The sequence below is a fragment of the Ammospiza caudacuta genome, chromosome 17 (genome assembly GCF_027887145.1).
Source record: "Ammospiza caudacuta isolate bAmmCau1 chromosome 17, bAmmCau1.pri, whole genome shotgun sequence".
In the NCBI taxonomy this organism is placed as follows: Eukaryota; Metazoa; Chordata; class Aves; order Passeriformes; family Passerellidae; genus Ammospiza; species Ammospiza caudacuta.
In genome coordinates, this window is record NC_080609.1 from 14,639,906 (window position 1) to 14,761,801 (window position 121,896).

At 53.4% G+C, this 121,896-nt stretch overlaps 4 protein-coding genes and 1 long non-coding RNA gene across 7 annotated transcripts; 3 read left to right on the top strand and 2 right to left on the bottom strand.

The window, feature by feature from the left end:
* The first annotated feature begins 41,136 nt into the window (after window positions 1-41,136).
* Window positions 41,137-42,053, top strand: LOC131565433 (uncharacterized). Its single transcript, XR_009275446.1, has 3 exons — window positions 41,137-41,317; window positions 41,404-41,546; window positions 41,676-42,053. It is a non-coding gene; the product is annotated as an uncharacterized LOC131565433 (long non-coding RNA).
* A 10,114-nt stretch (window positions 42,054-52,167) lies between these two features.
* Window positions 52,168-70,082, bottom strand: MAP2K3 (mitogen-activated protein kinase kinase 3). Its single transcript, XM_058815823.1, has 13 exons — window positions 69,869-70,082; window positions 65,404-65,436; window positions 64,954-65,023; window positions 63,173-63,221; window positions 60,777-60,890; window positions 60,012-60,131; window positions 59,737-59,853; window positions 59,552-59,603; window positions 58,606-58,733; window positions 57,985-58,062; window positions 55,941-56,080; window positions 55,227-55,272; window positions 52,168-54,808 (listed from the first exon to the last, which is right to left on the bottom strand). The coding sequence occupies exons 1-13, from the start codon at window positions 69,882-69,884 to the stop codon at window positions 54,725-54,727; spliced, it is 1,047 nt and encodes a 348-aa protein (XP_058671806.1). The 5' UTR covers window positions 69,885-70,082; the 3' UTR covers window positions 52,168-54,724.
* A 15,526-nt stretch (window positions 70,083-85,608) lies between these two features.
* Window positions 85,609-96,667, top strand: NATD1 (N-acetyltransferase domain containing 1). The gene is made up of 3 exons (XM_058816064.1): window positions 85,609-85,842; window positions 92,606-92,724; window positions 93,392-96,667. The coding sequence occupies exons 1-3, from the start codon at window positions 85,746-85,748 to the stop codon at window positions 93,506-93,508; spliced, it is 333 nt and encodes a 110-aa protein (XP_058672047.1). The 5' UTR covers window positions 85,609-85,745; the 3' UTR covers window positions 93,509-96,667.
* A 1,879-nt stretch (window positions 96,668-98,546) lies between these two features.
* Window positions 98,547-107,701, top strand: TMEM11 (transmembrane protein 11). The gene is made up of 2 exons (XM_058816105.1): window positions 98,547-98,640; window positions 106,854-107,701. Exons 1-2 carry the CDS (start codon window positions 98,576-98,578, stop codon window positions 107,368-107,370), a joined length of 582 nt encoding a protein of 193 aa, XP_058672088.1. The 5' UTR covers window positions 98,547-98,575; the 3' UTR covers window positions 107,371-107,701.
* Window positions 107,702-111,088: 3,387 nt separating this feature from the next.
* DHRS7B (dehydrogenase/reductase 7B) lies at window positions 111,089-121,638 on the bottom strand. 3 transcript variants are annotated; one of them, XM_058815871.1, is made up of 8 exons: window positions 121,594-121,613; window positions 120,891-120,938; window positions 117,043-117,218; window positions 114,998-115,113; window positions 114,153-114,363; window positions 113,451-113,543; window positions 111,994-112,146; window positions 111,089-111,654 (listed from the first exon to the last, which is right to left on the bottom strand). In XM_058815871.1, the coding sequence occupies exons 3-8, from the start codon at window positions 117,191-117,193 to the stop codon at window positions 111,449-111,451; spliced, it is 930 nt and encodes a 309-aa protein (XP_058671854.1). In that variant the 5' UTR covers window positions 117,194-117,218; window positions 120,891-120,938; window positions 121,594-121,613; the 3' UTR covers window positions 111,089-111,448. The 3 variants fall into 3 exon arrangements, with proteins under 3 accessions (XP_058671854.1, XP_058671853.1, XP_058671855.1); XM_058815870.1 differs by lacking the exon at window positions 120,891-120,938 and having other exon boundaries at window positions 121,594-121,638; XM_058815872.1 differs by lacking the exon at window positions 120,891-120,938 and having other exon boundaries at window positions 117,043-117,214; window positions 121,594-121,610.
* Window positions 121,639-121,896: the final 258 nt, after the last annotated feature.

A 121,896-nucleotide genomic window follows, 5' to 3' on the forward strand; every position in this document is an offset into this window, starting at 1 on the left:
TGCTTCCCTACAGATGTGCGTGTCCTCAGCTATTACAAGCACCGAATTAAGCTTTCCCTGTGGCTGGGACATTTGCACAATCCCACTCGTTCGCCTCCTGCGGTTTCACTGGTAGGAGACTGGCTCACTCTGCAGCCTCCCTCCCCATGAGGTCATTACCCAAACACCTATTTTTCACAAAAACATTGAGAATGTTGGGTTTTTTTCCTGACCTCACCATCTTGCCATCAAATTAGAGTGGTTTGGAGTGCAAGGCTGGGAGAGCTCAGCGAAGCAGAACATGCTGAGGAGAAATAGAATGGAATAGGATAGGATAGGATAGGATAGGATAGGATAGGATAGGATAGGATAGAATGGAATGGAATGGAATGGAATGGAATGGAATAGAATAGAATAGAATAGAATAGAATAGAATAGAATAGAATAGAATAGAATAGAATAGAATAGGAGATGCAGCCAGACATTCCCCAGGGCATGGGGCTGCAGAGGAGGGGGAATGCTGTTGGTCAGGAGGGGAGTGGGGTCTCCCAGCTGCTCTCCCAGCCCCATCTGCATCCCCCAAACCCAAAAAGGAGCAATGATGGCATAAGGCTTGCAAACACACCTAAACTTCCCAGCTTCATCTGCCTCAGAAGCCAGCCCAGAAGCGTTGCCATAGCTTTGAGGACCACCGGTGGGTTTTGCAGCACAATCTGGACCAGGGATCTATGCAAATCCCCAAGGCAGGAGAAGCCTTTATGGAGGCATATGACAACCGAAAAAGAATAGCACTCAGTGCTCTACTCCCACACGCCACCCCCCAACTTCACCATCATTTAAATCAGTCTTAAGTTGGAAGAATTCAAATCAACACTGTCGTCACAGAGCCAAGCAGAGAGGTGACACAACTTGGATGCTGCCAGGGAAATTGCCCCCCTGAGACTCCAAACTCATCAGCCCATCACTTTTTTTTTTTTAAACCCCATCGAGGAAAACAAATGAACTGGCAACTTGCTGCCCCCAGCCCTCCGTTGCCTCTTGCCTGGGCTGCTGGAGAGGTTTCCAACCAGCCTTCCCCTGGGATCAACAGGAGGGGGACCAGTGGGAGAAAAAAAATATCCAAGACATGCTGTTGAGGCTAGAGAGCTGCAGTTGGAAAAGAAATCAAAGCTTCTAAAGAGAGAGATGCCAAGGAGATATGTTGTTCCCAAGAGAAACAGGACATTCCTCTCCCAGGGGGGGAAAATGAGGAGGAAGGCTCGTGCCCCCTCTTTCAGCTCCCTGGCATAGGTGCTCAGCAGTCTGGGCACAGCTTGTCCCTGCTGTGCCACACTGCAGACAAAGATGGCATCACAGATAGTGATTTTTTTTTTTCATGTGTTTTGTTGGGGTTTTTTACCCCAAAAGCTCATTTTCCATTTGGGGGAAAGGTTGCTGACAGACCCAAGGCGAATGTGGAGCCACTCTTTGGGTTCCTGGAGACCTCCCTGCCTTTCTGCACCACACAGAATCATCAGGGTTGGAAAAGGTCTCTAAGATCACCCAGTTAACCTAGCACTGCCATGGCCACCACTAACCCATGTCCCCAGGTGTCTCATCTGCACCTCTAACCATGCGCCCAGACCTGCTGCTGTCTCAGGGCATCAGCAGAATCCTCAGGGCCCTTATGGGAGTCACAAAGAGAAGAAGCCGTGGGGAAAAATTTATATTTTGCTATTGCTAGGAACACCAAAATCAGATCCTGGCTTAGTCCATAGGGGGAAGGATCATCAGGTTATATTTTCCTCACAAAACATGTTTGAGTTACACAAGCAACGGGATCAGGCTGGAAGCAAGCGGGTGAGATCATCTCAGCGCAGTCCTGGTTGATCCCCTGAAACCACCCAGTCTGGCTGGTTCAGCACAATTCCTGCAGCAAACTGTTCCTGCAGGAAGTTTTATACCTGTGCCTTGGGCTAAGCCTTGACAGCATCTTTCACTGGGAACACAGTGCCTGCCTCCTCAAGGCAGCACCTGGGGACCTCACAGGGAGAGGAGGGTGGGAGCAGAGTTGGCCTGGCTATAAATAATCCCATGGAAAGGAAACGGGAGAAAAAGCAGCAAGAAGCAGCAACCAATAAATCCAGGGAGATGTGTTCAGCTACAGGCACTCAGTGTGAACAGCTCCTTGTGCTCCATGGGATCCCATGGAATCAGGCACGAGAGAAAATGGGATCCACTGCAGCTCAACAAAGCAGAATCCATCACCTTTCCATGAGAAACACATGGAAACCAACCCAGAGCCCAGTGTGCAGGATGCAACACATGGCTCGTGGCAAGACCTCATCCACTCTGCTCCATTAGGAAAGATGAAGTTGAGAAAGGGGATAGTTAAATAAAGGAGAGTTAAATTACAGAGAGTTAAATCAAGATGCTTGTTGGACCATGTTAACACAGAGCTGGCCTGGCTCCTGGTGCCACCAGCACTGAACACCCAGCAATCCCATCCCCAGCAAGCTGGGAAATAGCCTGTGTTTAAGGCAATCATTATTTGCAATCTGTGATCCCAGAGAAAAGGGCAGAAAAAGCAACTTCTCATTTTCACCAATAAAAGAGAAATTGCAGAAGCTCAGCAAGCACAGTGGCCAGCAGGTCACAACCAGCAGTGCTGGAGTGATTCATCCAAAACGAGGCAGATTTAGTCAAACTAGCCTAGAATAAGGCAGGGAAAGAGCCCAGGGTTTTCCCTGCTAGTACCTGCCAGTTATTCACCCATGGGAGCAACAGGGCCAAGGAAGAGGAGACAGAGGAACATCATCCCCAGCACTGCTGTCCCCTCCATCTCCAGAACAATCAATGAAAAGCTTCAATCCCAGCTCCCACACATTCATACTGCACAAAGGCCCATTAAAGTGGGATTTTTTTCCCCTCTTTTCCCAGCTTGTCTTCCCAGAGCACATCAGTTCCCAAAGGTGCTGGAGTACCAAGGGCCCAGGCACTGCTCCACAGCATCCACCAGGCTGGTCCTCCCCACAAAACCACCCGAGCAGCTTCAGTTTGGCTTGTGTGTAACTTATTATTAAAGCTGAGCAAATAATTCAGGGCAAGAGCTCCAGGAGCAACGTTTTGCCTTTTCATTTTCCGCTCTGGAGCTGTCTGCAGCTTTCCCAGAGCTCGGGGATGATTTAAAGACCTGTCTCCGGACGGGAGCGTCTCGCTGCGACGCCGGCTCCGAGTGTTTGATGGCCCGGGTTTCACGTGCGTGTTTGAGGACACGCTGGACACATAAGGATGGATGAGCCTTTCCTGGTACCCTAATTAGATGAGCAGCATTTGCAAGTGGGTTCTGGGGATTTTTATTTTTTTTTTCTCTGTGTTGGAGACCTGCAAGCACTTCAGCGCAGAGTTAACGACTGCCTGTTCATTAGGCAGGGCTCGGCTGTGCTTTGTGGTGCCTCATTTTGCCAGTCAGTGGTGCCATCCTGGACATGACATTTCCTTGGAGCATCCCATTCCCAACTCCTCTTTACACCCCAAACCACTAAGGATGTGGGAAAGGAGGATGGGACCATGGGCAGAGCCAGGCTGTGATGGCTCTGACCTTCCAGCGCTGCAGCCATCCCAGGAATTTGCCTCCTCATTAGTGGAAAGGTTATGGAGAGGGGATAGGCTCTGTGCAAACTCCCCATGGTGCTCATGTGACACAGGCTGGCAAAGGCAGCTCGCCCCTTTGCTCAGGCAAGTGCCAGCCGAAAGAAAAGCAGGGAAGAAAAGCAGAGCCACATTCCCAGGCTGCAGAACTCAAATCAGAGGTCCCCATACTTGGAGCAGAGCCTGTTTCCCCCACACCGTCTGCCTGTCCCTGGGAAGCCCATCTGTCCTCAAGGCCACATGAAATGCTGACTCCAAGTGCCTCCACCCTTTTCCTGGAGGAAAGGGCTGCTGTCAGCCGCTGCTGTGACCCCAGACTCTCATCAGAGAAGATGAAGGGGCTGAGAAAGGAACACCCTTCCTGAAGCTGCAGTGGGAGAGACGACATCAAGGACAACCCTGGCTCCTTCAGGGGCTTGGCTCTGGAGAAAGGTTTGGGCTTCCAGGACTGGACCAGGCAGCCGCTGTCACTGAGTTTGTTGCTTTGAGAATGGAGCAAACCAATGCCATTGACCTCCCACTGTAAAACCCCTGAGAGCAGCTCATGTGCTGGACAGAAGGAGCCATTTAATGCCCCCCCAGCACCTGAACATTTTGGGGCCATTCCAGGTGACCAGGCCTGGGGCTCCATTAGTCCAGCCTGAACAGCTTTCTCCTCCCGTTGCGTAATTGCACTTTGTTGAGCAGACCCAGCCTCTGGCAATACATTTTCTCCAGCCTTGCTGCTTTCCTGTAACATTTCCCTTATTCCTTTCACTCTCTCTGGACAGTTGTTGAAACACGTGGAGAGGGAGAGGAGAGAAAAACCCAATGCTTTTCCTGCACGTAAAGCAAAACCCCGGATGGGAAAAGGGGGGAAAAAAGCAAGGAATGGTGTCAGATGCCTCTTCCCAATCCATCCCCTCCCAGTTTGCCTGTGGGGGTTTGACAAAAGTGCTTTTTGGCTGACAAAACGATTACAGGGTGCTGAGGCAGTAAGGGCACATGGGCTTCTTCCCTGCATTTCAAACAGGGCAAGGACATGGCTGCACTTCTGGAGGGGTCGCAGCGATGGGGGTGAGGAAGGGGGAATTTGGGAAAGGGAGGAAGGAGGGGAGGAGGGATATCTTCTGCTTGGGAAAAAAGCAAGGACGGAGCAGGTGAGAATGTGTGTGATGAAGCCAAAAGCAGGTGAGGCTGAAGATCCGTGATGGGATGAGGTTGGATTTGGGATGATGCTGGTGGCGGCGGGGAAGGAAGATGCAAAGTGGGGAAGGGAGAAGCTGCAGCCGCTGGTCCCTGAGCAGGGACAGATCCTGAGGCCTTGTTCCGAGCTGGGGCAGCGGCAGCAGTGGCAGAAGGAGCGGGGTTCAGCTGCGGATGGGAGCTCGGGGTGCGCGGGGCAGAGCGCGGTGCCTGCGGCTCACTCGGACCCGCCGCGCCTGCCGGCGGTGGGTGCTGGGCAGCGGGGAGGAGGAGAGGAGGATTTCAGCTCCCAACTCAATCTGTTGGAGAACTTGGCCTGCTCCCCGTCAGGCTGAAAATAGCACACATGTAAGGACGCGCACGCAGTGCTGGCTGTGTCCTCGCCGAGCGCTTCCTTCCTGCCGCGCTCCGCGCAGCGCCCGCGCCCCGGACCCCGCAGCCCCCGAGCCCCCATGGTGGACAGAGCCGGGGCACGATGCTGCTCAGAGCATCCTCATGGCACACACCACGGGCAGTGCACAGATCCTTTCACCTTCAGCCGCTTTTCACGTGTCCGTCCGGCGGCGGCTTCCCCGCCGTTCTCATCTGGAGCGGCTCACGGCGGGAGCCGAGCTTTATTAGAAACTGGCATCTGGCTTTATCTGAAACTGGCTTCAGCCCTCCCCGCAGCCCCCGCTCAGCCCTGGCATCGGGATGGGGCAGAGAGCACGCACCGGTGCCCAGCAGGCGGGCAGGGAACTTCCACAAGTCCCCGGTTTTATTCCTGGTTTTATCTGCGAGTTCATTATGGGCGATGGGAGAATAAAGCCCCGGTGCTCGCTGCGGGAGCCTGAGCTGCCCGGCCGGGGTCGAGCCCCAGCCCTCGCAGGGACGGGGAAGCAGCAGAGCGTGCTGCAAGCTGGAGGATGGAGATAACCCTGGCGGCAGCCAGAGCTGGTTCCTGCAGCGGAGAGGGAAGAAAAGAGGCTGAGCTCCCCACGGACAGCAGGCACGGGAATAATGGGAGAGCTTTGTCGGGACTTCGCTGCAGCTCTGAGCACAGCTTGTGCAAAGTGCTGCTCCCCTCCCGTCCCTGCTGGGAATTAATACCTCTAAAGAAATGTTCCTCTAAAGGGCAAATACCCCGGGATGGAGGAAATGCAGGAAGCAGCCTTGTGGGGCAGCGACTGAGGGATCTGGGAAGTGCAAAAAGTAAAGAACACCCGGGCTGGGGAGGGATGTACAGGGACACACACATGGATGTACAGGTGATCCACACGGATGTACAGGGACACACATGGATGTACAGGGACACACATGGATGTACAGGTGATCCACACAGATGTACAGGGACACACATGGATGTACAGGGACACACACATGGATGTACAGGTGATCCACACGGATGTACAGGGACACACATGGATGTACAGAGACACACATGGATGTAAAGGGACACACATGGATGTACAGGTGATCCACAAAGATGTACAGGGACACACACGGATGTACAGGTGACCCACATGGAGCTTGGTGCTTGCAAGAGGGAGTTGTCAGAAACACACAGGTGGTTCTGTGCTCGGGGTGAGCTGTGCACAGCCTGTGGGGTGATGCCCTGTGCAGCAGGAGCCAGCAGCCCTACAGATCCCAGGCTGTCCCATGTCACAGGGCACGGCTCCACAGAGCACCCAGCAGGACAGGCGCTGCCTTGTGAGAACACATTTGTGTTTTGTGCCTTGTGAGAACACCTTTCTTCCCCCAAATCTCCACTCTGCCAGGGCTCTGCTTTGTGCCAACAGAGGCCTCATGGTGCAGCACTTGGCTGGGGACAGCAGCAGAACACCAGGGAATATCAGTTGGCTGGGCAGGGACCAAGATCTCACTCACAGCGCTCCAGATCTGCACCTGGGCATGGCCAAAACCTCTCTGCTTCCCAAAACCCTCTGAGGAGCAGCGTGTGGTATCAGCTCTCCTGAAACAAAGCCATTGTGGTTGAGGCAGGATCCTTATTAATCCTTTCCTCTCTTTAATTTCCATTTTTTCTCAGTTCCCTTCCCCATTGTTCAGGCAGGGCTTGGGTAGGGCCCTGCTGCTGCCAGGCTGTGTCCCTGTGGCACAGTGCCACTGGTGCCATTGCTGTGTGGCACAGGGAGGTGATGGGGGCTGCATTTGGGGTGGATGGTGGGATCAGAGGAATGGAAAGGGAAGGGAGACAGGGATGGAGCAGAGAGCCCCAGATGGAGGGGAAGGGGAAGGTGGGGAGCACCAAAATCAGCCAAAATCACCCCATCAGCAGCAGGCAGGGGCTGGGAGGGGTGCACGGGTGGATCCCAGCCCCATCCTCCATCCAGCTGGGGGTGGAGACGGGAAACTGCCACTTACTGAACCAGCTTTGGTGAAACATCCCAGCTTCCCCCCAGACACCATTCCCAGGGATGGACCACAGGGAAAAGTGGGACAGGGCATCCTCAGCGCCCACAAAACACAGAGATCGCCTTTCCCACCTCTGCCAGCAGCGCCTTCCTCAGCCACCCACCACCAGCACATCTCCTTACACCCTTGGGTCATCATGTTCCTCCCCCAGGACCCTGAAAAGCACCATTTCCCTATTACAGCCCACACCCAGCACTGCTGCAGTCCTTTCCAGCGCCAGCCCTGCCACTCCAATGGCCACTGATGCCACCAGCGTGTCCCCAGCTCCCAGGGGACCCTGGGCAGGGGTCAGCACACAGAGCCTGGGTGGCTCCAGGCCCTCCCATGGTGCCCACCCTTACATAAACACCCAGGCCCGGGACTGTTTGTGTTTGTGCTGCCTTCAGCGCTGGGCTCCTCAACCTTATTTGCATAACAAATAATTAATAATAATTAATGACTGGGAGGATGGTGTGGGTTGCCAGATTGTGCTGATTAGGGAACAAACACCATTGCACCAGTGAAGGCAGGCATCACAGGGCCCCGTGTCCTCACCAAGTGTGGGATGGGGACATGACAGGGACTCTTGGCCCTTCTGGGGAGGGGGAAGAGGAGGAGGAAGAAGAGGATGAGGAGGAGGCAGCGCTGTGGGTGGTGGTGGGGTGGGTCATTGGTGCTGCCAGGTGGGTGCCTTGGCACAGCCCAGCTCTGTGCCCACACATGTGGCACCCCAATGCACCCCACAGCATCCCAATGCACCCCACAGCATCCCACAGATTCCTACAGCATCCCACAGCATCCCACAGCATCCTACAGCACCCCACAGCATCCCACAGCATCTCACAGCTTCCTACTGCATTCTATAGCACCCCACAGCATCCCAATGCACCCCACAGCATCCTACAGCTTCCTACAGCACCCTACAACATCCCACAGCATCCCATCACATCCCACAGCTTCCTACAGCCTCCCACAGCACCCCCAGGCTCTCTCTGTGCCCTCATTAGAGCCCGGGACAGCACTCCCTAATTGTCTGCCGATGGCGCCGCTCCACATCATTAACAAGCCGAGCAGCACCGGCTCATTAAGGCGAAGCCTTTGCTCCGGCAGCCCCGCAGCCAAACCGGGCTGGGGACACTGTGACCACAAGGTCCTGACAGGTGGCACCCCCTCCCTGCGCCAGGGGGGCTGAAAGCACCAAAAAAATCACCCCTGTGCTGGAATGTGAGGATGTGAATGATGGGATGGGGTGTTTGACATCCTGGAGCAGCCTCTGCCTGGAGAGCACACACCTGCAGCTCCTGGAGCATGAAAGGGGAAAAGGAGAGGGGAAAGGAAAAGCAGGGGGAAAAAACCCCAAAAAAACAACAACAACAAAAAAATCCAAACAAAAAACAGAAGGGGGAAAGAGAGGGGGTGACAGAAAAAAAGAAAGGAAAGCAATGAAGATAGCAAAGAGGAAAGAGAAAGGAAAGAGAAAGAGAAAGGGAAGAGAAAGAGAAAGGGAAGGGAAGGGAAGGGAAGGGAAGGGAAGGGAAGGGAAGGGAAGGGAAGGGAAGGGAAGGGAAGGGAAGGGAAGGGAAGGGAAGGGAAGGGAAGGGAAGGGAAGGGAAGGGAAGGGAAGGGAAGGGAAGGGAAGGGAAGGGAAGGGAAGGGAAGGGAAGGGAAGGGAAGGGAAGGGAAGGGAAGGGAAGGGGAAATCAGGTTCTCTTGTCTTAGATCTGCTCAAGCACTGAGTGCTGGTCACACATGGGAGCAGTGGGATGCTGGAGTGAGCAATGGCCCGAGCTTGTGGATCTGTGTGGCCAGAGGCAGACTGGGAGCAGGTGCCTTCCTCCCTGGCAGAGCAAGGGATGAAGCAGAGCTCAGCCCTCTCTCACTCCCCACCACGAAACTCTGCAGGTCCAGCTCAATGTCCCCAATCCCTGCAGAGTCCCAGACAAGCCCTGGATGCCAGCAGAGCTCTGGGGCCTCTCATTGCAGCCCCAAAGCAGCCCCTGCTGTACCCCAGCAGAGCAGTGATGCCTCACTGCCTCTCCTCTATCACTGTAATTCCTTTGCTCTGCTGAATTGCTTCCCCTTCAGCACCACACACAATCCATTGCACTGTAATTACACGGGGATTTTAATATCTGGTGTATTTATAAGATGCACTTAATTCATCAGCCCCTTCAGGCACACTGTCAGCACAGCCCTCGGCACGGTGGGAAGGATGACTCGCTGTCAGATGCAGATTAGCTGGCCCATGGGTGTGACTGCTGTGGAGGGTGTTCTGAGCCCAGCTGAGAGCCCAGCCTGGCTGGGGGGCAGGATCCCACCCTGCCAGGTGCCCCAACCCTCCAGGGGTTGTGCCAGGGCTCCCCTGAGTGCTGCGGGGACAAAGCAGCACAATCCAGAGACTTCTCCCAAATTTAAATCATCCAACAGGTTGGAATTTGGCAGAAATGTGTTGGGGTGAGTTTCATCCCTACAGCCCAAGCACTGGGGGTTCCCCAAGTGAGGTGAGCGACCCACATTCAGACTCCAAGAAGAAAGCAGTTACTACTGAAGCCTTATTTTTCCTGGCGTTTGTTTTGGTGGCTCCTTTCCAGCCACGTCCTAAAAGGGAACCAAAGGCCTTTGAGCCTCTTGCAGGGAGCACAATGCAATGATTTTCCCACCCCGGGCAGGAGGGATGAGCTCACTGGTGTCCTTGGTTCCCCCTGGCCTCGGGGTGCGGGGTCCCTGTGCCCAGCACAGCGTGTGCCCTCCAGGAGGGCACAGGGCACTCAGCAGGATTCTGGGGGTGCTGGAGCTCCATCCCACCCGGCCCTGGCAGAAACGCCAGCTGAGCCTGGGAACGAGGGGCAAAGGGTGATAAAGAAGGGTGGTCTCACTGCCTCGGTCCCTGGGGCCACCCTGGCTGGCACTGGTGGATGACACCACGTATTTCACACTGGGGTCACACCGGGATTTCCCACAGCCCTGCAGTGACATCCATGCTGCCTGGTGGCACCCACAGGTGGTGGCATTGCTGTGAGGCACCACGGAGGCACAGCCCAGCTGCTGGGGGCACTGCATGGCCCTGCACGAGCAGGAAGGGACAGGGACCCAGCAGGTCCCCACAGCACCGAGTGAGCAGTGGGACACAAACCCTGCTCCTGCTTGCAGCGAGCTGTGCTGGAGCAGAGCTGGGCCAGAGAGGGACTGTGGTGACATTTCAGCCACAGGAGGACCTGCAGCAGGTGCCACCTGAGCCCCTGGGCTGCTGTCAGCACCCTTAGCCCACCCTGGGTCAGATCCCAGGTGCACCCCGGCCCTTGGCAGTGGTCAGGCACGGTGACACACTGGTGACACACTGGTCCCTGCCACACCACGGCCTTGGCACAGCCTGGCAGGGAGGTCTCTCCCCACATCCCCTGCTTTGCACACTGTGGCTTCCTGGGAACTCAATCAGGGGACACCAAGGGTGCTGCAGCCAGCCTGGTGTCCCCCCATGGCCCATGGCATGTCACACACACCCAGAGCTGCCCCTCCCTGCCAGCCTGCCCCGAGTGCCAGCCCTGAGTGGGGACACCAGCTCTGGGGGCAGAGCTTGGGCTGAGCTGGGGCACCTCCAACCCAGGGTTCTCTGAGGAGCTGCTAATTCCCCATCCCCTCCCCATCCAGAGGGTCCCTGGTACCCGCTCCCCGCAGCATGGCACAGCGTCTGCCTCAGTTTCCCCACCTGCACAGTGCTCTCTGAGAGGGAAGAGGCAGCACTGTGGGTGGCAGGGGGTGCAGCTGGGACTCCAACCTCACCTCTGACTTAGGACCAGGACAGTGCCCTCTCTGCTGTCCCCATCCCCAACCCCTCCTCCTGCTGCCACCCAGGGCCCCTCTGACCCCCAAGGTCACTGCCAGAAGGGGCTGTGAGCAGACACCTCAACCCCACACCCAGCCAGCCCTACCAACCACCCCCTCCAGATGCTGCCCCTCCCCGGAGCCCAGCTGCCCTGCAGGTGTCCCCCTGCCTCCCCCTGTCCCCAAAAAGCGAATTTCCCGGGAGCCGGGCTCGCGCTGCAGCTCCGCCGGTGGCACTGGCGCTGAGCAGAGCACACACTGCAGCACGGCCGTTACGTAAGCCCCAGCCAGCTCGGGGGATGTAGGACACCAGGGTTGTCCCCCGGCCCCCCCGGGGCTGCCACCCCCACCCCGGGGCTTGGGAGTTTGGGGGAAACCCCCCCAGCCCAGCCCACACTGCAAGGAGAGGCTGGGGTGGCTCTAGGGACGCTGTGGCACTGCTGTGGGGCACACGGGGGTGGCACGGGGGTGGCACTGGGGGGACAGGAGGGTTGGGCCGCTGTGGGGCAGGGAATGGGGCATGGGAGGTGGGGATGGGGCTGGGAGGCAGCGGGTGCTGCATTCACATCCTACTGAGTCCCTCTGGGCTGTCCAGGGCTCACCCGGGCAGGTGAGGGCTCAGGGAAGGAGCCAGGGTCAGGCTGTGACTGCCGGGCTGTGCCTCCCTCGGGGTGACTCACGGAGCAGGATGCAAAGGACCCAGCCCTGATCCCAGCCTGCTGCATCTGCATCCCCATCCTCACAAACCCGGAGGGTCAGCATCCCTAAGGACAGCCTTCCTGAGGCCAGCATCCCTGTGACAGCATCCCTGTGACAGCATCCCTGCCATCACCCTCCTTGGGATCAGCGTCCCTGGAGCAGCATCCCAGGGAGCAGGAACACCCCTGGTGCCTCCAGCACAGGTTGGGGAGCCACGAGCAGGATTTCCCAGAGCTGGAGGGAAAATCCTTCCCCTGCAGGACAGCCCTGGCCCCACCAGCCCTGCATCCCTGCGGGGACACGGAGGTGAGGGGTGGCACAGCTGGCATCACCCATCCCCAAACACCGATCCCCGTGCTGGGGGCACTGTCAGGGGGCAAACAGGGCTGGCAGCACCCCCAGGATCAGCCTTATCCTGGCTACCAGAGCATCGGGATCCCGGCAGCATCCCCTGCCTTGGTGCAGGATTGGGAGCCCAAATCCCCCACAGCACCACAATTAAGTGATTTCTTTCTGGTTTTCTGTCAAGCACAGTCTGGATCTGGCCATTTCTGTTTGAGGATGTCAGGGAGGAGGAGAAAAAAGCCCAGGCTAAAGGTCCCAGCAAATGGGAGATACCAGAGCAGGAAATTAATGTTAATTAATTCATAATGACGCTGAGATAGTGATACCAGATGCTTCAAAAGTCCAACGGGAGAATCTGAGAGAGCTTTGCAAGGAATCCATCGCCCACCGGCAGCCCTGCCTCACTGCAAGCTGGGAACAGGGAGTGAGCTGGGAACTGGGATCAAGCTGGGACTGCAGGACCCATCTGGGACCAGGGAACAAGCCAGGAACGAGCCAGGAATGGTGAAAGAGGGGCACATCCCTGTGAGGTGACAAGCCCACAGTCACCCAGAGCTGTGCAGAGCAGCTCCGGGAGCCTCCCTGCCACCACACTCCCACCTTTCTCCCCTGCACCCCAACTCAGAAGCCAGAGTGGAGCTGGAGTGATGAGACACCCACCGAGCTCTGCTCCCTGGGGCACAGGGGCTTCCCAAGACCCTAATGCTCATTTTTTCCTCTTTTTTCCTCCATTTCAGGCACACCAGGGCCAGGGCAGGTGGCTGGGGATGCACTGGGCACTCAGGGGGATGGAGGGACAGCCTCATGATCTGGGACAGGGACACAGGTTCTTTGCCAAGCAGTGTCCCCACACTCAGGGGACAATTTCTCCCTCCTCATCCATGTGAGCCAGCCCTTGCCCTGCACTGCCAAACACAAATGGGGCTGGACTTCAGCCAAGGGGTGCAAAAGAGCCCAGAAAGGGGCTTGAGCCTGGTGCCACCTCCCCAGGGAAGGGGACAGCAGAGCCAGCACCAGGAAGGGTGCAAGCATGAACTCTGCAAAACCCACAGGCAAACCCTGGGCTTGGGGCGGTTTGTCCTGGCAGGGGGATTGTGCTCCTTGCACAGTGATCCAGCAGCTCCTGCACCCAGAGGGGACCCTCAGGACGGGGCCTGGCAGTGGCAGAGCAGGGTGGCACAGCCAGGGCACGGCGCTGCCATCGCTGCTTACATAAGGTGTCCCCTCCAAGTGCCACACACCCGAGCGGTGACAGGAGAGCAGGACAGGACAGTCCCACTCCTGCTGCAGACAGCACCCCCAAAACTGCCAACCCAGCCCTGTTCCCCCTGCACAGGGCTTGGGTGAGGCTCCTGTGTCTCTCAAGCACATTCCCACCCCAAGAGCCCCTAAAGCTGGCAGGAATTGGGTGAAAATGGCAGGTTTCAGCTCACGGTGCTGCTCCCCCAAAGTTTATCCGCAGCAGGAACATTTCTGCTGCGCTGCTGGTGGAGCTGCCCCAGCCAGCAGGGACAGGGGAAAACCCCACTGTGACACCACCAAAAACTACAGAGCACCACGGCACCAGAGTCAGGGTGACACCAAAATCCCAACCCCAGCTGGTCCCATGGGAATTGCCATAACCATCCCTGGGTCATTCCAGCGCTAAGGAAAAAACTGCTTTGACTTCACAGGCAAAGCAACTCTTTTGGGTAAAGAGCAGCAGAGGCAACACAGGATTTCAAAGTGTGTTTTGGATCAGAGGCAAGAAGTAAAGTGGCCTTTACGGCGCCTTCCCCAGCAAAGCCAGAGCTTTATTAAGCTTATCTGGCATGGATGGGAGCGCTCGCTGTTCTTCCAGGCCTGAAAAGAGCAGGCAAGGATTTTCTTTTTTTTTTTAATTTTTTTTTTTTTTAAGTCTTGTTTTCATTATTTTCTGGTGGCTTCATTGCTTTGTGCTCACACAAAGGGAATTTCACCTGCTGTTCCAAACAAAAGGCCCTGGAAAGTTTTGCAGAGAAGGGATGAGGGGAAGAAGGTTTGTAGAAGCAAAACGAGTTGTTGCAGGGCTTGTTGTGGATTTTTTTCCACAGGGACCTGTAAAACATCCCCAGCTCTCTGCTGCTTGCAGAGGACCTGGCGCCAACATGTGAGCGCCCTGTCCCCAGCAGTGTCACCCTTGGGATGGGAATGGGAAGATGTCAGAAATTGGGGTTGATTTGGGGTGCAGAGGGAAGGCAGCAGGACCGCTTCCCATGTTTTTCACGGGCAAAGTCACGCCATGCTTTCTAAGAACAGGAAAGAAGAGAACCCAGCCCTCGATTGCTGACACCACAGCAAAACAGGTGGTTCAAAATCACAAGTGCAAAATGGGGGAAGAAAATAAACCCTATTTGGTGATTTTGTGCTCATATTCACTGCAAAACTGTCCAGGAATGCTGCTAAATACACACCATTTTCCCTCTCACACTCTTTGCTCTATAATTAAGAGAGACTTCTAAAAATACGAACGGCCTCGAGCACCCAGTGAAGGCGTGCAGGTGCTGCTAACTGGAGGCACTTTAGTACAGCTCATTTTCTGGACAATTTTACTCGCCTGGCTCGTGCTCAGCGCCGATACTATTACAGTGATGCAATTATGCTGCTGCTGCTGCTGCTGCTGCTGCTGCTGCTGCTGCTCTGCCGGGCTCGGCTCGCTCGGGTTTTTCCCTGTGCTTTGCAGTTTGCCTCCCAAGCCCCCCCAGCCCCACAGCTCCCGGGCTCACCCCAAGCGTGTCCCCGCCGGCAGGGCCCGGGGAGCTGGGGATAGGAGGGTCAGGAGCTGTGTGTGTGTGCCACACCAATGTGTGAACATCCCTGTGTGGGCACCGAGGGGCACAACCCCGCGTGGGCATCGCCCAAAACAGCCGCTGTGCAAAAGTTTTGGGTGAGGAAGCGAGCTGGCCGGGGGAAGCGAGCAGAGGGGAGCAGGAGCACGGAGAGGAACCCGAAAAGCAGCAGCAATACCCTCAGTGCTGGCTGGGCAGGGAGGGGGCCCATGGCACTGGCATGGTGACGCCGCTTGGCAAAGCATCCCCCCCCCAAAAAACTGGCATTTGGGGCACAGGGGTGAGGGGGAACTTTCCCCGTGGAGCTGGTGCTGCGAAACTTCCCTGTCTTATTTCTCCATTAGGGCTGCAATAGGTGGAAGTGATTGACTCACTATGAGACTGCTGTTTTTGCCTCTGACTTGGGATTGAGACGGAGCTGGAGGAGCCGTGGTGGGCAGGCACCGGAGCCGGCACTTACCTCTCACTGCATCCAGCCCCTCGGGCCGTGGGGCTGCAGCTCCTGGACAGTTAGCTGGCAGGGCACCCCACATCCACTCGGCTTTCTCCCGGGACCGACGTTCGGCTGCTGCTTCTTAGGCACAGACCCAACCCCTCCATTCCAACCACAGGGGGAAAAAAATATCTTCTTCCAAAAGAAAAAAAAAAAAAATAAAAAATAAAAAAAAAAAAAGGAGGGAGATTAAAAAAAAATAAATAAATAAAAAAAAAAAGAGCAAACTCGCTTTTTTTCTTGGTTCGGTTTCCCCGTGGAGAAAAAAAGAAAAACAGATAAATCCCAGCGACCAAGAGATCCAGACTCAGGTGAATTTAGCTTCAAACTCCCTCTGCGCTTTCGGAGCCTTCACCCTCAAATGGGCTCTGGAAGATGCTGGGGGACCCATCGTAGCCAAAGTGTCATCAAATATCCTTCGGGCTCAACTCCGCTCCTGCCCGGGGAGGGTGGACTTCTTCCCTTTTTCCCTGCTTGCTGCGTGCTGTGGAGTTGGCAGGGACCTGCCTGTTCCAGCCTCAGCGTGGAGGGTGGGTGGGTTGGTTGGTTGATGTGGGTTGGTTTTCTCTTTTTTTTTTTTTTTTTTTTTTTTTTTTTCTCGCCGCTATTGGTTTCCCTGCTATCTGATCCTGAGCGAGCGCTGCAGCTCGCCGCTGCTTCCCTGCTTTTTTCCCCCCACCAGCTCCCAGGCTTTTTGACAGGGAATGAAACACAGACACCCAGTGAGACAGGCTCCGGCTTCTACAAAGCTCCACTCCCTCCTGCTGCCTTTGTCCGCGAACAGCAACTCCTCCAACTCTGCCCGTAGACACGAGGGAACCTCTGCATCAGCACTTTCCTAATGGCTGCTTCGCCCCAGCCCTTCGGCCCTTCTGCTGCTGCTTCTTCTTCCTCTTCTTCTTCTTCTTCTTCTTCCTCTCCTCTACCTTGATGGCTTCCGCTGGCTTTTCCTAGCCCGGCAGGCACAGAGCCGGGAAGCAACAGCCCCTTCCCGATGGATGCATCTCAGCTCCCCCGCGCTGCTCGGGGGGCAGCAGCCCTGCAGCCCATCATCATCCTCGCTGGGCACCTTCCATGGAAAATCGATGGTGGGGCAGCGTCCCTGAAGGCTTCACTTTGGGCTGGTTTAGGGGCAGGGGGTTGTGTGTGTGTGGGGAGGGGAGATGGGGGGAGAGAGGGGGCTGAGAAGTGGAGCCACTTATTGCAGGCGGGGATTATTTTTATTTTCTTTTCGAAAGGTTGAGTGGAGTCCAAGTCTGTTTCGTTGGGGGTGAGCATTATTTTAAACCGTTTGGGAGGCTTTGGGTGCCTCCGGGTCACACTATCCTTATAACAGCGAGGCCTTTTTGGAGGGGGTCACAGTGAAACCTTCCCCTGCGGAGGGGAGCAGAGGCTCAGGGATGCTGCAGTGGGCTCACAACCCCGGCTGGCTCCTGGCCAGAGGGAGATGCAAACCAGCCACCGTCTGTAATTTTTGCTACACTTCCTCCACACTCGGTCACCCGCGAGATCCCAGGGCTGCTGCCTGCTCCTTTTTTGGGGATTCACAGGCTTTGTTCACAAAAAAAAAAAAAAAGAAAAAGAAATCACAGCCAGGAGACCTCCAGCCTCGCCAGCGATGCTCGGCGCTGCTCAGCGTGGCTGTCACGAGCTGGCAGGTCACAGAGAAAACATGAAACCCCACAGAACACGGCACATGAAGAGGCTGCCTCCTCCCCTGCTCTTTGGCAGCCTCTCCCTCACTTTTCCGTGGCTCCCACCACAAGTTTGGGACCAGCAATTCCTCCCTCTCTCCTTTGACAGCATCCTGGAGCAGTGACTCTCCTGGTGCTCAACTCCCATCCTCTCCTGAGATGGAGATTGTTCCTTCACTGCTCCCAAATACCCCAGAGCACCTCAGGGCAATGCTTCCAGTGCTGCCTCCACTCCCCTCTCCACCTTGGCTTGTCCCATCTCACTCCATTCCACAAACCTCAGAAACACTGAATTTTAACCAACACCAAAATCCCAGGATGAAAAGTACTGCAGGGCCTTGCCCCAGCCCTGATGGATACTCAGTTAACATCAGGGATTTGGGATTTGCAGGTCAGAGGGGACACCAGCTCACACACTGGGCATGGTGGTCCTGTAAAGACCACTCAGGGACATCCTGACCCCAAAACACTGCTCCTTTCTGTCTGTCAGGCAGCCCCTCACACGCCAGCTCTCCTGCCACCCCAGCATGGCCATGGAAAGATTCCCAAATACCTCCCTGCCCCAGTGCCCAGCCAGAGGTGCCAGACCAAAGTTCCTGACACTCCTTCAAAAATAGATTAAAAGATTGGCTGCAGAGCTGGGGTGGGAGACCGGCCATGGGCCAGGGGCACGCACTGGGGTGAGGGGAGCAGCTTCAGGGTCCCCAGTCCAAGAGTGGGGCTGGGTGAAGCTGGGCAGCCACAAATGGCCAGGCTGGTGTTCCTATCACCTGCCCATGCTGGTGGCTTATCCCTCCCTCCCAAGTTTGCTACAGGAAATGCAAATGAATAGCCTGGGACTTCCATCCCTGTAACCCCAGTTTCCCTCTGCTTTTGGGGAGAAGTTCCCCACGTTTTCCCACCAGGGCTGGGGAGAAGCTCATTGTCCCCTTCTGTCGGCGCAGGACCGCAGCCCTGGGGACCCCCATGTTCCGGGCTCCCATCCGGGGAACAGCTCCAGCCAGGATCCAACCTCCCCTGCCCCAAACCACTCTTTTGGGAATTGTCCAAGTGAGGGGAGGAAGATGAGGGGCTGGAATGGGGGTGCTCCAATCGAGCCCTGGCGAGCGAGCGCGGCTGCGCGGGGCCGTGAGCTCGCGAGTCAGCGCTGAGCCATTAGGGCTAATTTAATCAGGATGGATGGCCCGATTGGAGGGCTGCCGTCCATAAATCCCCCCCTCCCGCTGCATTAATGTCAGGGCTCCCACAGGAGGAGGAGGCCGAGGGGGAGGCGGGGATGGGGAAACGTGCTAAGTCACCCATCCTCCTGGTGGCTGCTCGGATTGGTGCCACCAGCCCGTCCTGCACACCCTGGGGACACAGCCCACTGTCCTCCAGCCCTTCTGAAAACCTAGCAGCTGGATTGCAAGCAAACTGGGTTTGCTGAGCCCCAAAAGGTGAAGGGTAGTTCACAAATCCCACAGGGCAGGGGTGTGCTCCCATGGGCATCTCGCCCATCTGCTCCAATGGGGTTTGCAGCAGGAGGAAGGTGGGGTGCTGGGGGAAATAGGCTTGGAGCCCCATCGAAGGCTCCTGTGTGATAACTGGGACTTGGAAATACAAGCTGAGAAAGCCCCAAGGCTGATGGATGCAGCACCCAGCCCAGAGCCCAGAAAAATGTTCAGAATTCAAGCCACACCAGACCACGACACCACTGCAGGACATCCCTACGGAATACCAGCTCCTCTCTCCCAGCACGCCACTCCCTTCCCACTTCTGCTCCAAAAAGGGCCATTTGCAGGCTTTTGATGACCAAAAACATGTCCCTCCATCCACTGGGCGGTGAGAGCCACACGTGACAGCTCAGGAAACAAACCCTCATCCATCCAGGTCAAAAATATCCATGAGCTTTGCCACGGCCACGCCTCGCCCTGGCACTGCTGCCCCATCCGAGCTGGCTCCATCCCTCCCGCCCAGGCAGACCCCCAGCTCCCAGCCTGGGCCATCTGCTCACGGGCACGGGGTGCCCACCGTGCCAGGCCACAGTCTTGGCCAGCAAAGGGAGGCAGAGGGCCAAGTCCTGGTGGGATTTGGGAAGAGAGCGGGCCAGGGGATGCGGCAGACGGAGGGGAGGAGGGATGGCACGGGTCTGTGGGCACTGCTCTCACCCCTGGAGCCCTCACAGCAGAGGAGAAAGCAAGGGGTGATGGCCCAGGGGAGAAGAGATGTTTGTGTTACCAGGGGATCTCAGCTTGGGAGAGCAGCAAGGATGTCCAGGAGCAGTTGGGTGATGGAGAGAGGGATGCTCAGCCATGGTATCCACGTCCAGAGCATCTCAAGGGCTGTGTCAGCACAGAGGGGACACAAAAGAGCTCAGGGAGGCTGACCCCAGGGCGTGAGGAGCAGTGAGCTGTGGCACTGCCGTGGATTTCTCTGGAAATAGAGGAATGCACATCCCTGTGCTTCAGTGAGACCAGGAGGGAGAGAGGGCAAGGAAGGAGCCCAGCTGCAGCAGGAGGAGCACAGCAGCTGAGGGCTTTTGATTGTGGTGCTTTTTTGGCACTATGAGTGAGGTCTTGGGGACCAGAAACTGCTGATGGGGGCAAGAATTGGCCATTGCCATGCAGGGATGTGGAGCAGCTCTCCATAGGTTGGTCACACCATGCCCAGCAGGTCTTGCTCTCTTGGCTCAGCACCTTTGTCTCCACTCACCCAGGAAAGAGCAGCAAAAGCAGGATTGGGCCTGAGGAACCATCAGCCAGGAGCAATAATCTGCTCCATGAAAAGCTATGGAGCAGGTGAGCCATTTCTCCCCAGAATGGCTAGCACAGGGGGGAAAAAAAAGACATTTGTATTTCTGCCAGTTGACAAAATGAAATGCCACTTGTAGCCAGTGAAACTCTGCAGATTTTGCTAATGAAGGACTGCTCCATCCAGCTTCCAGCTGGATCCCAGCCCCAGCCACAACACGGACCCTGGCAGCATCCCCGTCGCATCCCAGCACTGGTGCCACAGCTCAGGCTCCTGCACACCCAGGCTCTGCCCCACAGCAGGGACACAGATCCCACTGCCAGCTTTGCTCCCCTGTGTTTGCCCTGGGGACTGTGCTGCTGGGGCAGCACCGTGTCCCTCGGGAGGCTCTAACACATCTTAGGAAATTTTCCCATTCTACTCAGTTTAATTTCACCCATTAGAGCTTGTTTCAGCAGGGTCCCCAGGGAATGGCACTCCCCAGCATCCTCCTCTGGCTCTTCCTCTGCTTCTCTTCTCCCTGTGCACACAGCTCAGCTCAGCATGGCTCAGCCTTGCTCATCCATGAGCAGTGCTGGTCCAAACAAGCACATCCTCCATAAAATTTGCACCTCCCTGCACAGTCCCAGAGGATTTCCCAGCTGGTCATGATATTTTTTGGGAGTTGAAAGGTGCTGACCCTGCCCTGCTGCACACAGAGAGGACAAACACTTGAGGAGACCTTGGCCACTGCATTTCATCATGGCCAGAGGTGGGAGCCTCCTTATCCACAACTGAGAGCAAAAATTGAGCCAGTTTGGGAAAATCATGCACCCTCAGCATGCCACCACTCCAAGACCAGGTCAGAATCTCCATCACTTTGGGATCCTGGCTGGAAAAACATGAAAAAGCGGGTGGAAAGAAGCTTATCTGCTGCTGTCATGGCCTGCAGTGTTTGGGGTGAGGATTTGGGGCAGCAGATGGGAATTCCTAGACTTTGTGCACAATCCCAGTGCCAGCTCCATGGCCCAGCTGTGATGAGCACAGCTTTGGCTTTTTAGCATGGGATGCTCAGCAAAGAGCAGCTCCCCTGGGGGCTCACAGCACCCAGGAGAAACCATGGAGCCCTTTCAGCTTTCCTCACTCCACAACCAATGCTCAGCTCCCCTTCCCTTCATCCAAAGGGTGAATTATTTCAGGAAAGGAGGAAGAAAAAGCAGCAGTGATGAGCTGCTCACACTGTGGGTGGACACACTGTGGGTCAGACAGGCACATCACACAACCCAGAGGTTTGGCTGCAGCCACAGAGCCCAACTGGCTGCTTACATAAAGGAGCAGAGGACAGGGCCTGCAGGACCACCAGCACAGGCAGCAGATGCTCCCAGGGCAAATCCACCCACCCGGGCAGACGTCACCTAATCAGCACGCTGGCTTCCTCCCAAGGCACTCCTGGGCACTCTGTAAATATCTTATGTAAGCACCCCTGGCCTGGCTGGAGCCCCTGCAGCCATGTCACAGCCATTCCCTCCTGGACACAGGCACAGAGGAGGTCTGGGGGGTCTCAAGGGGCTTTCACCATCATGGACCTGTCAGGTCCCCTTGGTGACACAGAGGAGGCTCCAGGGAAATTCTGGTGTGTGGAGAAGAATTGTCCATCCCCAGAGGCAAAAAAAAAAACAGAAGAAGGGGTCAAAATGACAAATCACTTCTGCCCCCAAGCTATTTGTCCTCCAGGATTTGGCAGCTGGGTGCAGGGCTGGGGAAGAGCCCAACAGGCCTTCCTACAAGGGCAGCACCTCCAGCCCAGCCACAGCTGAAGTCCCCTCAGTAATGGAGACACCACACCAAGCCAGGAGACTCTGCCAGTGCTCAGCTCCCACCACGTGGGGAATTTCTCATCTCCCCAAATTTCTCAGCACTGCCAGAGACATGAGAGACACAGAGAGAGATTCCTCTTTGTCCTGAGCAGCCTTCTGGAGAGAGCTGGAGTTGTGAGGCTGGAGAGAGCCCATGGATGGACACAGCAGGGTAGAACCAGCTACCAGGGCTGGGGCATGAGCAGGGTGCAGAGGATGGATAACCTGGGAGCATCTTCAGCACTTCAGGCTGCTCAGTGAGATGAAAGCTCAGGTGAGGGCTGTGCTGTCAGACACTATTTCCTCCCTCCCTCCCTCCCTCCCTCCAGGCTCGCATCTACAAATGATTTACCCACAGTGGTTTTGGCCAAAGGAAACCCCAAATGAGTGGGATTTTGCCTTTACCTGTCAGCACCAGCCTTGGGGGACCTGCCCATGCATGGGGCATCCCCTCCTGTGCCAAACCAGGTCACAGCGAGCTCGGTGGGCTCAGACATCAGCTGAGGATGCTCGGGGGCACAGACAGCAGCAGGCCGAGGGATCAGACAGGACACGACCCGCCCCAGCCTCCTGCTCTATTTGACGGTCATTTAAACACTACAAACCCGCCCTGTCTTTTACAAGAGGCATTTCACACCCGCCCCCGCTGCTAAATAAAGCATCCCCAGCCCTGCTGCACCTCCCGGGGCAGCGCTGGGCACGGAGCAAGGTTAAATTATCCCTGCACAATCAGCACCAGCGGCTCCTCCGTCAGCCCTGCAGCTCCAGGCTGAGCTGGCCGTGCCACCAGGAGGGGACAAGAGAGGCAGACAGAGAATTTGGGTCTGTAGCTGGCAGGGGGGAATATACACACAAATTTCTGTGCTGTCCTGCTCTTGGCAAGGCCTCTGTGCCCGCTGCTGGCAGCTCTCAGGGGTTGGGAGAGGGAAAAGGGGTGCAGGCAGCAGCTGGATCTGGGTATGGCAATAAAGGTAAAACTTCAGGGATTGCTCAAGTCCTGTCCTCAATCACACAGCACCAAGTGGCACTGGGCAGCTGCAGGCACCAGAGCCAAGCGGAATTGGAATTTGTAGAGTGGAGAAACATCAAAACTGGCAGAAACCCCCCAGTTTTCACCCTCTGCTCAAAGCCTCGAGCAGGACTCACAGCACACACCAGCGCTGTGGCAGGCAAGCCAAGAGGCCAGGCTGAAACTGAGCTGCATTTTGGGATCACCTGCCTGTGATGGTTTCTGGAGGGTGGAGTCCTACAAAACAGAAGTTCAGTAGTGCCCAGGGCCAGGGAGATGAAAGGCTGAGGTATTCTTTGGGTTGTGGAGCAAAATAAAACTGTACATTCATATGGAAACAAATTATTTTTAAGTGAAAGACTAAATTATAAAGGTTTTGTTCCATGAGCCTCAAAGCAGTTTGTTCAATCCAAAAGGCACCAGCTCCCCACCAGGTTGTTGCACTCATTTGTAAATCACAGTTCTCTTCTAGATAATTTAAAAGACATTTTCCAGAGCAGAAGAGGCAATTGAAAAAAAAAAAAATTAACTCTAAACAGAGCATTCTGACTCTCCCTGAAAACTTCACGTTTCCAAAAAGCAAAGGTAAAGCACCGTGGTGTTCCCAGTTGTTTCTCTCCCCCATTTTGAGCAGTCACATGTAATTCCTGAGCTCTGCATGAGTTTGGGATGGGTGCCAGGCTCTGCAGTGCCAGTGCTGAACACACACAGTTGCCAGCACACCCCAGCAAAGCCCAGGGCAGGGAGCTCCTAAAGGGGTGAGGATTCCCCTTTCCCTTTTTTGGGGTGTTTATCCCTGTGGGGTGAGCCAGGGAATTCCATTTGGGATGCAGGGGTGGCACAGCAAATCCCATCAGGTGATACCTGCTGCTCTGGGGTGCTCCAATGCTCACAGAGATGACACAGAAGGGCTGATTCCCTCATGGAGCTGCTGTGGAACATCCTAAAGGTCTCATTTTCAGCGGGGAGCTGACCCCTCTGCAATGCCCAGGTGGCACACGCACCTCACGTGGGGAGGCCAAAGCAAGGTGAGGTGGAACACCCAGGCAAGGTGTGATCCAGCTCTCTGGGAGCCCAGGAAACTCCTCCTGGCAGCCCCTGCCTCAAATCCAGCACCACTGGGATGGGAATTTGGCTGTCACCAGCTGTAAATGCCCATGGCAGGGCAGAAATTATTGATGTTCTTCTCTGAGGCCTGCAGCCAGCAGGAGGGCACGGCCTACCAGGCCTGCACTTTGTGCTTCCCAACAAAGATGCTTCTTAAGAATTCCTTTTATTCTTCCTCTCTCCCTCTCCTTTCTGGATGGTGGATGATAAAAAACAAAGCAGCAAAACCTTCCCAGAGCCCAGTCCTGAGTGACCCCCAAGCCCCCACACCTCCCTGCATGTCAGCAAGGCTCCAGTGTGAATTTTTGGCTTGGTTTATCAGGGATCAAACTGTGCCTCTCCCCAGGGGACCTTCCACTTCTTCTCCATTAAGATAAAAAGGAGAAAAGTTTTAAAAGCCCACTGTTTAACAAGGCAGCTGCAGGGAGGCTGCTCCACTGATTGAGTTTTTACCTGGTCCTTACAGGCAAGCTCAAGTACTTAACATAGAAATGAGGTTTAGTCACAGCGAGGCATTTGGGATTAGAGCTGGCTGGAGGAACTCTGATGAAACCACGTTCCTTCAGAATATGCACTCTTGTCAAAATTGAAATGTTTTGTGAGATTGAATAGGTTTAGCCAGAAGTTCATTTCCCAAAGAAAATCAGGGAGAGGTTGCAGGAAAATTTGTTGAATGAAAAAAGATGTTCTTTTTCTTTTGAGCCATGCTGAGGTGCAGGTTGTTGAAGAGGTTGAATTTTTCTTTTTTTTTTTTTTTTTTTTTGTTGTTGTTGTTTTGAGGGTTTATTTTAAGTCGTGTATTGCTCAGGGAGGAACCTGAAGAACTATTTTCTCTCTAATGACAAGTTTACCCAAACTCAGCAATTCCCTGCTCCCTGCTGGCTCACATACTGGTGGCCCTGAAGACATTTCTGCCTCTGCAAGAAATCCTTGCTACCAGACTCCAAGGACAGCACGACTCAGTAAAGATAAGCTATCAAATCCCACCTGGAGTGATCCTGGGGAGGCAGGGGAAGCCAGGCAGGACCAGGGCGGGCAGCACAACTGCAAACAGCATCAGTGACCTTCACTAAGGTGAGTCCCTAGCAGCAATTGGGAATTTCTCACCCCAGCCCCACTGAAAAAAAAAGAAAGGATGGGGGACCCCTCAGCATGGAAAGAATGGGTGAGTGACTTCCATATGGAATGACAGACCATGGGGGTTTCTGCAAACCTGTTGGTTTCAGTTTCTAACTGTTCTTCTGCCAAAATCTGGCATTGCTGCTGTTGGATAAACCTGTTACTGGAGTCTCTTGGTAAAGGTTCACACTCTTGGGTCCAACAGGTAAAACCTCAGGGTCAGGTTTCATTAGGAAATGAGGATCCACTCAGGTTTTGGGCTCTGTTTTGAGCATGAGCTGGGCTCAGCAATGGCCTGGGCTCCTCCTGCTCTGAGGCAGCCTCCTGGAGCACCTGCTCAGCAGGAAGGGGAAGGAGCATTGGGATTTCCCAGTGTTAGAGGCAGCAGCAACTCCCAGAGCAGCCACACGGATTTTGCACAACCCTTCCCTGTGATCACACCCAAGGGGCTGCAATCTCCTCCAGGTTTATTTAGCATATGCCAACAGCCTCCTCTGCTCAGCCTCAGGAGGCAGGAACTCCAATTCCCTTAGACTGGCAGCGGGTTGGTGTCTCAGCAGCCCTGCCTGGAGCAGGCAGGCTCAGAGCAGACACTTTCCCAAGGGCAGGAGTAACAGGCAGAGCTGTTGGACCCAGTCACAACAAGGGATCCCTGTTACAACTCAAACCACAGCACAAAACATCCTCCCCAGCTTGTTGGGGGGGGGATGCCAGCTATACAAGTGGATTTTGGAGAAACAATCAACAGCCCACAGTCCCAAGCAGCAAATTCCCAGTTTTCCTCCAGCCCTGTCATTGCCACTCATCACCACCCAAACCCAAGGGGGGTTTGTGCCTGACCTCAGCCTGGGGGTGTCCAGGAACCCTCTGACTATTGTCCCTGTAGCCCCAGCTGTGAGCAAAGCATCCAAAGCCAGCAGTACTGGGGGGGCTTTGTTTTTGGGGTGAGAGGAGCTTTATAAAAGACTTCCTCTCCCTCTCCCTGCCAAGCGGACATCGCTGGTCCTGCCGTCACATCGTGCTCTGCACACACACAGAGATTTCTGCCCTGGCTTAAAAAGAGCATTGTTTGCAGAACAGAGAGAACAACACGTGAAAAGGAGAAGAGGAAAAAATTATTAAGGAAAAAAAAAAAAAAGAAATCTGTGATGTTTGCTGGAAGAAAAACCCACTCATTTGTTTGGACAAGGATTCTCAGCACGTACAATCTCAGGAACAAAAGGAGATGCTTGCTCTCTGCTGTGTTTGTGGGAAGACTCCTGTAAATATTATGGGGCGTTTGTGCTGTGGAGATGATCTCCAACCCGCCCTCAGAATCTCCCAGCACCCCCAAAATCCCTGCTGGGGGGTCCAGCCCTCACACAGCCCCACAGATCCAGACCCTGAGCCCTTCCCTTTATATTCAGTAGCAGCCTGTTCCAACAGAAGTAACAGCAGCACTGAAATTCCTTCGGGAAGAAGTTTTGGGAAGAAGCACAGCTCCATCTGACCTTGCTGGTACTCAACAAGATGTAGGTCAAATATTTTAATTGCCAAGTCACTAATCCCCCACGCACAGCTCTCCAATATTTGCACATTGCTGCGGACTTACAGCCTTTGGAAGCCTCGTGGGGGGAAAGAAACAGCAGCTGGATTGATGGGGAAGCAATTCCTGCTGAAGCACAGGGCTGGATACAACTGCTTGGGATGAATGGCTGTGACTGCAGGGAGAAGGGAGAGGAGCAGGGGGGAGTTGCTGCTCCACCAGCTGCATTTCCAGTTGGATTCAAAGCTAAGGCAGCATCCCTCAGCATCGGAGCACAGCTGTCCCAGCTGCACAGGCAGCACATGAATGCACCCCTGGAGCCTCCCCCCTCCCAGTGCTGCTGGGGAACTCGGAGGAAGGCAGGAATTTCTTTTGGATAAGGAATCAGAGAGTGAAGCAGCGCAGCGCTGCAATGCAGCCACCTCCAGGCTGCAGCTCCTGACACCTGAGACTCCTCGGGCAGGCACAGCACCAGCAAATGCCTCCCTGCTCCCCAAGGAATTTGAAGAGACTGAGGGTAATTGCCTGTGATGGAATTTAATTCACACACACACAAAATACTCCAGCAGGAATCACAGCCCCTGGGTCGTGCAGGGACAAGAAGAGGACCCTGAAGTGCCAAGTTCAGACCCTGCCATGCTGCATAATCAAGTTCAGGAATCTATCATGGGAACCTTTAAATTAGCTCAATTTTTTACCCCTCTCTGCTGCTGGCATCCTGTTCTGGATTTCCTTCCTGAGGATGCTCCACTCCAGGTGTGCTCACCTCAGGGTGGGCTCCCCACATGCTGGGACACACAAAGCCTCACCTTGGGGCTGGTTTCCAGTTAGGGTCCACCAGCATCAGCTCAGTGACAGCATCTCCAGAGAGGAAAGGGAGTGGGGACGGGGGTTTGGGATATGTGGCGTGGAAAACCTCCCATTTTCAGGTCAGAATTAAAAAGGCCAATTACATTATCATCTCTCAGGTACAGGAATAGTCTCACTCACTCAAACAGCAAGACACTGCCCTGGCCCAGAGCAGTGACATTGCTGCAGCTCTGAGCACAAATGGGAAATTCTGATGAGGACATGAAGCGAGGTGGATTCTGCCTGTATATCTACCCCTGCAAATCTCAGAGAAAAGATTTTCCAGATGACGTATTCACATTCCTTTCCCTGCTGTCCCATTAGAGAACACACAGTGCCCCTTTCCCAGAGCATCACCCCAGGCATGCAAGAGGCAGGTTTAAAGCTTTGGGGCCCCGGGCTATCCAGGGAAGGAGATTCCCTGCAGAAGGAAAAGACTGTGGGGCTTTTTCCCCCATTTTTCCCCATTTTTCAGAGACAAAACCTTTGTTTTTATGTGGCAGAGGGAGAGCTCAGGGTGGGACAGCAGCAGCCCATTGGATTTGATGCACAGCAAAAGGAGTTGGGTGTTTTTCCTTGGCTGCTCCAGGTACTTGAGACATGACCCTGTCTGCTGGGGCATCACATGGACACATTTCATATTCAGTCTCACTTTCACAAATAAGAAAAAAACCTTGATTTTCACTATTCATCTTCCTTAGAATGTGTCACACAGGAGAGTTATCCCCAGTTTTGGGATCCAGGATTATGGAAGAAGCTGTGGATGCTGGGGCACAAGGCTCATCCCCCTGCTTTGCTCCATTCCCCCCACATCTGGCCACTGCAAGGGAATTGTTTGTGCAACTACTGCCCAAAGCACATCCCATGGAAAGCAGGGAACAGGTTACAGGAGATCCTGGCCTCTGGAGCAGTGCATAAAACTTCATTGTGTCCCACAGGGACAATTATCAAGTGGGAGAGTCAGTCTTCCCAACCCACAGCCATTAATTACAAAACAGGGAAGAGGGCTTAAAGCTCTTATGTTTGAACTTGTTAGCTCAGCCCTTTAGGGAACTCCTGATGTGCTAGAGCATCTAATCTCTGCAAATCACTTTTATTCAGTCTTGCTCTGGGTTTTCCTTTTTTAATCAACTTAATCTTTATTCATGAGGTGTGTTACTGCATTACGGAAATGCCCAGATTCTGAGCATCAGGCTCGGGGAACGGAAATTGAGGAAACTTGGTGTTTGCTCCAGTCAGGGCTTAAGGTCTGGAGCAATTTATCTGGACTCGTGGCAGGCCCTAGAACTCCTCCATGTCCCAGCAGGGAGGAGGAGGAGGAGGAGGAGGGAAACAGCCCAAGTTCTGGGAGGACAAGCACTACACCCCAGGGCTGGCACGCAGTGAGCAGCACGTCTCGTTGCTATATTTAATCAGAGAGGTCCCCTCTCACCCAGCCTCAATGACAGAGCCTTTTTCTTATAGATATATATATATATATATATATATAAATTATAATAAAAGATTCTGTGAAATCAAAGTAATAAATTAAAGGGATCAAAGAACCGAGTGAGTGGAGAGTGACAGCAAAGCGAGGCGAAGAATAAAGGGAGCGTTAATGGGATTTCAAGGGGAGAAGGAGGGCAGGAGGGAGGATTTGCTCCAGAGAAAGCAGAGAGCTGTGGTGCCAGGACCCCATGACCTGTCCCACATGGGGGTCAGATACTTATCCTGATCCATCCCTCCTCAGGCAGAGTCTCATGAGCCATCTCTAAATGGGGATGTGGGCAGAGCACGGCCAGACAGAGCAGAGTTTGACAGCCAGGACAAGATCCTGGGAGCAGACTGGGATTTTGGGAAGGCAGGAGCAATTTCAATGTCTGCTTCCCTGGAAGCACAGGGCCATCATTTGGGGGTGGTCTGAGCAGGACCCCATCCCCACAAACCAGAGCACCCCCAGTTTCCCCAGTGCAGCTCTCAGCAGCCTGGAGTGCCCTCAGTCTCATCCTCTGAGGATCAGCTCCCCCCCATCATGATCCAAAGGAGCTAATGGGATTGTAATTCTTCTAATGAGCTGTAATTAATTAATTGCCCTGTTAGCACAAGAGCTTTACATTTTTTGGCAAGCACGGTGCAGTTTTGTAGCTAGAGGGAGGCTCTTCCCCAGCACCATCACGCTCCCATCGTGGCTGCAGACGAGCTCGTTCCCCTCCACTTCAATCTGACACACTTCCCTTTGGGAAAGAGCCTTGGAAGCAGGCACACAGCTCACAGTTCTCTCCCAAATTACAGACAACCAAGGCACAGACATTCATTCAGAGGGATCACAAACATCTCCTCTGTCAGTCCTTCGAGAACATCCATCCCCTCTGGCAAACTTAACCAGACAAACACACCACGGGCAGAGAGCAGGAGATACTGAGACCCTCCGTGGTCCCTGCAGAGCAGGAATATAATGTGGGGAATTCCAAAAAGCACTCAGAACGAAGCCAGAGCAGTGTCTGATCTGTGTTGCTCAGCACAGCAGCCCTGGGATGCTCAGATCCACGCTGCAGCCTCCTGCATGCCCGGATGCAGGATTGGATCCCTGCACAGCAGCCACCTCTTCCAGCTTGCTTCTCCATTACCTCCACGTTTAATAATTAAAGCATCAGTGTAAAAGCATTAAAGTTTCAGGCACTGACACGTTCAGAGCAAGATGAAGGGCTCAGGGATAAGGCAAGTGCTGCTGCTATTACCCCTGAACAGCTCAGACCATGAGGAGCAGCTCCCTGCCCCTCTGCCCCCACAACGTGTCCTTTTCCCCTCACAAACCCTTTCCTCCCAGATCTGCTTTCCAAGAGCCTGCACTCCAGTCTGTAGGGGAGATTTGCTCATCATCGGGTGTCTCTATAAAAATCCTAATAGAGGGGGGCTCTTCCCAGGGAGCCTGGCTTTTTATAGAGCACAGAGCTTTGTGCGGAGCCAGCTCCGAGCAAGGGTTACCAGGTACCTTTGGCTGGCTGTGGGGGCGGAACAGGAGGGAACAGGAGGGCTTTCTGCAGGAGCAGATGGAGCTGCCATGCCTGGGAGCCAGCCCAGCCCTGCTGCGGTGACAGACTGTCCCACGCCACCTCCCCCAGAGATGCTGCACCAGGACCCCCTTGAGGGAATTGGGGGAGGCACCGAGGGGCTGAGCACAGCACAGCTCATCCCACCACCACCACCAGAGCCCACACCAGGCAAGCCTTGCCCAGCATCCAACCCACCCCTCTTGTTTGCTCCTATTTATAACCAGCAGGCTGGGGAGGAGGATGGCTCTCCTCTCATTAGGTTGAGCTGGGCAAGAGTACACCATCTTCCCTCTAATTCTCACACCAGTTAAGCTAATTGCATCCCCCTGAGTAGCTGCTGCTGGTTCAAAGGGTTCTGGGTCCCTCTGCATCTTGGGGGATATGAGCCCCTTCTGTGTAGGATGGAATCCCCCAGACAAAACTCTTTAGACACATTATTTGCTCCTAAAAAAAACACTGAATCCAACCAGACCCTTAAGATGGGGAATAGAGTTCATGCCCCCATGGAGCAGCAGAGATTTGGGGTTGGTGGAGCCCTGCCCATGGGATATCAGGGCCAGGAAAGGTTTGGGACTGAGAATGCAGGCAGGAGTGCTCAGCCAGCCCTTCCCTTCCTGCCTCTCCTGCAGAAATGAAATGCAGTTTGCATTTGGAAGCAAGGATGAGCGGGGCCATCTGAGCCCGGGCTGCCACTGGGGCTGGGTGTGCCAGGCCATCAATCCTCGGTGACAGCGCCCGGGCCTGGACACAACTGAGCATTTCCTTGATTAAAAGAGATGGGGGAATGCAGCACTGGGTCCCAGCAGAGCCAGGCAGGACTGTGCCCCACCATCAGCTCCCCCAGTCACAGGTGACAGCAGGAACCAGCCAGGTCCCACCTGCCATCCCACACCCGCAGGGATGGTCCCTCCTTGCCAGGCAGACAGAGGCTGTTCCTCTCATTAATCCAGCATCTGCTCCTCTGAGGATGCTTTCACAGCTTCTCCTGGTTTGTCCCCTGCCTTTTCAGGCACTGCAGACACAAAAGACCCTGTTCTTTGTGCAGTGCCACCAACCAGGCGCACCAGCAGCCCTGGGTGCAGCCCTCGACTGGATCTAACAATGCCACAGGTCACCCTCTTCTTTACCCCCAGGTTGTTGTCCCAGTTTCCAGCCTTGCTTCACCACTTTTGTATTTCAAAGAGATTTTTGGAGAAGTTTCTTTCATGGCAATATTTTCATAGTATCCCAGAATGGTTTGGGTTGGAAGGGACCTTAAAGCTCACCTCATTCCCACCCCTGCCATGGGCAGGGACACCTTCCACTATCCCAGGTTGCTCCAAACCCCATCCAGCCTGGCCTTGGACACTTCCAGGGGTATAAATGTGATGCACAGGGATGTCCTGCTGCAAGGTCACCTTTCTCCCACACTGGCCCCATTTGTGCTGGTCCCTCTCCTTCACATCTCTGCAAGCTGCAGCCAACTCCCACAGGGACCCTTCCCAGGTCCCTTCTCCCACTTGTGCTGTTCTTGCACCTGCTTTAGCTTGCTGAACACTAAATATTTTATTTATTACCTCTCTGGAAAGTTACTGGGGAGATTTCCCAGAATAGGAAATCATCAGAGCTGCGAGTTGCTCCTGGGGGGTGCACCAAGCCCGGGGATGGTTCCAACCAGCGCTTTAGTTGTGCTTTGAATGCGCTTCTTTATATCATCATCATCTCTTTTGATTTGGTTCTTTGACCAAGCCATGACTTCAGTGGCACTGCCAAGATCTTCCCAGCCATAGGGAAGGTGGTGATGCCTCCCTATGGGGCTGTTTGTCCATCCTCTGCTCTTTGGGGAATGTGGTGCTCCAAGCAGAGCAGGGGTGGCAGGACCCTCTGGAAGGCTGAGGACAAGGATGGTTGCAGGGAGGAGAAGCAGGGCTCATGTCCCTGAGTGTGGTGGCCCCAGAGGTTGCCCCAGTTCCCTGTTCCAGGTGTCAGGATGATAAAGCCCAGCCCAGCTCCCCGGAGCAGGCGCAGCTCCCATAATTAATGGCACCGCCAGCACTTCCCTGCTGGGCCATGAATAAAACATCGCTGCTGAGCACCCAAATTTTGAAAAATCTCTCCTTTTCTTCCTGTTAATTATATTTGTCGGGACAATGTGATTTTTTTTATTGTCCCCTACTGCTTAATCTGGGGGGTGGAAGTGAGTTTGGGGCCCATTCTTTCACCCTGTATCCTAAAGGGATGGCAGAACTGCCAGGGAGATTTCCCACCCCCAAATTCCCTTCCCTCCCTTTGGAAGGGTTCACCTCTGCATCTTCAGACCTGCTGCATCTCTAGGTTTGCTACAGCCTTTGGATATTTTTTGCTTTTCTGGGTTTTTCAGCATCCAAGAGCCCCTCCTGGAAACCAGAATCTGCAGATCCTTTCCATCTTGCAAATGTTTTTGCTGCATATCCAGTCTATGGACAGGGAGCTCTCCATTTTCCTCATGAAGATGGGACTGCACTTTTTCCCTGACCCTTTTAGTCCAGAGAAGGAGGGACAAAAGAGAGGGACATGTAAGCCAAGGGAGCCCAAGCACTTCAGATGAATTCTTGGCATGAGTTTCAGCACATCTCCCTGTCTCAGTTTCCCCGTTTCTCTATAAAATCCTCAAAAGGCAGTGCAGGTAGAGAAAAACCTCACAGGGCTGGGATCAGCTCAGGGGGAGAAAGGAGGTTCCGAAGCTTACAGCTCTCAAACCAGACCCTGAACATTTTCCTCTGCCTGCCCACCCTGCCATGGCTCAGATATTTCCTCCATCCCCACTAAAACTTCATGATACCCATCCATGCTGTGCCTGCAGCAGGCAGAGATTTGCACTCCTGAGTGGTTTTGGGAGGCTGAGCCCAAGTTTGTGCCACAAGGCAATCCCACCCCAGAGAGCAGCTCCATCACTGCCTGGCTGGGAATGGGAGCAGTGTCTGAGCAGGAGAGAGATGTTGCCTGCACATATCCAAGTCTGAGCATCTCCCTGTGTGGAGAAAGGTGAAATTCCACCCTGGCTCTGCTGGCCCTGATCCAGGAGCTGCATTAGCAGGGTTCTGTCGGGTCAGAATCAGACTCAAAGCCAGTTACTGCTGTTGCAGAAGTGTCTCAGCCACTCAAAGTGCTGCAAGTGAGGATGATTCCCTGCCCTGGAGCCTGGGCAGGGGCAGCAGCAGCTGAGCTCAGGACTGTGCCATGCTGGGACACTGCAGCACTGTCCCCTTGCAGGTGACAACAGCCTGGCCTTGCATTTCCACCATTCCCAGCTGGATTTTACCTGTGGGCCTGCAGGTCCTGCCGGGCTGGGTGCCACAGCTCTGCCCACACCAGCCCCAGACAAGGGCTATGGGGAAGATGAAACAGGAAAGCCTTATAAATACGACTGTCTGGCAAAATATTTTGAGAATATGGAAACTATAAATGAGATTGAAATGAAAGCAAGCTTTGAGATTAGTTACTGAACAACTGGAAAACAATGGTGTGGCCAGACTGAAGATAATCTCAACACCCTCTGCTTGCAGACAGGCCCAAGGGTCAGAGCAGACCCTGCCAGCTTGGCAGAAGGGGCCCAAAGAGGAGTTTTTAGGGTTTAAAATGTAACACACTATGATAATGTAATGATTCTTACAGGCTGTATGTAAATGCTATAGGATTTGTATATTGTACTAGATTGGTTAGTGAGAATTAAAATATTCAACACAGAAGAAGATTTATTGTATTGGAACGGGAAACTCTCTCTCTCTCTTACCCTTTTACTCTCTTACCTTTTTTACTCCCATACCCTCTCACCCTCTCATCCTCTCTCCCCCTCTCTTCTTTCAGTCCTGCTCTGAGCTGTGGCTGCAGCTCCCAGCAGGGCCCTGCACCCAGGCCCTTTGCAATAAACCCCAAATTCCTGACCTGGCTGCAGAGATCTCTGGTCTCCATCCATCCCCACCATCCTCCTACAAAGGGGCAGCAAAGGCTCTGGGACCCAGCAATTCCTGCCTGAGCAACAAGCTCTGTGCTGCTCACTGCATCTTCTGCCAGCCCATTTTCTCTCCCTGGGCTCCTTCCAGCTGGGCCCAGGGATGCAGCCAGCACATCCAACCTGCCTGGGATGGATGCAGCCCTGCCTTCTCCTCCCTTTGCATGTCCCAGGGGGTCTCCTCTGCCTGTCCTGCTGTGTTTCTGTCCTCCTGAAGGTCCTGGGAATGTTCAGCTCTCAGTGAGATGTGTGCTGTACCTTTACAAGCTGGAGTGGAAGTGCTTGAAGTGCTCTCAAAGGGAAGAGCTGGCACCTCCGGCACTGGGAACACAGAGCTACAGCCACTCCTGAGTGCTAAGGAGGCTTCCTAGGTTATTTAAGAGGGGTCCTGCAGAAGAAAAGGATCTTCTCACAGCTTTGTTGCCACAGTGAAAGCCTAAAGCAAGTGAAGGAAATCGATTCTGCCAAGGTGGAGTGGAAGTAAGAGAGAGAAATGACAGTAATCTCAATGGGACCACTAAAAATCCCCTGGAGCTCTTCAGCAAAGCAGAGATTAGCAGGAGGATTTGCAGCCATGCTGGAGGCTGGGGCTCAGATCTGCTGCTGAGGTTTTGCATGGGCTTGGGTGAACAGCTTCATCTCATCCCACCCTGTTTCCCTGTCTGGGAAGGAGGGACAGTCTTGATTGCTCAGAAAAAAAAATAAAAATCTGCATTTAGTGGTGGTTGTGAGGCCCTTGGAGACCTCCCAAAGCAGGGAGAGGCCATGGGGAGGCAGAGTGGGGCACAATGGGGTGGTGGGGAACCATGAATGTGATCCGTGTTGCTTCCTGCATCAAACTCTTCCCTCAGATCCTTTCATCAGCCTCAGTTAATTGCTCATTTGATGGCTCTGGGATCTGCAGGAGCTTCTGGCCACCCCAGCCCCCTGAGACACCAATCCCCACCAAAACCAGCCTCATGCCATGCACCAAAACCAACAGATTCCCTCTGAGCCAGGGATTTTTATAAGGCAGCGAGAGCGGGACCACACAGGGCACATGAGATGAGGCTTTGTGAAACTGCACCGTGGAGAGATGGCCAAGGGGTGCCAAGGTGAATCCTTCCCTGCCTCGGGGCCCCAGGGCACCTCCCTTCACTCCACAGAGATGGAAATGAGCCTTCCCCATCCTGGAGCCCTGGCAGGGACTGGGCTGTGCTGGGCACTGGCACCAAGAGGCACTGAGCTTTCCCAAGCCCTCCTAACACAAATCAAACACAGGGATTTGAACTGGCCAGCAAAGATGGACCCAAAGCAATCCCACAGGGAGGATATTTTTATAAGCCAGGGCTATAAGAGAAAGGGCAGGAAACCTGACCCACCACAAATCACTCTGCTGTCACTTGCTGTAATCTAGAAATGCTCTATTAAAAACAGGAGCAGCCCCAGCTGCAGGCAGGGACACAGAAAGAGAGGAGGGCAGCTCAGGCTGGGATCTGCTGCCAGGGAGGTGAAATCTCTGGGGCTGGAAGGGCTGCTCTGCTCTCCTGTGGTTCATGGAGCTGCCCATGGCATCTGTCACCTGCAGCCAGCACATGAAGGTGACACATGGAGGGACACATCTCCCTAATGGCTGGCAGGGCTCTGTCACTAAAGGGCTCAGACACAGCTCCATGTTCCCAGTTTCTCCCCAAAAATGCCCTCCTTGCGCAGGGCAGGGCTCTGAGTGCTCAACGGATTTTTCCTGGTGCCAATGGGATTGGGAATTTTCCTCCTCTGCCCTCAGCCGTGCCCATGGAGCTGTGAGACCCTGTGGCCACCACTGCAGCAAAAAACATCACCTGAAAAATGAGCTTCTGGGGCAACAGCAGCACTTTGCCAATTCAGCACAAACTGAGGCAATAATTACCAGGGCAGCAAAAATAATCCAGGGGTATTGAAGCACTTGAGGGCTTCCAAAAGTTGTTTTTTTTCCTTGGGAGATGCAGATTCCCATTCACTTTGAGGTTTTCCAGGTGAGATCTTTGAGAGCATTGTAACATTTTCCATTTGAGCATTTTCCATTTCAATGTTTTCCATGTCCAAGCCCAGCTGCTCTGATCACAGGGCATGGAGCAGCTCCAGAAGCCCCTGAGAGAGGAGTGGGAGTCTCCTCCCTCCCTCGCTCCCTCCTTCCCTGGCTCCATCAGGGTTTCACAACCACAAAACCTATTTTCTCACGTCTCTCTCCATTGACAAAACCAAATGTCCTGGACCACCTTCAGCTCCAAGCACTGGACAAAGGATCTGGTGATGCCAGGGCTGCCCTGGACATGGGAGAGCCTGGAGCAGAGTGTGTGAGGTGCCCCCACCCCAGGGCCCTGCTGCTCCCTCCTCTGAGGCCAGTGCACACCAGCTTGTTCAAACAAAGCCCATCTGTACAGATTAATTACCAGATGATGTTTGCTCTGCTGCAGGAGCTGATTGGCTGGGGGAAGTTTAAACAGGATGGAGAAGGGAGAAGGGAGCACGGTGTCCTAGAGATGGAACACAGCCCTGGGTCCCACCCAACGGCAGCACCCATGAACCCTGCACACTGTGAGCACCTCTCTGGCACAGACACAGAGGGTGGCACCCCCAGAGAGCCACCAGCCCCAGGACAGCCTGCCCTGCAAGGTACAGGGACACAGAATGACCTGTCCGTACACCGAGAACAAAATCCCTGTCAGTGTCCAAATGTCCAGGGAATCCTGTCAGAGACATCCCAGAAACAGCCCCAGGAACACCCATGGAAAAGGCTGTGGTGAGATGGGGGAGGACACAGCAAGGAAATCCCTTTGCAGAAACAATTCCTACAAAAACAGACTCCTGCTCTGGCCTGGCTGCCCAGCTGGGGAGAAAAGCCCAGCTTGGGGCTGGAGCACATTGCTGCACCCCAGCTACATCAGGAAACCACCCTGAGTCCCTTCAAGCACTGAGGTGACCCCCAGGCCACCCCATCCACTCTTCCCTTCACTGCTGGGGCAGATGAGGAGCCCAGGCCTGGAGAAAAACCCCAGATTTCCTCCTAATGCTTCCCAGTTCCACAGGAGATGGCTGATTCATCCCCTGAGCCTCTAGAACACTTCCAGCAGAGGTGGACTGCTGTAGATCACTGCTTTGAACCTCCCAATGACCCTTCCTGGCAATCAAGGAGCCTTCTGGACCTCAGTGGGAGGTGAAACAAGGCTGGAGCAGCTGCATAGGGCCACCCATCCCATCCCATCCCATCCCATCCCATCCCATCCCATCCCATCCCATCCCATCCCATCCCAGACTCACACTCAGCTCCTGAGATGGCTCCTGGAGCTCTCCTCTTGCTCCTACCACCCCAGCACTGGTGTAGGAAGGTCTCACCTCTTTGGAGCCAGCCCTCACTGCCCTGTTCTGCTGCTGGAGCCCAGAGGAGACCTCCACACCTCCATTCCTGCCATGGGGAGGCTGAGGAGCCTCAGCAGCTCAGAGAGGACGCTGCCCACGGATGGAGCCAGAGCAGGGAAAGGGCTGGGGAAGGAGGAGAACCTCCCTTCAAGCTTGCTCAACCACTGGTTAGTGGCTCCACAGGAAACACCTTGCCATGCTCACCTGGACAGACATGTTCCCAGTGAGGCAGGGCAGGGAGGGACAGGAGGCTGCAGATCCACCCCTTGGCACATGCAACCTCCTCTTGGCCACAGCTGTGAGGAGGGAGAGGAGAGGAGGCTGCCAGCAAGGCCTTTGTGCAGGATGGGGTCTGCTGGGGCCATTCCTGAAGGCAAAATGGCTTTGTCATCCAGGACTACCCCAGCCTGGGCTTGCCCCAGTGTAGCTCTGGTGTTCTAATACACCTTTGTGCTCCTCAGTTTGATTTTAGACTGAAGCTCTGAGGTCACACGTGAGGTTTTTTTGGAGAAATGCTTCTCCCTACCCATTCCTGAGCTGCTCCAGGACCAGGATCTGCAGGTTCACAGCATGCTCCAAGTCCAGGCTATGGCTGGTTAAAACCAACAGCGCTGAAAATGGGTGGACTGTGAATGTGTCCAAGGCCAGGTTGGACAGGGTTTGGAGCAACCTGGGACACTGGAAGGTGGCCCTGCCCATGGCAGGGATGGGAATGAGATTATCTTTGGGATCCCCTCCAGCCCAAACCATTCTGTGGTTAATTCATTCATTCCTCTAAAGTTTGCTTGGCCTTTAGGGTGTGGACAAATCCTGGAGGTCTTGGGAAGCAGAGAGAAGTGTTGGGAAGGACCCCAGGCTTCACCATAAGCCCATCTGGACACCTCAGCACTAGAGAACCTCCCAGGAGAGCTGGCTGAAGGCATCACAAAGGACTGGGGACAGCAGAAACCTGCAGCAGGAGGTTGGGACAGCATTGTACCCAAACAGGTCCTGCCTACTTTGTGGAGAACAACCCAAACCCGCCTGTTAGAGTCATGGCAGAGCTGCTGGATGATGAGGAGCAGCCACCCAGGCCTGTCCCAGCATGGAGCTCCTCCATGGCCACCTTCTGCTGCCAGAGGTGGCCATGGACACTCTCATGGACAGGGGCTGGGTGTGCCTGCCCTGCTCCAGGGCTCTGCCATGGACCCCCAGGAGCACAGAGCATGGCAGAAGGCTCCATTCTCTGCCAGGAGAAGGTTACTCAGAGTAAAAGCATGAGCTCATGTGTCATCCAAACAATCCCTGTGTCCTCCTCCCACCACAGAGCCGGGCGGGATCCCCAGTGCTCACCACAGCCACGCCAGCCTTTCCCATCACACCCTCCAAGGATGCTCCACCACGTCCCTCAGAGCCTGCTGCAGGAGAGGAGCCCCACATGGACGTGCCAGGGGCCACCACAGCCCCCAGGGATGGCTCTGCCAGCTGGCACCACCCTCACCTGGTGACATGGCACTCGCCACCCCTTCCCTGCTGTGCCCTGCTGGTGACAGAGGCTCAGAGCAGAGCAGCACAGCTCCACTGGCACCAGGGACACAGAGTCTCTGCCCATGACGAGGGGGTGGGACTAGATGATCTCAAGGTCCTTCCAACCCAAACCATTCCATGATTCTGTGACTCAAAGCCATTTTCCAAAGGCTGGTCTCGCCCTGCCAGGTAATCTCCATGCTCAGACCCCTCTTCAGATGCTGTTTCCAAAGGGCCACATCATCAGCCTTCCCACACCTCCATGAGGCCCCATGCCTGCTCTGGTGCAGAGCCCTGGCTGCTCCAGGCTCAGGAAGGCTGAGACATTAAATGGGAAAACACTGATTTTTCAAGGGACTGCACCAACACAGGTGAAGCAAAGCCCAGCTTGGGAAAGCTGAAGTGTCCAAAGACAGGCTGGATGCAGTTTGGAGCAATGTGGCCCAGTGGAAGTTGTCTCAAGGTTGGATCTGAATGATCTTGAAGGTCCCTTCCAACCCAAACCATTCTGGGATGCTCTGACCCAAGGAGATTGGGTGCATTAAACCACAGGGCTGTACCCTGCAGACAGCAAGGAGGTAAATTTGAGAGGAAAGCAAGCCAGGAAGAATTTCTTTCCAGCCACACACGAGAAGAACCAGGTGAAGCTCAGGATGAAGCATCACCTGCTGAGTGGCTCTGCAGGATGTCACCAGTTTTCACAGCCCTGATCAAATGGAGATCTCTGGTTTGTAAACACACAAGGATGTCTGGTGAAATCAAAGGGCTGTGGGCCCAGGGTGAAACACTCCCATAGCCATGAGTCAATCCATAGCGTTGCTGTGGACAGGAAGCTGGTGAGTCACGGGTCACAGCCAGGCTGGAGGTGACCACCCAGAGCATCCCTGTTATTTACAGCCACGAACCACACTGATGTGGGCAGAGAGACCCCCACCACTGCCCCAGGCAGGGACAATGGGATGCATTCCTAGCATGTCACCTCCTGGCCCCATCTCCTGCATCCCCAGCCTGGATTCCCAACCCAGGGCTGGTTCTGGTGTGCTGGGTGTGCCTCCTTCACCCAGCTAACATCTCCATCCAACAGCCAGCCTCTGCTAAAGCCATCACTGCTTATTGATGGTGAATAAATACACAACTTCCCAAGCCTCTCCCTCCATGGGCACCACTCTTGGAAAGAAACACATGGAATAATGTCGCAGACATCTTTTATGAAAAATTCTTTCTTTAGGATTTTTTCCTCCTGAGAAGCTGAGAAGCTTCCAGAACAAAATGTAAACATTGATTATCTGCTGCTGTAGAATGCAACAGGCAGAACTTTGATTGGCCCATGTTAAATGTTTGTAATTAATGGCCAATCACATCCCAGCTAGCTCGGACAGAAAGCTGAGCCACAAACCTTTGTTATCATTCTTTGTTATTCTATTCTTAGCTAGCCTTCTGATGGAACCTTTTCTTCTATTCCTTTAACATAGTTTTAATGTAATACATATAATAAAATAATAAGTCAAGCCTTCTGGAACATAAAGTCAGATCTTTGTCTCTTCCTTCATCCTAAGACCCCTGTGAACACGGTCACAGAAGAACAAATAGAGTTTGCAGGGGGATTTCTTACAGAAGATTTGCAGATAATTTATCTGCAAATCAAGTGGCACCAAGGAGATGCCGGAACTCTTGGATGAAGCCTTTCTTCCACCTTGAAGGTTTGGCTTTGCCAGCCAGACCCCACCTGGATGGCTCAGGACTTTCCTCCCGTCTCCAGAGCCAGCCTTCATCCTCAGCCTCATCCTCCAGCCCCATCTGCAGCCTCCTTGGAGACATTTGGGCCGTGCCTCAGCAGCGGGGCCGGAGCAGCTGCGAGCACAGCATGCAGGGCTGGGGCCAGCAGCAGAGCTTGCCAAGAGATCCGAGGCAGGGCTGCTGCTGGGGAGCTGCCCTTTGCTTCGTGCCTCCCTTCCGACTGCCTGGCGAGCTCAGCCAAACACCATTAAAGGTTTATCCACACGCTGATCGACTTATCTGCCTCCAGAGCCGGAGCCAGAGCGGTCTCCAAGGGGAGAGGTGGTGGATGTGGCACCATCTTCCAAAGCAACAGAGGATGAGCAGGTGCTCCGAGAGATCAGCCAGGACACTCTGGGAAGAAGTGGTGATGCCTTCAAAGTGGAGAACGGGTTGATAAGGGGGGAATGGGGAGAGACATTTCAGCTCCTACTGGGTAATTATCACCCGTGGAAAGCTGAGGAGTTAGCTGGTGGGAGGGAAATTACAACCTATCATAAAACCAATCTCTCCCAAATCCAGTCCCTTCAGCGCTCAGGAGTGTTTGGTCTGGTTCCAAGGCTTCTGGAGGAGTTTGAGAGGTCCCTCGACAGAGCTGCAGCCCTCTGCAAGGCAGACACCACATCCCTTTTGTTCGGAGGAGCGCGGAAACGGGAACGCGTCAGGTGAGGGGCTGCAGGAAAACAAACGGCTCCATTCAGGAGAACCAGTGCTGGGGAGAGGAGAAAGGGACTTAATTACAGTGAGTCCCTTTACAGCAAAACTGCCAGGTGCTAAAAGACTTTTTAATTTAGCAGAGAAAGGCAGATCAACGCCAAGCATCTGGAAGCCGAAGACTGAGAAAACTCAATTAAAAATCAGGCAATGCTGCGAGTGGAGCAGGCCATGAAGTGATGGATTATTCATTCCACGATGTCTTCAACACAAGAGAGGGCCAGAACGATCGATCCTTCCAGCACTTCCACACTGTTGGTTGATGATGAACACTCCATCCCAACTTTTGGGAGAGCCAGGCCCTGACTTGGCAAACTGCAAAGTTCCCATGGATGATGGAGGACAATCCACCAGCCCTACTAGGTGAGTTGTTTTATGCTTGGAGGCATTAATAACCCAGAACTAGCAGCCAACTCCATGGAAACCAACTGGTAGTCAGTGACAAGTTCTCCTGTTGCTATAGGAACAGGGCCCAAACAAATAAAAATTACCTATAATTTCTCCTCCCCAAAGTTCTCCCACATTACATCTCCATAGCAACTAATTAGCTCATTATTGATCAGAACCAAACCAGTGGAGGTGAGAACCAAGCCAGTGGACCAGTGGAAGTGCCTGGCTGCCAGGGGCAGCTCCATCCTCTCTCGTGGTGAGATGAGATGGTTTATGCTGGGTTTGAGAGGAAAAGCTTGAGCAGAGGAGCTGGGGCTCTCAGGGCTGGATTCCTTCATGCCTTCCCCAGGATACCTCTGATACAAATATCACTTGCTCCCTTCTATTTCTAGCTGTCACCTTACACCTCAGGGTTTTATTCCTCGTTGCTCCTTTCCAGTCTCCCTCCGTCTCCTCCAGGCCCAGAGCTGCTCTGTTGGACACCTGCTTGTCTTGGCAATGTTCTCTCATCCTTCTGGCCAGGATAGCTGAGTCTCTTGGCTTGCTGCTACCTCTCCTGGACCAAGCCAGCACACTGCAGGCTCCTTGCAGGAGCCTCTCTTTCCTGATGTACACCCACAAATACAGCCCTGCATCCTCCTCTGGCAGTTCTGTCTTAGATCTCTTCTCTCTCCACCCTGGAAGTGTCCAAAGACAGACTGGATGCAGTTTGGAGCAATGTGGTCCTGTGGAAATTGTCCCAGGGCTGGAACTGAATGATCTGGAAGGTTCCCTCCAACCCAAACCATGCTGGGATTCTCTGGCCCAAGGAGATTGGGTGCATTAAACCCCAGACAGCAAGGAGGTAAATTAGCCACAGCTCGATGGGAAAAACTGCTGTAACACCCAAACCAAGGGGAACAGAGCTGTGCCAGGCCAGGGAGAGCCCAGGCAGAGCAGGAGCACCGAGCCTCTGCCCTGAGCCTGCAAACACAGAGCAAGGTGGTCTCATGCAGTGGCAGCCCCACATCACAGCACTACAGGGGTGGGGTTGGGTTGTGGACCAAGGACTGATCTCCTCCTCCCCTGGGCCCTGGGGTCAGCAGGAATGGGGCACAGGAATGGGGCACTGGAATGGGGCACAGGAATGGGGCACAGGAATGGGGCACTGGAATGGGGCACAGGAATGGGGCACTGGAATGGGGCACAGGAATGGGGCACTGGAATGGGGCACAGGAATGGGGCACAGGAATGGGGCACACATGTCCCTCCAGCATCTCAGGAGAGAGGTTGAGTCACGGTGGAGGATTTTGTTTCCGTCCCAGTTTGGGGGGAAATTCCTGCTGTCTCAGATTATCCAAGGCATTCCCTGCCATGCCCAAGCCCCTGGCAAGGACCAAGGGATGGAGGAGAGGCTGCTGCTTGCTCTGCCCCTCCTGTTTGGTACCCCCAAAATCACACCACGAACACCCCATGGAGCACTGGCTGGCAAAAGGGCACCTGGAGCAGGGGGCTCTGTAAGGAACATTCCCCCATCCCAGGGGCTGCACTTCCAGCTGAATTCATGCAAATCACACATGAATCTCTGCAATTAATTGCTGTCACCTGCCACCACACACGTGGCAGATGTGCAGAGAGCTGAGCACATCCCTGCACAGTCCAGGCAGGGCAGGGTGAGGCCAGGCTGGGTACCAGGAGTGCTGGGGGATGCTGCATTTGCTCCAACCTGCAGCAAGGTGGAAGGTTTTGCCAAGAAATTGCCTTTTTTTTAACCAAAATAAACACAACCTGCAGGGTTCAGCCCCCACTGGGACATTCAGTTAATTCATCCATCCCCAAAATGTGACTGACCCCAGAGTGGGCAGAGCCTGGCTGCTGTGTCACCTCCCTGGTGGCACATGAGGACCAAGTGGCATCACACCAGCCCCTGTCTCCCCTCCCTCCTCCACCAGCCCCATTTCCACCTCTCCATGGGAATCTGATTATCAGCAAGATCTCTGCCACCGTCAGATGTGATCAAAACCACAATTCAATTAAATGAGATTGGATTGAAAGCAGAGGGTTGGGAGGAGACAGGCACAAGCACCCAGAGTGGGATGGGATGCCCCAGGAAAGGAGGCTGGGATCTGTGGGATCTGCAGGATGGTCACCCCAGGTGAAGGAAAAGCCAGGATGCAGCTCTGACCCCGGGATGAACCCCATCCTTTGGGGGCAGGAGCCTTTGCCAAGTCACTCATCCTCCTCCTGAAGGATCCTGGAGAGAGTAAGGTGAGCCCAACCTCCTGAAGACGCTTTTAATTCTTTCTCATCTCCTGAAATCAAATAAAATACCAAATGAGAAACTTTGTCATCTGAACAAGAGAAGAGGGGGGAAAAAAAAAAACACCCAGCCTGGAGATGAAAGGGAATTGTAGATGGGTATTTCATCTCTTGCTCTTGTAGGGAACGTGAACATTAAAAAAAAGGGAGAAACAAACAAAAAATCCCAGACACGGTTAATGAGCTTTGCATTTAAATGTGCCACCAATGTCACTGCACAGACAGCTCCTCCAAGGCCCCACGTTCCTGCTCACCCCAGACAACGGGTCGGAGCAAACACTGGGTGAGATTAAATTCCACTGGTGTTTGGTAAATAAAACATGCATTTGGAGAAATCAGGGAAAAGTTTGTTAAATATTTTAGTACATCTGGTCTCCCCCCCCCCCGTACGCGGCCTTACAAAATGTTTTGCATATTTATTTTAGCATGCACTAGATTTATTTAAAAATAGCATCACCAGCACTGGAAACAGCCCACTTGCTTTTCATCTAGATCTTTGCATTGAATCAATGAATCCAAAATTAAACAAGGTTGGGTGAACTAAATCTATAAAAGGACTTATTTGCTGATCAATACAGGAATGGATGCCTGGGATCTCTTTGCTGGGTGAAATATGAGGACTTACGAGAGAGAAATTGCTTTTGTTATTATATTTTTTAAAAAATTCAGATTTAATCTCCCCACATAAAAAAATTATTTATCGGAGAGATGCTTGGTCCTAAATAATTCATGCTGGTTGTATAGTACCCAGAAGACAGAAGACTCCTGTCTTCCATTCCTAATGAGAGGGGAAAAACACCTCAAATACTTTTCTTGGATTCACTTTCATCACTGCAGGGAGATTAAATTCTACTTGGCTTCCAGAGGGTGTCCTGCCCCAGGGGAGCAGAGCCCCCCAGATCACAGAGAAACCACTACGTGCTCTGTATGGAAGGAGAAGAGCTTCAGACTCATCTGGAGGCCAAATTTTAGCTACCAGTAAGAGACACCTGGCTCAGGTGTTTAAGGTATGACTTTGGTGACCAAGGAGCCAGGACAAAGAAGGGTCTCCTGAGGAAGCCATCTCAATATAAATAATACAATTTTTAATATTATAAATAAATATATATATAATATTTATTTTTATATATATACATATACAGTCCATAATATAAATTCATATATATATATAATATATATTTATATATATATATATATATATATATATACAGTCCATAATATAAATTTATCCTCTCCAAAAGAGGGTGAAGCCACCCTGGGGCACGGAGCCCCCAATAAAGCAGAACTGGATGAAGAACAAAGTCAACCCAGGCCACCCCAGCTGAAGTATGTGGAAAACACAAGCTGTAACTGCAGTGGAAGTTTCCCCTGGCCAAAAACAGGAACAGAATTTGGGCTGAAGTGTGTGGATTTGCAGAAAAACAAACCCCCCCCCCCCAAAAAAAAAACACCAAAAAACCAAAAAAAAAAAACAAAAAACAAAAAAAAAATACACAAAAAGAAAAGAAAAAAAAAAGAAAAAAAGAAAAAAAAATAAACAAGAAAAAAGAAAAAAAGAAAAAAGGAAAAACAGAAGAAAAATATATCTTATTGGCCTTTTAGCCCATCTTGGGCACAAAATTTGGGGCTAGCTTTGGGAAGTGCCTTGCATGGCTGTCTGCTCAGCCAAGTCCTTTTCTCCTAAGCCTGCTGCAGGAATTGATCCACAAAGGGTTGTACCTGCTCTGCTCTGAATAAATCTGCATATCAGCCTCTTCCATGAATGAAAAATGCATGCACCAGTAAATCTGAGGTGAAATAGAAATAACACATCTCTTGTCAGCAGCCTTTTCCCTTTTTCCCCCTGCTTTTCTCTTCCACAAGTTTCATCAAGGAGAGACACATGAGCCGAGATAAAGCTGACACCACCAGCTCACCAATTGTTCCCGACGCTTCCCCGTTGCTGTGACGATGGAGAGCTGCAGGAACGCCCGGGTAAAATCCCCTCCCTGGGCTAATCCTGGGAGAAAACAGAGCGGGAAGGGAGGGTGAAGTCACCTCCCCGGGTGATCCTGGGAGAAAACACGAGGAGGCTGCGAGGCCATGGCAGGGAATGTCCCCAGGCTGTGGTGACACAGAGGTGTCCCACCTGAGAGGTGCCAGCCATGGATTCGGGTTCAATGGGCTTCCTCTGAATGAGAAATGAGAAACAGCTGCCCCTGGCCAGGCACATTGTGAATCCCAGGGACAAAACTCAATGAACAGCCCCAGTTTCACCTTCACCTTCATCCAGCTGCACCATCCAGCCCTTCCCCAGATCAGGAGCTGGCAACCCCCAAATGGGTTTGGGCTCGTTGCACTCAGGACATTTTCACCCTCACTGGAAGAGCTCCATGGTGGGAAGGTGCAGAGGGACCCAATGTTTGATCCCCACTCAGCTCAGATGATTTCAGCCCTCACTTCAGCAGGGCAAGGCTCCCAGCAGCCTTGAGCAGGTGGGACAGTGACAATGGCAGTGCCAATGTCCCCGTGCTGTCCCCTCCCTGTCCCTGCCTGGCCCACACTCGGGCTGGCAGCTTGCAGCACGCTGCAAAGAGGCAACAGCTGCTTCCCGCTGGCCCAGATCGAAGATTTTAATTAAGGAGAAGATTTTGGGGAATAAAGGGGAAGATCTCTCTCAGAGCTGTAATTAAAGCAGCTCAGGGTGGGGCAGGGTGATGACAAAGGACACGTCCTGCTGCTGCTGGGGCTCAGGGAGGGCAGAGCCCCCATCATTGCCCCCCTCCCCGAGGGGAAGCATCCCCCAAATGCAGCTCACAGAGGCTGCTCTGCACCCCAAAAACAACCTTCCAGTCTTGGCTGAGGTGCCCACCGGGCAATCTCCAGCCTGCAGCAAACCCGAATTCCTGTGGATCCCACTCTGAGTTATGGCAAAGGAGAGGGAGAGGCCGGAGGGTCCTCACAGCTGAAGGCCCTGACCCCTTGAGCTAAAAGGGGCCAGGTCAGAGCCCAGGAAAGATTTGGGAAGTGGGATGCAGTCAGAAGAATCCCCAGGTCACTTTTGGGCTGTTTGGAGAGGTTCTGAAAAGAGGCACGGCGTAAGTTTAAAAAAAACCCACAACCCCTATGGAAAACAGCGGGGTGAGAAGATTTCTCACTGCCTGAGGAATCCCGGTGCCACCCCTGCCCCTCGCACCAGCTCCTCCCCATCCCTCCTGCCTTACCCCAGGCTCCCAAAATTCCACCAACAATGCTGCCCACCCACTCCTATGGGTCCATGCCGTGCCCAGAGTGAGCCGAGCCAGCCCGGATCGATCCCCGGCAGCTGCTGGGTGTTTACAGAGCCACTGCGAGCCCTGAGCATCATCCCTGGGGCAGCACAGGAGCCGAGCACCTCCTGCCGCAGCCAGGGCTCCCCAATCCGTAGGCACATCCTGGAGGATGCTCAGGATCATCCATCCATCGGCTCCAGCTTGGAACAGGACCTGTTGCAGGAGTGATGCTCTGCAGAGCCCGAGCAGAGGGTCGGCATGACCTGGGAAACGCTAATTAATCGCTAATTAATTAACTGAGCGGAGCACTGGTGCTCAGAGCTGCCGCACACCACTCGTGGCAGCTTCGGACCCGAGCCGGAGCTTTTGTTGGAAACCTCGGGGTTTATTTATGAAATCCCAGCTTCAATCAGGAGTGTGTCCCTCCAGGAGAAACAAGCAGCCCTGAGCGGGGAATGACACTGAGGAAAACACAGCTGATATCAAGGTGGCAGCTTTTCTCATCGAGGTTTGTGCCTCCTGCTCCACCCGAGCTGCAAATCAGGTGCAAAATCCACCGAGGCTCCTCTCAGGCCCCTGCCTGTGTGCCTGCAGCTCTGGAGACGCACAGCCTGTTCCAGCTCCGCTTGGCATTTCCACAAAGGTTAACTCAGCGTGAGAGGGGCACAGCGGCCGCTCCGGGGCTGGAAAAGCTCCGGGAAACCCGCCGGGAACCAGGGCTCCCTGCGGGGCCGGTGACCCCCCCGGTCACCCCGGAGCGCTGCCGTCGAGCTTTGATATTTCCAGGCTTTGGCTGCTGAGGCTTCTCCTCCCACCCCCGCGCTCCCCCAGCAGCGCTCCCGCCTCGGAAAAATCAATAGAGATTCAAGCTGAGAGGGAAGGGTGGATGGAGGTTGGTGTTGCTGGGTGAGAGAGGAGTTTTCACCGTGGTTTGGGGCTCCAGCAGAAATCTCCCCGGCTTTCCAACACCCTGTTGGTGTTGGTCATGAGAAATCTCCTCATCTTTCCAGCACCCTGTTGGTGTTGGTCATGAGAAATCTCCCCGGCTTTCCTGCACCCTGTTGGTGTTGGTCATGAGAAATCTCCTCATCTTTCCAGCACTCCATTGGTGTTGGTCATGAGAAATCTCCCCGGCTTTCCTGCACCCTGTTGGTGTTGGTCATGTAGAATTCCCAGGGGATGGAGCAGCTGTGCATGGATGGGTGGCACAAGTCACTCCATAAATACACACGTCTGGAGCTGGATGGGTGGCACAACTTACTTCATAAACACACACACACTGGGCTGAATGGGCAAACCAGGCAGAAAGGGCTTGGAGATGCTTTGTCCAAGCCAGCAGTAAAAACAAAACGTAAAAACAAAACGTAAAAACAAAACATAAAAACAAACTTAGATCAACCAGAGATGATCAGTTATGAGGGGGGGAAAGGCAGGGCACCAACACACCTGGATGCCAGTGGTTCAACCAGAGTTTGAGCTCTCCTCACCTCAACACAAGCCACCTACACTTCTGTTTGGAGAGGAGAATTGGGAGACATCCTCAGCAGCTCCTCATGGGCAGCAAAGGCTTCTGTACCCAAGGCACCTCATTTAAACCCTTCCCTCCCAGCTGGGCTACACTGGTCCCTCTGGGTGCTGGCTGAAATCATTTTAGAGCCTCTGGCTGGGCCAGCAAAGGCTGATCCATATTCCTGAGGCCTCATTACTATTCTGCAGCTTCAGCTCATTAGTGCTTAGGTGCTACAAGAGCTTTGGAAGTTTCTGGGTGAGGCAGCTATTAGGGGAGGATTGAACACGTCTGGTACAAACCCCTGGCCTGGGTGAACTCGCTAATTTACACTATCGAGCGACAAGGTGCCCACAGGCCACCCGCACCAAAAAAAGCCACCCCTGTCCTAGATATGGGCTCAGCCACCACCTGAAAAAAAAAAAAAAGAGAAAAAAAAAAAGAAAGAAAAATTAAGCAAAATAAATAACCCTCAGCCCCAGAAAACTGGCTGCATCATCACACCCCCTGCTAATCCATTAGCCAGCCCTCCTCCGCACACGGCTCTTAGGAACAGCGTGAGCTCCAGCTCAGGAGCTCCTGGGGAGAACCACCACAGAATGGAAGCACAGAAGGGCTTGGGTTGGAAGGGACCTTAAAGATCACCCAGTTCCAACCCCCTGCCGTGAGCAGGGACACCCTGCACTACCCCAGGTTGCTCCAAGCCCCATGCCACCTGGCCTTGGACACTTCCAGGGATGCAGCAGCCACAGCTTCTCTGGGTAACCTGTGCCAGAGCCTCACCACCCTCAAAGCCAAGAATTTCTTGTGTTTAAAGCCTTTATTTTCCCCTATTCAGTTTGAACCCATTACTCCTTGTGCTACAGTTCCTGATGAACCACCCCTGCAAGGGGCCGGTATGACCAGTACAAACACCTGCACTGTACTGGGGGAGCACTTTGGGGTCTGCCCTTTTAGAGGGACTGCTTGTAAGGTTTTAGAAGGAAAGGCCTCGTAAGATGGCTCCAGCCTGGTCTTAGGCTAAGGAGGAGGGAGCTATGGGGAAGTGACTCAGCTGGAATAGGGGTACAGAGATGAGAGAGATGTGACAGATGTGCTGTGTGACTGTCACAAGTCCACATTACATCCACTTCATGGTGTCTGGTGGTTGGTTGACTTGGGCTTGTTGTGCCTTAAAACCACGTACCCATGTAAGCATGTTGTGCCTTAAAAACCCTGATAACTGTCTTAAGTGCTTAAAAAGGCTCGGTTTTTGGCATTGAAAAGCCCTCCTTCACACCTGCCTGGGATTTTTGGCAATGGAGAGCCCTCCTTCACACCTGCCTGGGGTTTCTGGCAATGGAGAGCTCCCCTTCACACCTGCCTGGGGTCCCTGCTTTGCTCATTATCACACCATGCTCCCAACACATGTTCTCAGCACAGGGCAGGGAGAGCTGTTGGCTCTTCATCTGAGGAGGACTGAGCTGCTACCACCCATGGTCCCCATGCCCCCTGCCTGTGCTGGAGGTGCTGAGTTTTCCCTTCTCAGCAGCAGGAGCTGTGTCCTTGTCACCCAGGTTTGGGCACTGCCTGTTCGCACCTCGTGACAGTCCCATGGGGGAGTCACCAGGCAGGAATAACCTCTTTTTGCCTCTCTTTGAGACAAATGGGGGGGAAAAAAACACCTTTTCTCCTAATAAGGGAGCTCAAAGTGATGAATTTTCCACTTCTCCTGAAGTTCTTTCCTCGGAGGCACTGATGCATTTTTAATGGTCTCCATGTAGCTATTAAGCTGGTAATTGGAACAGAGCAGACTCCAGCTCCCAGCAGGTCGGGTGTGTCCCCACACCACACAGATGGGTGTTCCTGGGGTCTCTGCTCTCCCCAGCACCGCTGATCCCCTCCTCGGCCCCATTTCCAGGCAAAGCATCGCCACCAAATCCCGGTGCTTGAAGGACGCAGTGACTCCGGCCTGATCCTGCCTGGCTGACAGGGAGAACACTTGGGAAGGGAAGGGAGCTGTTCCTTACTCGCAGTCCCCTCCAAACCTGCAGCTCCATCCCCTATGGGCACCACCGCCCGGACACCCCCTGCCGTAATCCCGGCCGAGGGAGGGATGGGAAGGGCTGAGAGGGGAGCTTGGGATGGAAACGGGGGCTACGCCGGGTCCTGCCGCCGGTGGGGGCTCATCCCTGCGGATCCAGGCTCGTCCCGCGGGGTCCCGGTGGATGCTCATCCTCGTGGATCCAGGCTCATCCCACTGTGTCCCGGTGAATGATCATTCCCGTGGCTCCAGGCTCATCCCGCGGGGTCCCGGTGGATGCTCATCCTCGTGGGTGGAGGCTCATCCCTGCGGATCCAGGCTCATCCCACTGTGTCCCGGTGAATGTTCATTCCCGTGGCTCCAGGCTCATCCCATGGGGTCCCGGTGGATGTTCATTCCCCTGGGTCCCGGCTCATCCCGCTCGGTCCCGCCGTGTCCCGGTGGATGTTCATTCCCGTGGCTCCAGGCTCATCCCACGGGGTCCCGGTGGATGTTCATTCCCGTGGCTCCAGGCTCATCCCACGGGGTCCCGGTGGATGTTCATTCCCGTGGCTCCAGGCTCATCCCACGGGGTCCCGGTGGATGTTCATTCCCCTGGGTCCCGGCTCATCCCGCTCGGTCCCGCCGGGTCCCGGCGCCGGGCGCTGCCTCCCCCTCGCGGCCGCGAGCAGCGCCGGCTGCCCCGGGACCCTCGACTCGAGGGGATCCCCGATCCATGGTGAGTATCCCCCTGCCCCAGAACCCCACAGCATCCCCCTGCCCCAGAACCCCACAGCATCCCCCTGCCCCAGAACCCCACAGCAGCCCCCTGCCCCAGAACCCCACAGCATCCCCCCGCCCCAGAACCCCACAGCCTCCCCCTCCTGCCCGGCCCCAGGGATGCTGAGTTGGAGTTCCCGTGTTCTGCAAGCCCTCCCCAGCCTCCTGCACCCCCAGGCCCAGGGAGCTGCTCCAGGGATCCCATCCCAAGGGTCACAGCTTGTACGATCCCCAAATTAGCAGCCGCATCACTCCACACTATAGGGAGAAAGCAGAATTCCCCTCCAAGCTGCTGCCCCAAACGCCCCCAGCCCTCAAACAGCAAGAGGAGACAAGAATCAGGTTTGAGGGTGAATTTTATTGGAAATAAGGATGGGGGTTGAGGGGTACAGACCATTCCCAAAAATACAAGGGGAGAGGGGCTTTCCATGTGAGTCAAAATCCTCGCCCACCTTAAAGCCAAGCTGGTTCTCCCCAGGAACTGCCACTGCAGAGGGAATGAGGTGGGACAGGGGAGCAGGGAGGTGGAAAGGACACGGGATTTGGACAGGTAAACCTGTGTAGAATGAAGCAGAGGAGATGGCACAGGGAGGTGTGGTGTGTTGGCCTCCTCAGCAAAGCCTCAGCTCATCCACATGGGCCCAAGCCCACCCCAGAGCCATCTCCCTGTTTGAATGGGCAGATGCTCCCTTATCCCAAAATACAGAAATCAGGACTCTCTCCGGGAGGAGAAATGCAGAAAAAAAAATAAAAAGCATGCAAAAAAAATTTTTACAAGAATGAACACCATTCCCCAAAGCACCAAAAAAGGGTGAGCTAAAGGAAGGGGAAAGGAATTTAAACAGAGAAGGGAGAAATCCCAAAAGCTCAACTCAAAACAAAAATAATCCAAAGTAACCAACTATGAAAAAAAATTACAGTTGTACATCTCAGCAGCAAAGCTGTCAAACCAAGCAGGTACAGGTGAGTGTCGGGTGGTTTGCAGAGCAGGATGAGGAGGAGGGAGACATGGAGAACATCAATCACGTCCTTATTTTCCATCCAGAGGTGGGCTGGGGGGTCAGGGTTGAACCAAAGCCGAACAGGGTTTGTGCAGCTCCACCTGGGCTGGGTTCCTCAGGGTTTGTGGACTCAGGGAGGGAGATCAGAGGGATGGCACAGGAAAAGCCTTGGCTGTGTGATGCATCAAGGGCTGAAAACCATTTTCCCCAGAGCAGCTTTCCCAGGTGGGGACAGATGGTGTGGAGCACCCCAGCTCCCAGCCCAGCACTGCATCAAACCCTGGACTGCAGGAGGGGGGATAATGAATTTAAGGGAACATCATTCTTCATTGAGGGGCACCCTGAACACTGGGAATTCACCCTGAAATCCAGACCTCCAGGGCATGAATTTCAGGAATAAGATTTTTAAAAGATTCAGTTAAAAAATAGATGCATTTCTTTAAAAAAGAAAGAAGAAAAGTAATCTTAGGCCAGAGTGTTTTCTAGTGACCCCTTCCCCACCTGCCCAAATTTAGCCAGAAAAATTGTTATGATGCCAGATCTGCTGGCCACATAGACATCCACACATTCATCATTGATTTAAAAATATATAATATATATAGAGCACACATACACACACACAAATATATATTAGAAAAGAAAAAAAATCCTTCAGAAAAACTCAATTATTAAAAAAAAAAAAAAAGAAAAAAATAAACAAAACCAAATTCCACAGCCGGTGCGTTTATCCGTGATCATGTACAGTAGAAGCCAGAAACCCCTCCTGCTCCCCTGGCTCCCCTGGCTGGGAGCTGGGGGAAACACATCAGGTTTTCACAGTGGATTTGTCAGCAGAGAGAGAACTGCTCCTCCCTCCTCCCACACAGAAAGGGCTTTAATTTATAGCGAGTTAATCAAACCTAGGAAACACAAAGTTACAAAGTCCATCATATATAGACATCAAATGTACAACAGCCACGGGCCAGTCCCCGGGCTTTGGCTCTCGCTGGCACCCGCAGGGGTTGGGGACACTTTGGGACACCAGGGGTGTGAGTTCAGCCTCTGGAACGGTGTCACAGTGCGAGGTCTGACAGCAGCTCCAGGCTGGACAGCAGATAGAGCAGAGACTTCTCAGGAGCCAGGCAGGGTGGGATGGAGGCAGCCAGGGCTGAGGAAGGCGATGCCCAGGGCAGGGATGTGACCTCTCCCAGCCCACAGGGAGGACAGGCAGCTGCTGTGTCTGCATCCCCTTGTGCCCACCAGGGAAGGGATGGATGCTGGGTGAAGCCCCATGCAGCTCATGGAAAAATGCCTTTTTCTCCCTCTCCTCAAGAGAGCAGCATTGACTGAGGGAGAGGGATGCCCGAGCCGGTGCTGCCTCAAAGGGTCCTTAAGGTGTTGAGCCAGACATTAAAACATTCAAACATTCCTCTGGTGTGAGCAGCAGCCCAGGGAGCTCCACGAGCCCCTAAAGCTGTATGAGCTCCTGGGGGCACAGAGAGAAGGCAAGTGAGACCAGACTCCAGGGAAGGGGCTTGGGCAGGCAGGAGAGGAGTGGGAGAAGCACAGCAGCTCTGGTTCTCTCTGTCCTCCCCTGACAGCAAAGAAACACAACCCCCTGTGCTGTGCTGTGGGTACTGGGGAGGGGAGGTGGCCCCTGGCACCCTCTGCTCCTCTCAGGGACCTCCTGAGCCTTCGGAGTCCTTGGCTTGGCTGGGAAGGTGCTGGCTTCAAAAGGCTCCTCCTGGGGGATTTATTTTCCTCAGGGCAAAGAGAAAAAGAGATTTTGATGGGGCCAGAGATGCCCCCAGGGCGGGGAGGTGGATCTGTGATTTGTGCAAAGCACCCTGAACTGGAGTCCTCGCTCGCTCTCCTGCGGGAAGCCGGGATGGAGGGACTGCAGGGAGCTGGGGGCTGGCAGTTAGGAGTCTTCCCCGAGGATCTCTGTCACAAAGGAGGCCATGTCAGTCTCTTTGGTGTCGTGCAAGGTGAAGAAAGGGTGTTCCTGCCAAGGAGATCAAAGAAAACGTCAGCTGACACCACAGACCCCAGGGGATGTCACACAGCTTCAGGCGGATTCCACTCTCCTCCCCAGACTCCCCCAGACACCATTCTTCAGCTAAGACATGAATTCTGGCATTTCTCAGTTCAGCCCCAGCAGGACACCCCACCTTGGCAGCTGTAGTGCCATCCTTCCAGGTCTAAACTCTCCCAGAGCAGACAGGACAGATGGAGAAAACACCTGGAAACCCTGACCTTAACACCCGTGAAATCAACACACCCTTCCACACCCCTGACACACTACACACATCCTGCTCCATGCCTGAGAAATCACCCATGTGTTTGTCCCATTTCTCTGCTGGACCACTGAGTTGAGTTTCAAAACTGGGAATAAAGACCAGCAGAAGCAGCTCTGCACTCACCATAAGTTCTAAATAGTTCATTCGCTCAGCTGGGTTCTTCCTTAGGCTGGAAGGAAAAAACAAAGGCACAGAAAGGCTGTAGGATCTTTTGCTGAACATGGTTTGTCATAGGGGATCTCCCTTTCCCATGGGCTGCACCCATCCCTCTCCCTCCTTGCCTGAGCAGGTTTGAACCACCAGCAAAGCAGCCAGGCAGGTAACTGGGGAACGACAACTCAGTGTTTTGCCACAAAAAGCACAAGCCAAGCTGCTCTGCAGTCTGCCCCACACATAGAACAACTGGGAAGGGGAGGATATGGTTTCCCAGCACCTGCAGGGGGAGCTTGCCCTTGCCCGGCAGCTCCAGGGAGCAGGGGACACCCTGAGGGAGCAGCATCCCACAGAACCACAAAGCAGCTTTCACCCAGAGGCTGCCAGGGGGTGCTTCTGGTTTCGCTGCCACTTTGCCAGAAAACACCAACACTTCAGCAGCAGCGACAGGAAAAGGGGAAGAGAAACCTCTGCACCTTCCAGCCAGGCTGGGTGAGTCAGGCTGAGAGCAAAACCAGTTTGGGCAGCGCTTCCTGCCATGCTGAGCACCAGGTACAGTGAGGAGGGCAGAAATGGGCTAATAAAGGACAGCCAAGCCAGCCCCACACTCCACTGCAACCCCCACAAATCAGGGCTGCCCCTCAGGCAACCTGGGAGAGCCAGCAGTCCCTGCTGGAGCCTCACCACTGTGCTGTGAAGTCCACGAACTCCTTAGAGAAGCGTTCAGGGGGCAGCTGGGGCGAGGGCTCCTCCACCACCTGCTTGAGCTGCTGGAAGGGCGTCCCCCAGGACTCGTACGGGAAGCGGAGAATGGCCAGCTCGATCTGGGGGCGAGGCAGGGACACGTGAGAAACACACCAGGAACAACCCCAGGATGCCCAGACAGCTCAAATCCAAAGGAAAACCCTCTTTCCTCAATGTGAGACACACACCAGGCACAACCCCATGATGCTCAGATTCAAAGGAAAACCCTCTTTCCTCAATGTGAGACACACACCAGGTACAGCCCCACCATGCACAGATTCAAAGGAAAACTCTCTTTCCTTACAAACCATTTTCAATTTGAGTCATACCACCTTTTTTTTTTTTCTTATCTTTTTTTTTAAATACAAAGACCCAGAGGCCAAAAGTACTTCCTTTTGAGGTTGGTTCAGCATATTAATGCATTTACAGGAAGTCACAAAAGATATGTAAAATGGGATTATTTAAAAAGATAATAATAAGAGCACACAGCTTCTGCACTGGTTTCCAAAGTGCTCTGCTGGCCCTAAGGCAGCCCAAGGCTGGCACTGCATGAGCTAAACACACAAAAAATCCACAAACCCAAGAAAAATTAAGTGCTAGAACATAATTTTACCAAAACCACCTCAATTACTGGGTTCTTCCTACAAGTCACCTCTGCTCTATCCCTCATTTAAGCAGGAAAAAGTCTGTCACAGCTCTTGGGTAGTGTCCTCATGCCAAGGATCAGGTCCTGTCTCAGAATGGGCAACAGAACCTTGAGACCTGCCTGGCAGGCTGTGATGGGATGGGAGGAATAACAAACCTGAAAGGACAGAGCCCAGTGTCCCTCCCTGCCTCTGGGTCGGGTCAGGGGAACTCAGTTCCTGCTGCTCCAAAACTGAATGAAGCCACCAGCCCAGGAAGGCCTGGAACAGCCCTGCAACTCAATGGCCCACAAACTGTCTGGTCTGAAATCAATCCAAGTCCTTCATAAAGAAAATAAACCTAAAAAACCCCAGGAAGCCAGCCCAGGAGGAAGACACAAGGAGGAACCAAACGCTCAGGGGCTCCATTCAGCTGCAGGCTGGCCAGCTTCCAGCAAGGTGTCCTCTCCCTTCCAGCTTTGGAAAGGTTTGGATATTCCATCACTCAGAGGCTCCCATCCCACAGCTTCCTGCAGCTCAGATGACATTCCTGATGACATTTCCAGCCAGCCAGACCAGCTCTGCACTGGCATGGGGACACCAGGGAGAGCAGCTTGAGTTTGGCTTGAGTTTGGATGAGACCACGCTGGAATATTTGCCAAGACACAGCATGCACAAACATAGGGATGCAGCCCCCAAAACAAAAGCCTAAGAGGGCACAGGAAAAGTTCCTGAAAATAATCTGCCCTCAGAGAGAGTCTCCTGGAAAGCAGGAGCTGTTTCCCAGGCAGCATCCCCTGGAGCCAGCAGCTGGGATTTCCTCTGTCCACTGGCGCCAGAGGATCTCAGCTGCTTTCTGCAAGGTCTGCTTCTTGCAGGAGGCAGATAAACCATCCCAAGCAGCTGCAGTTTTGGAACTGAAAGCATTTCCCCTTCCTGTTGGCTGCTGTGAGCTACCCCGCAGGCAGGATTTGCTGCAAACCACACACAGCAGCTCTCAGTGCAGCAGGACTGGGATCCCCTGACAGGCTCTGCTGACTTGGAGGGTGAAGCAGGAAGGCTGAGCCCCAACTGCAGCAAACCCTGCTCCACTGACCACCCCTCAGCCAGCAGGCAGGGAGCTGCTGGGCAATTAAAATCCAGACTCTTGGATACTCAGCATGGATAGTCATTGTCATCCTGGTATTGTCTGCTGGGAGCCTGAATTCCCTGGGTAATTAACCTCATTGTCCATGCTCAAATTGAGCCCTGCTTGATGGCACCCACCCAGCTGCCAGTGCTCCCAGCAGGGCACAGCCCCACCTGCCCAAACCCATCCCAACCCCAGGGCTGCAGGTCCAGATCCCAGCCCTTGGTGTTACCATTGTGATGCCAAGGCTCCAGACATCTGACTTCACGTTGTAGCCCTTCTGGTTCAGCTCAGGGTTTATTCTTTCTGGCTGTAACAGCAAAATGGGACATGTTACCACTCCTGATTTCCCAGTGCAAGCTCCACAGAGCACATCTCAGTCTCCAAAAGCCAGGCTGGGTGGATTTCCCTGGCTCATGCCCCCAGAGAGGCAGGGTCTGAGGTTGAATCCAGCTCTGATGAAAGCCACATCTTGCTCCACACAACTCTGCCTCTTTGCAGGGAAGTGGGACTTGCATGACCCCTCCCTCAGGAGCACACACTTCCCACATGAATGCCACAGATGGCAAAGGGAAATTCAGACTGACTTGAGGATGAAACTAAACAATCCTGCCAAGAAAAGCCTCAGCACTTTCTATCCAACAAGGAGCAGCGCCACAACCAGTTCTGTGTCCTTCTGCAGGTGGAAGGGGCAGAGGGAGAGTCACTGTGGGATTAACACAGAGCTGGGCTTACAGGGAGGCTCTGCTGAGTCCGGGAGAGCAGAGCACTCCTGAGTGGCTTTTATCTCAGGCTGGAGGTGGAACAGACTCATTCCTGAGCAGGGCTGAGGCTGCACAGGGGTTGCACTTACAGCCATGTAGGGTTTGCAGCCAGCATCCATGGTCTTGGCTACAGAGTCCACCAAGTAACCACTGATCCCAAAGTCACACATCTTCACGTGCCCCTCCTTGTTGATCAGCACGTTGGAAGGTTTCACGTCTAAGAGGAAATGCAAGAGGGAAAATTTGGGTGTTTGCAACGGTATTGAAGAGTCTGAGACAAAAATGGCAATTCCCTGAAGGCCTGGGAGGGACCAGGCAGGTCCCAACACAGGGGAAGGGGGACAAAGCCCCACCAGTCTTATTGCAATGAAAGTTATTCACAGGACAACCATGTCCTTAGGGAAAACAAGTCCCCTCTCCAACCAGGCCGGTCAAAAAGTTGAAATAAAATGTTGAGGAGTTTTTCCCCAGCTCTTTAGGAGAGATTTATGTGCCCAGCACAGCCTTAAAAGCACAGCTCTGCCAAATCTTCAGGAGAGTTTGTCTCATGCACATCCTGATCTGTCCACAGCTACACAAGGGACCTCACCAGGGTGGAGAGCAAGACCTGGGTGTTACAATTCCCATCTGGGATTTTGTAAGGTCTCCTCCAGCCCTCACTTTGCTAAAACTACCCAGCCAGGAGGATTTGGGGATTTTATCTCCAAGAGCTGCCTTCAAGGCACTTCTGTACTCCAAGAGGGACAGAGATGCTCATAAAAAATACAGGTGGTGAGGAATTCTGTTGTTACATCCAACCCTTCATCTGGAAAGGAGGAAGATAATCACACCCTGCAGAAAGGGAAGCATCTCAGGAACAAGCATCTAGATCTGCTCACCACGGTCAAGGAACAAGCATCTAGATCTGTCCACCACAGTCCTGAGCACCAGCAGATTCCACTTTAGGCATCCCACAGGGACATAGCACACCTGGAAAGGTGCCCTCCCCTAGCCTGGATCTCCAGCCACACTCCACTAACCCCATCCAGCACTTACCTCTGTGGATTACAGACAGTTTACTGTGCAGGTGCTCCAGAGCTCGTACAATCTGGGGATAAAAGAGTGGAAAAAGAGTGACCCATCAGTCACAGGCAGCAGCAGCCTCTCACTGCAAACACACCACAGCCCCCAGCAGGCTCAGGGGATGCACAAACCCATCTAAGGACCCAAGAGCCACTCACAGACACAGCCATTTTCCCCAAAATGTCTTCAGGGATGGTTTTCTTCTTCTCCAGTACTTTCTTGTAGAATTTATCTAGGGAAGTGTCCATGAGTTCCATGCAGATCCACACGTCGCCCTGCGGATGGAGAGAAAGCAGCTGAGAGGGAATTCCCTGGAAACTCAGGGGAGATAAAGGGCTGGAGATAAACACAGAGGGGTGTTTTGGGGACAGTTTGGTGCCTCCAGTGCAATCCCAGAGCCCCACCCAGCCCCAGGCACTCAGCAGGTCAGTACCTCACGGAACAGGGCTCCGTAGAAGGTGACTGTGTAGAAGCAGTCCACTGTCCTCATGGAGATGTCCAGGTCCATCAGCAACCTCTTCTGCTCCTGAGTGTTCACAGTGGCTCGAATCCTCTGAGACAAACATGAAACAACAAGAGTTTGGTGTAGGTGGGGTAACCAGATATCAGATATTCAAACAGTAGAAGATATTAGTAGATATTCAAACATTTGTTTTGGGTTGGCTAACTGGCCAACCTGCATGGTTAAAAGCAAGCAAAGCAAAAAGGCATGACTATAACTTTTGATTGAGCTCCTTGAATCCCCCAGCCTGACTCAGGACCTGCAGTCCTGGGGCCAGGGTGTTTTATCCTTCTTTTGCAGCCAGCAGCAGCCAGGAGGAGACGCCCAAATTGCCTCTGCCAGACAGAACCTCAACGAATGCCAAACCCTGGCACGCTCTGCAGAGGGTGCAGGGCCAGGCCAGCAGCCTGGACAGGCACTCTGCCATGCCAGCCTTGCACTGCAGGCACCAATCCTGGATTCCCAGGCCTGTTATCAACCCCAGTGTGCCCAGCCAGTATCAGCACAGACCCTGTACGGGCCAAACCACACCAGGAACACCAGAGCCTGCCAAAGCCAGATAAACCCACCCTCGTTTTGCCACAACCAGTGGAGCTCGGCAGTTCCTCTGCTCCCTTGGGGCTGTATCTCATGATCCTCACTCCACCCAGGTGCCCCAGCCCAGCCAGGTGTCCCAGCCCAGCCAGGTGTGCTCACCTTCACGGCCATGATGGTGCCGCTCTGCGCGTGCCGCACTTTCTCCACCACGCCGTAGGCCCCACGGCCCAGCTCTGAAATGCTCACCAGGTCATCAGCTTCCACCTCGAAGTTCTTTGGGGAGAGAGGACAGAATGGCATCAGGGACAAGCAGGTTTATCAGCAAGGAGATCAGCAACACTGTCAGCTTGCTCGTGCAGAGCGTTTCGAACAATGGACGACTCCAGAGGCACCATGATGGGGGTATTTTTGGCTCTGTTGAATCACAGCCCAAACCCTCTCACTCCACACTCACTAGGGTTCATTTAATTCCCCCTCTGCAGCTGGAGATCAGGACTTTCATCCTTTAAGCCCAGGGAATGTTGCCACTAAAAGGGCACCAAAGGTTGGTGCCTCTCTGCCTGTGGGGATTACCCACCAAGGGTATTTCTGCAGTTGCTGAACTATCTGCAGGATTTTAACAGTTCCTGTGCCAACATGGGCAGCAGTCAGGAGCCTCCACCAAGCTCCAAACCCCTGTGGGCAGGCAGGGATCCCTCACATCTCCCCACATCCCTAAAATCATCAGTCACAAAAACCTCTCTGTATGTCCAACAACACCTCTCTTAGATGGGGTGCACACAGCAACTGCATTTCTAAGTGAGTTCAACGGGTTTTACCCACTTTCAGTACCTTCTCCTACCACCAAAAAGCTGCCAGCAAGCTAAAACCTGAGTTAACACCAAGAAAACAACTACCAAAGCTGTGAAAAAACCATGGCCAGTGCTCACCCTGACACTGCAGGGAGCCAGCGAGCTCCTGCACCAGCCACAAACAAGTTTCCCTAAAGCCACGTTCCCCTGTAATTGCTGCCTCTGCTGGGCAGGGCACCAGCCCAGTGACACACAGGCTATTTTTGGATGCTGCATTCATGGCTCCTAATAAGTCACAGCCTCCTTCCAGCCAGCCTTTATCCAGCCTCCAGCTCTCCTCCGGTCTCAGGGAACGAAAATAATACCAGGATGCCAAAGTGCCCCAGTGGCCACAAAGGCAGCGAGGGTGGGAAAGGAGCTCGGCACAGCTCCGGATACGGAGCTACGCCCTGAGCAGGGAGAGAGGAAACGGCCTCTGGCTGGGACATGTGGCTGCCAGACCCTGGCCAGCCCCGTCCCCTCAGCACTGTCCCCTCAGCACAGGCAGCAGCCAGCGGGTCTGCCCGACCTTCCTGCCAGCCCCGGCTGCAGCCAGATGTGGCTGTGGATGGCAGCCAGATGTGGCGGGCAGGGAGGGCTGAGCTCAGCCTGAGCTGTGCCCTGCCCAGCACAGGAAGGTTCTGGCCCTTTCCTGGGCAGGACGTGGATCCTGAACTGAGGAGAGCAGGGGCAGCAGGCAGAGGAGCAGTGCAGGGGCCTCCAGGAAGGATCTGGTGGTGCTTTTTGCACACGTGTTGTGCAGTTGTTCCTGCTTATTGTGTTTTTCCTTTCCTGGCATTTGCCCCGAGGCTCCCAGCACGCTCCAGGAACCAGCGCTGCCCTGCCCAGCAACAAGAGGTGATGGATGCAGCCAAGGAGCCCTCCCAGGACAATGGGATGCATGGCATGGCCTGTCCATATCCCAGGGACCCGAGGTCACCACGCACCTCCGCTCCTGAAGCTGCACTCCTGCCCAAGTCCTCTTCTCCACCATGTCACTCCAAAATACCTGGACCAGACCCTTCCTGCAAACACTGGAGCAAGCAGGGAAGTGACTCTGGAGAGTTTTCCCTAGGCTGCAGCACTGTCCCCTTGCACACACAGTGCCCAGGCTGTCACAGAGAGCATCTCTCCCAGAGCTCCAGCTACACACAACACCAGAAAACAGCACAGGCAGCAGGATTGCTACCTGGACCCAGCCAAAGCTTCCTCTCCTCAACCCTAATCCTTGCACTGAGGCCAAGGGACCCAGATCCCATCAGCCAAGCCACCTCCCAGCCTGGAAGGGTCTGGATATAGGGCTGATCCAATGCAGGGTATTTTTAGCTCGTTTGCAAACAGCTTCTGCAGTCCCAAGAGAGTCCATAACAAGAGAATGAAATAAAAGAGGGACAGTGGCTATTTCCAGCAGTGCTTTTCATCAGGTCACCAGGAAAGACTTTGGAGAACCAGAGAGAAAACTTTGTGCCCAGCTTCTCCTGGGCCTCAAGCAGCAACACAAGCAGGATAAAGGGACTTTGTTTGGGGCACTCTGAGAGCTTGGTGAGGCCACCCTCATTTTGGACAGAGGGGCTGGATCATCCTAGAATGGTTTAGATTGAGAATTGTACCCCATGAGGCTGCAATCCTGATCTGACAGGTTGCAATGCACAATCCACAGAGCTCCCCATGCCCAGGGAAAATCAAACTGGAAGGAAGCAAAAAAAGAAACCCATTGACACGTACTTTATCTCCAATGGTAATGAAGGCCCTGGAGTCCAAGTTCCTCGGGGGCCTGCAAGAAACGAGACAGAGTCAGGAAAAAGCCCAGCTTCATTCACCCTCTTGGCCAGGTTTCACATTCCTTTGAGCACTTTCAGCTGCTGCTTTCCCCCCTGTGCCTCACTGTAGGTTCCAACCAGCCCCCTCCAAACACCCACAAATGCTTTAAATGGTGCCAGTAACGCCTCAGCCCACACCCACGGGGCACAGTGAGAACCCCAGGGAATCAGCCAGGTGAGACATGCACCAAACCACCAGGCTGTGAAACCATTCCTGCTCGGGAGAGGAGCCCGAGGAGCTGAGATGAGACGTTTCTGTGGCAGAGCAGCTCGGCTGTCGTGTTTTGACAGGCAGGTGTTGTAGCAGCACAGCCACGTAGCCCGAAACGCACGCGAGGGAACAACAGGTAATTCCTCCCCTGTGAGTCATTTGTGTACACTCTGCTGCCTGTTCCAGGCAGCCAGAGCAGGCAGCACTTTGGTGTCACCCTTTGCACAACACCAGGCAGGTGAAAGTTGTGCTTTATGGCTTTTTTTTCCCTTATTGCTGCCCACTTCCCATTCTGGGCAGCACGGTGCTTTTAGAGCCACCACGAGAGTGCTCTGCCCATTGTGCCTCACTGCTGGGCTCTCCCCATCCCCTGGGAGCTCCTAAAGAGCACAGATTGCCCAACTGGTTTAGTCTCAATTCCCATCAGAGCAGCCTCCAGCCTCAAGGAAGTACTTTGGGCTCTGAGCAAAAGCCTTGCACTGTGCAAATATTTGCACTGCAGCTTGAAAAGCAGGGAGAGAAGGAGCAGGGGGCAGCTTGCACCGGCCTCTGGGCATGCAAAGCCCTGCAGACTCCAGCATGAGGCCTTCTCCAGGGGAAACTCAAACCCTGGCAGGAGCAGAGGCAGATGTGCCCGTGGGCAAAGGAGGTGGCTGTCACAGGCAGGGCAGGGCAGGGCTGTGTGAGCTCCCCTGCCTCCCCCTTTCTACCTGGGGTTTTCAGCAGTGATATTTCCCTTTTGGGGCCTTCACTGCTCTCCTGGAGTTCTCTAGAAGAGGTTTCTGGGGCAAACAAGGCTCGGCAGTGGTGATGCAGCCCAAAGTGTTTTGGAAGAGCACCATGGAAGTGGAATTTTAGCAGTCTGCTCTTTGTCAAACCAAGCACTGCTACCCTAGGCTCTCCCCCACGGCATAACAAGCATCAGCAGCTCAAAGCAAACAGGGCAGGGAGAAATTCCAGCGCCCTGAGATACTGCTGGGCACTGGCCCCAAACAGCACAACAGTGCAAGATGTCTGTGTCCTCCTTTTAGCAGGGTAAGGAGCTGCAAACAACTCAAACTAAACCTGATACTCAGGTCGTGTAAAACACACCCCAACTTTGTGCCTCTGGTTTCTGTTGCGGTCCAGCTACCACCACTTCTCTTCCCCTGCATTAAAATTCTTCCCTCAGGCAGATTCCCTCTCTCTACCACATCTTTGCCCTTTGGCATTGGCACAGCCAAGGCAGAAAGACTGGGAAGAGCTCCCCAGAGGATTCTGAGTCTTTGCCTTTGGGACATTTCCTATCAAACAGGCACCTCCCAGAGCCACACACGCTGTGCACATGTCTGCACACACGTGTGCGATTCCTCCTCATCATCCAGCTTCACAGAAAATAACAACTGTGCTGATTTTGGGAACCCTTCACAGGCCATTCCCTGTGGGGAAGTGCCAAATGCAGCTCTGGAGAAGCTCCAAGCAGCAGAGATCCTTACGTGGTGTTGGCCACGGGTGGTTTGATGGGGACACATGTTATCCTCAGGTCCCGTTTCTTCTTGCCTTTCACTGCAAGAAAAGATGCACAAGTGAGGTGAGCAAATGGATTTTTGTTTCTTTTCCTTCGAGCACCCTTTTCCCAGCAGCCACTAGGCAGGAATGCACGGCTTGGACCCCTCACCATGGTCAGCAAAATGCCAAGAAGGTCACAGTGACCACCTGCCCAAAATTTCAGGCAAAAGCCAGAGCACAGGAGGGTCTCGATGACACTGTTGAGCATTGCTCTGTAGAAATAGCCAAGGGTGCACTAAGAGACCATTTTCCAGGTCTTGCAGCCAAGCACTGTACCCCAGAAGTGCTCTTTATCCTCCATGGCCATTAACAGTCCCCTCTCTTTGGGATTTAAACCCTTTCTGGGGTGAAAGCTGCAATTTCTGCTGGGCACTTACCTGGTTTGTGTGGCTCCAAGGATCCTTTGGAATCTGAAAGAGAAAAACGAGACAGCAGCTCAGCCTCCATGCTGCAGCCAAAGCAGAGAGCAGCCCTGTGCCCCTCATGGCCCATGGACCAGCAGAGCTCCAGGAGAGGGAGGCAGCTGGGCTTTGGGAGCACAGCCAGGCCTGGCCCCATCCCCGTTTCTCCAGCCACAAGAGGTCCCCACGCCATTAGTGATGTGCAGGGCTCCCAAAAAACATTCCCAGCCAGAGGGCCCCAGCCCCAGCCTGGCCCTCCTGGGAAGAGCCAGAGCTGGATCTGCCATGGACAGCAATGACCACGAGACATCCAGCAAAAATCCAACAAAAGCACTCCAAAATCCAGCAAAAGGAAGGAGTTGGTCCCAGCAGGAGAGGGGACACCCCATCCATAACAAATGGAAAATAGGGAAAAACCAGACATGAGCTCACTGTCAGCCAGCAGTGAACCCCTCACAAATCTGGGGCTGAGGCACCAGGAGTGACTGGCAAGAGGATGCTCTTGTCCCCCTCCTTTAAACAGCCCTGAGATAACAACACTCACTGCCGCAGAGGGAAACAGGGCTCAGGCAGGGCCAGAAACCTGCAGGTGAAAATTCCATCCCCGGGAAAACAAACTGACCCCAAGGGGCTGAAAGTGCAGCAGCTGAGAGCATGGAGGGCCTGATCCCCCCAGGAGAGACAAGGGGGCAGCTGCACTGTGCAGCCAAAGCTGCTGTGGCTGCACACAGTTGGAGGATCCATTGCAAAGCAGGAATACCAAGGTGTGCTCCAGGCTCAGCGTGGCCTTGGACAGCCTTCCAGAGCAGCTCCCACCTGCCTGGCTGCTGGGAGCCGGCGTGTGGACAAAGTCCAGCACTCCAAAGGCTGCCAGGGAAGGGAGGGGAGAGCGAGGAGCTGCAATTTCAGCAGGAGACAGCACCGTGCAGCAGCTCCTGCAGCTGCAGCAGGACACAAGGGAGACACATGGCCAGCATGTCCCCAGCTCTGACAGCCCCCAGCCCTGTGCCCTGCCAGCTCCAGGACAAAACAGGTGCCTGGAACTCATTTCTCCTGCCCTGACCTTCCCCAAATGCAAACCTCACTGAGGTTGTGGGTCTGCAGCACACTGCAAATGTCCCACCTGCAGGACCAGCAGCATCCCTCCCTGCTGAGGGAATCAGCAGATCAGCCCACACCCCCACCTTATCTGCCACTTTTCCTGCATCAGAGCTGAGCCAAAGGCTCCAAGACCAGCACAGTTTCCATGATGTGAACTTCCAGCTCAGTGAAAGCAGCACAGGAGCCACTCCACCCCAAACCCGTCCCGCTGGGATGGAAACCACCTGACCGTGTCAGAGCAGTCACAAGTTCTAATTTGTGAGCCTGCAGAGTTTCCCTTCCCCACTGCCCACCCAGCAGGGCTGGAAGGGGCACTATGAATAGCCCCACACACCCACGGATGGCACTTGGCAAAACACCCAGTGGAGCAACGACGGGAGCAAACACAGAACGGAGCCAGAGGAACGATCCTGTCCGTGGGTTCAGCAGTGCCTCCCTTCCCACTCCCAGCCTCCTGCTACTCAGCGTGGGAGAGCAAGAACAGGATCTAGAAACTGGGGTCCCCTGAGTCCTTCTGCAAGCTGGGGAGTTGCTGTAGGCACTCAGGGGATGGATTTTGCCCCGTGCTGAGCGTTTCACCCCCAGGACCTGCTCCAAAACTCAGTTTGGTCTCTGCTCCACACACAGCCCCCCCTCCTCAAGCAGTTACCAGCCAGACCTGTACACGAAGCCCTGAAATCCCCCCATGCTGGCTGGGATCCTGCTCCATCTGTTTGCTCTCCCTCTCCCCAATTGCCATAGTAACCCCGCGGAGCAGGCACAAAGCGCCTTCTGTGCCACCAGCAGCTCCCCTGGCACCGTGGCCGTGACTCACAGGGTCCACAGGCACCCAAGCCAGCCTCTGCAGGGTGGCCTGAGCCCTTCCTCAGCCCTTCTGGGGTTGGAGGGAGCTGGGAGCACCCAGGGTGGGGTTGGGAATCACAGGGTGCCTTGTCCAGCAGAGCCCAAGCTTGCAGGCAGGATTTGCAGCATGGGATACCAGGGCAGCAAGGGACACAGAGATTGCCTGTTCCAAACCCCCAGCTCTGTACAGGAGAGTCTTTTGATGTGCCCTGGCCATGAACTCTCCTGTCACAGGCACCCTGTACTCCCAAACTTCCACCCTTGACTTCCCAGAGGTGGAACCAGCAATCATCCCTTTCCCAGCCTGTCCTGCTTAGCCCCAAAAGGCATTTCCTAGCTCCAATGTGAAAAAGCACTGATTAAAGCAGAGGTATTACACCACCACTCCCAGACTTTGCCACCTGTGAAGGGCAGAAAACCCAGCTCGGCCCATGGAATAAAATCCCCCAGGATGCTGCCCTGCAGCCAGGAAGCTGAGGCAGAGGTTGGATTTGTTTGTTACAGCTCTCCTAAAATTTGACATGAGATTTCCAGCTCCCAAAGGCTGGCCTGAGCTACTCCTTGCTGCAAGCTTCTCCCACTGCTTGTGCCACTCCCCGGGGAGAGCCCATGCCCCGTTCAGGGTGAATGAGAATGCAGGAAAAACCAGGGAAGGGAATAAAAAAAGGCCAAAAAGAGAGAAGCAGCAAGGCAGTGGGATGGGCATGACATGACCCTGCAACTCAAGCCCTTCAGCCCCCGCAGGCAGCTGCTGTCAGCTCCTTCCCACTGGAGAGTCCCTGGCACTGCCTCTCCTACCCCTGACACTCAGCACAATCCCTCCCGAGAGGGTCCCTGCAGGAGGAATTGCCAGAATGTGCACAACTGCTTCTGTCACCTGAAAATCCTGGAAATGCTCCAGTTTCCCAGGGCACTGGGCTCTTGCAAGAGGGGTCTGCAAGCATAAATTCCCCTCAAGAGATCCCTCTGCAAAGCCCAAAAGGCAGCAGCAGGACAAGGCGATTTGGGGACATGTCCTGGTTATCCCTGCCAGCCCCGAGCCCACCTTGTGGCAGGGCACCGTTCTGGGCACAGGAAGGGGCTGCCAGCCACAGACACACACACAGCACCGTGCCCTGCACCCAGGCAGGGGAAAATTAGCTGACAGAAGTTCCTGGTGCGGATGAAATTGCAACCCACGTGATGCTGCAGGCACGTAACTGCATCCTTTATGCTAAGAAAGGAACCATTTCCTCCTAAAGAGAAAAAAAAAAAAAAAAAAAAAAGCCCAAAGAGATTCTTTCTCATGCTATAACCACCACCAGTTAAGAACCACCAGACATTTCCTGGAACTGCCTAATTCAACACCGGAATCCTCATTTTTGCCACCACCAACTTCAGCCCTACTGAGCTGCACCTCTCCACGGGAGGTTTTTCCTTCCCACTCTGCTGGCGTGGGCGGAGAGAAATGAACAGGACAATCTAAAGAACTGCAAATAAAACTATTTGCCTGAGTCGACCTTTGAAATTAAACCTCACCACTGCCTCTCCAGGGCTCTGGTTGTAGCCCCAGGTGAAGTCCTGGGCACGGGAGGCTGCTCTGAGAGCTGTGCTGCTTTGTTAGTGCTGGGGGAAATGTTTTGGATGCATCTCAGTTCTCCTCGATCCAAGGAGGAGAGTCAGATGCCATGGATAGGGCAGAAGGCTGGAGGGTGGATTCCAGCCTTGCTGCAAATAAAGAGCTGGAACAAAAAAGCATGAAGGAAAAAAAAAAAAAAAAAAAGAAGAAAAGAAAGGAAATAAATTGGAGGCAGGGTACAGAGCAGAGAGGGGAATTTGGTGCTTGGTCATGAGAGCCAGCTCCTCACAGGCACGCTTTGTGCTGTTTTCCACTGTTGGGAGTGGAACAAGCTATCCATGGAAGTGGAAAAAGGGCTCTCAACCTGCTGAGAGCCATCACTCATCAGCCGCCGAGGTCCCGCTGCAGAGGGGCTCCCGCGGGTCAGCGCGCTCCGCACTTCTGCAAAACTGCCGGCGAGCAGCAGGAAAGAACCACGCTGCACAAAAAGCCCCTTGCAGCCCCAAACAAGCCTCTCAGCCTGTGCTGAATCACAGCTGCTGACTGCTGGGGCCGTGGGCACCCACCTTGCCCGTGCAACAGGCAGGGGACAGCCACCAAGAGCTGCTGGAAAACCCTGCGTCCCAGGAATGCAATTCAACCCCAGAGCCAGAAGCCAGATTCACCCTCTGCATATTTTCCTTCAGACATGCTGGATTTGATTTTTTTTTTTTTTTCTTTTTTTAAACAATTAAGACGCCAGAGTTTTAACCCCACAAAACATGCAACTTTTCCAGCGCTTTAAAAATAGATCCCCAGCTGCAAAGAGAGACCCCCTGCCCAAGCCAGGAGAAACAAAACCGCGTGGATTGACCCCAGAAAAGTTACACAGCCCCTTTTAGCAGCAAAACCAGCCCTTTGCTCTCCCCCACCACGTGTTTTGGAAATTGCAACATCTACCTTGCTTCTTGTCCATGGTTTCCCAGAAATGAAGAGCAGCGCCTGCACGCCTGGCACAAGAGAGGGATGGGGGCGGACTGGAGGAGGGAGGGGAAAAAATTCCCGCAGGATCCAGCGCACGGCACTTCTTGCAAGCACCGCTGACTCCTTTCAGTGGGAATGCATGGCCCCAAGCACCCGCTGGCTTCACAGAGCCCTGTGTCCCCAAATCCCGGGGGTCCCCAAGGCTGGGAGCAGCAGCCAAGGCAAGCTGGGGGGATTGGGGAAGGTAGAGCCGCGTTCGCTCATCGGCAGCTGCCGAGGTTGGCCGGACTCGGCTCCGATTACCCTTGAAAGCTCAACAGTTGTAAAAACTGCAGCAGAGAAATAGCAGGTGACGTCAACAGGAAACTGGTGGGGAGCCAAACTCCAGCTCCGGGAGCTGCCGAAGCGCTGGATTGCTAAAGTGCATCCCGGTGGGACGCGCTCTCTTCCCACAAACTCAACCATTCCGAGCCAGCCTGCAGGCCCAGGCGTCCCACCGGAGTGACCCTTGCTCCAGGACCGCCCTGGCACCAAGCAGCAGAGCCCAGGCTCGATGGTTTGGGCACCAAAGGGGTGCTGGGATGGAAAGAGGTCATGTTTCGTTGTGCTGCAGGTGACGCGGTAATTGCTCTGCCACTAACAACTATTACCACAACAAATAGTAGAAATATTGTTCCATGACAATGCCAGCTCGGAGCTCAGCAGCTATTCCAGGGTGACAGCCGAGACGGCATCTCTGGTAGCAAAATATAAATTGCTGCATGCACTTGGCTGGGAAATAGCAAGGGAGAGTGGGAAAATAAAAGCATTCATTTCTCTGCAAGCACGTGCAAGAGAAGCCACGGCCAAGAATTGCTGCTCTTCCCCTTTCCCTCAAAGCCACTCCAGCAGAAGCCAAAGCTGATGTTCCTGATCAAAGCCAGGCTCAGCTCTGACAGGCTGCAGTTTTGTTTTCAATTTCCCTGTCAGCCTGGAGGGGAGATACTGTACCAGATTCTTTACCTTAAACTAATTATAGAAAATCTACCAGTGCTTTGCTGCTGAGCTCTCTCCCAACTCCAGGCTGTGCCTGGACCAGGCACATTTGCAGGCTGAAAAGTCAGAGGTCAAGGTAAACGCACATACCAACATAATGAGTGGCTCTAATTTTAAATAGTGTTTATGTAAGCCCCAGAAGGACTGCGGAAGGTATTTTCTCAGGCTCATTTCCACTCCCAGGGTATAGTTTCAGGCACAGATCATCAGCACATAAAGGATGCTGACGCAGGAGCTGCTCTTGCAGATGGCACTGAGAGCCACCAGCACCCGTCCCCAGCGCTCCTGGGGAGAGCAGTGCTCTCAGATGCTGCCCTCCCATCACTCACTCCATTAACAGCTAATTCCCTCTCACCCAGACACACAGACACTCCAAGGATCTTCACAGACACCCACAGAGTCAGAGCTGCTCTGGAGCAGAAAGTCCCTAACCCAGCAGGTGGGATGGGAAAGAAGATTTCCTTTGAATTTGTCCCGTTGGGTTTCAGCGCCCGAGGACCAGGGGTGGTGTAAAGCTGAGCTTCCTGACATCTCAAAAGCATCTTAAAAAGTAAACAAACAAGGGGGGGGGGGGGGGAAAAGGGAAGAAATAAAAACAAACCCAACCATCCTTTCAAGTCTCACTGCTGGGAACTCTTTCAAAGGTTTGCTGGTGCAGTTGGAATAACCAGGCGTGCACCATTTGCCAGAAATTATCCAGTTCTTTATAGGGCACAGGTAATCCCAGGGGAACAAAAAGCATCAAGTGGTGTTAACAAAGCCTGCCCATGAGGGATGTCACCCCAAAACAGGTGAGGGATGCTGGGAGAGCAAACCCTGGGAAGAATTCAGGTACTTGCACAGGGCAGAGCCAGGGACAAGGATGGCTCCCATCCCTCCCAGCAGCCTCCTGCCAGGGGGCTGGCTTGAATGAGGGGAAGAGCACACCCACAAAAACAGCAATGAGCTCAAACAGTGCCCTGCCAACGCTGGGCCCCTCTCCCCACCCTTCCCCTGTGGACACACAGCCCCTCCCGAGGCCACTGCAGTTAAGGCTGGGTCACCATCACAGCCAGGGAGTGGAGAAGGGGACGAGCTGCTTTACCATGAGCAGCAGAAGTGTCCCATTTGGGGCTGGAAAGGAGCTTTTTATAGGTGTGTATGGGATAGACCACAAAATTAATTCACCTGTCCCCTAAGTAGAGCTGCTGTCCAACCATGGGCACAGTCTGATTTTCATGGAATACTTCATTCCCTCTGCTCAGAGACAAGGCCATGCACCAGCTGGCTGTCCCATCCCAGCACACACTGCCTGATGAGCCCACATCTCCCAGGAATGGCAGCAGCTTCCCTGGTCAAGGCTGCAGGGCAGGCACTGCCCCAGTCTGGGATGTGCTCACTGTTCCACACATCCCATGGGAACGCCTCACATGCCCCAGCCATGCACGGGACACACAGGCTGGAAACTCCGCTTGAAAACGGAGCCTTTGAACCGAATCCAGGTGGAAAGGGAATGGTGCTATCCTTCCCATCCCCTTGGATGGGAAAGGAGATAGCCCATGGCTGGGGACAATCAGAGCACGGCAGGATGTCACAGCCACGGTGCCACCAGCTCTAGATGAGACTGAGCAAGGGAGCAGGATGTGACATCCCGGTGTCCAGCGAGGAATTTGGGGATGGGCTCCTCAGCCAGAGCGTCTGACAAGCAGAGGCGCTGGCACAGGCACCTCCGGGGCTCAGAGCCACGCCCGGGCTCCGTGCAGCAGCCAGATAACGCTGGGGCAGCCCCGGGACGATGTCACCGCCCAGCCACATTCCTGAGGTATTTTTAGGTTACCTGCACAACCTCGAGGGCTGGAAAAAACCTTTGATTTTGTCCCCATTTGTCAGCCTGCCCCGTGACAATGGAGCACAAGGGCTCCACTCCCACATGTGACCAGAGGCCAGACTCCCCTCAGGAAGCTGAGAAGCCCCGTCTGGCTGACACTGACATGGTGACATTACAGGACACAACAGGTACGTGGCCAGAGTTGTGGCGCTTTGCACCAGAGCTTGTGCAAAACCCCTGTGCAAAGGTGGGGACAGTCACAGGGGCAGCTATTCAGAGCAGGAACTGAGCTGGGGTGCAGGCAGAGCATCCTTTGGGATGGACACTGGCTCCTTTGCATCCTTCATTTCAATTGGATTTCCCTCAAAAAAATGGACACTGCCTCCTTTGCATCCTTCATTTCAACTGGATTTCCCCCCAAAAAAATCAGTGGCTGAGGCTGCACCTCTTCAATGCTCAGCTTTGTCCTGAGACAAAGATCTGGAAGGAATCCCAGCCCTGATGCCCTGGGATTGTCAGGGGAAGGCAAAGGACACAATGCTTAGAGAAAAGCAAAGAACACACTTAAAAAAAAGCCAAATGCATCATCCATCACCTGTGCCCCTCTCCTTGCCAGCAGGTACCAGCATCACCCCTTCCTTTGATTTCTCACTCCATAGGGTAAACCATGAAAAAATAAAATCTGTTTGGAATTGATGAGAGTGGCTAGTGACAGTTTCCTGATGGGAGAGAAAACTCAAACTGTCCTTGGAATAGATCAGCCTGACAGGAGGCACAGTGGGAAAGGGAATAGTTTGACTTTGTAATTGGCAGCAGTAACTCAACTCCAGCATCAATAGACACTTTTTCTACCCAAACTGGCATCGTTCAAGTACTTCCAGGTGTCCTTGTAAACTTATCAAGAGAGCAAAATATTCCCCTCTCTGCTTTTTAAAAAAGGAAAAATTAGGAAAAAAAAAAAAGATTTCTACCATCCTCCCTCCCATTTGCTTTGGGCAGGGATAGAGTGATGTCATCTCTGCAAATGATGTAAGAGAGCAGACACCTGCTATGAAAATGGAATTTATGGAGGTGAAAAAAAACCCCTTCACGTTCCCAGCTGCCTGCTCTGGGAGAGAGGCAGAAACAAGAGACTGACCCAGGTGCTTTCCTGGCCCTCACATTTCAGGCAGGACTTTCAAGAGCAGCATCTGCACTGGGGAGCAGCCAAGCAGCTGCTCAGAGGGTTCATAGTGACATTATTCCCCAGCCTGAGCTCCCTCAGAGGAAAACTCCTGACCTCCAGCACTGAGCCAGCACCACATCTCTGAGGTGCAGGAGCAGAGAAAATCTTGGATTATTCCCTTTGGAGCAGGGTGCTGTTCCAGCAGCTCACAGAAAGCAGCAGGAGAGTGCTGCAGTACAATTCCCTGCATTTCCTGCTGTACCACACCAAATTTTTGCTCTTTTTGATACATATTCAGTGCCAATCCTCTTTCCTGCCTCTCTCACCCATCCCTCCTTATGGCCCACACCATGTACCTCCTGCCCTTCCTCCCATCCCTGTTCCTCTGCCCCACAGGACAGACTGCATCCACACTCCCAGAACCAACCCCACATCCAGCTGGTCCATGAGAAATCACCTGTGAACATTTCTCTCCTTTGTTCCATCACACTCCTTGCTGCAAAACTTAAAAATTCCCCCCAGTTAAAGGCTGGAGCACCAGCACACTGCAACCCCACTGCCCAGCATCACCCTGGCTCTTATCAAAGGCTGGACCAGGTCTGTGTGGGGAAAACACTTATTTTCTGCTGGATTTGCCCAGTACCCACAGGGCAGCTTTGATTCACTACAAGGAAAAGCTCCCCAGGAAACGTGCCCACAGCTCAGCGATGCTTTGCCACCACAGCTGCTCCTCTGGGTGGGTTTGACCTTCTTTCCCCTCCTTCCGTCACTCTCTCACATCCACCCTATCACACTGCACTTTTTCCAGGGTTCAGGGAAGTGAGAGCTGCAGGTTTTTCCTGGTAAAGGCAGATTAGAGAGCTGCCTCTCCATCCCAGGAAGGCAGAGGTCTCCACAGCCGGGCTGGTCCCGGCGCATCCGGCTCACATCCCAGCCCAAGAGCTCGCAGTGACTCAGCCCAGCCCAGCCTGCAGCTGTCTCGGGGCACACTCAGGGCTTCCAAGAACCATTTCCATTTGAGTAAGAGCAAATCAATTTTTAAGAATCCCCTTTCCTCTCAGAAGAGCGAGCCTCACATCCGTGCTCTGGGGAAAGGAGCGGCGCTCTCTCTGCAGGGTGATGTGTGGAGAGGTGTCGCAGACATCTTTTGTGAAAAATCTTTTCTTTAAGATTTTTCCTGCTGAAGCTGAGAAGTTTCAGCAACAAATGTAAACAATTATTATCTGCTGCTGTGGAATGCAACAGGTCCACCTGTGATGGGCCCCTCTTAGATGTTTATCATTAATGGCCAATCAAAACGGAGCTATCTCGGACAGAGTCTGAGAGAGCTGCCTTTTGTTATCATTCTTTTCTATTTTATTCTTAGCTTAGCCTTCTGAGGAAACCTTTCTTTTCTAATTCTTTTTAGTATAGTTGTAATGTAATATATATATATATATATATATCATAAAATAATAAATCAAGCCTTCTGAACATGGAGTCAACATTCTCGTCTCTCCTCTCATCCAAAAACCCCTGTGAACACGGTCACAGAGAGGAGCTGGAAAGAGCTGTGTGAAACATCAAACCTGTCTGAGATCAAGGGAAACACACCCTGCCCTCCTGTCCCTGGGATGCTTACACATGGTTTCCCTCACTGAGCTGAGGCTGTAAAACCCCCTGGGGAAACCCACAGTTACCAAACACAAAACCCTTTGTGGATCCAAAATTAAGGGGAAAACTCTCGCAGGTACCTGGAATGTACACAAAAACATCACACCTACAGGGGAGCTGCTGGAGGAAAAGCTGAGTGGTTTTCAAGCACCTTGGCACGGCACAGCACACACAAGGCTGATAAGAATTAGAAATTCACCCACAAAAATTTCTGCTTGGTTATTTCTGGAGGCAGCTCCTCCAACCCTTCAAGAAACCAGGCAGGGACAGGTGTAATTAATACCTGCAAAAAGCTGCTCTTGGGTAAGAAAGCAGCATCAGCAAAGCACAAGAGGCAGCTCTGCAGATATCCTGGGCTCTGAGGACACCCCCAGCCCTGGCTGGCACCAGCCATCCTCGGGCACCTGATGCCCAAAGCCAAACAATTGCAGGGATCAACCAAAAACCTGAGGGAAACGGGCTGCAGATGCTAACAGGGAGTGAACACAGGGAGCTGTACAAGCAGATCATCACAACACCCACCACATCCCTCTTTTTAGCAGCCTTAAAGCAGTGTGGAGCTGCTTCCAGACTTAAGGAAAACGGGTGCTGCCAAAGAGAGGCAGACAGAGCTTGGCACAGGGGCTGGTCAGGTCCAGGCTGGTCCTCCAGCACATACCCACCCACCAGCACCTTCATCCTTCTTTCTGTACAATTATATCTTATTTTTTTCTTTTCCTGACCACACAGGGGAGGCAGTCAGCACCAGGATTTGGCACAGGGTGGAGGATTTTAGTTCTGGGACACCAGGGAAGCTTCAGCAGTCAGCTGAGCACACGTGCACGCACACACAGGTGTCTCACACTGCCCTGCCCCGTGCCAGCAGGGATTTTCTGGGGGTTTTACAAACAGGCACGTGGGGCTGGGCCTGTCACCTACCCCCAAGCACCTTTCAGAGGTGTTTGGAAGATGACAAAGAGCAGCCAAAGCCACGAATGAGCACGAGATCATCTCAGCTTTGGCCGGGGTGCAACTTGGCAGCAGGTCAGGAGAGAAGCCAAGCGGTGCAGAGCAGCAGGGGATTGTGAACTATGCAGAGCAGCTTTCCTCAAAAGCCCTGAGCATGAGCACATCTGGCCCTAAGCACAGGAGCCACGTCACCTCGAGTGACGAGCTGCAAAGACATCGTGGTGTGTGCAGCACAGCACAGCCCTGCAGCCATGCCCCCAACGCTCAGGGCTGAGTCACAGGGGCCACCCCAAGGGCTGCACACTTTGCTGCTGCATCATCTCCCCCCTCAAGCCTCAGCTTTCCCACTCCCACACCGAGTAAAGCAAGATCTTGGTGCTACAGTGTGATGGTGTTCACAGGGGTTCTTGGATTGGGGAAGAGATGAGGATCTGACTCCGTGTTTCAGAAGGCTTGATTTATTATTTTATGATATATATTACATTAAAACTATACTAAAAGAATAGAATAAAAGGTTTCATCAGAAGGCTAGCTAAGAATAGAATAGCAAAGAACGATAACAAAAGCTTCTGTCTTGGACAAAGAGTCCAAGCCAGCTCACTGTGATTGGCCGTTAATTAGAAACAACTCTATGAGACAGAGAGACAGATCCACCTGTTGCATTCCACAGCAGCAGATAACCATTGTTTACATTTTGTTCCTGAGGCCTCTCAGCTTCTCAGGAGGAAAAAATCCTAAGGAAAGGATTTTTTATAAAAGATGCCTGTGACACTACAGCAGAAAACTCCTCCGTCCTGCAGCGTGTTTGTCCTTCACCAGCTTGGACAGGGAACACTCTCTGTTGTGCTGCAAGAGGGAACATCTGCTCCAGCTGTGCCAAACGCCCTCCAGCCAGCAGGGTCAGGCTGCTGCCATCTCCAAGCTGCTGTTAACACATCCACAGCAGCCAGCCCAGTGCTGTGCCAGCCATCCCCACGGGACCCCAGCTGGGAGGGAATTCACACACACACCCCACAAGGCAGTTTCTAACTGGCCTGCAAGCCCAGACAAGCTGACACACCCCAGATAACCCCGTCATCCTCCCCTCAGCCACCCCCAGCCCGTGCACATTACCAGCCCTGCGTGTTTATGATCTGTCACACACATGACTGTCACCTGCCAGGCCCTGCAGGACAGCTGCTTCCCCTCCTGTCCCTCTGTCCTGCACTGCTGGTCCCATCCACAGCCATCACCCGTGGATGCTGAGGGAGGATGTGGTTCTAGCAGGGCCCCATCCCAGCTGCAGGGATTTGTGCATTCCTCATGAGAAACCTCCAAGATGTTTAGAAATTAAATACAAGAATTAAAAGCTGCTTTTTACACTTCCCAAAAGGCGCTACCACAGCAGGAGAGGAGCAGCAGGGATGAACACTGGTGACAAGGATCCCAGGGAGAAAAGGGTCCAAGCCATTCTCAGAGAGCTCCATCAGCAGCTTGGCTAATGCCAGAGCCAAACCACAGCTAAGGTTAGCAGCCTCTGATGGGAAATTACTTGTATTGAGCACTCTGGAGGTTTCTTCCTTTCCAAACCCAGATTTGTCTTTGGTGGTGGTGAGGGGGGAGGAAGGGTGAACGCTCCACAAACAACTTCTGGTAAGTGTTGTCTCCTCCTCATCCTGCCTTCTCTTACAAGCTATGCTTTTAGTAGAAATTTATCTTTTTAATTTTTTTTCAAAATAATTTAAATTGAAATGATGAAATTAAGGGTTAGAGCACAGATCAACTCAGCAGTGCCCCTCCCTGGGCACAGAGCAGGCAAGAGGAGGGAGGTTATGGCAGCTCAGTGGGTGCTGGAGGGGCTCCAGCTCATCCTCACTTCACCCCACTGCAGGTCCCCAGCACAAGGCAATGATTTCCTTCCTCCCCTACCCAAATCCTGCCCTTGCCCTTCCCAAATCCTATAACCCACCACATCCCACACAAGCAGCACCTGTGCTCCAGCCTTTTGCTGGGCAGGGAAATGGCTGCAAGAGAAAGGAGCACACAGGGAGCCCTGTCCCAGCTCCAAAAATGGAGCAGACTCAGATCCAGGGCAAACTGAGGCCCACTGGGGCCACAAGGCAGCACTGTGACACCTGAGATCGCTGCAGTTGTGCCCAGTGATTCCAGAGCTCCTCAGGACAACAAACACTGGGACTGCCACAGCACCACTGCAGCATTGCCCCCACACAGATAAGAGGCTGTGAGGAAATGAAAAATCTCCCAGGTGGAAAAAACCAACAGAAACTTCCAGTTTCCATCATTTAAAAAAAATCCTCCCTGCCCTTTCCCCCACTCCAAATCCCTGACTAACACTTGACCTGTGCTACAGAGGTTTGTCAGCAAGAGGCAGCAGGCAGATCCAGCTCCACATGAACCCACAAGCCATCCTGAGTCACGCCAGCAAAACCCCAAACTTTTTGTTGATCGAGTAAAATCACCTCCCCAGCCAACACAGGTTCCTCTCCCAGCTCTTTGCCCAGCAAACAGCCAGCCCAGGCTGTGCCTTATTAACCAACACAAGGAAAAAACATCTTCTGCCCAAAAACCCACAGAGCCAGCCCCACATCTGCAGAGGTGTCATTCTGGGGCACAAAATCACCAGTACCAGAAAGCTGCTCCCAATGGGAGCCTCTACAAAGCACAGATGAGTTTCCTCCAGCAACAACAACCTCTGCAAACAAACTCCAGCTCAGCCCTGGACCACGGCTCAGAGCTGGAAAACAAAGGGATCAGCCTGCAGTGAGACTCATTATCCACTAAAAGAAAAGCAGGGAAGCATCCCTCCAGGGAGGGAAATGGATTTCTGAGCACAGCTAAATATTTATCACATCCAGCATGATATTTTCCAGGCACCCACCGTTGTGGCAGCACAGGACTAAGGCAGGAGCAAAGTGCTGTGCTTGCTCCAGGATCGTTACCATTAATTGGATTTGAGCTCCAGGATGCTTCAACTCCAATTAAATAATGGCTCCATGGGATCAGAGCTCCCACATCCCCCAGCACTCACACCAGGCTGGTGGCTGCTCTGCCTGGCCAGGACAGGACAGAGCCAAGGTCCTGCTTCAGCAGGCCACGACCCACACGTGTATTTTTGGCAGAGCTGCCTTTTTTTGGGGATGGCAGCTGGAAGAGTGTGAATGGCAGATGAGACAGTGCTGGATTCACAGACTGAGTTGCATAACAGTGGTGTGCTCCCACGGAGGGCACGGCCAGGGCACGGCAGGGACAAGGCACCACCGCTTATTTACCCACCCAGAATAGATGTGCCACGAGAACAAGCACCAGTTCATCCCCAGGCCCTGGCATTTCTCACTGCTGGCTTTTCCAAGCCTCTGTGGTAAAGCAGAGCTGCCTCCCCAGAGGCACAGCCTGGCTCCAGACAGATCCTGATCCCTCTGCCCAACAGCACCTCTATTCCCAAAGGACAATCTCTTGCTAAGGAAAAACACTTGAATTACTCAGCCATCGGTGCTGGGTGAGCCAGGACAGGACAAGCAGGTCTTCTCCCTCCAGATCCCACCCATGCACTCACCCTCCCTCCATCCCTGCAGCTGTTTTTCCCAGCAAACTCCAAAATTTTGGGAAACATCTGTTCCCCCATCAGCACATTCCTGCCTGTCCCTTCAGGAGGTGCTTCCCAGGCATCAGGGGCCACTCAGGGCACAGCCAAAGCCCCGGGGATGGGCACAGGGATTTCCACATGCAGAAAATACACCTTGAGGCCCAGGGAAAAGGCAACAGCCTGGTTTTGTATCCCCAGAGTCTCAAACCTTGCATCCTCCACTGTGTTCCTGCACGCACACAAAAGGTGAAAATTCCCTGAGGCTTCAATCCCCTCCTGCTTTAACCTCTGGGATACAACACCCTCCCTGCACAGCATCCATTCCCTGAAAAAGGAGGAACCTTTTGGAAAATCACACCCAGCCACACGCTGCAAGCTGCAGACAGAGGCTGTGTCCCTTGCAAAGCTCTGCAAGGAGGACACAGGGACAGCTCCAGAGCTTTGTTCCCAATTTCCTCCTACAGTGCCACCCAGGCCATGAGACACAGCTCAAGGGAACTCGGGTGACCTGAGGAAACAGGGAGATTTTGCATACGTGAGTAAACATCAGCCTCAACAGCACGAGATAACACAGGAGATGTTCTCCCACATACAAGATCCTGAGAGATAACTTGGATCGAGCAGACAGGAGCAATGGGAAGAGGAAGAAAGAAAGCCAAAGTCCTCCCTAAGCTCCACAAAATCCCCAGAAGGTGTTTATCTCCCAAGCTATGTTTAGTGCAGAGCAAAGCCCCGGCACAGCACCATTCCTATCACCAGTGTCACGGCCAGCCACGTGTCCCAAAAACCTCCCGAGGCAGGAGACAGCCCTGTGACTAAGCCAAAGTGACGGCAGGTGAGTTTTGGAAGGCATCTGTCACAAAAAGAGCCAACCAAGAGCCAACCAAAGAGAGACCCAGCGGCCTCTGTTTACAACCCTGAGCAACACAAACCCAAGGAGAACCAGCAAGGGAAACCTGAGACTGTTCACTGAAATTCCCTGAGGAAAACCAGGGAAATTCAGCTTAAATTCAGGCTGCCTGAAAGAGAGGGAAGCAGCTGCCACGAGCAGCAGGTGCACACAGCCAGACCTGCGAGCATCCCTGGAAAAACCCCCTGGGAGGCAGGTGCAAGGCAAGGAGAGGCAGGCTGAGAGGAGGCAGATGTGTGCCACACGCTCAGGATCCAGCCTCGTGCTGCTGCTGCCCTGATGGAAGCAAAGGAGCTCAGGTCACTCAGGGACTCAGAGCTCTCGGCACACGTGTGATACCTCCATCACAGGACATGAGCTTAACTGCATGAATGAACCAGTTTATCACAACCAACAGAAACCTGCACACACAGAGCAGCTCCAAACCTCCTCTGAGGACAGCACCGCGCTCCCAGGTGCTCCTCCAGGCATCACCTCTTGCTGCTTCCCCCAAAATCCTCCAGGTTCAGCTTGAGCATCATCTCCCATGGAGAACAAGTGGTCCCTGGGCCAGGCTCACCTCGTCCCTCCATGCACACATCTGCCGGTCCGGCACAGCAGCCCAGGAAAGGTGTGGGCTCAGGTGTCCCAGCCTTTTAAGAAGCCTGGGTGATCCCTTCCAAGGCTGGATGGCTGGAGGCATGTGCTCCTACCTGTGAGTCAGCAGCTCCACTCAGCAGCTCCGAAAATCGCTGCTGATTCACCCCCTGCTTACACAGCAAACAGGAAACTCAGGTCCACATTCCCTCCGGATAAGACACGGAGCGTTTAAAATCGGGGGGGGGGGGGGGATGGAAAAGAAAAAAAAGTCACGGGAGGTGCGTTCATCTGCTCACATGGCTCCTGACTTCGAGTTTCCACAGCATCAGGGAAAAACCCTCGGATTTTATTCCGCTGATTGGAGAGGCGGCAGCCACACTCCGGGCGCTCCCTGCTCTGCCCGGTGTGCGGATGGGGCTCCGGGGAGCACAGGGACACCGGCAGAGCCACTGTCCCCATCCATCCATCCATCCATCCATCCATCCATCCATCCATCCATCCCAGGCCGATACCTGCCGGCCGGTGCTCACCTGCCGATGGGGACACCTGAGTCACGGCCGTGCTCCTCAATAGCCCCGGTGACACACGGTCACGTTCTGCGGCCGGGACCGCGGGAAAGCAGCGAGGCAACCCCGGCACACGCCGGCATCGGCTCCCGGCCGTGCCCCAACACCGACACGCGGCGACACGCGGCGACACGCGGCGACACGGCCCACGCCCGGAACCCCAGCCCGGTCCTTCCCACCCGCCTGAGCCACGGCGAGGGCTCCCAGCCCGGGATTCCCGAGGAGTGGAAGCTCAAGGCAGGGAAAACAAAACCCGCCTGTTTTTGTCGCTGTCCCCACGCCAAACGCAGCCTCGCCCCGTCCCCCGCGGCTCCTCCGCGCATCCCCGCTCGCAGCCCCGCGCATCGCGGCTCCGGCCCCAGCGGCGCCGCCGGGCTGCGGAACCAGCGGGGCCCGCGCTGAGGAAGCGGCGGGGAGCCCACGCCCGGCGGGTTGGCACCATCCCCGGCCCCGCGGTTCCCCCCCGGCCCTCCCAGCCCGCTCGTACCTCTGGGCAGGGACATGGCGCTGTGCGAGCCCGGCGGGCCCGGCCCGAGCGGAGCCCGCGAGTCCCGCCCGCCGCGGCCCCGCCGGCAGCCGCCCCGCCGGGCCCGCCCCCGCGCCGCCATTGGCCAGCGCCGCGTGGGGGCGGGGCTAAGGCCCCCGCGCGGAAACGGCTTTGCGGTTCTTGGGCGCGGCTGTGAGGGCGAAGTGAGGCGGGCGGGCGCTGGTGCCCCTCAGGAGAGGCGGCCTCGGTGTCCCCTCGCTGGTGTGGCCCCGCCGCGGAACCCGAGGGGTTGGGGCGCGGAGTATCCCCGTCCTGTGCTGCTCCTCGACCCAGCACCCCAGCTGTCAGCTAAGGATGGCCAGCTCGCCGCATCTCCCGTGGGTCCCGCACGGGTGGCAGCGGTGTGTCCGGCTGGGAAATGGACGGGGAGTCAGAGGAGCGGCTGGAGCTGGGCCAGGGAGGGTCGGGTTGGGTATGAGGGAAAAGTTCTTCCCCCAGAGGGTATTCGGACACTGCCCAGGCTCCCCAGGGGATGGGCACAGTTCCAAGGCTGCCACAGCTCCAACAGGGTTTGGAAAACGCTCCCGGGCAGGCACAGTGTGGGTTTGGGGCTTGGAGTGGGGCTGGGTGACCCCTGTGTGTCCCTCACAGCTCAGGGCACTCCGTTACTCTGTGGTTAATTCTCCTCTGAGTCACTGAGGAATCAATTCCTCCTAAACGTGGCACATCCCGGGATAAGGATGCTCCCACAGCCACCCGAGCTGCGAAGGATGTGAGAGATGCAGTCAAAAAAGCAAAAAAAAAAAAGAAGACTCCAAGTGCCACTTTCTGGCTGGAATTCTTAGCGTGGTCCGTAAAGACGCAAAGGAGGGGTTGGAGGGGTGGCAACTGCTGACAGCACCGGTGAGATCACAGCTGCTCTGCCACAGCCAGCCCTCAGCTTTGCAGAGCATTTGGGATAAATTTGAGGGCTGGAAAAACCTCCTGAAAGCCAGGAGGTGGAAGGGAATCACTGCCAGAGGGAAGGAGCTGGAGGGTTGGGATCTGTGGCTGCACGGGTGCCTCAGGCAGAGCTGTGATCCAGCACCAAAGGCACCAGGTCCAGCTGCACACTGAAGGTGGAAGAGTTCAAATGGAAAATAAATTACAGGTTTTTAATGGGGAGAGCAATTACCTTCCCCAGAGACGTCGCAGATTCACCACCTTTCAAGTCTTTCAACACAGACGAGGAGGAGTCTTTCCAAAAAAAAGCCACGGCTCTGCAGCCCAGCCACAGGTCATCAGCTGATGCAAGAGCTGTGGGTGTCACTGCAGGGCTGGGCAGGCTGAGGGGCCCTTTCTGACATTTATCCACATCTTGGATAAAAGATCTTGCTGATCTTGGAATCAGCAGCGGGGTTTGAGCTGATCCACGCAGCTCTGGGCTGAGCCCGTGCTCAGGTGTTGGATAATATTTTTTTCCTGACCCAGACATGGGGCAACTGAGAGGTGTTTGAAAAAATTTTATTCTGTTTTCAGTCTTGATGAGTAGAGACACAAGAGATGTAAAACTCAACACCGTCCTATCAGAAACTAACTGATTTATTGGTTACAATACTTTATAAATGTTTTTCAGCCTGCTAGCTTTTGCCACACAATGCTGCTATTACTTTTACCACAAATCACTTGTATTTTTCCCCCCACTATGGTCTTCTATTCTATGGCCTTGAATTCTTTACAAATCCCTTTCCCACAGGGCAGCAGGAGCAGAAGGGATGAGTGAACAAAGGCCAAGCTACATGAGATGGTGCTCAGGTGCAGAGAAGCTGCTGGTGAACTGTTCTTTATTGTGAATTTAGGTGTTGCTGCTTTTCCTGTTGCAGCTGCCAGCACAGCCACCTCGGGCACACTCAGCTCCTGTCACTGAGAGCTCTGGGGACACAGATGTGATATGTGATGTGTGATGTGTGTGTGATATGTGATGGAGCACCTCTGCTCTGGGAGAGGCAGATGTGCTCAGCTTGGACAAGGAAAGGCTCCAGAGAGAGCTCAGAGCCCTTCCAGGGCCTGAAGGGGCTCCAGGAGAGCTGGAGAGGGACTGGGGACAAGGGATGGAGGGACAGGACACAGGGAATGGCTTTCCACTGCCAGAGGGCACGGATGGATGTGATATTGGGAAGGAATTCTCCCCTGTGAGGGTGGGGAGGACCTGGCACAGGTCCTGGAAGTGTCCAAGGCCAGGTTGGACGGACTTGGAGTAACCTGGGACAGCATCACGCAGCAGCGATGGCCTGGGGCTTCCACCCGCAGCCCAGCAGAATCGGGCACAGGCAGGGCAGGGCACAGGACACAGGCAGGGCACAGGCAGGGCCGGGCAGAGCACAGGGCACAGGCAGGGCAGGGCACAGGACACAGGCAGGGCACAGGCAGGGCCGGGCAGAGCACAGGGCACAGGCAGGGCAGGGCAGGGCACAGGCAGGGCACCAGCCCGGGACCCGCCGCAGAGCAGCCCCGGCCACCCAGAGCAGAAAACCAGTACAGGGCCAGTGCAGGGCCAGTAAAGGACCAGTAAAAACCAGTGCGGGGCCAGTACAGAAGCAGTGCAGAACCACTACCGAACCCGTGTGGGACCAGTGCAGGACTGGTACAGAACCCGAGCAAGACCAGTACAGAACCCGTGCGGAACTAGCACAGAACTAGTGCGGGACCAGTATAGATCCCGAGCAAGACCAGTGCAGAACCAGTACAGAACCCGTGCAGGACCAGTACAGAAGTAGCACAGCACCAGTGCCGGACCAGTACAGAACCAGCACGGACCCAGTACAGAACCAGCACGGACCCAGTACAGAGCCCGTACTGTTCTGGCGGCCGCTGGTGGCGGTGCCCGCCCGCGCGGGGGCGCCGGGCGCTGGCTGCGGTCCCCACGGCGGTGGCGGCGTTGCCCCTTTAAGGGCCGCGCGGCCGTACCAAAACAAAAGCGCGGCGCGGCCATTGGCTGCGGGGCGGGCACGTGCCGCACAGCTGGGGCTTCCTGCGGCCGGGGCCGCGCCGGGCCCGCCCGCGCCTCCGCTCCGGCACCGCCACCGACACCGGCACCGCGACCGGAACCGACAGCGGTACTGACACCGACACCGGGCCGCCATGGCGCACTCGGCGCCGCTCGGCCTCCTGGAGCAGGGCTGCCCCATCCAGGTGGAGCACGATCGCAAGCGGCGGCAGTTCACCGTGCGGCTCAACGGTAAGGGACGGCGCTCGGGGCTCCCCGGGACGTTACCTGCTGCCCTCCGCCCGCGGTTCCGCCTCGCTGGGACCCAGATTCCCGCTCCTTTTCAGCTCTCGCTGTGGCCCCCCCTTCGCCCCCCTCCCGTCTCTCCCCCCTTTTCCTTCCCCGTTCCTCCCCCCTTTTTTCTTGTTGTTCCTCCCCTTTTTCCGGTTCTCACCTATTTCCCCCGCTCCCTCCTCCTCCCGTGCCCTGTGTCCCGCTGCGCTTTCCCCCGTACTCTGCGCCCTGCCGCGGTGTGACCCCCCCAGTGCCCCCCAGCCCCTCCTGCCCCCCAAAACCTTCTCCCAGGGGAGATGTGGGCATCGCTCGGCTGCCCCGGCTGGGCCGGGCTGTGGAGCCCGATGGTGGCACGGGCAGGTTGGGGACACTGCCGTGGTCCCCCCCAGCAGGTGCCTCTGGGGGATGTGGGGGTGCCAGCTCTGGGGACATTCCTTCAGGCAAACCCCTCGGGAGCTCCAGCAGAGTCGGTGCCACGGTTCTGTGGGACCAGTGACACGGATCCAAGCTGCCACAGCCACCTGTGGAGCTCTGGTGACACAGTGACCCCCAAAAAGCTCTGTCACATACTGGGTGGAGTGAACAAAGGAACAAAAAGTAGGTGCCACTAACATTTCTCTGTGGTGCACTGATTCTTTCCCAGCCTTCATCTTGGTGGTTAATTACAGATATTCAACCATCCCAGCATCTCTTCCCCATCCATTTGTTATGCTGAGAACTACTCTGGGTATAGAACTGCTCTCGATACAGAAATTGCAGGGTAGCTGCTGCCTTTAAAAAAAAATAAAAATAAAATGTGTAGTTCAGAAATCCTAGGGAATGCAGGAGGCTTTGCCGCTAGAACAACAAGAATAGTCCATATTTTATTTTAGACTTTTCTTCCTCCCCCCCACCCCATTTTCATTTCAACCACTAATTACAAAGGGCAGGCTGGAGCTCGGCAGTGGTGGAGCGAGGAAGGAGGAGACGGGTGCGGAGAAAACAATTTCACCAACTGCTCATTTCAGCCTGAGATCAAACAAGATCCTGGGTGCCAGGTCCCCACTGCCACCAGCAGAGCATTGTCCCTGCCAGTGAAGTTGGTGTGTGCAGGAAATAGAGGGGACAGCCAAGGGTCAACAATTATTAGGGAGACATAATCTTTTCTTGTGGTTTTCTGGATAAAAGCTCTGGCAGCCACACCACGGGCCCAGCAGCGTTTGGTGGCTGAGCAGGGATGAGTCGTGACTGGGGAGGGTGAACTTTGAGAGGGAGAGATTCAGCTGTGGGAGTCGTGTGTGAATCAGCACAGAACCTCCTGACTCAGGAGAGGGTCCTGGAGTCACAGAATCCCAGAGTGGTTTGGGCTGGGAGGATCCCAAAGCTCATCAGGGACACCTTGTGTGTGTCCAGACGTGGACCAGGTTGCTCCAAGCCCCATCCAGTGTGGCCATGGCCTCACCCAGGTGAATCCCCATGACCAAGGTTGTGTTTTCTCTGGGAGTTCAGGGAGTCTGAGCCCTTTTTTGTGAGTTCAGGCTGAGCAGTGTCCTGCTGTGCTGACTAACATCCACGTGCAGTGGGTGACCCACCTCTCCTCCTCCTTGTTAGGCCCTTGCTGGTGGCAGCCAAGCCCTGGAAGCTGCTCAGGAGATGCCATCTCTGTGGGAGTGCGTGGCTGGGTGTTTATTTCCTGCACTGCTCTTTGTCCCTCCTGGCATGAGGAGCATCACTGGTGTGGAATGCCCCGGGAGGTTTTCCCTGCAGCAAGCAGGGAATGACAAGAAATGGGTCAGACACAGTTTTGGGCATCAAAGTGACCTCCATGTCCCTCAGAGAGCGCTCTTGTCCGGTGTCACTGAGAGATGAGCGGCAGTTTGTGGGCTCCAGGGTCAGCTTTGCTGTGATGTCCTCATTTCTGCTAAATGTCAAGTGTGGATGATGCCCTGGGAAAACATGGATGCACCAGGCACGTGGACCAAGCAGCCAGACTTTGACAGCTGGTGGTTTGTGGTGGTGTGATGCTGGGTAGAAAACTTTGCATGGTGATGAATTTCTGGAAATCCCTGGAGCAGGAGGCTGAGGCAGTGAAAGCTGTGAGCTGGTTGTGAAAATGTTCGTTTTCAGCATCATCCTGTGTTTGCCTCTGTGCCCCTGTGTGACCTTGTCAGGACTTCCCCTTGTGCACAAGGAAGATGAATTGCACTCAAGTTTTTTCAGTTTTTTGGGGCTTGCCCTGTCTTTCCTTTCTCTGCTGCTTCCTCCCCTCTCTCATTACTGCAGTAGCTGCTAAATCTCTTTAGGAACAGCTGCTGCACTTGAACACGTTCCCTTTCCCCTGCATCCCAAATGAAGGAGCATTTAGAAGCTGAAAGTAAAGCTGATTATAAGCAGACCTCACTGAGCCTCGTTATCCCTCGAGAGGAGGGCAGAGAGACGCCCAACTGGATTTGTAATGGGTTAGGATGTGACTAACAGCCTGAGCCAGCCAGAAACCTCCCTGAGCAGAGACTCTCTTGGAAAACATCAATTTGTCAAAGCTAAAAGCTTCCATGGGAATCATATAGGCTGGTTTTGTCAGGATAGTTGGGTATTTCTTTGGGTCTGAGATGAAATTTCAGCTCAAAACAAGAAACCCAAAGGGATCCCCTCCATGCCAAGGCAGTTGGCTGGTTGGTCCAGCTGCTGGCACAGATGTTTGGGGCAGGGGAAGAGCTTTTAGCAGCAGCTGCTGTCACTTCTTGATGCCCATCACACCCATCAGGCTCACCACGGGCATGGAGCAGCTCCAGTTCCTCAGGGATGCTCGGGCTTCTCACACATTCCAACTCCAACACTTCTGCTGGCTGCAGCACACCACACTTCTCAAACCTCCCACTCCTCCCCAGCTGCACCAGGGCAGGATTTTGGCTGGGAGCTCCTTCTCTGCCCACTGCTGCTCTGAGTCTCAGGAGCTCCTTGTCCAGCAGGCCAGGCTCAGGTTTATTGGGAAAACTGGAGCAGGTCATGCTTGGAGCTTTCCTGCCTGATGGGCAGATGCTCTCAGGAGGGGAGAAGGTGCTGAGTTTGCAGCAGGGACCAGGGGATCTGTCACCAGGCCCTGCACCAAAGACATCCCCACTCGTCCCGTGCCACAGGCAGCTCCAGAGAGCTCCTAAACAGGAAACTGCTCCAAACCAGCCCCCCTGCTGCCCCTCCTGCAGGGAGGCCCCTCCAGAGCCCTGTGCTGTCTCCTCTCTGGCTGTTGTGCTCTGTTGTGTTTTCTCTCCCTAGTAACGTGCCAGTAGCTCCCTGGGGAGTGAGGCCAGCCCATGGCAGGCAGAGCTCCAGCCTGGGATGCATGAGCTGCTCAGCACTTCTTGTCCTCTCAGCCCACCCCACACGCAGCTTTTGCTTTTTTTTTTCCCCACTGTTTGGCTCAGCAGCAGCAGACCTGAGCTGCCTCCTGCTCCTGGGAGATGGGGCTGGCATTTGTTCTCTCCCCCTGCCCCAGGGAATGGCTTTGAGCAGTGTCCAAAGGGGGCTGGGGCACAGGAATCGGCCTTGCAGGCAGCAGCCAGGGCCCTGCCCAGGTCCTGGGCACACCAAGGGGTGTCATGGGCTGGGGTTGGTGCAGGGGACAGGGACAAGGGACAGTCCTGCAGTGCTGCAGCCTCACCTTGCTGGGTGCTTTGTGTGTGCCAGGAGAGGGGGGCAGTGAAGGATGGGCTGGGCTGGGGGGTCTGTGTCCTGCAGATGCCTGAGGTGTCCCTTCCTCAGCTGGGCTGGGGCTGGGGCTGGGACTGAGCTCTCTGCTGCTCCCCAGGCCCCTGAGCCACCACTGCTCCTGGTGGAACAAACCCTCCATGGGCAGCAAGGTTAGAGCTGCTCCCTTGCCCAGCTCCCAGAAAAGCTTCCCCTTCCCTGTGCCCCCCGTGAGGGGACAAGCAGGGCACCAGCAGTGCTGCCATTGCTGCCATCCTGCTCCTCTCTGGCTCTGCTGATTTGCATCAGCTCCACTTCCTCAGAGTCAGTGAGTCAGACTGCAGGGCAGGCTCTGTGTGCCCAGCTGTGTCTGTGCAGGCTGATAAACTCCTGTCCCAGAGCCCAGGGGTGGCACAGGCTGGCAGGAGGTGTCTCCTGTGCCATGTTCTGGGGGGGGTTCTGCTTGTGCCCCAAGCTGGGGCTGGAAGGGTCAGTGCTGCTTCCAGCCTCCCCAGCTGTCCTGGGAGCTGCCCCCATGGCCAGGGCAGCACCCAGCACCAGGGTTGGCTCTTTCCAAGCCATGGCTGGGACCTGCAGGGCCCACACCACACCCTGAGGCACAAATGTCCTTGGTTTTGGGTGCTGTGCCACTGAGGTGTGTGGATGTGCTCGTGCACTTGGCTGAGCTGGGATGTTTTTCTGAACTGGGCCCGGTTTCCAGCAGCACTGACTGTTGTAAAATCAGGCTGGTTGTTAAATCCTCTGTGTGTGTGTTCATCTGGTGGCACTCTGCAGCTCCTGTCCTGGCTGGGGGTTTGTGCTGCTGCTGTGGTCCAGGGAATATCCAGGAAAAGCCTGTCCAGGACATGTCTGAGATCCTCCAAACACTCCAATCACCTCCTGCTTTAAAATGCATTTGTGTCTTTGATACTTCTAAACAGATAATATATTTTTAAAGTGTATTTAAAGAAAAAAGATCTTTTATTCTGTGGTTAATTTAGTTTTAACCTTCTCAAAGCTTCAGGCAGAGGCTATGGAAAGTTTTAGCCTGGGAGGAGAGTGGGGTGGAAGGGCTGGAACGAGCGAAAGCTGCTGCTATAAGATCATTTTACAGCCTTTGGTGCTGCCAACTCTGCCCTTGCCACCCCTGAGAGCTGCCACCAAATGCTCTGGGAGGGTGAGGGCACCTCATGCCCCAGCCTGGGCAGGTCTGTGCTGCAGGAAGGGCTTCACCTGCTCCCTTGGCTGTTTTGGGGTGCCTGGATGCCCATGGAGAAACACTGCAGTGCTCCCTCTTTTCTCTCTGGGGGAAACCCAAAGCTTTTTGGTGAGCCAGAGCTGAGTGGGGCAGGACTGAAGCCTAGAAATACTTGGGGGAATGGCAGGGACGGAAATTATTTATGTCCACCCAAGAACAATGTTGGCACAAGAAGGAGTGGGCAGAAAGCAGCAGGAATAAACTCAGGCTGGAAATGTGAAGGTTTCCATCCAGTGCAGGAGAATTGAGTGTCTGCATAAAAGGAGCAGCAATAAAAGCTTGAGCTGCTTCTCTGGAAACACAAAATTCCAATGGGCTCCTTCTAGTTTCTCTTGAATACAGGGGTGAGGCAAGCTGGGCTGGAGTTGTCAGCTGAAGTGCAGTGAAATGGAGTGTACTGAGCTCAGCTAAAGCAGATCCTGAATGCAGGTGAACTTTGCAGCCCTTGAGCCTTAAAAAAAACACTGGACAGAAGGAAAAGTTTCCATTATTTTAATCAAACTTGTCTCTTTGATTGTGATCTTGCATTTCTGAAACTCACTTTTAAGCACAGAAACTCTCTAGAAATGAAACATTTGCTTTTGCACTGAAGGCTCAGTTTCTGTGGATGAAACCAGAGGGCTGTTCTGACTCCTGTGATTTATACATGAGCTGAAACTTCTTTTTTCCTGTAACTGAGCTGCTGTGAGAAAGGTCAGGGTGTTGAAACAGGAAGCCTGTGTGTGTGTACATGTAAATTTGTGTGCACAGCCCCCCTTGCACACCTGTGTGTGCTTTCCTGTGTATTTGTGGGATTCATCTTTCCCAAAACGTGTCTAGACAATGCTGCAACACCAGACCAAGGAGTCTTGTCCTGTTTTATGTGTCACAACCAAAAACAAAACCCTGTGCTGGAGGAGAAAATAATTGGCTGTTACCTGGGTCAGCTTTGTTGGGTTTTGTTGGTTTTCCCCCTCTTCTTTTTACTCTCCCCCACCATCAACACATCTCCTCCCTCCCCACACCTGCTTTCCCACCCTAAGCATGTTGTGCTGGCATCACTGATTCAGAGCTGGGTCAAAAACCTGCTCCTGCTCCAGGGGCTTGGAAAGGCCCTGCTCACCTTGGGGCGACCAGTGAGGACATCCAGGTGTCACTGAAAGCAAAGCCACCACTGAAACCCAGCACCAGAGCCACTCCCATGGCACGAGGGGTGATGTAGCAGTCCCAAAACTGCCTGTCCTGCTGGGGACATCCCAACCCTCAATCCTCTGTCCCATCCCCTGCTGTGGGCTCTCTGGGGACACCCCAACCCTGAGCCCTCTGTCCCATCCACTGCTGTGGGTCCTCCAGGGACATCCCAACCCTCAATCCTCTGTCCCATCCCCTGCTGAGGACTCTGGGGACATCTCAATCCTCTGTCCCATTCTGTGCTGTGGGTTCTTCAGGGACATCCCAGCCTGCAATCCTCTGTCCCATCCCCTGCTGTGGGTTCTCTGGGGACACCCCAACTCTCACTCTCTGTCCCTTCCCCTGCTGTGGGTTCTCCAGGGACATCCCAACTCTTAGCCCTCTGTCCCATTCCCTACTGTGAGCTTTCTGGTGACATCCCAACTCTCATCTCTCTCTCCCATTCGCTGCTTTGGGCTCTCTGGGGACACCCAACCCTCAATCCTCTGTCCCATTCTGTGTTGTGGGTTCTCCAGGGACATCCCAACCCTCACCCCTCTGTCCCATTCCCTGCTGAGGGCTCACTGGGGGACACCCCAACCCTCAATCCTGGGTGACACCCCAGCCCTGTCCCCTCTGTGCCACCCCCAGGTTGCCACGACAAGGCCGTGCTGCTCTACGAGTACGTGGGGAAGCGCATCGTGGACCTGCAGCACACGGAGGTGCCCGACGCCTATCGAGGGAGAGGAATTGCCAAGCACCTGGCAAAGGTACAGCCCCAGCCCCCCAGAAGGGCACGGTGCCCATCCTGCTGCCATCCCAACTGCGGGTAAAGATCCTGGCTGAAGCAGGCCCTGTCCTGTTGGAACTGTGTGTGTGCCCTGTGGGAATCCTGCTCTGATGGGAGATGGGGTGGCTGGAGGGGCAGATGGAAATGTGGGGTCAGACATCCCTGGGTTTTGTGGCAAGGAGAGCTGGGTAAGTGTCAGCAAATCCAGGCACTCCCCCAGGTTCAGCCCATTCCCCCTCTCAGCAGAAATCCCTTGTGCAGGGGCTGATGGCTCAGCTCAGCTCAAGCTGGACCCCTCCTCAAACCTTCACTACCCTGGTGAGCCCTCTGCCTGCTTGGGCTGTGAGGGAGAGATGGGGAGCCATGAGCACAACACTGGGGTGCTGCTTTGGGGTCCAGCTGCTCCCTGGCCCTGTAAATGGGGACAAAGAGATAATGAAGGTGGCCTTCACAGGATGGGCTGTGTCACCTGCAGCACAGCATCCACGGGGCTGGATGTGCTGAGGGTTAAACTGGGCACTCTGTGGCAGGACAGCACAGGGGTACCTGAGGGACTCCTGCTGCTTCCCCCATCTGGGTGAGGGGTGCAGGACTCCCCTGAGGCTGGGGGTGTTGGTTGTGACCCCTCTGATCTGCACTGCTTGCAGGCAGCCCTGGACTTTGTGGTGGAGGAGGACCTGAAGGCCCACCTGACGTGCTGGTACATTCAGAAATACGTCAAGGAGAACCCTCTGCCGCAGTACCTGGAACATTTGCAGCCTTAAGGCAGGACTGCTCCCTCACCAGCACACCTGGCCCTGACTGTTCAAGGCGGCCTTGGCTTCTCTGCAGTCTCAGGAACCCCCTTCCCACACTGGCAATTCCCGGTTTTTAGCGTGTCCATGCGGTGTGTGAGTGTGGGCACCTCCTCCTCCTCTGTGCCCATGTGTGAGCATGGCCACAGCCCCTGGGCCAGGCTGCTCTGGGCACACAGGGTGCCCACCAGTGCTTTTCCCAAGCCAGGGGATAGAAGAGGGTGAATTTTCCACCAAACTCCATCGCAAGGCCAGGGCATGACTTGTTCTGCAGCTCATCCTCTGCCCCCTGCTTGGCAACAGTTCTGAACTTGCTGGGGGATGTTGGTTAGGGCTGCTCATGGGGTGCCAGCCCCCCTTTGCTCCTGGCAGCTGGGGAGATGCTGTGGGTTCAGCTTTCTGGGACAGAGGGAGGTGCTGGAGGAGCCCCAGCCCTGTGTCAGGCTCATCCCCTGCAGCACCTGGTGGGCACCAGGCCGTGTCCAAGGCCACCTGCAGTTCATACCAGAACATGTGGACCATGGGGGCACCTCAGGGGCTTTGCTGGCCTGGCTGTGGAGACACTGGGATGGTGACACCCTCGAGCCTGGAGACAAGAGCCATGTGAGGAGTGGACGTGGACTGCAGAGGCTGTGGCAGAGTCTGTGCAGAGGAAGAAACGTGGCTGAGTTGCAGATGCTGCTCCCTGGAGATGCCATCTCCTGCCCAGCTTGTGTACACAACCTTGAAGTGGCGTCCCAGAGGGTCATGGACTGTTATTCCTGTCTCTCTGCCCTTGGTGTGGACACAGCCTGCTCAGGAGAAGAGATCAGCCTTGGCCTGAGCACTGAGGGACATCCCAGGGCACCAGGGTGGTTTCCTGCAGCTGAAGAGGAAGGCTCCCCTCATCTCCCTCTCCTCCATCTCTGCATCCCTGTCAGTGCCCCAGATCAGCCCCACCAGGACATCCTGAGAGCAGCAGGGCGAGGCCTCCAGGACCTGCTCCTGGCCCATCTGCAGGGTTCAGTGCTGGAGGTGCCTGCATCCATTGCATCCATATGGATCCCAATGGCTCCTCCTTACAGCCTTTGGGAAGCAGCCCTGGCTCCTGGCATTACCTGGCTGCTCAGGGCCTCCTCACAGCTCCAAGCTCAGGGCTCTGGCAGCATCATGGGGACCTTGGCCAGCAGCAGGAACACCCTCATTTCGTGCTCTTACCTCGGTGGATGATGATTCTGTAGCACAACCCAGCATTGCCACCCTCAGATGTGGAGGTGGCACCACGATGGCAGGGCACTGCCAGGTCCCAGCTTGCTGCCTGTCCTGCCTTGCCTGCGTTCTCCAGCCTGAGCTACACCTCAGAGCATCTCATCCTGAACTCTCAGGATTCTGTAGTGTCCCAAGGCAGGGCTGTGGTGAGGGAGAGATGTTTTCAACACCCCCAGCCCTGAGCAGCCACTGGGGCTGCAGCCAGGCAGGACATGGAGAGCCTCTCACCTGGAAACCAAACCCAGGCCTTGCTTTGCTCAGCAGGGACTAAAGTTTACAATCTGTGCCACGGAGTGACCGAAGCCCCAGGTGGGAGGAAGCTCAGCCCTTTCCCAGAGCCCAGCACAAAATCCATGGCAGCAAAGGCAAAAACTCCTACAAACTTCTCTCCTGGTTGGGGTGGCCAGAGATGGAGACCCTGTGCCAGGATTTCAGCCTGAGCTGTCCCTGGCCACCAGCACGAGGGGAACCCTTGCTGCCTGCCCGTGCTTTTGGGCTGCCCATCACCAGCACAGCACAGCACAGCCCTCTCAGGCTTCCAGAACTCCCAACCTCCATCCCTGCCCTGCACACTGCAGCTCTGAGACCCCTGCCCGTGCCCACCACCTGTGCCAGGGGGCAGAGCCACCTCTGCCCTGTGCTGCTCAGGAAAGGGTTCAAGCTCAGCCCTGCCTCTGCTTCATTTCTGCCCTCCTGCTGCTTATTTCACCCAGGCTGTGACCTTTAGGGTGGCTTTGAGGGACCGCGACTGGGAAAGGGTAACAAACTAAAGGGGCTCAAGAAGAAATGTGGGCTGCTAAATGTTCCTTCTTTAACATGCACAACACAGTTACAGGAGCAAGGCTGGCTCTGGTGCTGCTGTGATGGCTGAACCATCCCTTCTCTTGATTCCAAGATGAAGCTGAGCTGTTTTGCCCCCTGTAAGCCAAGATCAGACACTTGTGTCTGTGCCACAGCAGGGCTGGGTGCGATGCTTGAGCTCTGTCCTGCTTTAGTGCTCATTTCCACTGTGAGCAGTCTCCAGCAGCCCCCTGATGTGTCAGCTCACTGCAGGGTGTGCTGTGCTCACTCTGTGGGCAGAGCACCACGTCCAGCCTGGCTCTGGAGCCCCTGTGCTGCTGTGGCAGGAACCTGGAGCTTCCCGGCGCTGGATCCCGCAGCGATCGCTGCCTTAACTCAGCACAGCTCCCGGTTCTGCTGCTGCTTCCTTCGAGGTGCTACAACCCCCTGGTGTCTGAGCTGGCAGGGACCTGTGCCAGTGGCTGTGCCAACCCTTTCTCTGCTGTGTCCCTGCTCTGTCCCTCCTCCTGGATGCCAGTGAATAGCAATACCCGCAGCTCACCAGCGATGAGCCCACGGTGCTCCTGTGACCCTGCATGGCTGGGTGGGACCTGCCTGGGGGTCCCTCGGTGCTGGGTAACCCTTCCCTGCCTCCCCACCAGCTGCCTTTGCCCAGCTGGTCTCTGCAGAAAGGAGCTTTGAGCCCTGTGCTGCCCCTTGGTGCTTATTAAGCCTGGAGGAGTTTGGGATTTTGGACTCTCCCCGGGCAACAGGAGCGTGGAAGTGGTTTGGTTGAATACTGAGCTCCCCAAACCCGTTTGAACTACAGACCTGTGGTGGGTGGGGGAATGCAGGTGGCTGTCAGACCTGCTTCCACAGCCCCCAACTTGAAACACCCCCTCCCTCATCCGCTCTCCAGCGTTGTCTTCCTCTGTCCCAGGTTTCCTTTCTGTTGGATTCGGTGGTTACGATGTGCCTTTCCTTCTCAGGACCTGTTACAAACGACCTTTCTGCTCTTGTTTATGTTTAACATTTATCTTGACCCCTCCCTCTGTCATACTATAAAACATGAACATAATGCATGGAATACAATACAATAAAAGTGTGGCTTAACTGAGCTGCAATGGCTGTGCTGTGCTGGGGGGTCAGTGCTCCCATTGCAAAGGATCAGTAGGTAAGGGGTGAAATTATTGTGTTTTATTTGAGGTCACAGGGCTGGCTGACCTGGTGATGACTGTGCAGATCTTAGGGTGAGCGGGATCACAACTGGTTCCTCTTCTTTGCCAGCTGATCCAGACTTGCTCACCTTCACCGTTCCTCCTTGGGATTTCAGGCCAGGCTTTGGGAGTTGTCCTGCAAATAAGCAGACACACTCAGTGTTTGTGTCCACTGCTTTAAGATGGGCATGGAAATATTTAAATATCCAGTTGTTGTGCTTGTCCAGAGCAAGGTGGGCAGGCAGGTGCTCAGAGGGACATAAGGCAGTGCCCTCCTGGAGCCAGCACTCTCCAGGGCTGGGAGCACTGGACACTCAGGATCCTGGCAGGGCATTTGTGTCCCTTCCCAGCGCTGTGAGAAGGCTGCAGAGGCTGAGTTTGGATAACTCAGATTGCCAGGAAGGTTGGTGTGGGGAGCAGTTATGATTTGATCCAGCGTGACAAGCTGCCCCTGGGCTGCAGCAGGAGCTGGGCTTGGCTGCTCCCGAGGGACAGCACGGCCCGTTGGGATCCGCGGCTGGGCTGTTGCTGGTAACACACTCTGTTTACATTCCACATTCCACACAGTCCGTGCTCCGGCCTGTCCCGGCCCTGCTGCACGTTCTGCCGGGCTGGGCACGCTTCCCAAACACCTCCTGGTTCCTGTGAATGCAGGAACACCTCCCCCGGAACAGCTGCCCCCCAAAACACAGCTGGGAGGGCAGCGCTGGGGGCGGGCCCTGCAGGAGCAGCCTCGGGATGCCTGGGGAGGTGGAGGCAGCCAGGGGTTTGTTCTCACAGTCACATTACATCACTTGGGAATAATGCTGTCAAAAAGAGGGTTTTTGTAGGAACGGGAGATGCAGAGGCAGTGCTGTCAGGCTGGAGGAGGGCTCCGAGAAAGGAGGGGGTGTGGAGCAAGGAGCTGCTGTTTGATAAGCAAAACTTAAAATTCCTGATAAAAAGGCTCCTCTCCTGGGAGGAATCCAGCCCGGAGCAAGACGGAGCCCTGCAGAGGCTCGAGCACCCTGGAGATACCATCCAGGCACAAAACCTTCTAATGGACCCACAGGAGCTGGGAAACCTCTGGCAGAACCAAACCTACACTGCAATTCTAGAGAAGCGTTTGATATTAAACATTATATTGAATTGATGACCTTGAGGTCTTTCCTAAGTGATTCTGTGATTTATTCTTCCTCAGAGATGCAGCAGGGGAGTCTCCCCATTCACTGCCCCTTTTCGAGACTGATTAAGAGGGCCAAATTCACCCCAAAACCGCCCAGCCTCTCCTTCCAAGGAAGTGCTGCGCAGGGGATCCTCCATCCCTAATCGCCTGCAGGGAAGGAGCCTCCTGGGGTTTTGGGATCAGGGGGCGATGCTGAGCGGTGCCCACCCTGGGCAGCCTCATCCCCTTACGGCGGGGCCGCGGGGCAGGCCGGGACTCGCCACCGCGCTCCTCCCACGGGCTGGAGGATCCCGGGCGGCGGGGCCGAGCCGATCCGAGCCGGGCCGGGCCGAGCCGAGCCCCGCGGAGCCGCTCCGCCGCCGGTGACGGGGCTATGCCCGTGGGTCCCACCGGGGTCCCACCGCGGTGCCCGCCTGGCCCCACCGCCCCTGTCCAGGGGACTACACGCCCCAGAGACCCCGCGGCTGTGCGGCGGCGCGAGGCACTGTGGGAATTGTAGTCCTTCCTCGGGCTCAGCCCCACCCCGAGCAGCGGCGCCGCCGCCCCCACGCACTACATCTTCCGTCGGGCAGCGCGGCGCGCCCGCGGGCCGCCGGCGGAGACATTTGCGAGGCGAGTGTCTCCAAGATGGCGGCGTGGGGAAGGAGGCGCGCGGGCCCCGGCAGCACCAACAGCGGCGGCGGCCGGGACAGGTGAGGGGCGGCCGGGCGGCGGCGAGGGGCGGCGGGGGCTGCGGGGCCGCACCGCCCGCGGCGGCCCCGCGACCCCGCGGCAAGGGCGGGGGCGCCGCGAGGGGAGCGTGGCCGGGCGGGGCGGGCGCGGGACGCGGCCGCGCTGAGGCGCGGAGGGGCCGGGGGCGCTCGGCGGGGCCGGGCCCGGGGAAGGTCAGCGCGAACCGCGGCGCGTCCGGGGCAGCGCTGCCCGCGGCGGGATGCGGCGCTGCGGGCCGGGGAGAGGAGGGCCGGCCCCGGGAGGCTCCTTCCGTCCACGGCTATTTTTAAAGGCGGGGAGGGAGCGGCGAGTCCTCCAGGGTGACCTCCTTCTGCCGGGGCCGCGGCGGGCACCGAGCTCGGCACCGCGCTCCGGCCTCTGCCGGCGCGGAGGAGCGGCCGGCACGGGCTGGAAATACCCACGGAGCAGCGGGGGAAGTTTGGGAATCGCAACTTTAAAATGGGGAAAAGAGACAGAGGGATATGTCACGGAATCAGTTAGGTTCGAAAGAGCTCGGAAGTCATCGAGTCCAACCTGGAGCGATCCCCACCCCTCACCCCGAGCAGAGCGCTCGGTGCCACCCAGTCCTTCCTTAAACACCGCCAGGGACGGTGACTCCACCACCTCCCAGGGCTGCCCATTCCAGTATTTAATCGTCCTTTCTGTGAAGAAATCCCTCCAAATGTCAGACCTGATCCTCCCCTGGCACAGCTTAAGACAGTGTCTGGTCGAACTACTTTAAAACCTGTGTGCACAGCCCTCCACCTGCTGAAAATGTCTGGGTTTATCCCGCATTTCCTGACGTTGGCATTTTTCTGTTCTGCCCCAGGGCCGACTGATGTAACCGGCAGCTGCTGAAAGCTGCTGCAGTGTTCTCTGAGTTTTCCTTTGTCCTGTTGCCTCGCCTCGAAACTCTGATATCCCTCTTAATTAGAAACTCTGATATCCCCCTTCATTTGTCTCGTGGCTTTTGCTTCACTTTGTTCCCTTGCTGTGATCCAGCAGCGTTTGCTTTGATGCTGTTGAATCTACCCGGCCAAGGAGAGCCACAAGTAGCCCTGAAAATTCTGGCGCTGATGTGAACTGCAGGAATGCTGCCTATGTTCAGGGAATTCAAAAGTAATTGAACTGGAAGGGCCAATGGAATTCCTGCATCAGCGTGGTTTAAATAAACAGCTAAGAATACCACAGTGGTAAAAACTGTCTGCACCCAGGGCTGGCACTGCCCCAGCACGGGAGGTGTGGAGTTTTCATGTGGCAGACGTGTCCTCCCAGCAGAAGGGGAGAAACAGAATATGGAAAAGAACACTTAATAACTTCAATTATTCTTCCAGGGTGAAAATTGATGCAGACTTAAAAGTGAGTTGTTACTGTGTAACTTCATCTGTAACCTGTACAATAATCTAATTGTTGTTTGGGGTGATCTTGTTTCAAAGGAGTATGATCAAAAATACTCCTAAACACGAGTCACTCCATGAACCTGCTGCATTTATTATTTTTCCTTTGCCAGTGAGGAGGGCATGGAAGAGAACAGCGCAGCACATCCCCCCTTGAGCAGAGTTTCACAATCTCCATCAAAGGCTGGTGGTTCTTTAGGTGTCACCCTGGCCGAACGTGACAGGAGGACAATTCCAGGAGGTGCTGGGTGATGTCAGAGAGGTGCTGCTCCTGCCTGGCAGCTGCAGAGCAGGAGCTGTGGGTGCCTCTGATCCCAAACCACCCGTGCCTGTCTCGCCAGGCTGCTGCAGCACCGGTTGGGCAGAGGCAGCGCTGACAGACCTGATGTCACCACATGATGACATGGGCTTTTTATAGGCTGAAAACACTTTTCTTACTCTGGCAGGATTCTTGTCCAAAGGCACGTTCCTTTGAACTGAATGTGCTGATGCAGTTTTCCTGGTAGCTGAGCTGTTTCAAGGAGGGTTTGTAGTTGTCAGGCAGCCGCTCTAAAAGGCATCTGTGTGTCGGAGGTGGTGTGAGGAGACTCAGTGCTGAATAAAATCCTGTCTGCTACGAGACTACAGCCGCTTTCATCTAAAATTATGTAAAAAAAAATAGACCAGCATATCTGTGGAGACTGAGTCCCTTCATAAGTGACTTTATTGATACAGAGAAAGCTGTAATTGGTGAAAAAGTGCTTTCCTTGCTCAGAGTGAATGTAAGGACATTAATTTCAAAGGATGTTGACTGTGAACCCCAGCTGGCTCTGGTGGTGAAATAATAATGTTAAACAAAATAACCAAAAACACTGAAGGGAACCAACTAAATATTTGTTTTTCTTCATTCTGGATAGACTCTTTAATGGAGCCTGTCTAAAGGGAATTGTTCATGTGTAGACCAAAACAACTTTTTCATACAGAACAGGCACAGGATTGTGCTGGGTGTTTTTGTACAAAAGGCAGCCTGGTGCCCGCCAGAGCAGTGGACAGCATGTCGTTTGTTCCCCTGGGAGATGTTCTGACAAACTCTGGAAAGAACAGCTTCCATGTCATCAGCAGTGCCTGCCTGGCTGCTCTGTGCCCTCACAGAGCTCCCCTTTCCCTGCCTGCCCTGCTCAGATTTCTGTGCTCTGCTTGCAGCAATGATTGACCTATTTCCATCAGCCTGGCTAATCATTAGTTGACTTAAAATTGACACCTCCTTGTTGTCTGGGGCTGGATTTGTTGTAATGGCCTGGTGATGTTTTCCTTAGAGTTCAGGTAATGTTGTCCTCCCTAAGGCTGCTTGAAGAGCTTCCCAATGTTCTCCTGTCCTTTTTCCTATTTGAATTAAAGGTGCATCTTTTGAATTCAAGTCTTGCTTTATTGCCCTGCATTTCCTGTTCTTCCTCTGCTTGAGTGCCCTTCTTAAAGCCCCAGGCCTGGCAGCCCTGGCTGAGGGCTTGAGCCTGGTAAATTGTGGGGACCTTGAGCAGAGCAACAATTCTCCAGGTGTTTAGCATGGGATGTGTTTGTGCTCTCTGTGCACCATATCCTGAGCAGAAACATACACTGGGAAATGTGACTGGGAGGTGGAATATTTCCACTGAGAATTAAAGCCAGGCCACAGCTCATTTCTTAATCTTGAAATTAAATTGAATTTCAGGAAGAATTTATGTTGGAGGGAGGGAAGTTTAGTGTTTGGATTTGTCATGCCTTGACTCTGTTGACTTCCTGCAGCTTGGCTGAGATGCCAGCAATGCTCCCAGACATGCTCTGGCCATCTGTAATGTCCTTTTTCTGAGATCTTGGAGAGCCAGCACGAAACCCCTCTTGCACTGCTGTGTGCTGCTTGTGACCTGGTGTTATCACACTGCTGCAAGCTTCTCCCTTCTAATTTTTTTAACTTCTTATCAAACTGGTCTCCATTTTCAGTTAATCTGATTGTTTGGTGCTCTGAGCAAAACTCTTGCCCAGGAAAGAAAACTTCACCAAAACTTGACCTGTGTGTTACGGGAAGGGCTCAAAAGAACTTTTTTGTCCAGAACTGTACTTGTGCAGTTAAAGATTGTTTCCAAGTGTGATTTTGAGCATTTGCAGAACTGAGATAGTTGGATGACTTGAAACCCTCATCAAAAAAGTCTGTCTGGCAGGTGCCATTAGGCTGAAGGCAACAATCTCAGAGGCTCAGTGCTTCTCCGTGCAGTGGGCAGTGCTAGGAGGGTGTTCAGGGTTCTCCCAGGATGTTTTCCCCTGCCTGTTCTCACTGCTTTCTTCTTTGTTTCTACTTTTGCCACCTGGCAAAGCATGGAGTGACATTGTGCCTCCTCTTTGGAATGGTACTTATTTCTTCATCCACAAAGATTACCCAACTGAAATTTCCATTTACCAGGCAGGCTGCTGTTCCCAGGAGCCTGCTTCCAAGGTGGGACAGAGAAATGGAGCTGTTCTGGGGACTGGAACTTCAGAAGAAATGATTCCCTGTGATGGTGGTGGCCCTGGCACAGATTCCCAGAGAAGCTGTGGCTGCCCCTGGATCCCTGGAAGTGTCCAAGGCAGGGTTGGACAGAACTTGAAGCAATTTGGGACAGTGGAAAGTGTCCCTGCCATGGCAGGGGTGGAACTGGATGGGCTTTGAGGTCCCTTGCAACCCAAAGCATTTCAGGATTTGATGAACTGCTGGAGCTGCTGTTGTTCACCCTCTCCTGGTGCTCTCCCATATTCCCATGTTAGGAAGACAATCCAAATGTAATTTGAAGCTTGCTCTATAGCTAACAGACACTTCTGCCCCTCCCGCTGCTGCAGCTCTGTTAACAATGGATTCCTTATTTTTAACTTTGGCAACACCAAAATTTGGCATTGTTGAGTTTTAAGTGATTTCCATCTTGCTGTGAATAGCTGAGAGTTCTGTCACATCCTCCCATCCAGGCATTCATTCAGCACCAGGAGTGAGACACTGGAAGTTCTCAAATATAGAATGCCTGCAGCTGCAGTAGAACAAATATTTGGATCTAGAACTATTCCTACAGAACAGCTCTACTACAACTTTTTAACTGTGCCCTCTTATTTGGAGTGGAGAGACAGGTCCTGGAAAATAATTTGATTAATATTAACAATATTATAATTAGAATATTATAATAATATTAACAACTGCTTTTAGGCTGTGATCTGTCTGGTAAACAGCCTATGAGGCTTCTGAACACCTGGCAGCATTTTATATCTTCTGGCATTAGGTGCTCTCTAGTTATTCACTATTCTTTCAAGTAAAATGGAGTTTATATCAAATCCCCACACTTGGTAAGTGGTGGATGCCAGCTCAGAGCACAGAGCACAGCTCTGCAGTTTGTTTGTCATGGCCAGGGTGGGTGGCAAGCTCCAAAAGGCAAACTCCACTCCAGGGTGTGAGCAGATGCAGTTGCTTTGACTGGGTTTGTTGGTGTGCAGCTGCTGTGTTCAGTGGAAGGGCTGGGTCAGGAGAGTTGTGTCTGTGAAGTCCTCAGCTGAAACCTCCTCAAGCCCACATATCTGAGTCTCTTTCTGTATCATGTGAAATCCAAACAGTTTTCTGTCGCAGACATTTCTCCACAGAAATCCTTTTTTTTCAGATTTCTGCGTCTTCGGGAGGCCAGAGGCCCCCGAAGAGAAGGTAAACAATTATTATCAGCTGCTGTGGAATGCAACAGGATTCACCTTGATTGGCTCATTTTCTATGTTTATAATTAAGAGGCAATCATCAGTTCAAGCCAGGGGACTGAGTCCTTGGCCACAACTTTGTTGTGGGTTCTTTTCTATCTCTTCTTAGCCTAGCTAGCAGCTCTGCAAACCTCTCTCTATATTCTATTTAGTATAACTATAATGTATTATATCATATATTAATAAATCAAGCCTTCTGATTCAAGAAACAAGATTCACCGTCTCTCTATCACCAGCCAGCGCCCGATCAGGACGCAGTAATAGTTTTCAGCTTTGCATGCTCCAGGGGCAGCCAGTTCTTGTGTGGAAATCACACATGATACCCAACTTCCCTGTGCAGAAATTGAGACCTGCTGCCTGCTCTGCTGACTCTCCACATGTCCTATTTAAGCAGATATCTTTTTTGGATTGGCTGGTTTGCCATTTGCAGCTTCAGCACTACGATAGAGATTTATTCTGATTTTAGAGGACTCATTTGGACAAACAGCACAGTTTTCCCAATAAATTTTTATTTTTCCCAGCAGAACATACTTTAAATTCTGCTTGTTTTGGCATTGGAGGCCAAAAAAAAAAAAAAAGCATGTGCTTTTCTCAACTTTATTGTTATAAAGTCAGAAAATTCCAGAGGAGATGGGCAGTGCTGCCTCTGGCCAGTGTGTTGGGTTCCTGCTGACAGGTGGCTCTTTGTGGTGTGGCTCTGCTTGTGCAGTGATGGTGAAAGGAAAAAATGGATGTTCAGAGGGAAGAACAGGCAAGAGCTGAGCAAGGAGAAACTGATGGCTTGGTGCCACCTGTCCTGGTGCTGAGCCTGGAGAAATCCCAGGTAGATACTGAATTCTAAAGTGAGAAGCTCAGTTCCCATGGCTCTTGCAGAGGCAGGGAGGGAATGGCCTCACTTCATCCCTGTTTTCCCAGTGATGACAGGGAGATGTGCAATGACAACTGTGCTGTGCCTAAGCTCTCTCTTGAATTTGGATTCTGCCTCTCTGTTTTGCCCACCCATCTGCATGTTCCTAGGTATTACAAAACACTGAAAGTGCTCCTTGTTGGAAATATTAATTTTGTCTGGAGAGTTGTGTTAGCACTGGGTTGGCTTCCAGCTTGAAAATGCCTTTCAGCAATAGCTTTTCCATGAAGTCATTATGCCCTAGCAAGTGGTTTCACAAAGTCATGGGTGGTGGTGTGCAGTTACCTTAAGCCTCTATATGTCTTTTGCAATGAAACTGGAATTTTTGATTGGGAAGAAGCTGCACTTGGAGCAGCTGTTATCAGGGAAAAGAATCCTTGGCAGAAACCATGACCAGCTGTGTCCTTGGTGTCAGTGTAACACCTGCTTAACTGGTTTCTTGTTAGAAACTCCTTATATAGATCCTGTTCTTAATTTTTTTTTTTTCTAAATACCTCTCAATTCACTGCAGAACATCAGAGCCCACCACATCCTATGCTGAAAGGGTTATGGTAATTTTCCCAACAATGTCTAACAACTCATTACCCTAAAGAAGCCCCCAGCATGCACAGAATTAAGCTGGACTTTTATTTTTCTTTCTACCCATGAACAGGCCAAGGGGGAAATGCACTGCAAGAACTCAATAACTGCATTGTAAGTTGAGTTTTCTTTGTAGGTTATATAAATTCCAGCTGGACTTTTAATGAAACTGCTCATGACTCTGCTTTGGGAGAGGGTGGTGCCTCTCAGGTCCTGCTGGTTGATGTTTGCTGCTGTTACAAACCCAGCCACGTCTGCAACAGCTTGTAATTTAACAATATTCTTGATTACAGCTGGCCACTGCTCAATCCCCTTTGCAGCCTGAGTGGAGCTGCACATTAAGGATAATGTTTGGCAACAGCAGCTTGTGAATGTGTATTTTTCTCCCTTATTTTCCAGTGCATGCACATAAGTACCACTGCACTAATGGAGCAAAAAGTGCTCGTTCTGTTCTCCACATCAGCACTGTTCCTCCTGCTATCACGGGGGGCTGAATGCTGTTGGGATGAGGCTGTTTTGTCTGCTGTGATTAGGTCAGATGTGTGATTTGTTCTCCTTCTGCTAAAGGAATCTGCTAGATATTTTTATCTTTGCTAGGCCACGTGCTCAGTTTTGCTCTGGTTAAGCACAAGTATGCCAGAAATATTCATTTCTGCACAGAAGGGAGGATTTTGCCTGGTTCTGATGGACAGGTTTTTACCCTTTCTCAGAGCAGGTGAACAGTTATAATCCTATTTCTTAGCAGTCTGTACATGAATGTATCTGCAGATATAAGGCGATGTGGTGAAGGGGGTGGAGGGAAGGTGGGCATTGATGTGACATTAAGTAGCAGAAAGCTGCTCCAGTACAATTTCCCTGAATCCCCTGAGTAGGAAATGTGCTCCCAGGTGAAGTGAGCAGCTCTTTCTTCACTGTTTAAGCAGTGCCTGGGTTAAAATCTTGTTCATGTCCTGCTTTGCTGCATCCCACTTCAGGAGAGGGAGGGAAGTGTTCTGCCACAAACTGAATGCTCTGCTGCCTTCTTCACCTTCCCTTTCAGCAGTGTTCCTTGGCCATCCTTGTTGGATTTACCATGGATTTACTTGGCTGTGTTAATATGGAGGACTAAATAGCAAAATTGCATCAGAAGGCAAATTCATGTGGAGAGGCTTCCTCTCTCCAAACCTCCCAGAGCAGCTTGTCCTCCTGAGCAGTGAGCTGCTTGCCTTGGTTTCTGTGAAAGCTCCTGAAGTCTGTGGGGTTTGTTCAGTGATGTGTTGTGGTCACTAAGGTGCGAGTGACACTTCTGCTTGGGTATCAATGTGAGAAATCATTTCAGGACTACTACAAGATCCTATTTCTCAAATTGTTCTAGATCATCCAAGTTAGGAAAAGGTAAGAAAAATACGTTGCCTTCTTTTGGGATGAATTATTGTACAGCAGGATAATCAGCTGATGTGAAATGAAGCTTGAGTTGAGAAGCTGCTGGTTGTGAAACAGGCAGTGACCTTGAGGGGCTGCCCTCACTCGGGGCACTCCTGTCCCGCTCTCCCACCCTGGTGGGTGAACTGCCCGTCCTTCAGCCCTGTAGTTTTAATTCTTCATTTCCCCTCACCAGGGTGACCTTGTCCTCCACGGACTGTTACATTGTGCACGAGATCTACAACGGGGAGAACGCTCAGGACCAGTTTGAGTACGAGCTGGAGCAGGCGCTGGAGGCGCAGTACAAGTACATCGTGATCGAGCCCACGCGCATCGGGGACGAGACGGCGCGCTGGATCACCGTGGGGAACTGCCTGCACAAAACGGCCGTGCTGGCGGGCACCACCTGCCTCTTCACCCCCCTGGCACTGCCCGTAGATTATTCTCACTACATATCCCTGCCTGCCGGAGTGCTGAGCGTGGCTTGCTGCACCCTGTACGGGATCTCGTGGCAGTTTGATCCCTGCTGCAAGTACCAGGTGGAGTACGATGCCTATAAACTCTCACGCCTGCCCCTGCATACGCTCACCTCGTCCACTCCCGTGGTGCTGGTGAGGAAGGACGACCTGCACAGAAAGAGACTGCACAACACGATAGCACTCGCTGCCCTGGTGTACTGTGTAAAGAAGATCTATGAACTCTATGCTGTATGACTTCAGCAGGGAAGAGAGAAACCCACAAAGACAAGTGTATTAAGACTCCCACAGTAACATTTTGTTTTTCCTCTTTGAGAAGCGGTGGAGACTGGGAAGGATTTGGTTTGATAGAGCTGTTATTTTTCAGATAACGTATCACTGGTGCACCAAGGTTTTTCAGCTCTTCGTTACACTTGAGATGTGGATGTGTGGTGACTTGAGATCCGTATGTTAGGCCAGGGGAGTCCAATCCAGCAGCAGAATGTCAGTGAAAGAAAGCAATAGAAAGAAGGGGTGTGAGAGCTGCTTTCTTTTTTTTTTTTTTTCTTTTTTTTTCTTTTTTTTTTTTTTGGGAAACATTTAAGTATATTGTTTAATTGTATTACACAAAACCAGCCAGAAGTTATCATTGACCATTAAAGGATGAGAATTTCAAATGCTCTCGCTCTCTTGTCACTGTTATCAAAGTGATATCACTTGAAGTGTCCAGGTACAAGCACATTCTGCTCAGTTCTTGTACAAGTTCTTCCAAAGGTGGATACATCTCTGAAATGCCTTGGGGGCTGCCAAGGTGGGAGTCTACCTGTCCTACCTTTGTGCTGTGCCCTGACCACACAATTCCACTGCTTTGCCTGAACACAGGAGCTGCTTGCTCCTGCTGCAAGGCATCCTCATGAGTGCACCTTCTAACTGTTACCTGAAATTTTAGCATTCAGTCCTGTGCATTATTCCAGTTTTTAGCTTTAAACTCAAAATCTTGATCTTAGAGTGGGAAGCATTTACTCTTCTGTGACATCTGCCAGTTATTTTTGAAAGATAGGGGCTTGCTGTCTGTAATCTCCTCCCACCACATGGGGAATAGGTGTGGCTGGCGTTGGCAGGGCCAGCCTGGCACAGCTCCAGGTGTTACATTTGAAATAGGAGAGCAAAGGCCTGCAGAGAGAGCTGCCCGTGCACCGTGTGCTCCCTGCTCCAGTGGGAGCTGCAGCCTGACCTTCACAGCTGAAACACCGACCTTGACAGGGGTCAGGCCCCAAATTCTGCCACAGCAGGCACCAAGGTCTCCCTGTCCTCACCTCCATGGGCTGTTCTGACCACGGTTCTGACCTGTTCTCTGCTGGGGCAGTTTTTCTGTGAGCAGGACACGCAGCCCATTGTGTGGGTGTGCTGGGCAAACTGGGACTGCTGGGTGCCCCAGCCCTGAGCTCCAGCAAGGGCAGCTCTACCTGAGGGGGCTCCAGTGGCACTGGGACGTTTCTGGGTGGCAGCAGCCCTTTGTACAGTGCTGAGCTCTCCCTCCAAGGTTAAAAGAAGCTGGGATCCAGAGCATCTATTTATAGCAGCAATGTACAGTTGTCTTGGCAGAGAGGAGGCAGAGAAACGCAGCTACTTCATCTCCCAGTGGTCAGGCCAGGCTGGGCAGGCTGCCCTCCCACCCTGACGTGTTTCCAGAGCCCTGCTGGATGGATTTGAAGCCAGTGGCACATCTGCCACAGCTACTACTGCTTACTGCTGCAGAAGGCCCTGAAATACCTCTGTGCTGGCCACACCAGAGGTGTTCCTGATCTTTTTTTACACAATGCAGAATTCTCAGAACTGTTAGTTCTTTCCTGCACCAAACCTCTGGGGTTTTGGTACTTTTTTGTGTTAAGCTTCCTGTGGTCTGGAATGATCACTATGGCAGGTTCCCTAAATGCATGGCTGGCATCAGAGACTTGAGTTAAAAATTAGCAACTTTCCTGGGGTCTCTTATTGCAGGAGGAAAGGTGAGAAGTCAGCTTAGCTGTCACAATGGGTGGGTCTGATTGAAAAACACAGCTGTCACTCCATTCTGAGGTGGAGGGGCAGGGGAGTTTGTTTTCCAAGGAATCTCAGTGATAATGTAGCTAACTAAAGTGCTTTTTAACATTCTGGTTGTTACTCAGTCAGGGCTGTAACTGTGCAAGGTGACCTGGGAGAATGAGAGGGGTCTTGAGAGGCATTTTAGTGCATGGTGAAATGGTAAAACAACTTCCAAAAATTCCCATCCATGTGGAGTGGTGCTGTATCTGCTGTCCCCAGTGCCAGCAGCTCAGTGGAATCATCAGTGGCTGGGGACAAACCTCCCTTCAGAATGCCCCACACTTTGCTGCCCCCAGTGCTCTGGAATGTGCAGCACTCCCCTCATCACAGAGAGGGAATTTACCTCCAAAGGGAATGGCTGCACTCTCAGCAACCTCTGCCTCGGAGCTGCAGCTCCCACAGGAACTGCAGGAACTCCCCACACATCATTTTCCCCTCAGGGCTGATGTGTTTCACCCTCAGTGCCCTGGATGGGAACACAGAAATGCAAAGCAGCCCCTTGGTCCTTCCTGGGGAGCCACGACCTGAAATACCAGAAATGGAGCAGCTGAACAAGCCTGGCAGGAGCTCTGCATTTCACCAAGGAACTCAGGAGCTGAGCATGGGAAACACACAAGGAAAAGCACAACCAACAGCAGCACTCCCCTTGTGGAGAGCAGAGAAGGTAATGCCTTGCTTTCCTCTCTTAACAGGAAAAAAGTGTCTGCACCTGAAAGCTTCACCTTGTCAGTCCAAGCCCAGGCCTTTCTGTGACACAGGGCAGGTGGCAGAGGATGGATGTCCTGAGAGAGCAGCAGCATTGTCATCATTAAACACATCCTGGATCTCAGAGATCATTCATAGATCTGTAGTGGTTAAGAAGAGGCTTTTGGAAGCAGAAGGTCCTGCTGAGCCTGCACACCCAATCAGAGTTTGTGTGACTAATCCTCTGTGTGGATTCACACTGTGTAAGCTAACAGGGCCCATAAAGAGGGCTGGGATAAACCATGTTGTTCTGCAGCTACTACTGGTACAATAGAACCTTGCAGGGATGCAAGGAAAAACAAACCCCTCCTGCTTTCCCTTCCTGTTATGTGCTGTGAGGAGCTGGAGTAGACCAAGGGATTCATTTCATAGCAATGTAATTTATTTGTCATCAGATGTGCACTCCCAGGCAGGACATGTGAGGCAGGACACATGGAAAATGCTGGCAAGTGCATGGAGAGGCAGGAGAGGTCTGAGCCTTGGTTCCTATTAGTAGAGTTTATTTCAATTTTAAGATTATTTCTGTCCTCTATCTGTGCAGCAGTTCCTTTTTCCTAGTGGTGCTGGTGTCCCTCACATGAAGAGAAGGGGTGAGGAATGGAACACAGCACCCTTCAGGCTGTCAGGCTCCCTGAAGTGATACCTGAACAGACAGGTATCCTTCCCCACTGGATGTGATCATAATTACCACCTGTGATTGCTCTGTCTGCTACACTCTGCACTTTACACACCTGGATTCTTCTCTCGTGCCAGAGAGTGCCTGGCATTCACAGGATCACAGCTGCTCTGAGCTGCAGGTGGCCCAGGTGTGCTGCTGTCACCTGTGCAGTGTGTCCTGGCAGCAGCTGCCCTGCTGTGCTGTTCTGCCTGTTCAGCGCTTCCCTGCATTCCTGGGGCTGGGATCCACAGAGCTGTCACTGCAGAATGAACTGTCCCAGTCCATCAGTAGGGCACGATTCAGACAGGTAAAATGATGCCAAATACACCCAAATTGTACATCAGTTACTTCTTTAAAAGTGGCACTGGATTGAGCTTAATTTATCAGCTGACTTGGCATGTTAAGAGGAAGGGGCTGTGAAGTTTCCCACTGCAAGCAGCGTGTCCTGGGTCAGAGTGGAAGGAGTGGGAATGAGACACTGATCACGAGAGCTCCCAGCTGAGGACTGTATTTCACAGGGGTGGGGACAGCCAAGGGCTGCTCGCTGAAGGCAGAACAGGTGGGGTTTATTTGTGGCAGGCCAGTAAAGCTGAGCATGCCTGCAGTGAGGTGAGGAGTCCCAGCCAGGGCCTCCCCAGTGTTCCCCTGAGCCCTCCCTGCAGCCTCAGCTCTCCCCCATTGTCCAAGCACCTTCCTTCTCCAGCTGAGCTTTAGGTGCTGTCTTCCAACCACTTCCCGGTCTCCATGCAATGGTAAACAGCTCTGAGAAAGAATTTTCCTGCAGGAGCACCTCCAGTGATGTCCCAGCCAACTGCAGGGGCTCAGCCTCTCCCTGCTCAGGGCAGCTGAGCTCTAAGAGCCCTTTGCTTTTCTCTCCTTTTTTGCTCTAGATGCCATTAAGGTGAAGAACAGCCTGGGGCAGAGGTTCCTCAGGTAGACAGCCAGGCAGGGGGTCAGGCCAGCCACAAGCACTTCCTTCTTCTTCTGTCCCACTGCATTGAGAACCACCTGAGCCACCTCGGCCGCCGTCTGTCCCTCGGCCGTGGTCTTGTCCATAACTGCCAAGGGAAAGGTGAGTGAGCACCAGCACCACCAGCAGCAGGTAAACCCCTCTGAGAACCTTTCCTAGGATGCTCTAACTGCACATGGCTGCTTGCTCTGGCTCTCACTCCAGCTGGGTATGGGAGCACAGGCAGCTGTTCCTCATGGCTGGCCCTGAAGGTGAGAGTTGCTGTCTGGAAAGGCTCAATTTTGGGGCTTGCTGTTCCTACCCTGCATCCAGAGTCGGTTTTTGATCCTTCAGGGCTAACCTGTGTCCCCACCAGAGGCCATGTGTTGCAAACACACCTTACAATGACATGGAGATGCTTTACAAAGGGCAGTGAGAGGGATCTCACCTCCATAGCGAGATCCATCCGCTGTGACAGCGTTGAGGGACAGGTTGGTCTGGATGTACCCAGGGCTCACCACTGTCACTTCAATGTCATACTGCTCCACCTCTGCTCGCAGGCAGTCAAAGAAGGCCTGGGTAGCATGCTTAGAGGCAGCATCTGCAAAACAGGACAAGGACTGTGCACCAAGGAGAGGAGCAGGGCTGAGGAATTTTCACTTTCTGAATGGATTTTCACTACAATGCAGCCACTCCTCAGCAGGAGCTGCTCTCCAGCCTCTACGTTTGTTTTTGTTTAGTGAATGGCAGCAACAGGTAGTGGGAGTCAGAGGCAATTTAGGAAGACAAAATGTAAACTCAAGTTCAAAACTGGCTGGGATCCTGAGCTTAATATTGCAGACCTGCCAGAGCACTCCAGAGTGAGCCCAAGCTGCCTCCCACTCCTGATAAAGGAGACTCAGAGCCTTTGGAAGGCAGAGCTGGCTGCCCTGCATGTGCTGAGCACCAGGGACTTGCAGAGCAGGTTCAGGGCTTGGCTGCAGAAGGGAACAGCAGATCACACAGGCAGGAACAGCAAATCACACAGGCAGGAACAGCAGGGAAGCCTGGCCTAGGGCAGGATTTTCCCCATGGAATGGCAGAGACTCCTTGTGCTTGGTCACTGCCTGTGGCTGCCACCACCACACCAGCAGCACCAGAGCCAGCTCAGCACAGGCTGAGGACCCTGCAATGATCCAGGCAAGGGCTGAGCTCCTGCTGCCACATCCACAGGCTCTGGTCCCTGTGAAGCACCCTGGGAGCTCCTCAGAACACAATTCCTGCAGCAACTGGACCCACATCACCTGCAAAACCCCATGGCTCAGACATTCCAGGCTCTCCCCCCTCAGCATCGTTCCTGACCCACTGTATGCCATCACCCCTCCACTTCTGGTGTTCACTTTCAGTGATTTACAGATGTTTGTGTGTCAAATGCTCCCCTCTTAGTTCATCCATCTTTTAAAGGCCTTTTTTTTCAGTAATCTCATCAATATTTCTTGTCATAATTGATTCAGCATGAAGAGTTTGCTGGATCAAGATTGTTTAGGCTTTTGTTCTGGCATTGTTTGTACTACAGCACTTCATAATTTATTAAAACCAAAAATTTCTGCTTTCTTAGAGGAGATAATGCAGACAAATGACAAGGACAAAATACCATAAAATTATGGAATTATAGTGACTCAAGATAGGACAATCAAGCTGTTTTCAAAACATATTTCCATCCCTTAACAACTTTAGGCCAGGGCTAAGATTTTGTATTTAAGAGTGGCTGTCAGTGGTTTGTGACCCCATTGAGGGTGATGCACAGCTCTGCCTTCCCTGCACACAGCCAATCCCATGGAGAGCTAAATGTGGAAGCAGGAGCCAAGTATTTATTCAGCCTGGTGCCCCAAATATGTCTTTCCCATCTTCTGTGGAGGTACTTACATGCAGATCTGAAAGGAATGCTTATTTTGCCTTGCACGCTGCTGATGGCCACAATGTGGCCTTGTCTCCTCTTGATCATGGAGGGGAGAAGTGCTAGCAAAGGACAGAAAAGACCCATTCAGACAACAGTGCTACCATTGCTGCTGTCAAGAATCAAAGCTTTCAGAGCACTCAGAGATGCTGAAGGGAATTCCAAGATCCCTCTTCAGCGCAGGGCTTGGGACAGTGCTTGGGATGCCTCTGGCTGAGGCTGTGTCTGCCTGGGAGGGTCACCTGTGAGGAGATTCCTTGTGCCAGAGCCGCACAAGGGCTGCTGTGGTGGCTCTGATCTCCCACACAGAGGGCAGCAGCATTTGCTTTTCTTGCCACCACATCATCTTCCCATTCCCTGCAGCTGACACGCTTCAGGCTGAGCTTTCTGTGTGACCAAAGCCTCCCAGGAAAGCTGCAGCTCCACTGGAACCCCACCATGTTCTGACAGGGCAGACAGGATAACTGGGCCTCTTCCCAAGCCCCTGCCAGGCTGGATCAGGAGATGGAAGCAGGGATCATCTCACTGGGGTATTTCCCACACAGTCACACCCTCAGGCCTGCCTAGAACCCCAAACCTCCCTTCAGCCTGTGCACAATGACAAACACAAAGCTGTGCTCAGCTGTGCTGGTCTGCAGAGGCATCAGCCAAATCCTGTGGGTCACAGGTACCTTTGGTGAGGGCTACAGGTCCAAAGTAATTTGTTTCCATCACTTTTTTGTCCACCTGCAGCCCTGTGTCCACGATGGTGCCTCTGAAGCTGATGCCAGCGTTGTTGATCAGGATGTCCACGTGACCCAAGGCCTTGAGGATCTCCTCAGCTGCATTCACCACAGCCTTGGTGTCTGAGAGGTCAAACACCACCGTGTGAGGCTCGTGTGGCTGTGAAGAAACTCAGGTTAGCAAAATCCAGTTCAGTGCTGGGTGTGCCAGCTCTGGGATCCCCCAGCTCTGGAAGCACAGGAGCAGGGCCACCAGATCCTGTTCCATGTGGGGAATTCATGGCAGAAGCAGGTTGTGCTCATCTTTATCTGCTCCTGTAGCCTGTTCCCTATCCCTGAGCCTAGCAAAGGAACAAGGGAGATCTTCCTCAAGTAGTAAAGTTTCCTGTTGTCATATTAAAGGAAATGCATCTGAAAAAGGCAAAACCTAACCCATGTGTTTTTTTGCAGAAGCCAGCAGTTCTTAGCCACAGTCAGCAGGCAAAGACATAAAAAATAAAAGCAGAAATAAAGTCACTTTTCTAGATTCTGAGGTGCAGGTGTAAGGGGTCTGGACACTGCCCTCATGTGCCTTCACTTCCATTTCTACCCAAGCTGGCTTCTTTTGGGGGTTTTTACAAGGAATGACACACCAGCTCAGTGTACTCCTGTATCAGCATCCATCCCTCACCACAGAGCTGCATTTTTCCTGTTGCTCAAGAGAACAACCCACAGGCAATTCTGTAATTTCTGTGAGAGCCCAAGCAGAAATCCAGGCCAGGTGAGCCCAGGGCCTGTCCTGGTGCCACACTCACGTTCCTGCGGTGATTCTTGACAGCACAGAGCTCCTGCACCAGCCCCTTCAGCCTCTCACTGTCTCTGCCACACAGCACCAGCCTGGAACCAGCTGCATGGAAAGCTTTGGCACATTCTGTGGAGAGGCAAGAAGAGAGAAAAGTGAATATCAGCCAAAGGACAGATCCACATCAGCCCTGGGGAGAGCTCAAAGTGCTGTTTGCTGCAGGGTCTTTATTGCAGGTGGCTTTATTGCTGCTGTGTGGTGGCCAGGCTGAGTGACAGAGAGGTCACAGCCACTCCCACTCTCCTGGGACTGTGACAGACACGTGAGGCAGCTGCTGTGCTCACACATTCTGTGCTGGTCAGACACTTACTGTGCTCTTCACACATCCTCCCCCTCAGCTGGTCACATTTGCCTCTTCATTTCTGACCACAGTTACCCTGTGTGTCATCTAACACAGCCTTAGGAGTTTCAGTTTTAATGAACTCCTTCAGAGCTTCTGGGAGCCTGGGCTGCAATGCCTTCATCAAGGTGATTCTCCTCATGGGGAAAAGCCTGGAGAAGGGATGCCAGGCTATTGTCCTCCTAACTGCATGTCCCTGTCGCCCCTGGGAGCCAGAGGGACAAACTGCTTGTTTGCTCAAGGGATGACAGTGGATGGCAGTGAACACACAGTAATCAGAGGTGGTCTGGTGTATTAATAACTAGGAGTAAGGGGAGTTGTAGAAGATCTTGCAAATGAGCCCAAAAAGGGAGAAAACTTTACAGTGCAGTGGTGGAAGTCTCTACACCCCACAGCACAGACAGAGCTCCAGCTGGAAGGTCTCTCCTGGAATACTAATTTCCTCTCTTCTTGATGAGAAGTACAAGATCCTTTACCACTCCCACTCTTTGGTTGAGGCAGGCAGAGAGAACCAGTTCATCTCCTTTGGCCAGTTCCTGAACAGCCCTGTCCTTAGGGACAAACTCACATGCAAAGGCAGCATCAATTAAAGCTCTATTTGTTCTAGAAATGTACTCATCCTAATGAGAGGCCTTGATAGCAGAGAGCACCTTGTCTTCTCTTCAAGCAGCTTTTAAAGCAATTATAGAAAGCAGAATTAGAGAATGTGGCCACTGAAGTAAAATATAAGTTTCATTTGGAAAAAAATAGTCCCTGGTGTTAATAATGCCAAGAGTTTGACTTTAGAGTGGATGGATTTGTACCATGAAAGGTACCTTGAGGGTGAGGGACAAGGAGAAGGAGTGGAAGGTTTGGCAGAGCAGCTGGAATTATGTGAAGGCAGAACACAACTTCTGAGAGGTTTTAAAGAAACAATTTGGCTTAATGGCTTTTTCAGGATTTAGGGAAAAGACCCCTGACAGCACAAGAACAGCATCTAATTCCTTGTTTGATGAGCTCCAGTTTATACAAGGTGATTTAAATTTTTTGTACCAAATGTTGAGACTTCCTTGCATATACATCTACAAAAAGAATCAACCAAAATTACTGTCTGAAAGGAAGGATGATAATGCACTTTTTTGATTTCAGGGAAAAACATATTTTTTCCCTTTTTGCTGCCCTGTGGGTTGAAGAACTCAGGCAGGATGCACTGAATGATTCATCATTACAATATGTAATGATATGGGAGAATCAATAATTTTGTTTACACAAATGAAATAGAAAAATAAAATCCAGAAGAAGGTAGTTTATGTCATGGCAGCCTTACTGGGAGCTGTAGTTGGTTCAGAGCTGGAAAAAGCCATTTCAGTCCTTCTTGCCCCCTCCAGGTGGGGCAGCAAGAGCTGGAGCTTCATGCACAGCCCAGCAGTGACCTGAGAGCTGTGCCCAGGCTGCTCTGCTCATTTCCCTGGCATCTCCCAGGTGGTTTTTGGAACAGGAATGGTCTCTCCCAGGCTGGCAGGTGCTGGCAGAGTTGATTGAAACCAAGTGGTTTTGACTCAGGTGGGAGCTGCGTGTCTCAAACTCAGATCAGCAGGAACCTTTAGCTCATTCCTGCTTTGCTCCTGCCGCAGCCCCCTGCCTGTGCTGCCCTTGGTGGGCTGTGTGTGTGTCCATACCTTTGCCCAGGCCAGAGGTGGCCCCTGTGATCACCACCACAGCCTCGTGCAGGTACGTTCGCATGCGCAGCCACTGCAGCAGCCGGAACAGCGCGAAGATGCCCAGGCTGCCGAACAGCAGCGGGACGATGACAGAGCTGGTGAAATCCATCAGCTTCCCTCTCTCTGCTGTCTTCCTAGAGCCACAGGGTGACAGCAAAGAGATCATTTCACCATGAGGAAAATGAGAAAAGGCCTGAAAATGACTTTGAAATTATTCTTCTTAACCCTGCCTTAGATCACCTTAAACCACCAAGGTACCTCTGTATCTTCAGCAGGTTTCCTCATCCCTTCATTTAGGTTTTGGAAAGTTCCCATCAGTTCCCAATTTTAAGCACTGAAACAGTAACGTGAACATCCCAGCAGGACACTTGGCATTGCATCCTGTCAGCTGTCCCATCACAAACTTGGGTTCAGGGATGCTGTTCCCATGTTTTCCCCTAAATTCTCCCTCTTGTGTGGAAGTTCCTCAGGGCTGGGATATTTCTCCACATTCTTCTGATTGTATAAAACTGTTCAGATTTCTCTAGAACAGCCAGTACCAGAGTACCTACAAGCCAGAGATCAGTTACTGTGTGTTATCCCAGATGGATATAAGCCAGTCTGTCTTTTGGAGGCTCCAGGTTTTCTCTCTGAGCCAGTAATTTGCTTAACACACTGAAATCCCATCCTGGGATTGGATTCTGATACCAAGGCATAGCCCTAATCTCCTTGCTAAGCCATTCCTTCAAGAGAGGAGTTTATGTGACAGCTTCCTCAGGGCCAAAGAGCACAAGTGGACTCCTGTGAAAAGGCCACTGATTTTCCCTTTGTATATCCCTGAGCTTTTATCAAAGCTTGGTGTAAGAGTAAAGTTAATTACAACCCCTTCCTGAAATCTTCTGGGTCACACATGAAGTCAGAACCACACCTCAGGGTAATTTTCCTTTCCCTTGTTTCTCATGCAGGCAGAGTTTGAACTCTTGCAGTCTGAACTGCAAGACAGGCCTTTACTGGGAAGATACTGGGAAATTCTGGGCACACAACTTGTGCTCCTTCCAACAAAAGGAGAGCGTGAGAAGCAGAAAACAAGAGGTAACCACAGTGCTAAGGCAGAATTCAGTGTCACTGAGGGGATGGCAGAGGCTCTGCATGCCATGGAACACAGCTAATGTGGAAAATGTCAGGCTCTTCCAGATACCCATCAGGGGCTTGGAGAGAATTCCTCAAATAGCTGCTCAGTGAACAGCTTGCTGAAATAGCAGTGAACTGAATAAAATAACTATTTCTGGGGATACAGATGGAACACAATAAAATAACACATAAAGACAGCTCTAAATACACTTGGCAAGGTCTAAAAACAAAGCCACCAAGGTAGAACACAAATCTTCTTGGGGTGCTTTGGAGCTTCCCATGCCCAAAGTGATTTCTGTGTGTCTCAAGTCCTTCCTGGTGGGATCCAGTGTGGATCATGCAGGGAGACACCAGAGCAGCAGCTGCCCAGGGCACAGGGAGTGTGCCCAGAGTGGGAAAGCACAAACCCCAAAGGAGGATTCAGCTCAGGCCCTGCAGAGCATCTGATTCCTCCACCCTGGGGGTGCACACAGGGGGTGTTTGGCACTGGTTTGCAGCCAGGGACTGGCACAGTTCATGTGACACGAGAGAATGGATCTTCCCTGAAATAATTCCTGGGAAAGAGATGTTTTGACATAAACCCACTGGACTTCCAGGCTGGATGAGAAGGTTCTCCTGACTGGTTCATGCTCAGCAGCTGCCTTCTCTATGATTCCCTTTTTTGCTCTCTCAAAGGTCTCCTGAGAGTCACAGCACAAAGTGTGGGCAGGGACAGCAGGTGCTGTGCTGCCATTGGGCTTAGAGGACATTCTGCAATCACAAAAACCCCTCAGCCCACGTTCAGGCCCTTTCATTATTTCCCAAGTGGGAGCTGACAGCTACGCTGGCACTTCCTCCATGAGGCACTGGAAAAATCTGGCCCTGCTGTGGTTTCAGTGCAGGTGCAAAGGTAACTGAGAAGAGGGGCCTTTCCTGACTCCTCTCCTAGCTAAAGCACACTGAGACCTGAAAATATTTCTAATCTTTTATTGGATTTCTTTCCTTTTTCTCATGTTATACACAGGAACTGGGTAGACTGTACATCTCTGCCTGAGGGCTGCAGCAAACCAAGAAGCCAGGCAGGAGCAGGAGCAGCAGCTGCTCTGGCAGCTCCCAGGCTGGAGCCTGAGCCAACAGGTAACAGCTCTGGGGAGGGGAAAGATGGGATGGGGACAGAAGGAGAGGAGCCAGAGAGACAAGGAGCTGCCAATCTGAGATGAAAATCCCTTTATATATTTAATATATTTTAATATATTTTATATATCTTTATGTATATTTTAATATATATTATATATTAAAATATATTTATTTTAAAATATATATAATTTATATATTATATATTCATTACATATCATTTATACATTATCTATAATTTTAATATATATTAATATACAGATATATCATTATTAATATATTGCTATTATAATACTATTAATATATATAATGTATATTATATAGTATATAGTATTAATATATGTTATATATATTAATATATCTTATTATATTATATATTCTATAATAATATATATTATATTAATAATACATAATATATATAATGTAAATTTCTGGGGCATGCAGATGCAGTGCCTTCTTCCAAGGTGCTCAAATGGCCTCTTAAAAAAAACCCAAAACAAAGAAAATCTCAGATCAGTCAGACTTGGGAGAGAGGACAACCCAGCTGAGTAAATCATTTGGGACACAAGAACTTCTGCAGCACTGCAGACCCACAGCAACAAGTTTTGCTTTGATTTCCTGACCTGCTTCTATCACAACCCCAACTTTAGGTGACACTGAAGCAGTGTCCTGCAATTCCCAATTCTCCATCCCAAAGGGCAGCACTGGAACATGCAGTTACCAGAGAGCAGAAATAAAAACTGATAATGCCAGCAAATACAGGTGACAGGAAACTTTCTGAAGGCCCCCCATAGAATAAATCACATTTATCCAATTAAAAATTAACCCAGAACTTTCCCTTTAAAACAAAACCGGGTGTTCTCCTGTAAATCCAGGACAATGGTTTCTCAAGGAACAAGGATTAATGACCTTATTAATGAATAAGGGTGCAAAGATGAGAGCAGATCCTAAAGAACCAAACCCCTGGGAGCTTCCCCAAACAAACTGGGACTAAAGCTGATTGTGCAGCTCCAGGCTCCCAGAATCACATTGTCCTTTAGGTGACAAGTGGCACCAGCTGGAGGCTGCAACCCCAAACCCAACTGGGGGGATAAAAGGAAGGGGAAAAACCTGATTTTCCTAAGGAAAAAAGCACAGCCCCTGTGGGCCTGAGTGAGGGCTTTAGTGTGAAGAAAGCACAAGGTCCTACCTGAGAAAGGAAGGAAGGGGCTCACCAACAGTGCTCTGAGCTGGAGCTGCCTCGCTGCTCCTCAGGACAGCCCCGAGTTAAATGTGGAACTGGCAGCGATCCAGGCAAGCCTCCAATGCCAGCCCAGCCCGGTCTGCCTCTAAAAACAAACCCAGGGAACACAGCCCTGACCTTTGCAGGGCACGGGGAACTCAACCCCCACGCCGGGAACACAGAGGGAGCTCCAAAGCTGAAAGCAGCAAAAACTGCTCAGGAGAAATGCAGAGCTCCTCATCCCAACAGGGAGCAGGAGGAGAGAACAACCCAGCCGGAATTCCCGAAGAAAGCAGGAATTCCCAACGAAAACTGGAATTCCCAACGAAAGCTGGAATTCCCAAAGCCAGCCAGGCATTACCTGAAGCATCAGCCCCTGCTGGGTCTCTGCAGTTCTTCTGCCTGAGTTCTTCAGCCCACGGGGCAGCAAAAAGGAAAAAAACACGTTTGCAGCACCCGGAAACCAGCCTGGACTTGAGGAATTCCCTGGAATCCCACCCGCTGTAGCGGAAGGTGCTGGCAGAGGTGGAATGAGAGGGGATTTAAGGTTCTTTCAGCCCGAGCCAGCCCAGGAGTCTAGGAAATCGTTTTCTCTTATCTTCCTGCCCCGTTCACTCAGGTACAAAGTGTAATTCCAAAGTGTAATTCCTCCCACACGGAATTCCTCCGTTGGTGCTCGGGACAGAAACAAAGACGGCCTGATCAGAAAACTCAAACAATTGTTGTTCCAAAGAAAGCGTTCTGCAGACTTTTACCAAATCAAAAGCCACCTGAACCTCCATGAGGTGAGGCCATGACGGCCGGCTGTCCCTGGTTTATCCGTAATTGGGTTTTTAATTTATCTGTAATTGTGTTTTTAATTTATCTGTAATTGGGTTTTTAATGGCGGTACCAGCGGTGAACTCTGTCCCGGAGAGCGCCGGGCGTCCCTGCGCGCCCCAGCGCCGCCTTGCCCCGAGCTCTCCCGCACTCCCCCGAGCCCCGCAGCCCCCCGGGCCCTCCCGGCTGTCCCTCTTGTCCCCTCCTGTCCCCTCCTGTCCCTTCTCTGTCCCCTCTGTCCCCACCTGGCCGCCGCCGTCACCATGGCCACCGCCGGAAGTGGGCCCCGGCCGTTTCCGCCCGGACTCCTCTCCCCGTGACGCCAACCGGAAGTGGCTGTGGGAGAGCAGCTGCCCTCACCTGTCCCGCCGCCTGTGCAGCCCGGCCGGGAGCGGCGGTGCCAACCAGGGGTTCCGCCCTCTCGGGGTTCCCCACAGGCAGGCATTGCCCTCGGTCCCAGAATCCCAAAATCCCGAAGGGGTCAGGCTGGAAGGGACTATGGGGCGTGGGTTCAGCCTCCCTGCTCAGGGCCGTCCCAGAGCACGGCA

What these genes read in the sequence shown, in the direction of transcription:
- DHRS7B (XM_058815870.1), bottom strand. Translation starts at nt 121,613, where the DNA reads ATGGTGACGGCGGCGGCCAG. An exon ending in ACCTGTAGCCCTCACCAAAG is followed by an intron (nt 113,544 to 114,152) that starts GTACCTGTGACC and finishes GTCCTTTGCTAG; the next exon opens with CACTTCTCCCCTCCATGATC. An exon ending in GGATGGATCTCGCTATGGAG is followed by an intron (nt 111,655 to 111,993) that starts GTGAGATCCCTC and finishes TTCCCTTGGCAG; the next exon opens with TTATGGACAAGACCACGGCC.
- MAP2K3 (XM_058815823.1), bottom strand. An exon ending in CCACCCGTGGCCAACACCAC is followed by an intron (nt 63,222 to 64,953) that starts GTAAGGATCTCT and finishes CGTTTCTTGCAG; the next exon opens with GCCCCCGAGGAACTTGGACT. An exon ending in ACTGTCTGTAATCCACAGAG is followed by an intron (nt 58,734 to 59,551) that starts GTAAGTGCTGGA and finishes ATTTCCTCTTAG; the next exon opens with ACGTGAAACCTTCCAACGTG.
- NATD1 (XM_058816064.1), top strand. Translation starts at nt 85,746, where the DNA reads ATGGCGCACTCGGCGCCGCTCGGCCTCCTGGAGCAGGGCTGCCCCATC. An exon ending in GTTCACCGTGCGGCTCAACG is followed by an intron (nt 85,843 to 92,605) that starts GTAAGGGACGGC and finishes TGCCACCCCCAG; the next exon opens with GTTGCCACGACAAGGCCGTG. An exon ending in TTGCCAAGCACCTGGCAAAG is followed by an intron (nt 92,725 to 93,391) that starts GTACAGCCCCAG and finishes CACTGCTTGCAG; the next exon opens with GCAGCCCTGGACTTTGTGGT.
- TMEM11 (XM_058816105.1), top strand. Translation starts at nt 98,576, where the DNA reads ATGGCGGCGTGGGGAAGGAGGCGCGCGGGCCCCGGCAGCACCAACAGC. An exon ending in AGCGGCGGCGGCCGGGACAG is followed by an intron (nt 98,641 to 106,853) that starts GTGAGGGGCGGC and finishes TCCCCTCACCAG; the next exon opens with GGTGACCTTGTCCTCCACGG.